At 38.0% G+C, this 113,954-nt stretch overlaps 1 protein-coding gene, 1 non-coding gene and 1 pseudogene across 15 annotated transcripts; 1 reads left to right on the top strand and 2 right to left on the bottom strand.

Moving 5' to 3' along the window:
* The first annotated feature begins 15,753 nt into the window (after positions 1-15,753).
* ZDHHC20 (zDHHC palmitoyltransferase 20) lies at positions 15,754-94,463 on the top strand. Of its 14 annotated transcripts, XR_011994218.1 has the most exons (15): positions 15,754-16,073; positions 41,808-41,834; positions 46,839-46,942; positions 53,619-53,739; positions 62,113-62,182; positions 63,576-63,608; positions 64,209-64,329; positions 72,595-72,727; positions 77,036-77,162; positions 81,317-81,406; positions 82,426-82,470; positions 82,815-82,930; positions 90,237-90,334; positions 91,760-91,980; positions 93,322-94,463. XR_011994218.1 is itself a non-coding variant. In XM_025996657.2 (13 exons), the coding sequence occupies exons 1-12, from the start codon at positions 15,956-15,958 to the stop codon at positions 84,264-84,266; spliced, it is 1,098 nt and encodes a 365-aa protein (XP_025852442.1). In that variant the 5' UTR covers positions 15,754-15,955; the 3' UTR covers positions 84,267-84,306; positions 85,745-89,431. The 14 variants fall into 14 exon arrangements, 5 of the variants coding, with proteins under 5 accessions (XP_025852442.1, XP_072575914.1, XP_072575913.1 ...); XR_011994214.1 differs by lacking the exon at positions 82,426-82,470; XR_011994213.1 differs by lacking the exon at positions 82,426-82,470 and having other exon boundaries at positions 91,760-92,319.
* On the bottom strand, positions 56,742-56,848 carry LOC112918716 (U6 spliceosomal RNA). Its single transcript, XR_003234750.2, has one exon. It is a non-coding gene; the product is annotated as a U6 spliceosomal RNA (small nuclear RNA).
* On the bottom strand, positions 93,325-93,883 carry LOC112918607 (large ribosomal subunit protein uL11-like; annotated as a pseudogene).
* Positions 94,464-113,954: the final 19,491 nt, after the last annotated feature.

Genomic DNA, 113,954 nt, shown 5'->3' with positions numbered 1-113,954 from the left:
CCCAAGCGTCCCTGGAGGGACCTTTTCTAAGAGAAGAGGTTGCTGCTCTCAGAAGAATGTGAAGTGACTGGGCAGACATGCAGTAAATTTTTCCCCCCAAATTGAAATTCTGTAAGCAAAACCCATGTAGGAGTCTTAGAGGCATGCAGGGCAAACTACTCACTGCTAGAGGAGCAGAGTGAAATTTACAGATAAAGTTTAAGAGAACATTCAAGAAAATAGCTCCCTGGCCATAAAAAGGATACAGTGAGCAAATTACTCCAAAAATTCAATAGACTTAACCCTCTTTCACCAATACGTTTGAAAGTATGCAATAAATTAAAAGCTATGGAAAAAGTTTTAATTTTATTTATATATTTGAAATTTTTTCTCCTACTCTTGCTAGGGCATGTTTTAGACTTTTATATGGCACCAAAGGTGAAATAGTAGGAAGATTTGGGTAAGCAGAGAGCAGCCAGCTAGGCCTTCAACTGCCAGCCCTGTCAGTCCTTGGATCTTCCTTTCTAAGCCCTTAGGTATCCCATACACTAGAAGAAGCACTAATGCCTGGAATCCTCTTATGATATGTAAACCTTTCTCCAGACTCCAGGCTCTCTGCCAACACTGTACCAAAGAAAAGCAGAACCAAAGTCAACAAATGCACATGTCAGACTGCTGAGCTGAACCCCATCTTTGGAGAGTGAACTCCACATTCTTTCCCCGCTCCTCTTATGTGGCAGATATTCCCCTCTAAATTGTAACAGTTATAGGATTTTTATAGAAATTTCCCTGATTTTCCCTGCGGAAGTGGAAGGCAAACTACAAGATTGGAGTTTGATGCAAATAAAGGAAAGGTAAATAGATACATGCAACACAGGACAGGAGAGGGGTTAAGTTTTGTTTAGTGGAAATTAGCATCCTCAAAAGCTGGGGTGCAAATCAACACTAGTACCACCCCGATGCCAAAAGGTTGACGTGTAAAAAAAAACTGTATTGAGAAAAATTTAAAGGGTCCTGCAAATCATTTGTAGTAGGTCTGCAGTTCATTTAAAATTATTTTTTTAAAAAACCCTAAATATGAATGTTCCACAAGATGGCAGTCTTGCTTTTCCAAAATGTTTTATCCGCCCTGAGCACCAAGCATGATCTTTAACAGAAAAACTAAGCAAAGGTACAGAAAATTACAGAACATTTTGAAGATGACTTCCCGATTGAAAGAGAAGCACCGTGGAGACTTTGGACTGGCTTTGGACCGAAAGGCCTAGACTAAATATTTACCAGCTCTTAGAGAAATTGCACAGGGAGTTACTGGATTTGCCACGAACATGCGCCTTTTGTGACTGGTTACACTCAGTGAGGAAGGAAATTAATCTTTGGAATCTCTAGGCGACACTTTGTAATAGGTTAGGGTATCTCCTCCGGCAGCGCTCGAATCAAACCCTTAGTGAACCCTGCTCTGTTCGATGCACCCCGCCGGGGCCGTCCTCCTTCTGTGAGAGTTTTCTTCCCAAAACGATGGAGAGCAGAAAAAACATTTTGCTTAAAACATCTATACCACCTAGATTTATATAACATTTAGATGTTTGATATTGCAGGACAAAAAATATTATTAATTAATATCTCCTTTACTGTTGGCAGAATGTCATAAAGCTCTCCCCAGTTACAAAATTTTATGACAATCCAGAGTATCAAAGAAATACTCATTGCAGGGACACCTGGGTGGCTCAGCGGTTGAGCGTCTGCCTTCGGCTCAGGTTGTGATTCTGGAGACCCAGGATCGAGTCCCACATCGGGCTCCCTGCGTAGAGCCTGCTTCTCCCTGCCTCTCTCTCTCTCTCTCTCTCTCTCTCTCTCTGTCTCTCATGAATAAATAAATAAAATCTAAAAAAAAAAAAAAAGAAAAAAAGAAATACTCATTGCAGGGTCATTTCAAATAATAAAAATCTGGACCCCACTTGACTCTACAGCACCATGGAAGTGAATAAATAAACGTGCCAGGTTGTACCCTGGACTTCTTGGTAGCTGTCAAGATGATGAATTAATCAAATTAAGTGACCTGATGTTGCTGGTCACTAAGCCACTGTCTCCGGTTCCCCTCCCTCCCTCCACAGGCTCTGCTCTCTGACGCTGGGCCGACCCTGCAAAGCCCATTTTGCTTTCCTGGCGAGGCCTTGTGAGGCTGGAGGAGCCGAGGGCGTGCTGCTGTCCCTGCCGCTGTCCGGGCTGTGTCCTCGGGGTCACATCCTTCAGCCTGGCGGCGGGTGGTACGAGGCTCCAGCTTGTGTTGTTATTGTTTTGGAGCTCTCAGAACCAGCTCATTGTGTCCCTGGGGCCCAGCACCAGCTGGCAGGACAGGGCCCTTCCTTCAAGCTTCCAGATTCCACCACAGTCAACCTCCTCCCTTTGTGCCCCTGCCCTTAGGGGCGGAAGCTCTTGCGATGGGTGCTTTCTCTATGTCGCCCTTGGCTTTTCTTGTTCTCTGTTTGACACATTTCTTAACATTACATTTTCTCAGGGTGCCTGGGTGTCTCAGTGGTTGAGCTTCTGCCTTTGGCTCAGGTTGTGATCTCAGGGTCCTGGGATCAAGTCCCACATCAGGCTCCCCATGGGAAGCCTGCTTCTCCTTCTGCCTATGTCTCTGCCTCTCTCTGTGTCTCTCATGAGTACATTAAAAAAAAAAAAAAAAATATATATATATATATATATATATATACACACACTGTTTTACATAGACTACATATATATCCATGTGCATACATCGTACTTCAAATTTCATGTATTCCTCACAACAAACACTATGAGATAGATGCTATTACCCCCGTTACGCAGAAGAAGAAAGTGAGTCTTAGGGAGTGGAGATAAATTCCATGGTACTATGTAGCTAAAAAGTGATGAACCTGGGATTCGAGTCCAAATATCACTGACTCCACAATCTGTTTTTTTCCTACTCTCCTTAGTCAATTTATCCTGAATAGTGCTCTGCATCAAAGTTCAATCCCTGGACTAGCCCTCGAATGTTTTTTTTTTTTTTTGACCTCATAATACAAATTATAACACTATTCTATTAGCACCTGAGAGTATAATGCTTGTCTACAAGATTGCCTCTGTGATTAAAGTTAGGGGGAGTTCGAGAAAGATTGGGAAAGCACGGACATCCGTAATTCCAGGGTGCTTGTCATTCATTTGTTCAATTAATATGATTTAGTGCCTTTTATGTCCTCACCAATGTGCTGGGCTCTTGGTGGTAAGCAAAAGAGACCTAGTCACTCTTTTCAAAAGTTTATATAGGGCAGCCTGGGTGGCTCAGCGGTTTGGGGCCGCCTTCAGCCCAGGGTGCGTGATCCTGGAGACCTGACCTCCCATGTCAGGCTCCCTGTGTGGAGCCTGCTTCTCCCTCCTCCTGTGTCTCTGCCTCTCTCTCTCTCTCTGTCTTTCATGATAAATAAATAAAACCTTTAAAAAATAAATTAAAAAGTTTATATAGTCTGGGGAAAGTTACTGTTTTTAATTAAATAGTCATTCACAGGAGAGGTACCTCAGAGTATTATATGGGGATGTAACATAGACAGACTGCATGTTCCAAATCCTGAACCCTCTACACACACACACACACACACACACACACACACAAGACCTTAGCATCTGCCTATCTCCTGTGGGGCATGGTCTGTCATCTCTGCCTTTGTTTTCCAAGAATTTGTCAGCTCTTAATCCAAAGTGATCATAAAGAGATATCACAGCAGTAGAGACTGTGTAAAAACCTGCTCTCCTCTCATAAGGAGTCAATGTTTCCAATGGCAGCAGCCAAGCCCAGACTCTCCTCTGTAACCCACACGCCATCAGTAACACATGTCTGGACCACTGGGTGAACAAGTGGCCAGAAGCTTTCTGGGGGACAGAGTTCCAGGTGTGCAGACATAAATACAAGCAAACCAGAAACTCTTGCAGTCATCAGGGTCCGGAATCTACTTGTCATCCCACCATGACAGCTAAATCTCTGGGCTCCCTTTTCGGTTTCATTTCATTAGTCAAGAAACACATCATTAGTCAACTATGCAGCAAAGAAAAAGGCCTTGCTGCAGCCTGGATCCCCAGATGGATGTTAAAATTAGTGGCAGAAAGTTCACAGAGAAACAAGGAATCAGTATAGCCTCAAAGTACCTCTCCCCAAATACTTACCAATTACTGTAATGGTTTGAATAGATGTCCACGCATTCTTCGACATTCCTCCCTGCAGGAGGTAAAATTTAATTCTCTGTCCTTTGAGTGTGGCTGGACTTGATGATTGCTTTCCAATGAATAGTGTGGGGAAAAGGGAAAATTGTGACTTTATGGTAGAGATAGCATCTCATCCAAGTGGTGGAGCTCAAACTAATATCACCAGTAAAAGCAAGTCCTCCCTTACATGATGTGAGGAGAAAGGCACATCTTCTCTGCGGTTTTCTTCCCCCAGTCTAGTCACAGGAAAGCATCAGACAAACCTGAATTGAGGGACGTTCCACAAAATACCTGGTCAATCCTCCTCAAAAGTATTTCCCCATGCAAAGCAAAGGAAATCTGAGAAATAGCAAAGGAAAGCCAGCCTCCAAGGAGGTTAGGAAGCACCTTATTCATTGTGTTACCAAGGACTGTAGCCTGGGAGACATTTTCTCAGACTGCTCTCAAGAACTGCTCCGAAGCTTTTAGCTACAAGATTCTATATTTAAAAGGGCAAAACGGTATATGTGCTGGTAAGCAGTACTCCAGGTACTTGTGCTTTGCAAGGTATGCTTTGGTTGTAAAAATTAAGGTTTTCTACTTTCCACATAAACACAAGAAAGACCCTTGGGTCATCTTAATACGTTATGCTTCTATCATATCTGATTATTCAGAAATATTGCCTGCATGCTTCTGCTTAACTGGTTTCCTGGTTCTTCCTGTTTTTGATATTTTCTTGAGCTCATTGAGACAATCACAGAAGGCTGACAGTCACCTACTGCAGTCTGAGTGCACAGAAGGAGGCTAAGAAGACATGATAGCTACATGCAAATCCTGGAACAGAAAATTACATGAGGGACAGATGCCCAGGTGGCTCAGCAGTTGAGCGTCTGCCTTAGGTTCAGGGCATGATCCTGGGGTCCAGGGTTCGAGTCCCACATCAGGCTACCTGCAGAGAATCTGCTTCTCCCTTTGCCTGTGTCTCTGTCTCTCTGTGTCTCTCATAAATAAACAAAATCTGTAACAAAAAAAAAAAAAAGAAAGTAAGTAAGTAAGTAAGTAAGTTACATGAGAGGAAAAACTGGTAAAAAAAAAAAAACAGTCTGTAGTTTAGTTAAAAGTGTTGTACCAACGTTAATTTCTTAGTTTTGATAAATATGCCGTGCTTATACGGCATACTAACATACTAACAGTAAGGGAAGCTGGGTGTAGGTTATATAGGAACTCTCTATACTATTTTAATAACTTTTCTGCAAATTTAAAGTTATTTTGAAGTAAAGAGATTAAAAAAGAAAAGGGATAAAAGCCACTAGAAGCTGGACTCCGTCTCTCCTGAGGCATGTGGCCTTTCTGCTGTCTAAGTGATGGGTAATGGAAATGTTACTTTTACACTCACAACAAAGACATGATCTGCAGAAGAGAGGTTGGTCCTCTAAGATTTGGATCCAATCCCTTAGCAACCAGGCCAGGACACAGGAGGATTCAGGGAAGGCTCCCCTGAGGCAGAGATGAGCCAGGTCTGAAGGCAGGATAGGGAATACCAGGGCGAGGTGAACGGAGTGGACACTTTGTAGGCACAGCATGCAGATGGAGCAGCGTTGCCAAGACCTAAGGAAGCCTGGACTGAGGTTCAAGGGGAAAGAAGGAAGCCATGGGGAAGGTAGGTAGCTGAATGAGGGTGGCAAGCCCAGAGGAAGCTGGGAAGAAAGAGCTGAGGAGATGAGGTGGGGGGTAGGAAGGCAACAGGGCTGCAAGGCCTTTGAAGCTCCATCAGACATCATTCAAATCATTCAAGTGTGTTGCGAAGATCTGATTTCCTAAAGGTTCGCTCTAACCATGGCATGGAGGTTAACAGAATACAAGAAAGAACAATACAAGAAAAGCTTCATGGGAGCCAAGATTTTGTCTCTGTTCCCCATGCTTAGAGCAGTGCCTGGCACAAAGCGGGCAATCGGAAAATGTTTACTACAAGAGTGAGTAAAAGGAGGGAATGAATATGTGGAGTGGGTTGGAGGGCGGCCAGTGTGGGGAGGGCAGATGGTGAGGTAACGCAGGCACAGGCCTTACTGGAAGACAGGCTAAGGGGTGAGGGAAGCAGGCCGCTAGGCCTCAGTGATGCCTCTGCTTCCTGAAGCAGCCGCCCACTCCCCTCTTCGTACAGCCCTGCCCCTAACCCTGCCCTGCTCCCTCTCTCCTCTGAATGTATCATTAAAGAATGAGGATATGCAACTTTCACTGACTCATTTGCTCCTAAAGCGGGACAGAGCCATTCTTTTTTCTTTTCTCATCTTTTAAAGATTTTTAAAATTTATTCATTTAAGAGATTGACAGGGAGTACAAACAGAGGGGGAGGCAGAGGGAGATGGAGAAGCAGACTAGAAGAAGAAGAGCTAGGAGCCCAATGTGGGGGTCAATCCCAGGACCTGGAGATCATGATCCAAGCTGAGGGCAGACGCTCAACCATCTGAGCCACCCAGGTGCCCCCAAACCAGCCATGCTGAAGTTCTCAAAGAATATTTATTATCAGTAGAAATAGGGAAACCAGACTTTGTTTTTTCATGTGTTTCAGCCTATGACCTACACTTTGGTGGGTTGACATATCAAAAGACTGTGGTGAGATTCATTCCTACTACAACAAAAAGCAAAGACAAAGGCCTATATGGAGGCCAAGGGCAGCCTGGGCCACTTTGGCATGAAGATTATTTTGAGTTAAAAGCAACCCAAACCCAGCAGATCCCAAAGAAGTTATTTACCTCCCCCTCTGCTGCCTGCCTGTACCAGGAAGTGAGCCATTGACAGACTCCTCTTTACCTAAGAAACTTATCTGCCTAACAGAGCAACCTTTGTTTCCCAAACATCACTTACCTCCCGAAGAGTCTTCCTTCCCAAGGCATCCTCAGGCCCCTACCCCTCTCCTTAGCTCATACAAGTTTCATGTTGCCTCACCGTCTTTGGGATTTCCATGTCTGTGTGGATTCCCCATATGTACGCTATTAAATTTGGTTTTCTCCTGTGAATCTAGCTTGCACCCTTTGATTCCTAGTCTAGCTGGAAGGGCTCTGAAGGGCACAGGAAATTATTCCTCCCCAATATCTGTCTTGGAATTTTTAATGATCCTTAATTACCATCTGTTCCTGTATGCTAGGTATTTTCCTCTTTTTTAAAAATGATCACATATTAAAGTATCATGTTTTTATAGAACTGTGGAAGATACAAAAGCAATTGCTGCTGGTAATATTTTGCTTCCAATCTTTACCCAAGCACTTTTACGTTTAAAAATGTAGTGTTTACTCTATATTAATTTTAGTTACTGATTTGGTAGATTTTAACTTTCTCATCTCATGTATGTTTTCTGCTTCCAATCCTTTTTTGTTGCTTCCTCCCCTTTCCTATCTTCCTTTGGACTGAAGAACTTTTCTCTATTTTTCTCAACTGCTATTCTGATAGTTTATAAGTTAGAAATTATATTTCTGTTCTTTCAGTGAATACCCTTATTTTAGCATACATTTTTAAATTTCTTTCTAGCAAAATTTTTCACTCTCTCCAGCTTGTGAATAAAAGAAGCTTTTCCACACAAAATTAACAAACTTTTTAAAACTTCTAAAAGTTAGGGATGCCTTGATGGTTCAGTGGCTGAGCATCTGCCTTCGGCTCAGGGCACGATCCTGGGTCCGAGGATTGAGTCCCATGTCAGGCTTCCTGCGAGGAGCCTGCTTCTCCCTCTGCCTGTGTCTGCCCCTCTCTCTGTGTGTCTCTCATGAGTAAATAGATAAAATCTTAAAAAAAAAAAAAACAATCTCTAAAAGTTAGTTTTATTTGAGCCCAAGTTAGGACAGCTGACATGAAAACACATTCTTCACGGGAAGAACATGCTCTGGAGAATGAACAGTGTTTACAGGGTCATACACTTTTCTAATCTTGTAAAAGCTCAAAAAATTGTAGATTAGCATAGAGGCAGAAATCACATTTTAAAGCTCAAGAAAGGCAGAGAGTAGGAGCATTGATCAATATCTCAAAGACAAGGGCAGGACAGCCTGGGTGGCTCAGCGGTTTAGTGCCTGCCTTCAGCCCAGGGCCTGATCCTGGAGACCCAGGATCAAGTCCCATGTCAGGCTCCCTGCATGGAGCCTGCTTCTCCCTGTGCCTGTGTCTCTGCCTCTCTCTGTGTGTGTCTCTATGAATAAATGAATAAAATCTTTAAAAAAAAATCTTAAAGACAAGATGATTTTCCTTTAAGCTACTCATTTAGCTTAAAGGAAAAGTAGGTGCACAATGTATGCTTGGTGAGTCATAAATTAGACTATACAAAGGTTATGTGCAGTTTTGCTGACTTAAAAAAAAATATTAAATGGCTTCCCTTATATCTCAGACCTTTAGAAGATTTTTTTCCTCTCATCAAGCTTAACATCTAACTACCTATATATGTACCTTCCAACACCCCCTTCTGGGTATCATTGACCAGAGCTTTCTTTTTACTCTTTTTAAACACACAAGAAAGTTGTTTTAGGTTTTTACATTAGTTATAATTAAATTCACAAACATACTTTACCAAAACCATATTCACCATTGTTTCTTGTTTTGAACACCTTCCTTCTTGCTGATCACTATTCTATGTGCTCAGGTACATCTTCTGATAGCTACACTCTGGTGAGAGTGTGTAGGTGGTAAACGTTATTAGTTTTCATGTCTGAAAATGTCTTTACTTTGCTTTCACTCTTTTTATTGTGGCAAAACATATACAACATAAAATTTACCATTTTTAAGTGTTCAGGTCAGGGGCATTTAAGTACGTTCACTGATATCACCACCATCCATCTTCAGAACTTTTTCATCTTCTCCAGCTGAAACTCCATACCCATTAAACTCCCATTTCCTTTTCCCCCAGACCTCGGCAGCCACCATTTTAGTTTTTCTCTCTATGAATTTGACTATTCTTGTACTTCATATGTGTGGCATCATATATTGTATGTCCTTTTGTGACTGGCTTATTTCACTTACCATAATGTCTTTAAAATTCATTGATGTTGGGACACTTGGATGGCTCAGTGGTTGAGCCTCTGCTTTTGGCTCAGGGAGTAATCCTGGAGTCCTGGGATTGAGTCCCTCTTTGGGCTCCCTGTGGGAAGCCTGCTTCTTCCTCTGTGTAGGTCTCTGCCTCTCGCTGTGTCTCTCATGAATAAATAAATAAAATCTTAAAAAAAAAAAGATTCATTCATGTTGTAGCATGTGTCAGAATTTCCTTTCTTAAGGCTGAATGATATTCAACTGTACATACATACCACATTTTGTTTATCCATTCATTTGACAATGGATGCTTGGGTTGCTTTTGTAACCAGACTCAAGGGGCTCACTCCTTGGGATGCATTAAGTTGAATACAACCCATGAAAGTGTTGAAAGCAAAGGATTTTTATTACTTGTTGCCAGTAAGGAAACAGGGAAATAGTTCTCAAAGCACTCTTTCTCCATGGGTTTAGTAGAGGAAGCTTTTATTTAGTGTATTAGGTGATAGGGGCAGGGAGGTTGCATATCCATTAAGGAACCTACATATATCCTCTTATTTAGGCACTTTGGTTCAATCGCACATATCTAGCATGTCAACATACATTGTATGTTCTTTCTTTTTTTTTAAGATTTTATTTATTCATGAGAGAGACAGAGAGAGAGACAGAGACACAGGCAGAGGGAGAAGCAAGCTCCTTGCAGGGAACTCCATTCGGGACTCGATTCCAGGGCTCTAGGATCATCACCTGAGTGGAAGGCAGACTCAACCACTGAGCCAACCAGGCATCCCCATTGTATGTTCAAAATATGGTGGCAAGCCTTGCCCATAGGAGAAATTACTATTATAATGAACTAATGATAACTTCAGGACAAGTCAGTGGGGCTTATGTGTAGGTCCTAGTTCCAAATCACCTTCGACTCAAGTAAGGTGCTATCAGGTGAAACACCTAGCTAGGCAGCTCCTTGGTGGGAACGGCTTGTTCTGCAAAACAGAACACACTCCTTCTGTGCTTTTGTCCTTCCTCCCTACTTCTGATATCTTTCAGACCTCTGGTCTAAATAACTCCCCATTGCATCCTAGCTAACTGCGCAGTAGTCTCCTGAGGTGGATGCAGCTGATTGAAGGTCTGTGAGGCCATTGAAAAGGTATTCTGGTGCCGCTTCATCTAGTCCCCTGGAAATCTTTACCATCTCAAGAGACTTGGAATCTAAAAAATAACTTTGTTCCTCATATTAGAGATTTAATTAGGTACATTTAGTGATTTTTACCTCTAGGGTAGTGCTGATTCCCTACTTGTCCTACAGATTCCTTTGAATGATAAGCTAGTTTTCCCATACCTTGAGCCTGCGCCTATGTGTTCCTTGGTTGGTCCAGCCATGCCTGGGGATGTCTAATGCTCTGAACTGATAAGATGGATGTTTGGATAGTGTCTTCATTTCCACCTTTCGACAACTGTGAATGATGCTACTATGAACATAGGTGTACAAATATCTATGTGAATCCCTACTTTCATTTCTCTGGAATATATACCATAAGTAGATCATATGATAATTCTGTGGTTAATTTTTTGAGGAACTGCCATATGTTTTCCATAGCAGCTACATAATTTCATATTCCCACCAGCAACACACCAGGGTTCCAACTTTCTTCGTAACCTCAAAATTTGTTATTTTTTTTACTTTGTTGTTGTTTTTGTTCTATAATAGCAACCTACTGGGTGAAAAGTGGTACTTATTTTTGTTTAGTTTTGCATTTTCCTAATGATTAGTTCTGTTGGATGTCTTATCTGTCATTTGTATTTATCTGGGTTTTTTTTTTTAAGATTTTATTTATTCATGAGAGACACAGAGAGAGAGAGGCAGAGACACAGGCAGAGGGAGAAGCAGGCTCCCTGTGGGGAGCCCGATGTGGGACTTGATCCCAGGACCCCAGGATCATGCCCTGAGCTGATGGCAGGCACTTAACTGGTAAGCCACCCAGGTGTCCCTTGATATCAACCCCTTATCAGATATATGATTTGCAAATATTTGCTCTGATTCCATTAATTACCTTTTCAAATTGTCTTTACTCTTGAATGATCATTTCTCTGGCTGTGGAATTTAAGGAAATTAATTATTTTCCCTCAGAACTTTGAAAATATTACTTCAAGGTGCCTAGGTGGCTCAGCTGGTTAAGCGTCTACCTTTGGCTCAGGTCATGGTCCCAGGTCCTGGAATCAAGCCCCCTGTCAGGCTCCCTGCTCAGTAGGGAGCCTGCTTCTCCCTATCCCTCTGCCTGCTGCTCCCCTGCTTGTACATGTGCTCTCTCTCTCTGTCAGATAAATACATAAATAATATTTTTAAATATTGCTCTATTGTCTTTTGGCATTGGTTATCGATGATGAGAAGTCTGCTGCCAGTCTAATCAGTGTTCCTTTGGTATTTGACTTTTATGCCTGGAATTCTATGAGTTTTTTCTTTAACCTAAATGTTCAATAGTTTCACTACTCTGTGTCTAAGAAGAGATTTATCGTATTTATCCTGGTTGATAGTCAAGTAACCATTTACCAAAGGACTTATGTCTTTCTTCAATTCTGAAATTAATCTCTTCAAAACTTGTTTCTTTAATATTCTCACTCTCTTCTGGAACTCTTTTTTAAATTTTTATTTATTTATGATAGTCATCAGAGAGAGAGAGAGAGAGGCAGAGACACCGGCAGAGGGAGAAGCAGGCTCCATGCACCGGGAGCCCGACGTGGGATTCGATCCCGGGTCTCCAGGATCGCGCCCTGGGCCAAAGGCAGGCGCTAAACCGCTGCGCCACCCAGGGATCCCTCTTCTGGAACTCTTAATTGAAATGTATGTTGAAGCCTGTTAATATATGTGTTTTTCCATATTAAGAAAAAAAAACTGTGTTGTGTTTTGCATGAATTATTCGGCACTCACTTCCAACTTGCTAAGCTCCTCTTCTCTAGTGTCCAGATTACATTTATCTATTGTGTTTTTAATTTGAGAAGAATATTTGGTTATTTTGAAGATTCCTAAAAGATTATTTTTCAAGTCTGCCTGCTCTTTTTCCATTTTTGTTTATTTTTGTGTGTGTTTCACAATTTCTTGTTTTGTTTGGATAGAAGTTTTTCCTTCTTCTACTTCTTTGGGCATGCTGTGTAGTGTTTGAAAAGTCTATAAGACTGTTTCATAAAATTAATTTTATTTTGAGTGAATTCAAGTTCTGATTGTTTTTATTTGTGTTCTTTCCTAGTATAAGATTTCTTTGTATGTTTTGGTATTGTTATTTGGTTTCGAATTTGTGAGTTTGTAAACTCACAAATTTGGGAGATTTTTTCTTCACTCTTTTCATATCTGTATCTACCTGGTTTCCATAAACTCTGTCCAATAGTTTCACAGCTGCCTCTAGCTGCCCTTATTCTTCTCCAGCTTTTAGTTCAAAATTGAAACTTAAAATGGCATTTTGAGATTGCTGGCTGGTGGTAATAAGAGAGACACCAAATATTGAATCACAAGGCCAGCTGGCTGTTTGGTTTATTTCAAGGTCAGGGAGCTGCAGTGTGTCCTCCAGCCTCTTTTAAGAGCCACGGTCCTAGAGGTTGAGCACTTTTCCCTGCCCCCTTTGCTGAGGGCTGGGAAGGATAGAAGTTGGGAATGGAGGCTTGAGCCTCAGTTTGTCTGACTGGTTTTTTATTCTTAGATTCATATCTATTATTGCTATATTTTTGGAGCAGAGGGATGTGTCAAAGTTGATCAGAAGTCTTAAACAGCTTTCTTATCACTTTCTTCACTGACACACCCCAGTTCAGGCCGCCACACCTCTTGTTTGTATGACTGAAACAACATTCTAACTGGTTTCTCTGCCTCTAGTCCATTTATTTCCTCCAGTCTATTCTTCCCACTAAGGCCAGGGGGACTGTTAAAAAATGTCATTCCATTCATATCACTACCCCACTTAAAATCTTTGAATGATACTCTGCTGTCACAATCAGTAGCAGAGATGGTGTAAAATCACCAGCCCAACATGGAAAAGGAAAGAAGATATTTAAGTTGCTAGCTCTTACTGATTACAGGCAAAAGAACATTAACTCATGTCTAGTCATTTAAGATAGAAATATGCTCACAAATAAGAAAATAAAAAGGATAAAAAATATGTGTGTGATGGGGTGCCTTGGTGATTTAGTCAGTTGGGCATCTGCCTTTGGCTGGGGTCATGAACCCAGGGTTCTGGGATTGAGCCCAGCATTGGGCTCAGTGGGGGAGTCTGTTTCTCTCTCCCTTTGCCCCTCCCCCCACTCATGCTCTCTCTCTCTCTCTCTCTCTCTCTCTCTCTCACACACACACACACACACACACACACACACATAAATAAATAAAAATCTCAAAAAAAAAAATGTGTGTTGTTATGGGTTGGATTGTGTTCCCAAAAGACATGTTGAAGTCCTAACCCCCGTACTTTAGAATATGACCTTATTATTTTTTAAAAATATTTTATTTATTTATGAGAGACAGACAGAGAGAGAGAGAGAGAGAGAGAGAGGCAGAGACACAGGCAGAGGGAGAAGCAGGTTCCATGCAGGGAGCCCAACTTGGGACTGGATCCTGGGTCTCTAGGATCAGGCCCTGGGCTAAAGTTGGCGCTAAACCACTGAGCCACCTGGGCTGCCCAGAATATGACCTTATTTCAAGTAGGATTCTTGCAAGGAATTTGTTAAAATGAGGTAATACTGGAGTAGGGTGGGCACTCAATCCAATAGAGAATAAACATAGAGATACAGACACAGGAAGGGAAAACGTGACAAGAGAGGCAGAGATTAGAGTGATCCAGCTGCAAGCCAAGGAATGCTGAAGATTGATGGCTACTACCAGAAGCTAGGTAATGGTCAAGAATTAGCCCCTATGGTTTTCAGAGGAAGTACAGCCTGCTGTCACCTTAATTTAGGACTTCTAAACTGTGAGACACTAAATTTCTGTTGTGTTAAGCCATCCAGTTTGTGGTGCTTTGTTATGGCAGCCCTAGGAAACTTATACAGGTATTAGGCAAAACGGTACAACAGAAATGAATCATTTCCAGATAAGAATGCTGGAAGGCGTGGCATTTGTACTGAGATTTAGTAAGATGTTTTTTTATATACATAGGTGGCAGGAAGGGAAAAGGCTTTAAGTTATGGTCTTCATGCCGATCCAAATTCCAGCCTGAAGCCTAACTTTCCTAAGCAACCCCTCTGGAAAACAAGCTGAATGTGATTCACTTTAGTGCCTTTAACCTACTGTCATTTTTGCCACTCACATGACTTTCAAGATACAAAATCTGGGAGAACAAAATAATTTACACATGCTTTATTATTTCTACCACTGGTGTGCTGTAGTTAAATATTATCTCCTTTCACGACCTTTATATCACACTATAGACGGGGGATATCTGTTTCATAGAGACTTTAGTGAGTAGTAGCTAATGAAAATCTTAGTCTAACAAGAATAGACATGATAGTAACTGGAAATGAGGCTTGGAATTACTCGTAATGCTTCTGACCTTGTATTATGATGTCTTCACAGTGATGCTGCTAGGTTGTTATGACTACAGGCATTATTTAGCAAGATTTCACGGTTGTAAATAAACTCAAGATTTCAGCAGTGGTTTAGGGGCAGGGAGAGGGCTGTTGCTCCCTTTCCCACAGCTCAGTTTTAGATTTTTTCTTTTTTATTTATTTATTATTATTTATTTATTTATTCATGAGAGAGAGAGGCAGAGACACAGGCAGAGGGAGAAGCAGGCCCCATGCAGGGAGCCCGATGTGGGACTCGATCCCGGGTCTCCAGGATCGCGCGCTGGGCCAAAGGCAGGCGCCAAACCGCCGAGCCACCCAGGGATCCCCGAGATTTGGGTTTCAAATCAAAGTGACAGACTGCACGCGGCTTCCATCCTAAATCACAGACATCCACCTGTTCAGTTCCATCGTGGAAAAAATGATAGCGTGTCCCCGTGGGGTCCCTCGGGCGCCCCTTCTCCCGGGGAGGGATGTTCAGATAGGGGTTTTCATCTGTCAGTTCCGCCTGAAACATGGAGCAAATCACTCCAAAATACAGGGATTCTTAACAATAGGTATTCCTCGCCCGCAGCCCGGTGGGCTCGGTCCGGTCCTATCTGAACTCGGGCGGCAGGGCCCCAGGAGAGCACGTTCTGTACCGAGAGGCCCGAGGCCCACGAGTCGGCCGAGGGACCATTTCCAGCGGCCTCCCGGCGTGAGCCAAGAGCCCCCAAAGCAGCTCGCTCTCCCGGTCGGCGCTCGAGGAAGCGCCGTTGGTCTCGGGGGCGCCCCCAGGCTCACTTCCTCCTCTTCTCTCCTCCCCCGGCCTCCTCCGCCGCCCACGCCGCCAGCCCAGCCACACCCCGCGGGCCGTCCCCCGAGGCCCCGCCCCACGCCCGGCCCCGCCCCGCCCCACGCTCGGGCTCGGCCCCGCCCACCGCGGCGCGCCGCGGGCTGCGGCGGGCGAAGGCGGAGGCGGGGCGGGGCGGGCGTGGGCGCGGGGGGGCGGGGGTGGGGGGGCGTTGGGATGCCGGGCGGGGGCGGGACCTGGCCGGGAGCGGCTCGGGGAGGAGTCGCGGAGGGGACTCCCGTCTACTCTTCCGCGGGCTCGGCCTCGGGCTCGGGCTCGGGCTCGGGCTGGGAGGCGGGGTCCCTGGGCGAGGAGCGGCCCCGAGCAGCCGAGTCGCCGCCGCCGCCGCCGCCGGGGCCCGGGCGCTCCGCTGGACCGTGGGGCGCCGGGCGCAGCAGCCGCCGGCGGAACATGGCGCCGTGGACGTTCTGGCGCTGCTGCCAGCGCAGCGTGGGCTGGGTGCCGGTGCTCTTCATCACCTTCGTGGTCGTCTGGTCCTACTACGCGTACGTGGTGGAGCTGTGCGTGTGTGAGTACCGAGCCCCCGCCCTGCGCCCGCCCGCGAGGACCGCCGGGGTCCGGCCCCGACCGGGGAGCAGGCCGACGCGCCCGGGGCTTTGTCAGCGCGCTGCGGGGCGGCCTTGGGGGTGCGCTGGGGGCAGGGCGGTTCGGGCGCCCGGGCCCCGGCGGCTCCGGGGCTGCTGGGTTCGGACGCGGCGTTTCCTCGGCGGGGGAGCCGTGTGCGTGTGCGTGTGTGTGTGCGTGTGCGCTCACCCCCTGCTTCTGTTCCTGTTTAGAACGAAGACATCTGCTCGTCCTCCACCGCCCCAGCGGCGCGGGAAGGGGAGCGGGCGGGGGGGCAGGTGGTCTGGTCGCCGCCGGCGGCCGGCAGGTTGGGCCCCGGGGCACAGCGCTGCCCGCTGCTCATTTCTGGTGGCCCCGGACCCGTTTAAAGTTCATTTCTTCCGCCTCTGCGTCCACTCAGCCACACACAGTGTTATTTTAAGACCGAAAGAAGGAGGGAGAGGAGATATGGAGCCGGGTTCTCCCTTCCTTGTCTGTCTTCCATCCTCAGACTTTAGGGTTTCGCTTCCGTCCCTGCCGGGGCTCTCGCTAGTTCTTAGTGCACCAGGTTCTCGCCGGGTTCCCTGCGGTGGAAAAGGAGTAACACCCAGGGTACAGTCCGAGGACTTAAGACCCTGATTTCAATAGGTGGCCGTTAAAATGTTAAGAAATTGGTTGTCCTCGAAGCACTGTTTGAGGGCTCCGACTGTGTGATGGTGATGAGTGCTCTGCCTTAAGTGAATTGTTCGCAGGCTTTGGGTGTGCGGCTATTTTAGGGCTCTTCTGGCCTTCCGCTTCTGCTGTGTCTGCTCTTCGTATCGATTCTTCTTGGGAACTGAGGACCAAATAGTAAATGGTGTTGGTACAGGCCATCCCTTGGCATCCAGAGTGATCTGGTTTTAGCATACTCCAGTCCGCAGCTATCTAGTGGACCCTTGTTCCTATACATTGGGAAAAAGCCTCGCGGGGTGCCTGGGAGGCGCAGTGGGTTAAGTGCCTGCCTTCAGCTCAGGTCATGATCCCAGCGTCCTGGGGTCGAGCCCTGCTGTCAGGCTTCCTGCTCAGCGAGGAGGCTGCTTCTCCCTCTCCCTCTGCTTGCTGCTCCCCCTGCCTGTGCTCTCTCTGTCTCTTAAATTAAAAAATCTTAAGAAAAAAAGAAAAAGCCACCTGAGGTTGATTGATAATGTGAAATGAAAAGTAGTTGTACCACCCACTCCACTTGCAAGTGGCAGAATGAAGACTTTTCCAGTCGTGGCTCTAGACTTGTACAGTTCTCAAATACTTGGTTAAAACTGAGTCCTGCGCATGAAAGAGAATGTCTTGGCTCAAAAAGTTTGAGAGGGTGGGTTTTTAAATGAAAATAATTGCTTTCGACTGAATCATGTTGTACCTATAGAATATTTAATTTTAAGGAAAGGATCCCCGTGAATAGGCCCCAGAATAAATTAGTTGTGGAATACATGGACACAAAATAATGGAGTTAATCTGTTGAATGTTATTGAATAATGATGTTTGAATTAATTAAAATTGACTAGATTTAGGTATTTCTTAAAGCTACTCCCAAAAGTGGTAGTGATCATAGGATTCTCATCAGCTTGTGATGGTATTTGATCTTATTTACTCTGAAGTGGCATTTATTCCAAAAGTTGTACGAGTCTTTTTTTTTTTTTAATTTTTATTTATTTATGATAGTCACACAGCAAAAGAGAGAGAGGCAGAGACACAGGCAGAGGGAGAAGCAGGCTCCATGCACCAAGAGCCCAACGTGGGATTCGATCCTGGGTCTCCAGGATCGCGCCCTGGGCCAAAGGCAGGCGCTAAACCGCTGCGCCACCCAGGGATCCCTGTACGAGTCTTATTTAATTCTGTCAGAAGATTATTCCTACCCTATTCTAATTACACAGTAGTTTTGAAGTAAAGCTTCTGAAGGAACACTAAAAATGTGCATTTATGTTGAAATCTCACAGCTTAAATGGTTTAAAGATTTATTTATTTATTTATTTATTTATTTATTTATTTATTTATTTGACACAGAGAGAGAGAAAAAGAGCACAAGCAGAGCAGTGGCAGAGGAGGGAGTAGCAGACCCCTGCTGAGCCGGGAACCTGGTGTAGGACTCCACCCCAGGACCCCAGGATCATGACCTGAACCAAAGGCAGATACTTAACTGACTGAGCACCCTCCCTTATAGAGGGTTTTTGGGGGAAAAAAAAATCAAAAGGTGAGGTTAAACATACGGAAAGGGAAATGAATATGAATTGGGAAGTATTATGTGTTAATAAGGATGGAGGGGATATTATTTTCATTCTTTAATCCTCCATCTCTGAGTATAGGTATCTCCTCCAGATGTAGGAAATGAGACTCTGAGCTAATAGATTGTTGGTTAGGTCACACAGTTGTTGAGTGGCTATTGCAGTGTGATTTACATATTTACACTACATATAACTTTAGTAAGTCACTGGAACTGTAATTGTTTTGTTCTATGATTGGGGAAGGGTAGTGCATGGGGTTAGGTTGTTGCCCTTTTTGGAGATCATGACTTCAGTTAGGCTTTAGGCCCATCCTTTCGAGATCATACCCCAGGATTTCATTAAGTTAAAACATTCTGCAACCATTAAGGGTCAATGCTTGACAGAATTTTTAAATAATCAGTAATGAAAGCTCTGATAAAGGGCCTATACTTAATACTTCTAAGTTATCTGAGGTTAACTATGGAGAATTTGGGAGGTCTGCAGTATCACTGAACTGTGTGTGTGTAGATGAGCATAAAAGTTCATTCACTTTCATAATAACACTATCCTTTAAACTACTTATATGTATTTATGTTTTCATAACACAGACCCTTTCACTGGTATATGTCTGTATATGAATTGAGTGAAGTGTGAGTTTAACTTAAAGTGCTGTTTTAGCATTATTTACAATGGAACTGTAACTGTAACTGTGGAAGCAGCCAAGTGTCCATCCACTGGTGAATGGATAAAGAAGAGATGGTATAGGGTACCTGGGTGGCTCAGTCAGTTAAGCATCTGCCTTTGGCTTAGGTTATGATCCCAGGGTCCTGGAATTGAGCCGGGAGTCCGACTCCCTGATTGGCAGAAAGTCTATTTCTCCCTCTCCACCCACCTACCCCACTTATGTATGTGTGCACACACTTTCTGTCAAGTATTTTAAAAAGTGACTATATATATATACACACACACACATATATATGTGTGTATGTAAAAGATGGTATATATGTGTATATATATGTATACACACATCTATACTCACAATGGAATATTATTCAGCCATAAAAAGATGAAGTCTTGCTATTCACCCATGTTGTTGTGAATGTGTTGCTAAAGAGTATAATGCTAAGTGAAATAAGTCAGTCAGAGGAAGACAAATACCATATGATTTAACTTGTATGTGGAATTTATGAAATAAAAACAAATGAAGAAAGTTAAAAAGGAGACAAACCAAAAACTGACTCTTAATTACAGAGAACAGTTACAAAAGGGGAGGTGGTGGGTAGGGGGATGGATGAAATAGGTGAAGGGGATTAAGAGTACACTTGGCTTGATGAGCAGTGAGTAATATATGGAATTGTTTTTTTTTTTAATTTTTTTATTTATTTATGATAGTCACACAGAGAGAGAGAGAGAGAGGCAGAGACACAGGCAGAGGAAGAAGCAGGCTCCATGCACCGGGAGCCTGACGTGGGATTCGATCCCGGGTCTCCAGGATCGCGCCCTGGGCCAAAGGCAGGCGCCAAACCGCTGCGCCACCCAGGGATCCCCTATATGGAATTGTTGAATCACTATCTTTTACACCTGAAATTAATATAACATTCTGTGTTAACTACACAAGCTAAATTTTTAAAAATAGTTGCTATTTTAATAGTTTTTAAAGAATCTTCTTAGCTTCTGGTTTTTTTTTTAAACTAAATAGGAGATGATGATTATAATTACATTTTTATTGTGTTAATTTATTTAATGCTCATAAAATATCCAGAAAGTTAAATAATTTGTCCAAGGCCATACAACTAGTAAATGGCATAATCAGCATCAGAAGTGATTTGGCTCTAGAGCCAATGTTTTTAAAATTAACTACTCTGCAAGACTAGTCTTCTTGTTTTTCCAGGTCTGTACACTCACAGCAGATTTCAGTCTCATCTCTGATCTATTTATATAAGGTCATTTTTCTCCTGGAAGATAGCAGCAGAGAAGATTCCTAAATAGCTCAGATAGTAAAAATGCCTGGCCCACAGTAGGACATTTGAACAAATAAGTTGTTTATAAGAGGCCCTCATTGCTTCTCAGCCTCTATAACTTTCTAATTTTGTAATTCCATACATACACATATGAAATGTGTAACTCATGTTACTGGAAGGAGTAATACTGAAGTCAAAATTGGTAAGAAGTGGGACTCCTGGGTGGCTCAGTGGCTGAGCGTCTGCCTTTGGCCGTGATCCTGGGATGCTGGATCGAGTCTTGCATCAGGCTTCCTGCATGGAGCCTGCTTCTCCCTCTGCCTGTGTCTCTGCCTCTCTCTGTGTGTGTCTCTCATGAATAAATAAATAAAATCTTACAAAGAAAAAATTGAGTAAGAAGTAATGAATCTAAGATGGTCATCTCACAGGGATGATAAACAGAGAAGTGATGATTAAGTAAATTAGTAATATTGGTCCTTGACATTAAATTAAACTGAAGTCCTCTTGATTTTCTTCCAAGGTTGATATTTTTTTTTAAAAGACTATTTATTCATGAGAGACACAGAGAGAGAGGCAGAGACACAGGCAGAGGGAGAGCAGGCTCCCTGCGGGGGATCCTGATGCAGGACTCGATCTCAGGACCCTGGGATCACTCCCTGAGCTGAAGGTAGATCCTCAACCACTGAGCTACCCAGGTGTCCCCCAAGGTTCATTTTGAACATAAGAATTTATGGGTGGATTGACCAACTTTTACACTTTGGTCAAGGTGGTATTTTTTCGAGGAAAGTGCTAATATAGGTTCCCAGGGGTTTTTTAAATTTTTTAATTTTTTTTTTTTTTTTTTTTTGTTCCCAGGGTTTTATCAAGACATCTGTCCAGGTCATTTAGGGTCATTTAGAGCTGTTAATAGTAGATGTGTACATGTAGAGGATCTTAGAGCCCAATGAGATTTTAGAGATGGTCTAATCAATCCATTTATTTTACTTCTGAGATAACTGTTGCATGGAAGAGCTATGTAGTTTGCCCAAAGATGGATATGACTCATCCCTTTTCAGAGAGAAGTATGTAGAGTAGTAGTGTGACCTTTGAGACTGTATATCTAATATTCCAGTGTCTCCTCCATGATTTCTGCAGATTTAAAATGAGACAGATAGATAGCTTAAATGTCAACATTGAGCGCAATGTCTTAACAATCACCTTTGATTTCTTTGGTTTTTCTCCGTTATTTTGTTTTCTGTTTCATTGATTTCTTGTCTGATATGTATTGTTTCTTTCCCTTTTACTTTGGGTTTAATTTGCTCTTTTTCTAGTTTCTTAGGAAACTCAAGTCACTGATTTGAGTCCTTTCTTACGTGTTCTGTAAATTTATTCCTAAATATTGCTTTATTCACATCTCATCAGTGTTGATATATTGTACTTTCATTTTCATTCAATTAAAATTATTTTCTAAATTCACTTTTGATTTCATCTTTGACTCTTGGGTTGTTTTAGGAGTATGCCAATTTACAGTTATTTGAGGATTTTCCAGATACCTTCTTGTTACTGATTTTGAATTTAATTCCATGTGGTCGGAGAACATATCTTGCATGACTTGAGCCCTTTAAAATGTACTCAGGCTTGTTTTATGGTCTGAAATGTGATCTGTAGTAGAAGCACTTCATGTGCATTTGAGAAAAATATGTTCTGTATTCAGTGCATTTTGCTGTTTGTTGTTGGGTAGAGTTTTCTGTTATGTCATAATGTGCCGTAGATGTCAAGGCAAATTGGTTGATGTTTAAGTTTCCTATGGTCTTGCTCATTTTTTTTTTTAAGATTTTACTTATTATTCGAGAGAGTAGGCACAAGTGGAAGGGAGGGGCAGAGAGAGAGAATCGGACTCCTCAAGGAGCAGGGAGCCTGATGCAGGGCTTGATTCCAGGACCCCAGGATTATGACCTGAGCTGAATGTGGACACTTAACTGACTGAGCCACCCAAGTGCCCCACTGATTTTCTCTTTGTTCTATTAATTAATTATTGAGAGAGGTATGACAATAAAAATGGATTTGTGTCTTTCTCCTTGTAGTTCTGTCACTTTTTGCTTCATGCATTTTGCAGCTCTAATTAGGTACCATTATTACGTTCTCTTGGTGAATTGACCTTTTGTCATTATGAAATGGCTTTTCTTATCCCTGGTGATATTATTTCCTTTGAAATCTAGTTGGGCAGGTATTAACGTCTACTCATCTTCCTTTTGATTAGTGTTGGCATGGCAGGTCTTTGTCCTTTTATCTTAACTTATTTGTCTTTATATTTAAAATGCGTTTCTTGGGGCGCCTGGGTGGCTCAGTTGGTTAAGCATCTGCCTCAGCTTAGGTCATGATCCTGGGGTCCTACTGAGCAGGGAGCCTGCTTCCTCTTCTACCCCTGCTTGTGCATGTGCACTCTCTCTCAAATAGATAAATAAAAATTTTAAAATAATAAGATGCATTTCTTGGGGCACCAGGGTGGTTTAGTCAATTAAGCTTCCAACTCTAGATCTCAGTTCAGGTCTTAATCTCAGGTTGTAAATTCAAGCCCTGCATTGGGCTGTAAGCTGTGTGTGGAGCCTTTAAAAAAAAAAAAAAAAAAAAGCATTTCTCATAAGCAGCCTCTATAGTTCAGTCTTGCTTTTTAAATTCAATCTGAAAAGCTGTGGGGTTTTTTTTTCCCTTTTTTTGTTTTTTTGTTTATTGAGTTACAGTTGACATACAACAAACTAGTTTTGAGTATATAACACAATGATTGAATATATAAATATATTTGGTATAATTAAAACAATGATCACTGCAATAAGTGGTTAACATCCATCAACCACACATAGTTACATTTTTTTTTCTTTGTGTTGAGAACTTTTAAGATTTACTCTTAGCAACCTTCAAATACACAACAGTATCATCAATTATAGCACAGTCTCTTTTAATTGGGGTGTTTTGATTATTTATTTATTTATTTATTTATTCATTCATTCATGAGAAACAGAGACACAGAGAGGCAGAGACACAGGCAGAGGAAGAAGCAGGCTCCATGCAGGGAGCCCGACATGGGACTCGATCCCAGGTCCCCAGGATCAGGCCCTGGGCCGAAGGCGGCGCTAAACCACTGAGCCGCCCAGGCTGCCCTGTTTTGATCATTTATATTTAATGTGATTATTTATATAGTCAAGTGAAGTGTAACCATTTGCTGTTTCTTTAATCTGTCCTATCCTGTATTCCTTTTTTCTTCTCCTTTGCCTTCTTTAGAATTATTTTTTTAATGATTTTTGAATAATTTTTTATGATTCTATTTTCTTTGTTGGTTTATTAGCTGTAACTCTGTTATTTTAGTGATTTGCTTTAGGATGTATAGATTATATCTTTATCATAATCTAACTTCAAATGATATACAGCTTCACAAATAGTACCTTATAAAAACAGTCTTCTAATTCTTCCCTCCCAGCCTTATATGCTATTATGCATTTTTATATTATAAAAGTCACTGTATTGCTACTATTTTGTTTAAACCGTTTATTATCTTTTTAAAAGATTTAAACAGTATGAAAACAAATCTTATATGATTACCCATATAGTTACCATTTCTGGTACTTTTCTTTTTTTATAGATCCAGATTTCTTTTCTCATGTTATTTCCCTCTGCCTGAGGGGTTTCTGTAGCATTTATTGTAAGGTCTGTCAGTTGGTGATGAATTATTTCAGCTTTTGTATGTCTATAAATGTTTTTATGTTACCTTTTTAAAAAAAGTTTATAATGTATGATTTACACACTCTAAAATTCAATCACTTGAATTGTACAGTGCCATGGTTTTCAGTAAGCTTACCAAGTTGTACCATTAATTTTTAGATCATTTCAGTTACCTTTGTCAGATCCCTCATGCCTAATAATGGTTAATTCCTGTTCCCAGCCCCAGGCAACCTCTTTTCTATTCTGTATTTGTATGCCTTTTTTGGATACCTCATGTAAATGGAGTCATATAGTAAGTGATCTGTGTCTGATGCTTTTTACATGTTTTTGAAGTTTCTCTCTGTTGTAGCATGCATTGGTATTTCTCCCCTTATTCTCTGCTTCACATCTAATTTGTATTTTTCTGTTTTTAAAATATATTTACAACTTTATATAAGAATATTATTTCTAGTAAGCCTCCACAAATCATTTGTGTATTAGAATATAAATGAAGTGTACTTCATTATATCAAATTTAAGTATTTGAAAAATCCTGCTTAGAAAATTTCGATACATTTGAGTCATGCTCATCTTTGCATCTACTAGAGAGTCTAATTAATATGTGTTGAGTAGAATCATACAGTTATAAACTCCCTTGAATTGTGTTTCAATATATTAGAACAAACATCCACAATAACAATATTAATTAAATTATGATTACCAAATATATATTTCAGTAGTCTTCAGGGTTAAAGGCTAGATGATATTGCTTATTGGTTCTGCAGTTTTGTTTTGATTCTTTGAAATTAGGCTGATATTATTTAGAAAAAAATCTGGCTCCCTATATATCCCATCCCCAGTGGTTACATAATTATAGGACAAGTTAAGACACGAATTAGGATATTTTTTTAAAACCTTCTTATTTTGTTATTTACTATCTGTTTTCAGATACTGGAGTATAATAATTTCCTATATAACATGCTTTGAAAGCTGTAGTGCCTTGCAGACCTTCTTGTTTGCATTCTATAATTATCCCAGCCTTCTTTCCTTTTTTTTTCTTTTTCTAAAGAACAGATTTTTTTTTTTTGATTGCTAGTAAATTAATCTGTTCTTATGTTCTATTGGTACCAGAAATCAAACTGGTCTGAGAGAGCTCTATAATATGTATATCCAAAAAACCCAAAAATGAACAAAAAGCTTTTTATTTTCTTCCAAATAAACTGAACTTTCTTTGGGTCTTCACCATTTCTTGCAAGACAAGATATATGAAGGAGAAGGCACAAGACAACTTAGAAACCTTGGCATACTATTTGGAAGAAGAACATTATGCCCTAAATGATACAAATAAGACTTTCCTTCTCTCCTGGCCTCTTCTAGTTTGTGACAAAGAAGATAAGGCATGCTAAACTCCAGATTAATAATCTACTTGGGTATCTAATAGGCATCTCAGTTTACCATGTCCAAAAAAACCTTCCTTGAATTATTTTTCTCTACCCCCTCTCCTACCTTCCCAATTCTTCCTACCCTAGCTCATTAAATGAGTTTCATCCTTCTAGTTCCTTGGTTGAAAAATCTTCCCATATCCAATTAATCAACAAATCCTGGTATTAAACCCAGCTGCTTACCACCACCATGACACCTATATTCATTCAAACCACCATAATCTGTCTTGTGGAACAGATTCAAAAACATGACTACAATAATTTTATCTCCTTTCCTCAATCTCTTTAGAGGAGTCTTTTTGCCCACCCAGTGAATCTGGGCTGGCCTTGTACTTGCTTTGATCAATAGAATATGGTGGAAGTGATGAGTGAGATCTGGAGCCTAAGCCTCTATTCAGCATGCTTTTTCTGCCTTAGCTGTTTTGAAACTGATGGCCATGTAAGGGAGTCCAGGCTAGACTACATGGAGAGGCCCAGCCAAGATGAGCTAAGTGCCAAGGCCCCTGATGTGTGAAGGAGGCCGTCTTAGAGTTTCCTGCTGAAGTTGAGCTGCCAATTAACTACAGCTAGTAGAAAAACAGTCTAGCTCATCATAGCTTGAATTGCTGATCCACACAATTATAGGAAATAATACATGGTGGTGGTTTAAAGTCACTAAGTTATGGGTGGTTATCACATTATCTTTGTCATTGTAGTACTATATTCTTACATTCTGCCTCTCCTTCCTCACTCCACTCCCATCCTCACTCTGCACCTTGTCCATTCTCCACAGAGCAGCCGGAATAATCCCTTTAAAGTCAATACCAGATTTGTGACTCCTCTCTCCTCTTCTGAAAACCGTGGTGGCTTCCTGTCTTGTTCAGTGGAACACCTAAAGTGCTTACCATGCCCTCCTCCCCTCATTACTTCCCTGACCTAATTTCTTCTCCACTCTTCCTTTGTTTCTACAGCTGTCACACTGGCCACCTGGCTATATTTGAATGATCTTCATTAATTATTTAACCTCTGAAAAAAAAAATTATTTAACCTCTGAACTTGTTCCCATTCTATAAAATGGAATAATACCTGCCTTAAAAAGTAATGTAAAGTTCTTAGAGTAAGCTTTCGGATATTACTGGAGATGGGGAGAAGATTGAAAAGGCCACTAGCATATTTTTTCTTGCCTTCTTCTTTGGGGGACAGGAGTTTTCTTTTTTTATTTTTAATTCTTAGAGTTTGTTTTTAACTCCCCCTCCCCCATCTTTAATGAGTGAAAGCATATTCTGACACAGTCTTTTTTAATATTCTTTTCTTAATTGGCTGTATTCAAATATCATATTCCAAAAGCATGTGCCTATTTTGCATGAGCTGCTGATTGTGTCCAGAATATGTATGTGGGAGAGTATGTTGTAAGGGAGAGAGGCTTCCACACCATGTGGGACTTTAGGAAGATTAATACCTGACACTATTCTTACAAGCATATAAGCTACACAGATTTAGATATTGCTGAAATGTGCAACACATCTTCCTTAAGCAGATGGGCACCTATACTTAACTGAAATAGTAGGCCACAAATAATGGTGATTATGGTTTTATGGAGAATAGATTTCTCTAAAATACGGATCCATAAACCTTGATGATAAAGAATGTTTAAAATTGTTTTAAAAACATTTCTGTTCTCTGTGCTCTCTCTTTCCAGTGCTTCATTATACTTATTAATATGGACTTTGGCTTACCCAGATGGAATCACAGGAGGAGTACTTTTTATTAAGATACTAATTGAACAACATAAAAATAAATGGGAACTTATTAGAAGTAAAGTCCTCAGGGAAGCTTTTTAGACTAACTGCATGAAAGGATATCATCTGCTCCAGGAGGAAGTGATAGCAGTAAAATGTTATTATTGCATATGTCACTGTCAGTGGTGTGAATGTATCCTCAGTGTTTTCTTCTTCCAGATGCTATGTGGTTCTTATTTTTCTGTGGATAACTGGTATACTTTCTACAAGTATTTAAAAAGGAGAAGTGGAGGGTCATGGCTCTGACATGTACACATATGCCGTAGCTTCCTAACAGTATATCGTGTCCTCCCCCCGCACACATACACAAAAATGCCTGCAGATGTTTTAAAATCCAAGGCAAGAGGAAATCCCTGGGTGGCTCAGCGCTTTAGCACCTGCCTTTGGCCCAGGGAGTGATCCTGGAGTCCCAGGATCGAGTTCCGCGTCAGGTTCCCTGCATGGAGCCTGCCTCTCCCTCTGCCTGTGTCTCTGCCTCTCTCTCTCTCTCTCTCTCTCTCTCTCTCTCTCTCACACACACACACATGAATGAATAAATAAAATCTTTAAAAAAAAAAATCCAAGACAAGATTACTACTCCTCTGTCAGCACCCTCCAGTGGCTTTCTTCTTTGCTCATAATGAAGTCCAAAGTTCTTTCTGTAGTCTGCAACGCCTTAAATGCTCCCAACTGCCACTAATTTTGACTCGTCTCTTCCTTGGCCACTCTGCTTCAGTCAAGGCCTCCTTGAATTTCATCTATCATGCCATGCATTGTCCCACCTTAAGACTTTTGTACTCCTTTTCTTTCTGCTTGGGATGCTTTCCTCCCAGATTCCACATGGTTTGTTCCGTCCATCTAGATTTCTTTTAAAGTACCCAGCTATCAAGAGAGGCTTTTCTAACTACACCATGTAAAACAAGTACTTCCTCTTTCACTTTCTCCCTACCTTGCTTTGTGCTTATAGTGTTCTAGGTGCTGTATTTGACACTGGGAATACAAAGATGTGTAGTGTGCATAGTCAAATACATTTAGACTTCATATGAATAATCCCTGTCTTTAATATTACAGTATCATTTGCATATTACAAGTTTTATTTTTAAGTTCCAGTGTAATTAACATACTGTTATAAGTTTCAAGTGTACAGTATAGGGGCGCCTGGGTGGCTCAGTGGTTTAGTGCCTGCCTTTGGCCCAGGGCGTGATCCTGGAATCCCGGGATCGAGTCCCACGTCAGGCTCCCTGCATGGAGCCTGCTTCTCCCTCTGCCTATGTCTCTGCCTCTCTCTCTCTCTGTCTCTCAAGAATAAATAAATAAAATATATTTTTTAAAGTGTGCAATATAGTGATTCAACAGTTCCATATTTTAGTCAGTGCTCATCAAGAAATGTGTATTGTTAATGCCCTTCACCCATTTCAACCATCCACCCACCCACCTCTCTGGTAACCATCAGTTTGTTCTCTATAGTTAAGAGTTAGTTTTTTGGTTTGTCTCTTTTTTACTCTCTTTGTTCATTTATTTTGTTTCTTGAATTCCACATATGAGTGAAACCATATATTTGTCTTTCTCTGACTGGCTTATTTCACTTACCATTATACTCCCTAGATCCATTCTTGTTGAAAATTGCAAGATATCATTCTTCTTTATGGCTGAATAATATTCTTTTGTAAATATAAAGCACATCTTTATCCATTCATCTGTTGACACTTGGGCTGCTTCTGTACTTTGGCGATTGTAAATAATGCTGCAATAAACATAGGAGTGCATATATCCCTTCAAATTAGTGTTTTCGTGTCTTTGAGTAAATACTCAGCAGTGCAATTCCTGGAACCTAGAATAGTTCTATTTTTAATTTTTTGAGGAACCTCCGTATTGTATCAGTTTGCATTCCCACCTCCTCCATATTGTATCAGTTTGCATTCCCACCTGCAGTGCAGGAGGGTTCCTTTTTCTCTATGTCCTCACCAACACTACTTGTTTCTTTTTTCTTTTCTTTTCTTTTTTTTTTTTTTAAGATTTTATTTATTCATGAGAGAGACAGAGAGAGAGAGGCAGAGACATAGGCAGAGGGAAAAGCAAACTCCTGGGTGTGAGCCCCATGCAGGTCTCTGTCCTGGGACACCGGGATCATGACCTGAGCTGCAGGCAGACACTCAACCACTGAGCCACCCAGGCATCCCTTGAGTTTTTTATTTCAGCCATTCTGACATGTGCAAGGTGATATCTCATTGTGGTTTTGATTTGTATTTCCTTGATAATTAATGATGTGTGTCTAACCAATAGACACATCTTTTCATGTGTCTATTGGTTATCTGTATGTTTTCTTTGGAGAAATATCTATGTCTCCCCATTTTTAATTGCATTATCTTTTTTTTTGGTGTTGTATAAACTTTTTATATGTTTTGAATAGTAATTTTTATTGGATATGTCATTTGCAAACATCTCTTTCCCTTTCAGTAGGTTGTCTTTTAGGTTTTTTTGGTTGTTTCCCTTGCTATGCAGAATCTTTTTGTTTTGATGAAGTCCCAATAGGTTATTTTTACTTTTGTTTCCTTTGCCTCAGGAGACATATCTAATAAGTTTCTTTCTTTTTTTTTTTTTTAAGATTTTATTTATTTATTCATGAGAGACACACAGAGAGAAAGAGAGAGGCAGAGACACAGGCAGAGGGAGAAGCAGGCTCCATGCAGGGAGCCCGACATGGGATTCGATCCCGGGCCTCCAGGATCAGGCCTTGGGCTGAAGGCGGCGCTAAACCGCTGAGCCAATGGGGTGCCCATATCTAATAATAGTGTCAAAAAGGTTACCACTCGCCTGTGATCTCTTCTAGGATTTTTATGGTTTCAGGTCTCAACAGTTAGGTCTTTAATCCGGTTTGAGTTTATTTTTGTGTATGGTGAAAGAAAATGGTTTCATTCTTTTGCATGTAGTTGTCCAGTTTTTCCAACACCATTTGTTGAATAGGCTGTCTTTTCCCATTAGATATTATTTCCTGCTTTGTTAAAGATTAATTGGCCATATAATTATGAATTTATTTCTGGACTCTCTATTCTTTCCCATTGATTTGTATGTCTGTTTTTTATGCCAGTACCATACTGTTTTGATCACTATAGCTTTGTAATATAACTTGAAGTCTGGAATTGTGATACCTCCAGTTCTGTTTTTCTCAAGATTGGTTTGGCTATTCAGGATCTTTTGTGGTTCCATACAAATTTTAGGATTGTTTGTTCTAGTTGCGTGAAAAATGCCATTGGCATTTCAATAGAGATTGCGTTAAATGTGTAGATTGCTTTCATTAATATAGACATCTTAACAATATTTGTTCATTTGATCCATAAGTATGGAATGTCTTTCCATTTCTCTTTGTGTTGTCTTCACTTTCTTTCTTTCATCAGTGTTTTATAGTTTTTACCATAGAAATCTTCTTTTCATTTAAATCCTTTTAGACTTAGATAGTTGTTAATCTTTGGGAACAAAGCTCCCAATAGTGGTCATAGGGGTGGGAGAAGGGGCATGGGGAGCAGAGCAGTACTGACAGGACTGTGCCTCTGAGAAAAGTGGTGTTACCAGTAGATAGGAAGGGTAATAGCTAATTTCTTCTACTTTTTGCTATTAAATTCATCACTTAGAAAGAAAAATCATTATTTCTATAGATGATGTAAAGGTATTTGAAAAATCCCCAAATCCTTGTTTTAAATAGGGCTTAATAAAATAGGAATATATCAGGAAGGGAGACAGAACATAAAGACTCCTAACTCGGGGAAACGAACTAGGGGTGGTGGAAGGGGGGAGGAGGGCGGGTGTTGGAGGGGAATGGGTGACGGGCACTGAGGTGGACACTTGACGGGATGAGCACTGGGTGTTTTTCTGTATGTTGGTAAATTGAACACCAATAAAAATTAATTTAAAAAAAAAATAGGAATAAGTGGTTTAGAATAAAGTTGCACACACACAAAATACTTGATCAGTTTCCATTAAAACCAGAAACAAGCAAGATGCTTATTACTATGTCCATTGCTGTGTGACATTGTACTGTATTGACAAAATCAATTACCATATTCAATCAAGAGAAAATAATTAGAAGCCTAAAACATTGGAAAGCCAGAGGGAAAGCTATTTCTGTGTGCAGATAATGTGATAGTATATGTTGAAAAGCCAAGAGGATTAATAACAATAGAATGCCTAAGCAAAAAAGAATGGAGTAAAATTAGCAAACAAAAACCAGGATACAAAATTAGTAAACAAAAACCAATAATTTCTGTATATACATAATAATTTGTTTGAAAACATGGTGGATGAAAAGTCTCCTTTTCCACTTACATCAAAAAGATAAAATGTTTAAGAATAAACTTAAGAAATATGCCAAACCTGTAAGAGGAAAACATTCATGAAAAACACAAAGTAGACTTGAATAAGTGGAAATACATTTCATATTTCATGTTCATGTATAGAATAACTCAATATTACAAAGATTTTTTTTTTAATTTTATTTATTCATGAGAGACAGAGGCAGAGACACAGACAGAGGGAGAAGCAGGCTCCTCACAGGGAACCCGATGCCGGACTCGGTTCCTGGACCAGGGATCAGGATCATGCCCTGAGCCCAAGGCTGACAGTCAGCCACTGAGCCATCCAGGCGTCCTGAAGATTTCTGTTATTCCCAAGTTAATGTATAATTGAATTCCATTCCCAATAAGTTTTATTTTTTCTGGCACTACCCAAGTTAATCCTAAAAGCCATAGGGAAAAATAAACAGGAAAGAACAAGGAAACCATGACAAAGAAAAGTCATAAAGGTGGCAAACCTCAACGTATTTTAAACCACAGAGCCTCTATAATTAAAACTGTTGGGAGTAGGGAGTTTAGGAGAACTCTACTTTCTGTTCAGTTTTTCTCTGAATCTAAAACTGTTCTAAAAAATAAAGTCTGTTATAAAAACAATTGTATATTATGGTATGTGGACAGATATATTGGCCAATGGAACAGAACGGAATGTCCAGAAATAATAATTATAAAAATTTAGAACATGATAAAAGTAGCATCTCAAATCATAGAGGAACAGATGGGACAACTAGATAGGTATTCGATGAGGGATAAAATCAGGTCCATACCTCACACGATATTCTAAAAATAAGGTACAAATTGATAAAATCTTATTTTTTCTTTTCTTATATTTTAAACTTTTAATTTTAAAATCATTTTAGACTTGTAAAAAACAGTATGAAGAATTTTCATATGTCCTTCATCCTGATTCCCTAAATATTTTTATTTACTATACATTTTTTATCATTCATTCTGTCTCTGAAACAGTTTGAGACTAAATAGAAGATATAATGTCCCTCTACCAATAAATACCTAGTGATATTTCCTAAGAACAAAAATGTCTGTTTTTTTTTTTTTAAGATTTTATTTATTCATGAGAGAGAGAGAGAGAGAGGCAGAGACACAGGCAGAGGGAGAAGCAGGCTCCATGCAGGGAACCTGATGTGGGACTCGATCCCGGGACTCCAGGATCTTGTCCTGGACCAAAGGCAGGTGCTAAACTGCTGAGCCCCACCCAGGGATCCTATATCTGTCTGTTCTATAGCAGCTTCTATAACAGAATACCACAGACCAGGTGGCTTATAAACAACAGAAATTTATTTCTCATGGTCCTGGAAGCTGCGAAGTCCAACATCAGGATGCCAGCAGATTTTTTGCCTGGTGAGGGCCCACTTCCTGGTTCTTAGATGGCCATCCTCTCACTGTATCATCACATGGCAGAAGGGACAAGGGATCTCTCTGAGGTCTTTTAAAGGGGCACTAATTCCAATCATGAAGGCTTCACATTTATGATCTAGTCACCTCCCAAAGGCCCCATCCTCAAATACCATCAACTTGGGCATTAGATTTAACATATGAACATTGGAGAAGAACAAAAACATTCACTCTATAACAAATTTTCTTATATAATTAGAGTACAGTTATCAAAATCAGGATATTAGCATTGATGAAATACTACTTTAATCTGTAAACCTGGGCACCTGGGTGGCTCAGCAGTTGAGCCATCTGCCTTTGGCTCAGGTTGTGATCCTGGGGTCCTGGGATCGATTTCACATCGGGCTCCCCTTAAGGGAGCCTGCTTCTCCCTCTGCCTATGTCTCTGCCTCTCTCTGTGTGTCTCTCATGAATAAATAAATGAAGTCTTTAAAAAAAATCATAATCTGTAAGCTTTACTCAAATCTCACCAGGTGCCCCACTAGTCCCTTCTGCTCCACGGTTCAGCCAAGGATCACACACTGCAGGTATCATTCCTCTGTAGTGTCCTTTAATCTAGAAAAGTTCTTCAATATTGCCATCTCCTTTGTTACCGTAACAATTTTGAAGAGTACAGGCTCCTTTTGTAGAGTACCCCTCAAATTAGATTTGTCTGATATTTCCTGGTGACTAGATTCAAAATGTACATTTTTAGCAAGAATACCACAAAAGTAATCTCCGTCATTGTAGCATTTCTAGGACTGTTAACTTTAGTCACCACTTGAGGTGGTATCTGCCAAGTTTCTCCATTCTGTAAAGGTCTGATTTTTCTTTGTAATTAATGAGTATTTGGTAGACCTGGATACACCACAGATCCTTCGAGGAAGGACTTGCTCCTCAGTTGTGGCAAGTGTGGTCAGCAGACAGCTTCTGTCAGGTCTTTCAGCATGACTAACTTCACCCAAGGTCACACCCTTCCTGTGCCAGCCTATACTAGTGTCTGAGTGAGAAGGGGCCTGACTGCTTTAGACCTCTCTGCTAGTTGGCCAAAGTTTTGATAAGCCCGCACTGCAGTTAGTTTCTCCTAAGTATATAGCTTGTACCCAAACTCTGTCTCAGCATCTGATTCCAGAGAATCCAACCTGAGACAAGTGTCTTTGTGGGAAATATCTTGAGACTCTGTAAATCTGTCTCTGATTACTTTCATTTACTCTTTTTAGCATCTACTGAGTGTTTTTGCTTGGAACAGTTGTTATTGTGCTGGTTGTCAAATGATGATTTTCTAATTCTATGACTTCTACATTTAATAATTAGAATTCTGCTGTAAAGAAGAGCTTTCCCTCCTCATTGAGTCATTCATTTACATCTGCGCACTGTCATGGATTCTTTTTTTATGGATTATAATTTGTCATTTTATTGCTCAAATTGTCCCAGACTTGTCCAGTAGGAGCCCCTTCAGCTTGGTTTCTGTATCCTTTTGATGTGTCCACATCATTTATTCCTTCCTTCTTTTATGGCAATACAAAATTTTTCAGGCTTATCTGATACTTTTTCCTACTCTGGAACCTGCCATTTCGAAATGGATCACACTTGAAATGTAAAAAATAAAAGCAATCAAGTGCTAGAAGGAAACATGGGTGGATGATCTTATAACCAGGGAGTGAGGAAAGCCCAATAGAAAAAAATGGATAAATAACATAAACAGTTCACAGGACAAAAAGAAAAGGAAATGGCTCGTAAAACACTTGAAAAGGTGCTTATTCTTATGTATAAGAAAATGCAAAGTAAAATTACCTTGTGATACAAAATGTTTGGAAATACAGTGGAGAAACAGGCAGTCTGATGCATTGCTGGTAGAAGTATAAAATGGTACAACCTCTATAACAGGGATTTGGGAAAAAAAGGCAGATTAACTTTTGGTCCAGTAATTTCACTATTAGGAATCTACACTGAGGACAAACTTCCACAAATAAGCAACACATGCATAAGGTTATTCATTGCCACATTGTTTGTAACAGTAGAGATTGGAGAGGACCCAAATGCCTATCAATAGAGGCCTGATTATATAACCGGAACACTCACACAATGGAATACTGTGCAGTGCTTTAAAACACAATGATTTCTCTGTGTACTGATATACAGTGATTTCTAGGGTACATTAAGTGAGAAAAGCAAGGTGTGGAATAGGTATATAAAGGAAGAAATTAGAAATACATTTTTACTTGTTTGCTTTGCAAAAAGAAATAGGATAAAACAAACTAATAAAAATGATTACCTGGGATGAGAGGGTAAGAAAGAAAGTCCAGGCCTTTCTGTATACCTTTTTATATAGTTTTGACTTTTAAACCATTTATATTTTTTATATATTAAAAAAAATAAAATTGAAGAAGAGGAAAAGCAAACTGTAAGATTTGTAATCATGGAAACAAATGAACTTAATTTTATGTGAAGTTGGTACTATACACAGAGGAAAGAATCATTTTGACTGCCTTTTGAATATCATACTCCTTAATGGGATGTAGTTTAAAGCCAAAACAAAACACAATTTTAAAACTGCAAAGAAAACTTAAATTACTATACAATGTCTTCCCAAAGGGCCTTAAAAGCAGTGAAACTCTAATAGCTATGAGCACCTGGTATTCAAGGATTGGTTTCTAAAAATCATTAAAAGAAACCAGATGCAGGGCACAAGGCCGGCTCAGCCCATAGAACATGTGACTCTTGATCTTGGGTCATGAGTTCAGGCCCCATATTGAAGGTAGAGCCTACTTTGAAGAAGAAAAAAAAAAAAAAAAAAACAGTGCCTCTTGGAGAAATGATTAATTTCAGGTGAGGAGGCAGGAAAAAATATAAAGAATCTGGGACATCTTGTGCTGGACAGCAAGGAAGTACTCAAAAACTAATGGGGATGATTCACGAGACTACAGGAGTCAGTTGGAAGAGCTTTGGCCAAAGATGAGACAATTGGAACATAAGAAAGAATGAATGTAGTTAATAATGGCACATTAAATAAATAAAAATCTATGTTTCCTTATTGATATTCAGAAAGAGAAAATTTAAATGTATTTGCTAACAGTGGAGTTGAATGTTACACTAACATCCTATCCTGAAAATAGATAATTAAAGGGAAATAATTAAGCTTCTGGGCTGCCTTTTTAGGAAGCTCTAGTTGATCCCCAGTTGAAAGCTCTTCACAGAAGAATGCCAGCTTAAAAGTTAGAAATAAATAGAGGGTTTTTCAAGGTGGTTTTCAAATTGATTCAGGCAAAGATTATCAGTGGATGCTAAAAACTCTTTGGTGAAAAGTTTTTGGGGAAGAAGATATTCACATATTGCTAATATTTTACCTCAAAAAAACTTCAGAGGGAGAAGCAGGCTCCACTCAAAGAGTTCTGAGCCCGATGTGGGACTCGATCCTGGGACCCCTGCATATATGATCTAACAAAGTAGATGTAGTGCAGCTATTAGAAAAGGGACAGCAATGTGAAAAAATTATTTAAATAATCATATTTTCAGTAATCATATTGGTCTCATTGAGGTTGGGTGGGCAATATGAGATAAAGAAAATGAATAAAATCTGTTGCATTTGTATACACCAATAATGAAGCAGTAAAAACAAAAAAAAATGAATGTGATACTTTTTTTTTTAAGATTTTATTTATTCATGTGAGACTGACAGAGGCAGAGGGAGAAGCAGGCTCCCCCTGGGCAACCCAGTGTGGGACTCCATCCCAGGACCCTGGGATCACACCCCAAGCCAAAGGCAGCCCGCTCAACCACTGAGCCACCCAGGCGTCCCACACTGTCCTTGAGAACCAGGATTCACAATGGTTTAAAAAAAAAAAAAAAAGATACAATTGAAAGATAATTGATAAAAGCTTTGCAAACTTTAATTTGAATTATTAGTATGAACTCATGAGGTGTTTTACCTTTAAAAAGAAAAGATATATGTATGCATATAGATAGTAAAGGGGGAAAACTGTTGATTAACAGACAAATCATTTATGTCGAAAATCCTGAAGAATATACGAAAACATAACTAAAAATTAACAAGTGAATTTATTAGCAAGTTCACAGGCTATGATACAAGATCAGTAAAGAAAACCCAGGTATATTTCTAACAAGAATTAGAAACTGAAACTTTTAAAAAGCGCTATAATTAAATACCCTAATTCTAATATCCCTAAATACTTAGGGATAAATCTAACAAAATACAAGGTTTTGTGTATTGATGAGATAAAATCTAAAATGAAAAGATACACTCTGTGCATGGAATGGAAGACTGATTATTATAAAGATGTGAATTCTTTCCAATGTGATCTATGGAGTCAACACAATGCCAAACAAAATCCTGGCAGGCATTTTTTAAAAAAAAAATCAGTAAGATGAACTTAAAATATATGGAAACGCAAAGTAACTAAAATAGCCAAAACACTTTTGAAAAAGAACAGGTTGGAGGACTCACAGTATCTGATTTCAGGATTACTAAGAGTGACATGTAATCAAGTCATGTGGTATTGGGGTAAGAATGGACATACATTAATAAGACAGAACAGAGTTCAGAAATAAACCCTTACACATATTAACTTAGTTTTAATTTTAATTTTTTTAAAGATTTTATTTATTGGGGCTCCCTGGGTGGCTCAGCGGTTTGGCACCTGCCTTCACCTCTGGCGTGATCTTGGGGTCCCGGGATCGAGTCCCATGTCGGACTCCCAGCATGGAGCCTGTTTCTCCCTCTGCCTGTGTCTCTGTCTCTTTCTGTCTCTCTCATGAATACATAAATTTAAAAAAAAAATCTTTAAAGATCTTATTTATTCATGAGAGATTGGGGGGGGGGGCGGGAGAGGGACAGAGAGAGAGAGGCAGAGACACAAGCAGAGAGAGAAGCAGGCTCCATGCAGGGAGCCCAATGTGGGACTCGATCCTGTGGGACCCCCAGGATCACGACCTGGGCCGAAGGCAGGTGCTCAACCTCTGAGCCACCCAGGCGTCCCTTTTTTTTTTTTTTTAATTAACTTAGTTTTTAATAATTTTTGTCAAAAGTTCCAAGGCAATTCAGTAGAGAAAGGATAGTTTCAGCTAACAATATTGGAACTGTTGGCCGTTTATCTGCAGTAAAATTCATTGCAACCCTTACTTTATACCATATTTTTAAAAATCAGCTTTTAAAAGAGTTTACAGACCTAAACATAAAACCTCTGAAACTTCTACAAGGAAGCATATGAGCAAATCTTTGTGTCCTTTAGTTGGTAAAGATATCCTAAATAGGACACAAAGCATGAACCATAAAAGAAAAAATTGATAAATTTGACTTCATCAAAATTAAATTTTTCTGCTCTTCAAAACTCACTGTTAAATAAATGAAAAAACAATATCTAGTCTATAGACCAGAAGGAAATATTTGCAGAATTTGTTAAAGTATATAAAGAGTCCACAATTCAATAATAAGGGAGATAACAATTAAAAAGTTGCCAGTGGTTTGGACACAACTTCACAAAGAAGAGGTGTAGGGCTGGCCAATAAGCATGTGAAACAGTATTCAACATCATTAGTCATTAAGGAGACACAAAATTACAATGAGATATCACTATATGTTTTTTAGAATAGCTAAAAATTTAAAGATTGACAGTTCCAAGTGTTCGTGAAAACATACATTTTTGGTGGGGAATGTAAAACAATACAACTACTTTTGAAAACAGTTTGACTGTTTCTGATAAAGTTAAACATAGATCCATCAATCTTACATCTAGATATTTACCCCAATGATGAAAATATATGTCCATTCAAAGGGTGTACAGGAGTATCCAAGTAGCCAAAAACTGAAAGCAAATATCTCATCAGTTGGTAAATGTATAAGAAATTATGGTATCTCCATACAGTAGAATACTAGTCAGCAGTAAAAAAAAGGCCCAATTTGTTAATTAGAACTTCTAGTTCCAGGACAAGTGAATGCATAGTCTTCCTATTTTTCCTGCTAAGTACAACTAAAACTCCTGGATGTTATGCATAAAGCAAACATAAGACGATTCTGAAACCCGGAGAAAGATCAGCTGGGCGGGGGCGGGGGGTGGGGGGATATTGGTACCTGAGAAATGATATGGTGGTGAATTCCCTGGTTTTCTTTTTGCCCCGTATATCCTATCCTGCATGCTAGAGAAGCTGGCAACCTGGAGATACCAATGAACACAGACAAAAGCCTCAAGAAAAGCTGGTTTTCTTTAGCCAAACAGGAAAAGGGCAACCTAGCAAGACAAAACTAGATAGTAACTGCCCTACTTCAGCCAAATACAATGGAAAAACTGCCCTCTGCTCCCATTTTCTCCAGCAGAGGCTGAGTATAAGCTTAGATTTCCCCCTTGCCTGGCTGTAACAAGGCATCCCTCTTGTAATTTCCTGCCCCTTCCTACTTCAGAGTAGGAAAAAAGTGGTGTCAGAGAAGGTGAAGGCCTGGGCAGTAGGTAGACTTCCATTCCTCCTGTGCAGTGATAATGCACGCCTCCCCATGGAAGCCTTGTGGGGAGCACTTGTGTAGATCTTGCTCATTTGTTATGTCTGTTCCTAGGAATTTCATATTTTTAGGTGGCTTTATAAATAAAACTTTTCTTTGGTTATAATTTCTACATGGTGATTCCATGTTTATTGAAAAGCTATTGATTTCTGTAGACTATTACCACCTGTTGTTTATAATGGTTTTTCGGTTGGTTTTCTTTGACTATGAAGGCATATAGTCTTATAATCTGCAAATAGTGATATTTGCTTCTTTTCCATTTTTATTTATTTTTTATTTTTTTAATTTTTATTTATTTATGATAGTCACAGAGAGAGAGAGAGGCAGAGACACAGGCAGAGGGAGAAGCAGGCTCCATGCACCGGGAGCCCGACGTGGGATTCAATCCCGGGTCTCCAGGATCGCGCCCTGGGCCAAAGGCAGGCGCTAAACCGCTGCGCCACCCAGGGATCTCCCTCTTTTCCATTTTTATACCACAAACTGATTTCTCGGAATTGTGTGCCTTATATAGGGCTTCCCAATCATTTCACAGCATGGCAGTATTGAAAATTATATTTTTAGTGTAGATTAGCATAAATGGGAAATGGTTTGTGAAGCCAGAGGGGACCAGCCCAGGATCTAACTACCCCAGTGTTCTACCAGACTGACCTGAGATGGGTTGAGAAGAAGCCCTGTGTCTTTCTAAAACAATGCTTTCCAAAAAAAAAAAAAAAAAAACCACGAACTTGCTTATTTTATTTCTAAACTTTAGTGGGACTACTCCTGTATTGTTTCTCTTTAAATTATCCTGGTTTGAGGATTGAAGTAGATATGTTTTATTAAGGAAGTGTCTGGGTACTCCTCTTTTTTATCAACAGATTTTAGTCAGAAATGATTATGGAGGTGCACCTGGGTGGCTCAGTGGTTGAGTGTCTGCCTTTGGCTTAGGTCGTGATCCGTGGTCCTGGGATCGAGTCCCACATTGGGCTCCCCGTGAGGAGCCTGCTTCTCCCTCTTCCTACATCTCTGCCTCTCTCTGTGTGTCTCTCATGAATGAATAAATAAAATCTTTTTAAAAAATAGTTACTGAATTAGCAAACATTTCTTAAGCATTGCTGCTGTATGGCAGGCTTTGGAACTAAAATAATGAATAAGATGAGAGACACTATAGGAAAGAATACAAGTTCAAGTAGACTTGAGCACGGATATCTGTCTACACTACATCTAGTGTAGTTCTGTGACCTTAGGCAAGTCGTTTAATTATTGTGAGCCTTAGCTAACTTATCTGTAAAATAGAGGTAATAATAACTTTTAGAGTTTTTATTATTCTAAGACACAATTCCACACTTGAGCAGTCCAGTAGGGTGAGATAGACATATTATCACGTAATTAGAAAAAAAAAATGAGGTGGCATGGTAGAGATGGAAGAGTGAGCAGTGGCAATATAAAGGAGTATCTGCTCTGCCTATAAAGGAGGGACTCAGGAAGGCTTCATAGAGGTGGTGGTATTTAAACTGGGCCTTGGAGGATGAAGAGGGAGGGGTAGCAGAGCACCTGTGAGACTGCTTGATGCATTTAGGAAACTGCCATTTATTCAGGATAATTGACCACAGGTATGTGCAAATGATAGACTGGATGGGTAGACAGATTGTAGATGACAGAGGGACTATAGCTGTTATCCTGAAGATACTGGGCTTTATTCTGCAAGTGACTGGGAAGTGTTAGAGTATTCAGCCATCAGATTTGCTGGTGGTGAGATGTGTTAAGCTGATAGTTGAAAGTCTTTTTAAGCTATTATGTTTCAGGAGAGCCTGAAATAAGCCAATGGGACAAATTGAGAGTAGGTGACAGATTTGAAGAGGTGTAGGTAGTAGAATTAACAGGACCTAGAAGCCATTGGACTATCTGGAGAGAAGAAATAAATAGCAATTCCCAGCATCTTAGGGTAGGAATAAAAACACTGAAAGTTACAGGGATAAGTTCCTGTGCTTTTTTTCTGTAGAAAAACACAAATTGTCTGGGGTATAGCTTTTATAAAATTTTAATGTACCTCACAGACTGAATACATAAGTATGAGTATCAGAGGAGAGTCCTATTCATTTTGTAGGTGGCATTAAGGAAAGAGCTAAAGGAAACCTAACTATATAACCATATTGATAGACTTAAAATTAACAAAGGCCAAAAAAATTGTAATGTGATTACAGTGTTGATAAAAATTTGATGTTTAGCATTTTAGTGTTTTTCGGATTTTTTAAGTGTACATACAATCCTGAATTTGCATTAGTATTTACATTTTATAACTAAATTCCATTTTTGGAAAATGGTATTAAGATGAGTAGTCAATCTTAAATGTATAAACAAAATGTTTTAAAGTATATTATTTATTCACTATTTTTTCTTCTATTCTAGTTACTCTCTCTGGAAATGGAGAAAACGGTAAGGCACTCTAAGTCTCAATTTAAGTAGAATACTTATGGTATCCTTATTGTGACCCACATACTTTTATTTTGTGATGACTATATGTGTTTTTGTTTGCAGAAATAAAATATATATTTTTAAAGTTTAATTAAAAGGAGATATAATATTGTGTTTATTCCTATTTCAATATATTTTCATTTGTGTAATTTATATAAGTTGAAATAGTTGTTATTTTGTAAGGCACCTAGTACCCAAACTTCTTTGATATATTTATGTACATATTTATCCCTTGTATATTCTTCAGAACACTTGGTAGTAGTGATTCAAAGATTTTTTTTTTTTTAAGATTTTATTTATTTATCAGAGACACAGAGAAAGAGAGAGAGAGAGGCCGAGACACAGGCAGAAGGAGAAGAGCAGTCTCCATGCAGGGAGCCGGACGTGGGACTTGATCCCAGGATCATGCCCTGGGTGGAAGGTGGCACTAAACCACTGAGCCACCCTGGCTGCCCTGATTCAAATATTTTTAATACCAGTTCTAGCTAGGTTTGAGGAGTGGATTTTGTTTCATGATGCCTAAATATTATTGATGGTCCTCTTGTTTATATATTTGTGAAAAATAGTACTTTACTACTCAGAGATTTTTAACAAAATAACCAGACTATAAATTTGTAAAATGTATTACTAGTTCATTTTGAAAGGGAATTCTACTTTTTATAATAGTCAATGCGATAATGCCTGGAGGGAAAAGTTCATTGCTCACAGTTTCACCAAGTTAAAATATTAAGTCTATCAAATTTCAAAAACAAAATTTGATTTGAGATATGAAAATCCAGAGGATTTCTAAAACAGTTCAACACTTAGAAATTATTAATAAATATTTATTCCTATTGGAAATAATTAGGCACTAAGCACGTAAATCTCAAGTTGCCTTTGAATCTAATTTTTCAGTTCTAGCCACAGTTGAGGAATAAATATAGACTCAGTCTTGGTTGGCTTGATTTTCTTCCTTTAAATCAAAACTATATGTGAAAGCACAGGTACAGAAAGCAGAGAATTTCTGAAGTACTTAAAAAAGAGCATCTAACTTGTCTCATTATTTCTTGGAGCTATTTTCCCCATGTCTTTCAAAGAATCTTTAAATGAGTTTGTTTGCTTATATGTTTGTTTTTTAAAATTCATTTACAGGGCAGCCCCGGTGGCTCAGCGGTTTAGCGCCGCCTGCAGCCCAGGGCCTGATCCTGGAGACCCAGGATCAAGTCCCACATCGTGCTCCCGGCTTGGAGCCTGCTTCTCCCTCTGCCTGTGTCTGTGTGTGTGTGTGTCTCATGAGTAAATAAAATCTTTTAAAAAAAAAATTCATTTACAGATGATTTTTTTTAATATTTTATTTATTTATTTGTTTGAGAGAGAGAGTGGCAGAGACACAGCCAGAGGGAGAAGCAAGCTCCATGCAGGGAGCCCGACAAGGGACTCCATCCTGGGTCTCCATGATCAGGCCCTGGACTGAAGGCGGCGCTAAACCGCTGAGCCACACGGGCTGCCCTACAGATGATTTTTTGAATCAGACTTTTTGGTTTATAGATTCAGATTTGGGTTTTTTTTTTTTTTATTTTATAGATTCAGATTTTGGTTTTTTTTTATTTGCTTAGTTAACTAAGCTTTTACTTTTTATTTTTTTTAAAGATGTGTTTACTTAGCATGAGTGGGAGAGGGAGAGAATCTCAAGCAGACTGCACTGAGCACAGAGCCTGATGTAGGGATTGATCCCCTGAGATAATAACCCAAGCCAAAATCAAGAATTGGCTCTCAACTGACTATGCTATCCAGGCACTCCCTTTATCTATTACTTCTAAACAATGATTTATAGCATATATATGTGAGCAGAAGTTTTCTTATTAATAATCACATTATTTCAAATTTATGTAAAGGCAGTATTTCCTGTTATTTTTTACATTACAATTTGATATTTTCCATTTGTTAAGTACTTATTATATTCCAGGCATGATGCTATAAGATTTATCAGTTTGTTTGTTTGTTTTAACTGAGGGTTAAGATTTTTTAAAGCAGAAACCATTTGTTTTTGTACTTGTGGAGAACAGAAATAGTTTAATAAATATTTTAGATGTCTTTAAAAATATTTTGGGAGTCTATTGTTTATATGTTGACCTTAGTTGTAAGTAACTAAATGATTAAGAAATTTTAAAATACCTCAAGGTGGTGATAAATGGCGATCTTAAAGTTACCAAAGCTATACAAGAGGATATTAGATGAGGATTGACAAACTTGATTGAATATGGGGGCCAGGCAAAAATATAAATAAGCGAAGTGAGCTAGGTGAGGAATGTATTGCAAACTTGGCAAACGGCCTCAGTATCGTATAATAGTAGGAGACTGAATTCCAGTATACTTTTCCAAAAGAAAATCAAATGAAGGAAAGATACTGGATCCATTGAGTAGACCATAGAGTTCAGCCTGGAGGGAACAGAGATAGTAGAGAATACAGATTTTGACAAGCCAGAATTTTCAATGAGGATGATGATCAGTTTGAGTGGACATAAAAGAAAGCAAATTTGAAGATAGAAGGAAGTTATGGCAAAGATTTTGTCTTGGCATCAGATATTGGCTCTGATAACAGGATGTGACTACTAAGATGATGGGTAAAGTGGAGGAAAATATACTTTTAGGTATGACAATGAAAATAACCTTGGATTTTTATCAAGCAGATATGGGTTTGAATCCTGGCTTTATCATTTACCAAGTAACATTGGGCAAGATATTAAATTCTCTGCAACTCAGTTTTCACATTAGTAAACGGAAAGAATGCCTTACAGGACTATAGTGAGGGTTAGAAATAAGGTACACAATATATACTTTCTAATAGGCTTTTAGTAGGTGGAAGTAGTGATTTGAGTAGTTGCGGTCAAATATGGGTACGAGGAAGTCCCAGCCTTTCATAATGCATTCATAAGTCATGAGTCATGCACTTGGAGTTATTTCCCAAGAATACCACAGCCAGGGTGGAGTAGAAACTATGAACGGCACATTCTACACTGCCCATTGAGATGGACTGGAGGCAAGGAGACTGGTTGGCTTTTGCAGTGATCCAAATGAGTTAAGCAACAGTTGATGAGCTGTTATACTGGCAGTGAAAATAATGAGAGTTTACTTTGAAAGAGATTTTAGGAACTAGAATTTTTTTTAAAAAAGATTTATTTATTCATGAAAGACACAGAAAGAAGCAGAGACCTAGGCAGAGGGAGAAGCAGACTCCCCATGGAGAGCCCAATGGGGGACTTGATCCAGGGACCCGGGGATCACTATCTGAGCCAAAGGCAGATGCTCAACCACTGAGTCACCCGGGTGTCCCAAGGAACTAGAATTTGAGGTGCTTTGTGCTGATTAGCTGTGCAATGTAAGGAGTTATTGGGTCCTGATTTCCTGTGCCAGTCAACTGTGGGACTTGTGGTCCTGGTCTGTTAGGCCATACATGATGGACCAGTATAATGCAAAAGAAAAGACTGAATCCAACGGGTTGTTAATTTTTTTTATCATTAGTTTATTTTAAAGGAAAAGTTTTTTTTTTTTTTTTTTTAGGAAAAGTTTTTAAAACCAAAATTGAACGGAAAAATGACCTCAGACCAAAGAAAGAATAGTACTTTGAATCGAGTACATCTTAGCTTTATAAAAACTTCACTGCATTGTTCTTAATGTCATTTCACTACAGACCAGTGAAAACTTTTATCATTCCTTAAACTTTGGAAACATGGAAATAGGGAATGTGCAAACAGAACCAGATTTTGAGGGAAATTAAAATTCTTGGATATTACTACTACTACTAATAGCCAGTATTGCGGTGCCTGTCTGGCTAAGTCAGTAGAGTGTGTGACTTTTGATCTTCAGGGTTGTGAGTTTGAGCACCAATTGGGTGTTGAGATTACTTTTAAAAAATGGCCAGTATTTATTAAGGATTTATTATATGCCAGGCACTGTTTTAAATGTTTTGCACATATTAGGTAATCAGTGTTAAGCAACTAACTTTAATAAAACAGATGAGAAAAATAAATAAATAAAATAAAACAGATGAAGTGTTTTATTGAAGTCTGAGCAGATTGGGAGGAGGAGTATAGCATGAAGAGGTAATGAATTCTAAAAGTAATGGAGAAGGCTTATGTTAGAAGGATTAATATTTGATCTGAACTTTAAAAATGAGTAGAATTTCAAACTTTGAAGCTTATGTCTACTTTGTTTTCTTCAGTGGATTTGTGGTGCCTCATTCCAACAGAAAAAGAGTCTAAACATCTGGTAGATAGTTCTTGCTCCCTATGAAAACCAGTCCTACTTCTTTCAAGTAGAAAAACTGTGGAACACAACAAAAAGCTCTAAGTTGTATATCAGTGATGAGTTAATATTTGGAGAGAAAGATGTTAGAATGCCACACTAATCCACTTGTGAAACAATTATGGCAGAAATTTTAAATGGCTAAAATTTTTTTGTTACCCTGTGTTGAAAGGAGAATGAAATTTAGCATAACATTTCTGGAAAATCCAGAAACTGAGTTTTTCAGATTACTCATTATTCACAGTGATGGGAACTTCCTTTATTACTTTCAGTTTGTTCCTTGGACTTAATTAATGTTCATAGTGATAAAATCTGTTTTAAGTAATTTTTAAGTCATTTTAAAATGTAACTTTAGGAAGATCTTGAAATACAGTGAGTGAAGGAGGGTTTCAACTTGTTCAATGTTCAGCAGTTTATTAATAAAATCAAATATCATCTCAGACTATAGTCATTGGTTATAAACCAAGCTGATAACCCTTAAGTGTAGGAACTGAATGTTTCTTCATATCTGTAATATTACATCATTCAGATAAAGGAGTTTATAAATTTGATGTCTTCAATAGTTTTAATTAAGATATTTATTGGATTAAGCCTCCTGACCCTGAATATTGTGTTTTAATGTAATGCTTTTTCCTGCTTTCACCTGGATTCAATGAAATGTTGTTTGTTTTTATTTACCAGGAAAGGCCGTTGTTTACCTTGTGGCTTTCCATCTGTTCTTTGTTATGTTTGTATGGTCCTATTGGATGACAATTTTCACATCTCCCGCTTCCCCCTCCAAAGAGGTAAATTTAATGTTGGTAAATTACCAAATGCTGTAGCTAATGATGGAATTATTTTCCCTATGATACCTTGGTTAACATTTTACTACATAATGCATTTGTTCTGTTTCTGTTCATGAACTTGCTTGGTGACTCTACATTGTGAATGTGAGTCTTCAGTCTGGACTCAGATAAAACCCACTGACTTAGTGCACTGAATGACTGATAATAGTTTACTTAATACTGGTATTTTTCTGCCATGCTGTATATTCTTAAAGACATACTTTACTTTTTTTATTGAAATAAAAAATCTTAAGGGACAGAATAGAGTTAGAAAAGTAGAGTATACTTTTGGACACCTTAACATATTTTCTCAGGCCTGAACAAATATGCTACAACTAAAGAAAGTTTTGATTGTGGGAAACTGTCTAGGCTTTAATATGGCTTATGTTTCTTCTAATTTGAGGTTCCATTGGGAAAATAATGTGAGGAAATATTTATGTAGAGTATTAAAACCAGTGTTTCTCTTACCTGGACATAGCTGACTGAAATCTGTTATAACTAGATAGCTAAGAATGTACTTTCTGGTGTTAGGATTCTCTGAGTTTGATTTTCTGTTCTAGCACATTACTTAATGTCTCTGAGCCTCCGTTTTCTCGTTGGAAAATAGTGCCTGTTTTCAAATATTAGATGATGATAATTATTCCACTTCCATAAAATTCATCAAAATTCTTTAAAAGTTATAGACCATATTTAAAAATAATATCAACTTTTATTTAACTTTTATAACTTTTATAAAACATATATACACAAAAGTATATATAAGCGTACACCTGATGGATTTTCACAAACCAAAACACCCTTGAGTAACCACCACCAAGCTGAAGAAACAGAACATTGCCAGTATCTCATAAGCCTCCTCTTGCTTCCTTCCAGCCATGCAAACCCACTTTCCTGCCCCCTAATAGCATCAGTTCATTTTGCCTGGTTTTGTATTTTACATAAATGGAGTCATATACTTTGTTTATTTGTGTCTCTGGCTTCTTTCATTAACATTCTGTTTTAATATTCTTCCATGTTGTTGCATGTACTTGTGGAGCATTCATTCTCATTATTGTTTAGTATTCAATTGTGGTAAATAATAGCTTATTTAGCTAGTCTGCTGTTGATGGGCAGGGGCATTTGGGTGTCTTCCAGTTTTAGGCTCTTACAAATAGGGCTGCTGTTAACATCCTATTACATATACCTATGTATATATTTACATACATACCCACATATGTGTATATTTATAGTTCTTTTGGGTAGGTGCCTCAGATTAGAATTGCTGGATCCTATGTTGTGTGTACATTCAGCATTAAGTAGGAAATGCTACATAATCTTTTGCCCGTTTTTGTTCTATTGGGTGCTCTTGTTTTAAGGGGTTGAGCAATCAATCAAACGGTGTTTCCTCAAATGTATTCATCAGACATTTGGTAATAATTAGTCAACTCTTAAAGTTATGTTACAACCTGCCATCCATATCTTTCTTTATTTTTAAGATTTATTTTTAAGGTTTTTTTTATTTATTCATGACCCACAGAGAGAGACATGACACACACACACACACAGAGAGAGAGAGGGGGGGGGGGCGGGCAGAGACATAGGCAGAGGGAGAAACAAGCTCCCTGCGGAGAGCCCCATGCAGAACTAGATCCCAGGACCCCAGGATCATGACATGTGCCAGCGGCAGACACTCAACCACTGAGCCACCCAGACGTTCCAAGATTTATTTGTTTTTAGAGAGCACATTTATGCAAGTGGCAGGGAGGGCAGAGGGAGAGGGAGAGAAGCAGGCTCTCCACTGCACACCGAGCTCAACACAGGGCTTAGTACGGGGCTCAGTCTCATGACCATGAGATCACAACCTGAGCCAAAACCCAGAGTTGGTCACTTAACTGATTGAGCCACCCATGCGCCCCACAAACTGCCATCTACATCTTAAGCTCTGAGTTGAAAAGGAACTAATTTTATTTAATCACTTACTACTAGTGATGGCTGTTGAAAACATAGAGTGTATAGAAGTAAATAGTTCTTGTTATAGGAAATAAAAATAAAAAGAGTTGATGGGCTGGCTTACTTGTAAGAGAATGCGACTCATGATCTTGGGGTCATGGATTCGAGCCCCATGTTGGGTGTAGAGAGTACTTAAATAAATAAACTTTAAAAATAGAATAAAAACAAGTGGTAATCCTTTTGAGAAGCAGTATAGTATAGAAGTGAAGAATTCAGACTCGGGTTCCAGAGTGCCCAGGTTCAACTCCTGCCTCTGCTGCGAACTAGCTTTGTGTCTTTGGAGACTTTCTTCCGCTGTCTGCACCTCAGAGCTTTCCTGTAGAGTGAGGACAATAGTGGTACATACCTTACAGGATTGTTGTATGTATTGAATAAATTAATCATGTATGTGATTAGTAATATTTATAATAATATATACTTAATAGTATATATTATAAATATGTAAAGTGCTCAGAAGAATACATAGCACTTAATAAGTGCCATTTAAATGTTATTTATTTATTTATTTTGGTTGCTGTTTTGTCATATTGCATCCATTTAGCATTCAGCATAGGGCTTAAGCCTTTACATCCACTCCATCCTTCATGTTCCCCTTTTCCTAGAAGTTCAGCTGATCCCCAAAGCCTGTCCAGTGGCCCTGCTATGGCATGCTCTACCTTCCTGTCATAGAACTTAACCATACTGACTTGTATCCACCACCTTATTGTTAGTTTTTTGAAGCAGGGATCATTTTTATGGTGTCCTGTACCATATCCCTCTCCCATTATTTAGCACAGAGTGAGTGTTCACTATTGAATGAATGAATCATTAAATCATCAAAGGCTGGCTAAGTTAAGCTGCAGTGACAACCAAGAAAGAGTAGGAGTTTATGATTCTTTCTCTTTTTTTTAAGATTTTATTTATTTATTCATGAGAGACACAGAGAGAAGGGCAGAGACAGGCAGAAGCAGGCTCCATGCAGGGAGCCTGACGTGGGACTTGATCCCGGGTCCCCAGGATTACGCCCTGGGCTGAAGGTGGCGCTAAACTGCTGAGCCACCCAGGGATCCCCCTATGATTCTCTTTCTAATAAGCTTCCAGTGTGCCAACTGAGCTGGTTCCTTAGAGTAATTACAAAGCTATGCAGTAGCTACTAAAGTTAACAGTAGTTGAGAGGTTAGAGCAACATTTGGAAATCAGACCCAGGAAAACTGATTGAGGCTAAATAGCAAAAACTCTACATTTTTAGCGAAGTTAAGTTATACATATGTGTATTTTTTCATTCTTTGTCAGCAAGTACTTGGCACCTACTCTTTGTCAGACTGTGTGTGCTAGGCTCTGGGAATAAAAAGAACAAGAAAGACATAGTCCTTACATTTTAAAAGAAGAGACAGATAGTAGACAAATAAATAATTATAAATTGTGATAAACTTACAAAACTTTAGAAAAGAACATGATGATGTAGTAAAGTGTAACACTAAAAGATATCAGGGGAAAACAACTGTAGGTAGTATGAACAAATTTCTGAGGATGTGGCACTTAAGACTTCTGTAAGTATCTCTTTCACTAAAGTATTAGTTTTTTGTTTTGTTTTAAGATTTTATTTATTCAGGAGAGGCACAGAGAGAGAGAGAGAGGCAGAGACACAGGCAGAGGGAGAAGCAGGCTCCTGCAGGGAGCCGGACGTAGGACTCCATCCCAGGTCTCCAGGATCATGCCTTGGGCTAAAGGCGGCGCTAAACCGCTGAGGCACCCAGGCCAGGCTGCCCAAGTATTAGCTTTTTGAAGGAGGATCCTTGTTGTTTATTGCTGTATCCCCATTGCCTAGATTCAGACCTTGTATATAACAGGCAGATTGCTAAATATATGAATGAAGGCAAAATATGAAGACCTAGCAGTCATTTTCCATCACTTAAGTGTCATCTCTCTAAAAAGAAAATTTGGCCCCATCACTTCTCGGGTAATCCTACAGAGGTCACCAATAAGCTACAAGATAAAGCTCATGCTCATTTGGATGGCACACAAGAAAGACCCTTCATGAAGTAAAATCTTACTAACTTTATCTGCACTGCTTCTTCCTGGAACTTGGTAGTGTTTTGCACTGACTATACCATGCTATATTTGTGCTTTCTATATGCTGCTCCCTTTACCAAGATTCTCTTTCCCTCCTTGTTTTCCTGCAAGATTCCTGTTACCTCTCAAAACCCGGTATAGGTACTGCTTCTTCCAAGAGACTTTCAGTGACATTCTCCACTCCCTCCTAAGGGAGCTTTTATTATACCTGGTAACATATTGTACTTAAGCTGATTTGTAAGTTGTATTTCTTTATTGACATGGCCAACATTCCTACTGAACTGTAGGAATATACTTTTGAAGGCAAAGGCTATAATATTCATCCATGGATTCCTGTTACCTTGAGCAGTGCCAAGTTTTGTTTTTGTTTTTCCAAGTTCTTAATTGGGTATCTAACATATATTTAAATTGAACCATCTGAACACTGAATTTATGATATTTCATAGTTTGAATTCTGTTTTGTAGTTTTTAATGAAAACTATATGTATGGTAATAATTTCTGAGGTCTAATCCATTTAAAATTTGTTCCATTCCTCATCTAAAATTCTGGTGGCTCTTGAGATTTTTATTTTAAGTTTTTTATAATTTGTAACATTAGTCCTTAAGGAAAAGTGATGATGTTGAGCCTGGGATACTACCACAGGCTAGAAATAGGACAGCCCAGGGAAGTATGTTCAGATTTTACAAGGAAGTTATAAAATTGGATTAGAACATCATCCTATCCAAGTATATATTTATTATCATACCATATGATTCTTATATTCTACTCTGAATGCTTCAGAGACACGTCATGTCATAGGAGAACTTTTAATTCAAACAAGTTACAAGTTACAATTCTCTTAAGAGAGAATGGGCCATTTTGCAAAGTAGGGAAGTATTTCAGTACCTGAAAGTATTTACAAAGGGAGTGGATCTCAGAAATGTCGTCTTAAGATTCCTACGTGCCTGGGAGGTTAGATGAGTGACCTCCAAAGTCTCAGTTTAAGATTATGGGACCTTTTTTGACTTCTTTTTATCTTGTTTATTCGTCTGTGCTACTTCTCATGCCTTAGAAGTAAATTTGAGGATTTATTGTGCCATCAAGATTTGATTGTGGGAACCAGGCAAGGTAATCTAAATAGACTCCTCTATGTCCTAAACTGTGGTGTTTGGTCAGGTTAGAGTAACAGTCTGTAAAAAGCAAGAACGTTTCTTTTACATTAGCAGTATAGAGGGAAGCATACTAAAGTTTAAAAGACCTGTGTTTTAGGGATCCCTGGGTGGCGCAGCGGTTTGGCGCCTGCCTTTGGCCCAGGGCGCGATCCTGGAGACCCGGGATCGAATCCCACGTCAGGCTCCCGGTGCATGGAGCCTGCTTCTTCCTCTGCCTGTGTCTCTGCCTCTCTCTCTCTCTCTCTCTCTCTCTCTCTCTCTGTGACTATCATAAATAAATAAATAAAAAAAAAAATTAAAAAAAAATAAAAATAAAAAAATAAAAGACCTGTGTTTTAATATCAGCTCTACCAGTAATTGTGCGATCTCAGAAAATTTCCCAAGGTTCTTGGCATCACAGTTTCTTCAGCCCAGACCTCTTTCTACTATGCCAGACTATTGCCTTGTTTGTAACAAGATAGGGTGCACTGATGAGCTAATATTATAACTGATGATGAGGCATCAAGAATATGGGAAAGTTTTAGTAGCAAGTTAGGTGAATCAAAATACTTGAATATAAAAAGATAGAACTCCATTCATGACTCTTTAGTTCTTTTCAAGCTAAACCCTGCTTTTGCTTGAAAAAATTGAAAAACAGTACAGTTAAAAATATAATATGATGAAAGCAAGTCCCAAGCCATTTTTAGTTTTTAAAAAATCTGAAATAAAGACTGATAGAGATTGAAAGCTTCTGTTTGCATGAAATTAAAGGCATTAAAACTGAGGGTCCTTGAGATACTGAGATGACAGGAAAAGCAACTATAAACAAGTCCTTTGTAGGGAAAATGCTATTTAAGAAATGGACTGCAGGCTGGTAACTCTATGGGAATAAAACTTTAAGAAATGGAAACTAGAAATAACTCTATAAAAGAGACAGTCCTTAATAATTTTGCAGAAAGTACTTCTATTGGCTAGCTTTCTAATAGCTAAAACAAAGTAGTAAAAGAATGACTTGTTGACCTCATTGAGATACTTGACCAGAAAATAGCTGGACCTCATGCCTATGATTTAATCTATTATCCAAAGTGAGTAAATCTTGGACATCCTTCCAAAAATTACAAATTTCTTGATACTAATTTTCAAACATCAAAATTTTTATTAATAGGAAATATATATTAAGCCCTTTTTGTTTTGGGGGTATTTAATATTTAATTTTTTCTGTAAAAAACAAAGATGAAATTTTCTAGTTCGTATTTTTTCCCATCATTAGTATTGAGGGCAAATATTTTTTAATCTGTCAAAGGTATGTAGTTGTGCTAAAATACACTTGATTGAGCTTCTCAAATTTGAAAATAAGTTTTGCCTTCATAGAAGAAAATGTTTTTTTCTGTTCAGAATGAAACTTTTTCTGAGTATGATACTTCATGGGATTAAAAAGAATTAATGGTTATTTCTCTTTTTATAGTTCTACTTGTCCAATTCTGAAAAGGAACGTTATGAAAAGGAATTTAGCCAAGAAAGACAACAAGAAATTTTGAGAAGAGCAGCAAGGGACTTACCTATCTACACCACATCAGCTTCAAGGAGTAAGAAAAATCAGTCTTAAACTTTCCTTTCCAAAGAATTTTTAAAATATGGCTAATTCTGCCAAAATATATCTGCATGAGTTGACAATTAAATGAATATTGTGATTGCTACAAATAACATCTGCAAAAACAAGATTTTCCTGTGTTCTGTATCCTCTGTGGTATTTCAGATACACATATATAATGTACATGTATTGATACAGATTTTTTTAAGGAGCTCACTATGAGCCTCTTTTCTCTGCAGTTTTTTTCCAGTTCAACCCCATGGCTAAAAAATGTCTTAGCAAACCATCATTTGGAAAATCTGGTTTGAATTTGGATATTGTGTGTTATCATGGAATAATTTTTTTTAAAAATCAAGAATGTGCTAACTTATTTTTTTTTTAAGAATGTGCTATTTTAGAATGGAGAGGAGTAAAAGACCCAAAGGGGAAGAATCCTGTTCAAGTTTTAAAACTAATACTCAGCCAAAATTTGAACTCAGGTTTATCTGATTCCAAGGCCATTGGGATTTCCCACTGCCTACATTGACATAGGTGACTCGTGCAGCACCTTCCTTTTCTTAGGGTGACAGGCTTATAATTCGGATGAGTTAATGGGTGGCCAATGTAGTCACTTAATTATAGGAAATTGTTTTAAGTTATAAACTACATACCCCATGAGTTTGTTCAAATACAGGATAATATAATAGCTAACAGTTATTCTGAGTGCTTTACACATACTCATTTAAACTTCACAACAACCCTGTGAGGTAGGTACTATTGTCTTCGTTTTACAGATGAGTGCTTAGAAAACTGAGACACAGAGAGGTTTATAACTTGTTCAAGGTCATATAGATAGTATGTGGAAAAAATGGATTTAAATGTAGGTGCTCTTGCTCTAGAACCCACTGTGCTGTTCAACTCCAAGTAGAAAGAAGAGGAGCTTTACCTTTGTGTAATTATGGTCAAGTGGTAACTAAGGAATTATGAAGTTCTTACAAGATTTTAGGAGGGGATATTTGTTAAATTTTTCGTGCATTTAATACTATTGTTTTTGCATGACTAATAAATTGCTGTACATAACAAAAAAACAAATTTCAGATCAGACCTCTGCTTTCCCATTACTAGTGTAGTGAGTCACTGACTTTCTAAGTTCTTGTTTCCTTATTTATTTTTTATTTTTATTTTTCTGAGAGAAGAGTACAAGTTGTGGGGGGCCAAGTGGGGGTCAGAGAGATAATTTTTAGCAGGCTTCACACCTGACGTGGAGCCCAATGTGGGCTCGATCTCACAACTCTGAGATCATGACCTGAACCAAAATCAAGAGTTGGATGCCTAACGGACTGAGCCCCCCAGGCACCCTTCTGTTTCCTTATTTTAAAATGAGGATAAGAATATCTATATCTTTGGGTTAGTGGAAGTATTAAATAAGATATGTAAGTGAGATACACATTTAGTGTAGATCTTGATATATAATAATGAATTTTCAGTAAATGATAGCTAATATAAAATATTCTTTTTTTATATTCAATTAGGAAAAGTCTGATTTATAATAATATTTGTACTTATAGTTCTGCAGATTAGATGTTCTTAACCCAAAGTCCAAGATTTCAGAGAATTTATGAATTCTGAGATAATATGCAAAGTTGTGGGTACATGTAGTTTTCAGAGTAACCTGCTCATACCAAGATAATCTGAGATTATCTTGATTTTCAGAGCAGTATGCGTGCCTCGAATAGTTAATAGGCACTGATGTAAAATCTTTGCACCTAAAGGCTTTATTATTTTTCCATTATATAAAGCCATTATAATGGCTTTCCTGTAATCTGAATAATACCCTTTGTCTATTCAGTTACACTAGAATTATCCCACATATTTTACTGGTGATCATTTAATCTTCAGGACACCTCTGAGGGAGGTGCTGCACATTATTTTAGAGATGAAGAAATGAGGCACGAATTAGGTATCCATAGTCCTCAAGGGATAAGATCTTGGATTTATAGCTTACCTTCTGATTACAGGCAGAGTCCCAGCTCTTGAGCACCATTTTATACTGCATTTCTACTGCTTAGAGTTCCATACTTTGGGGAGTTTTATTCTTTTTTCTTATTATGGAAACAATATTCATTCTTTAAAAAACAAAATTACAGAAATACATATTGTAGAAAGTAGACCTTTCACAGACCAAAAAACGAATGAAAGTGATACAGCTGCCTCCACAGAGAGGAATTAGGGGCTGAGAAACAGGGATGGGGGGCTTTTCACTCAGTTTTTTGGGGGGCTTTTTGAACCATGTGGACAAATTATCATCTATTCAAGAAACAGAATGAGTTTTTCTAGACCTTCTACTTCCACGATGTGGATTCAACTGACGTGTCTCTCTAGCTTTGTCCCACACTGTTTCCTTGCATCAGCTCTGTGCTAAATTACTCGTCTTTCCCCACCTTTTTTGATGTCTTTTTCTCTGCCTAGGATGATTATGTTTTCCTCTCTAGTTTGAAGTTTTAAGCAAATGTCTGCTGCTTTTTATCCATTTGTATTCAGTTGAACACAAAGTGATTTTTATGTTTTTTTAATATTTATTTATCTTAGAGAGAAAGCTCTGCACATGTACACGGGGTGGGAGGAGGAGCCGAGGGAAAGGGAGATGAGCTGACTCCCTGCTGATTGGGGAGCCTGACTTGGGGCTCCATTCCAGTACCCTGAGATGGTATCCTGAGCCGAAATCAAGAGTTAGTCACATTAACCGACTGAGCCACCCAGGCACCCCAGGAAGTGATTTTTAAAATCTGCTCTGAAAAAAATAAATAAATAAATAAAATCCACTCTGAACTTCTCAAGTTCGTACCTTGTAGGTCACAAATAACTGTCTCATAGTTATTTCTGTTTATCTTACCTCCTTGACCTTGTCTGGCTGTCAGGAATTTCTCCCATAGTCTCTAACAAAGTGTCTCATTAAATAGCCCCTCAGTAGGTTTTTGTTTAATAAATTTGTTGAATGAATCTCTTCCTGGGTATTCTCCATAATGGCTGTTTATGCACTTTTTGCATGTCATTCTTATGCAGAGGCCATGCTAATCTTATCTGTATCCTGCTAATTTTAGTATATATGCTGTCAAAGCGAGCACTGTTTATGCACTTTTAAATCTCCCTAGTATTTTCTCCTTCACTGATTTTCCCCATCATGGTTTGACTTTATATTTTATCAGAAATATTACTATTATCCTAATAACACCTTCTATTGAGAAAATATGTTCCAAAAGATTTATAGTTAATCTGCACAATAATCGTTTGCACTTTGTTTTATTTGCACTTACAGAAGAGGAAATTGAGGCTCATAGAAAGTAAATTTACTGACCCAAGGTCACAGGCTAGTAAATGAAAGAACTAGCATCAAACCTAACTGGTGACATAGTCCCTGCTGCCTTCAGGACAATGTTTTGCTGGTGCACGTTTACAGATTGGCTTTTCCAGAGCATATCAGTTTCCTCTTGGTATCTGTTCTCGTCCCTTTTTTTTTTAAGGTTTATTTATTGAGAGAGAGAACAGGGGAGAGGGGGAGACGGAGAAGTAGACGACAAAGAGACTTAAGCAGACTCCGAGCTGAGTGGGGAACCCAACATGGGGCTCAGTCCTATACCCCTGAGATCACAACTTGAGCTGAAACCAAGCATTGGAGGCTTAAGCGACTGCATCACCCAGCGCCCCCCTCATCCTTTCTCATATTTACATAAAGATTGCTGACCTTCTCCAGTTTGCTCCTATAACTCTTGCTTCTTCAGTTAATAAATCACAACCAGTTTCTTCCCTCTGTTCTCAGGTATACATCAAAGTATATCTCTCTCTTAAAAACAACAGCAATTTAGTTTGGATGCTTTTCTAACCATTATATTTTTTTCCCCTTTGAATTAGATCCTCCTTTTTTTTTTTAAGATTTTATTTATTTATTCATGAGAGACACAAAGAGACAGGCAGAGGGAGAAACAGGCTCCACACAGGGAGCCTGACGCGGACCAATCCTGGGTTCCCAGAATCTCACCCCAGGCTGAAGGCAGTGCTAAACCGCTGAGCCATGCTAAACCCAGAGCCACTGGGGCTACACGAGTTAGGTCCTCTTATAAGTTGTCTTCACCAAGGCCTCTTTTCCTTTCCAGCTAATTCCAGGCAACTGACTTCCAGTCTCCCTACCCAAGTTCAGTGGCTTTTGTCATCCTGGCTTCTTAAAAAGCTTTCCTGTTTGTGCTTTTCTATTCTGGTTCTGGTTCTGATTTTTAAATTACTTATTCTTCCTCCTAAATTTAATTTTTCTATTTCTTAGCTTCACAAGGGTGCCTTGCCCTCATTCTTTTCATAGTTTTCCTTTGGCTTTTGTTTTCGCCTCTGGAATTCTGACACTAAGATATTGTGATCATTAGTTTATTGTGTCTCAGTTTTTTTTTTAAATAGTTTTCAGGAATGAGTTCACTTTTCTTAATTTGAATTATAACAGATTCAAGGACATTGTCACACTAGCACTTATTTGCATTCCAAACCCTTTCTTGTATCTCAGGCAAATGGGTGAAGCTGTAGCTGCACACAAGGATCACTTGTCTATCTAGAGGCCTACAGTCTAGCTGCACAAGGGCTGCAGCATCCTTCCTAATGTTTCAGATGGAAGAAGCTGCAGACCTTTCCCCTAGAGCACCCAATAGCCATTATTCTAGGCTTTATCACTCTTCTTGGCATCTGTGTTCTAACTTGGTATTTCCAGCTTGGTTTGTTTTCTGGGTTAATTACACTACTGTGTCTGCTATCTGCATGTATCCATGGGACTAGGTGAGCTTGGAGTCCTATTTCATCCTCTTACCTGGCTCCCCCCAGAATACCTGTCCTTGAGTGACCTATTATCCAAACCTACAAAACTAGATTCACCAATCCAAAATTTAATACCATAAAGCAGTATTTTTGTCATATGATAGAAACTCTCTAAATATTTATTGATTGAATGAATGAGAGAATGAATAAAAGAAAAACACCTTGCCCCACTCTACCTGCTCCCCTCAGACTGAGCTTATTTCTGCCATTGGCAGCCTTATTCGTGTCAGGGCCCAAGACTAGAAACTGAAGTTTGCTGATTGCTCCTTTTTCCTCAGTTTCTCTGTCTCCTTAGCCATCAAGATCCTTCAGACGTCTTCTTCAAAGGTTTGTTCAGTTTGATTTCATCTCAGGACAAAATTCTCACTTCAGCATTTTGAGTAGAAGTATAGAAGAAAATAAGATACTCCTGATCCCCATCTTACCACTAATTCAGCTGTGTTTTTCATCTGTAGAATGGAGAGATCAACTAGGAGATTTCTTTCTTTACTTTTTCTACATTGTAAAGCTTTATCTCCCTAGTGGTCCAACCCAGGTGAGGTATTATAGAACAAGCCTTCAGTAAAGTATAGCTTATTCATTTAAATGGATGTTTATATGTATTCCCTTCAACTTAAAGACATTTTTGTTCAAATTATTAAAGTAATACATGCTCATCATTTCAAAAAAGATTTTAGGGCTCCAGATAGAAAGTGAGGAGTACTTGGGTGGCTCAGTTAAGCTTCTAACTCTTGATCTCAGGCTCCAACTCTTGATCTCAGCTCCGTTTTGATCTCAAGGTTGTGAGCTCAAGCCTTGCATTGGGCTCCATGCTAGGCATCAAGCCTACCAGAAAAAAAGAGAGAAAAGTGAGTTTGCTTTTCACCCCAGCACTGCTCTCCAGGAGCACCCTGTATATCCTTGCAGAAATCTCTTACACTTCGCGGGTTATTGCATAACTTATGTACAATTAATATAGTTTAACAACTAGAGTGAATACAATACAATACCAATGCAAATTTGGTTACCTAAAGAGTGTCTTTTAGCAGGTATAACTTACAACATTGCTTCAAGTTAATGCTTTGTCTCTTTTTATGTTAGTTCAAGTCTGGAAGGTGGATGCATTTTATTGGGATATATAAAGAGAAAATATATGTCTTCTTATCCCTTAGAGATGTGAAACATGCTACATATTCAAACTATGTAACAATTTGTTTTTTTTTTCCTATGTGATATATTTGCATTTTTCCAATTTAGGGTACATGTGTATTTTGTATGGAAAATTCTTGTTCAAGTCCACATAGTATTCCACTGTATAGATATATCAGAATGCTTAGCCATTTACATCATTCAAGTTACTCATAGTATTTTATTATTAAAAACAATGCTGTAGTGAATGTGTCTTTTTTTTTAAGATTTTATTTATTTATTCATGAGAGACACAGACAGAGAGGCAGAGACACAGGCAGAGGAAGAAGCAGGCTGCATGCAAGGAGCCTGATGCAGGACTGATCCCGGGACTCCAGGATCCCGCCCTGGGCTGAAGGCAGGCGCTAAACCGCTGAGCTACCCAGAGATCCCCCATAGTGAACATGTCTATAGAATTTTCTAAAAGTAGAAATCCTGGGTCACAGAACATACATATCTTAAATTTTTGTAGATACTGCCAAATTTCCTTCCAAATAGATTGTAATACTTAAAATGATCCATGCACTATTTTAGAGGGTATACTTAATTTAAATTTTTATTTGAACCTATTTTCTACACTATTACTATGTTTATTAGGATCATAAGTAACAGGCAACAACTTAAGCTTTTTAACTCCCTTTCACTCCAAAAAGCTACCCAAAAATGTGAAATGGTATTAGAAATTGGTACGTATTTCCTGTATCTTAAAAGCAGAACTACAAGAAAGAATTGGAACCCAGAATTGGAAAACCAAAACTGGGACTCAGTGCAGTTTGTTTCTTCTTGTTTCTGTGTATCTGTTTCATTTTTAACAGTATTTCCCTGAAAACAAGTTTTCATTTTTTATCCAATTCACATGGCAAAATAATGCCATCACATGTTACCCAGATCCAGCAGCACACAGCCATTTGCAATCCCAGTGCTTAATCCATAGGAGAGAGAGCATGAACTAGAAAGGGGGAGGGTGATCTAACTATAATGTTGTTATTCTCTATTCATCCATAATAATGATTTTTTTAAAATATTTTATTTATTTATTCATAGACACACAGAGAGAGAGAGAGGCAGAGAGGCAGAGACACAGGAGGGGGAGAAGCAGGCTCCCTGCAGGGAGCCCGATGTGGGACTCGATCCCGGGTCTCCAGGATCACACCCCAGGCTGCAGGCGGTGCCAAACCACTGCGCCACCGGGGCTGCCCCATAATAATGATTTTTAAGGTACTTTCTGATTTATGAAGTCTTGGGACATTTCCCTGGTGAATCTCAGATATCTATTTGTCACTTATTTAAATTTCAAAAACTGAAACTTTAGGTTCTATACTATATACAGACTCTGATAGAACTCTTTCCAGTGAACTTCTCTTGACTTTTTTTTATCAAAGTACTTGAGCTGACTTGGGAAAACAAGTCTTACTTGATCTGATTTCTTGTTACTCTCTGACATCATCTCCTATCTCATTTTCACCTTGTTCCAAGCACACCAACCCTTCCCTATCCTATTCTTTAAACTAAGCCCACTCCCACCTCAAGGCATGTCCCTCTACTTAGAATCTTTTTCCCAGTGTGACTTACTAACCCCCTTCCTTCAATTTCAGTTTTCTCAAATGTCTCTGAAATTACAGTATGCAATATCCCAATTCCCCTTCCCTGCTTTATTTTTCTTATCAGCACCTATCACTAATATACTATTTATTTTGTTAACGTACTTATTACTATTCCCCATCTCCTCCAAAAGAATATAAGTTCTATGAAGGCAGGAATTTAAACCTAGAATAGTATCTGAAATCTTGTAGGTGCTCATGTTTTGAATGAATGAACATATAAATTGGGCAACAGTGACATATGTTAGAATTGAGTGGGAAGAAGTTTGGGGTTATTTTTAAAATTTGGTCTCAGTTTTGCTCTTTGGGATAGGAATGGGAGATAAAACATTGTTTTTGTTTTTCTGAAAGCTATTGTATAATTTTAAAAACAATTCGACAGCACAGGGTGCCTTAAAGAGTTTAGATACATTCATTTTGATATTTTACTATAGACATTGTGTTATAATAGGAAAAAAACTTGAATCAGGACTTTGTAAATCTGAGTTATGCTACCTAACTAGGTGTTTGACCTTGTGCAAGTCACTTACTTGCTATAGATCTCCTTTTTCATCTGAAAATTGCTGGGCACTGTTCTATTTCTGAGTTTCCCTTCTTTCTCTTGACCTTTTGATTTCAGAAGCTCTCTAATGAGTTTTGGTATTAATTTAAAATTGTTATCAATTTCACAGAACTATTTGTAAAAAAAAAAAAATGAAAGCAAATTTTATCATCAAATTAACTAAGCTTGGTACGTCCTTCAACAATTTCCTTTTAATTCTTAAATGTAGCCATCAGATATTGTGAAAGATGTCAGTTGATTAAACCTGACCGGGCACATCACTGCTCAGCATGTGACATGTAAGTATTACTTGTTTGTTTTTATTTGACTCTAGTACTGGAAATTGGTGACAGAAGAATGGAAGAGGAAGGAACATTTTATATGCTCTATACTTAACAAGAACACTATATCGTCTCCCTTTATTTGCTATGTATACTGGGCTAACAAAAATATTTATATAAACTAGAATATACTTTGAAGTAATCTCAGTTAACAGTTCCTATGCTAGTTGATGGATATTTAATATTGATGAGAGCAAATAAGTTATAACTCCTTGAGAAAGATAATTTTATTTCCTGGATGGATTAAAAAGACTATCATTAAAAAAAAAAACAGACTATCATGACGATTTTATTTTTATTGTTAATATTAAAACCTAACCACAAAAATGCTGTTTTCAATTACCATCTGTGACATTGTTGCCAAAAAAATTTGGAAGATTTTTTTGTGTATGTGTACTTGTGAGAAGGCAGTGTGTTGAACAAAAAGATCCATAGTTTGGGAATCTCTACTATTCCTTGAATTTTAGTTAGGCTGTTTAACATTGTGAGTACTAGTTTATCCATTCCCTATGTTGCAGCAGTCACCTCTTAGCCACCTGGGGAGCTGTTCCAAGACTCCTAGTGGATGCCCAAATGTTGTTAATATTTAACGTATTTGTTCCTAAAGTTTTATTTTTATGTGTTGCATATGATTAAAATAGCATAGGGATTCTGTATTTCATTTTATCTCTCTCAGCTAATTTGTACTATCTAATTACCTAGTGCTATATGTACCATATCATATTACAATGTCATTTGGTAGCTTAATTCCCAGTATTAAAAATCATCCTTTAGGGAACCCCGGGTGGCTTGGCGGTTTAGGGCCTGCTGTCAGCCCAGGGCGTGATCCTGGAGACCTGGGATTGAGTCCCACATCAGGCTACCTGCATGGAGCCTGCTTCTCCCTCTGTCTGTGTCTCTGCCTCTCTGTGTGTGTGTGAGTGTGTCTCTCATGAATAAATAAATAAATAAAATCTTTTTTTAAAAATCATCCTTTAACTATAAAAGGCCTTGTGGAAATACCAGAAGTTTTCTATAACCTAGTGTTTACTAGGTTAGTTTTTTTGTTGCTTTTGTTTTTTTGTTTTTGTTTTTTTGAGAGAGGGAGAAAGGGGGAGGGAGAGAATCTGAAGCAGACTCTATGCCCAGTGTGGAGCCCAATGTGGGGCTCAGTTTTACAAACTGAGCTCATGACCTGAGCTGAAATCAGGAGTCGGACACTTCACCCACTGAGCTACCCAGGTACCCTTAGTTGGCTTTTCTAAGATATTATTTGTAAAGATAAAAATTTAAGCCAAAGACAGAGAAAATTATGAGAAATTAGAATTCAGGGAATTTTTATGCAAGGATTTTCTTACACTTTGTTTTTTAGGTGTATTCTTAAGATGGATCATCACTGTCCTTGGTATGTATAAAAAATAGAGGAAATCACATGGGGGTGGAAAGGTTGTAGGAGAGAATTGAGAGTACGCATTTATGAATGCTTACCTCAGCATTCATAAATTTCTAAGGTCAATTCAGTTAATTACTCAATATTGATCTAGTCCCAATTATATATATACATATTTATATTAAATGTATTCCCTTAAATATATACTCTGATATTAACCCAAGTAAGTATATATTAGGAAGTAACATTAAAATTCCAGATTCCTCATAGAATTTATTAAAAACACACATCCACAATTTAAAAAGATACTGCTCCATACTTCCCAAATGACCCATTTCTAAGTAATAATGATTTTTTTAATCTGTCATATGTATTGTTTTTGTTTACTATAGTTAAAAAATAACATTAAAACTTGCCATCTAACCAATTCTAAGTAGTTCAGTCGTATTAAGTATGTTCACATTGGGTAACCAATCGTTAGAACTTTCTCATCTTGCAAAACTAAAATTCTGTACCCATTACCACCCCTCCAGCCCCTTGCAAACACCATCATGTTGTTTCTGAGAGTTTGTGATTTGTCTTATTTTTACAGTGTGACTTTCTTTATTCTTCTAGGGTGAATAACTGTGTGGGATTTTCTAATTACAAATTCTTCCTGCTGTTTTTATTATATTCCTTGTTATATTGCCTTTTCGTGGCTACAACAGTTTTACAGTACTTTATAAAATTCTGGACGGTAAGTCTTTTTTCTATCTTAAAACATATATTTAAGACTTTTTAAGATTCTATATTCATAAAGAATTCATTCTTTTTTATAAGTCGATGCACTTTATTTCAGTTTTGTTAGGTAGAATTTATAATGGATCAGAAAGCAGATGGGATTAGTTTACCTTCATATGTTTATTTGTAAATAAATGGATATTAAATAGGATATAGTGAGCTTTTTTAAATGACAATATTTTCAGTAATACTCTAACAGTAGAGACCTATCAGGTTTAGAGAAGTAATTGCTTTTACTTGAGTTCAAAAGACTTACTGCAGTTTTACAGTAGTAAAAATGAAATTGCCAATACGCCAAATAACCACTAATCTGATTCCTGCCTCTGTAGATGTTTATCCTTTTCTGACATGAGTTGTAAATGTTTTTTTCCATTTTCAATTTGTATCTTATAACCCTGTTTTCTTTTTTATTTAAATGTAATTAGCCAACATATAGTACATTAATTTCAGATGTAGAGTTCAATAATTTATCAGTTTTGTATAACATCCAGTGTTCATCACATCATGTGCCCTCCTTAATGCCCATCACCTAATTAGCCCATCCCCCAACCAACCTCCTCTGCCACAACCCTCAGTTTGTTTCCTGTAGTTAAGAGTCTCTCATTATAACCGTTTTTATCAAATCAAAGTTTTATATTTATAAAGCAGTATTTTCATGATTTCTTTTTTTAAAGATGTTATTTATTTATTTATTTATCTTTTTAAAAAAAGATAACATCTTTTTTAAAAGATGTTTTTTAACATCTTTTTTTAAAGATGTTATTTGTTTGTTTGTTTATTTATTTATTTATTTATTTTAGAGAGAGTGTGCATGCATCCATGTACATGAACCAGGGGAAGAGGGAGAGGGACAAGCAGATTGTGCTGCAAGCCCTACAGAGGACTCAGTCTCATGACCTGGGACCCTGAGATCTGACCCCAGCCAAAACCAAGAGTTCAGTGCTCAAATGACTGACAGGTGCCCCTATGATTTCTGATTTTCTGATTATTTATTTAAAAGCAGTGCTTTGGAGGCACCTGGGTCAGTCTGCTGGTCCCTTTCCCTCTCCCTCCTGAATTGTAATAGTCAGATAGAGGAGGTGGTTTGGAGTATGAACTCTGGATTGGTTAGTATGTATACAAGAGGTTTATTCCTTGCTGTCACTTAAGAACTGAATAGCTAGCTGTGGGAGTGGTGGTCTCTCTTCAGTTAGCAAGGCCTCAGATGCCAGAGCATCAAGCATACAGAAAATAAGGGTGACTCAGTTAAGTGTCCAGCTCTTGATTTTGGCTCAGGTCATGATCTCAAGATTGTGAGATCAAGCCCTGTGTTGGCCTCTGTGCTGGGCTCCCTCTGCCTACCGCCTGCTACCACCACCCTGCCAACATTCACTCACTCTCTCACCCTCTGTCTCTCTCAAAAATAAAAATAGACAAGAATAAAAAAAGTAAGAATATAATGTGGCAGGAGCTATTACTCCAGTTTTCAAAGTTGAAAACTGAGGTTAGAGGAGTTAGGAAAATAGCCAGAATTTGAACATAGATATCTCTAATTCAGCATCCAACTACTTTTCATTGTGAGTTGCTATTCATAGTCATACTTGGGAATTACATAATTAAAACCTCAAATTGGGAACCCTGGGTGGCGCAGCGGTTTGGCGCCTGCCTTTGGCCCAGGGCGCGATCCTGGAGACCCGGGATCGAATCCCATGTCGGGCTCCCGGTGCATGGAGCCTGCCTCTCCCTCTGCCTGTGTCTCTGCCTCTCTCTCTCTCTCTGTGTGACTATCATAAATTAAAAAAAAAAAATCTGTTAAAAAAATAAAACCTCAAGTCATCAAGCACAATTATTTTTCCAAAAAATATCTAATACATTTTAGAAGGACTTTCATTCGCTAAAACATTGTTGGATTTTTAAACTTTGGGTATTTAAAACCAGGGAATGGTAGTAATTACAGTGCCTCTGTGCATATTAGAAAAGAGTACCCCAGTTCTATGTGGTCTCAGCCCAATGAATTTTGGATCCTACTGTTCCCCTGCTACTAAGCACCTTTATTCGTTTTTTTTTTTTTTTTTTCTTTATTCAGTTTATAACACGCTTAACCCTACTTCATTTTACATGAAGAGGATTCAGTGCCAGATAAAGCCTAAATTAAAGAATTTCACATTTCTTTGTCAGAAACTTAACCAGTGTTTGCATATAATAATTTATTAATTAAGAAATATTTTTGGGGGGGTGGCTTAGTTCATTAGGCATTTGACTCTTGATTTTGGCTCAGGTCATGATCTCGGGGTCATGAGATCAAGTCCCAGGGAACCTGCTTGGGATTCTCTCACCCTCTCTCTCTGTCCCTCCATCACTCATGTGCATGCTGTGTGTCTTTCTCTTAAAAAAAAAGAAAAAACATATTTTTTTTTTCAGATTTATCATGAGTAAGGAAAGACTAGTAAACTTTATCTATTTCTTCATTAACAAATATTTAGTATCTACTATGTGCCAGGCAGTGTTCTAGGCACTTTGGATATATCAGTGAACAAAACAGAGTCTTGTTTTTATAGAACTTACTTTTGAGAAAAGGAAGGCATATAAGAATAATAAATAAGTAAACTCTATTATACATTAGAAAGTAAACACTATGAAAAAAGTAAAAGTAGAGCAGGATAAGGGATATGACTAGTGTATGGAGGGAGAGTATGACAGAGGCAATTAGAAGTGTTAAAGAGAGTGATCAGGCTAGACCTCAGTAAGATCAGAATTGAGCAAAGTTTTGAAGGAAGTTAGTGGACACATGAGAGCACTTAAATATATTGAGCAAATATTAACAGATCTATAGAGAGAGATAGGGAGCAATACAATAATAGTAGGGACTTTAGTAACCCACTTTTATCAATGGATAGCTCACCCAGACAGAAAATCAATAAGCTTTGGCATTAAGATGATACATTAGACCAGTTGGACTTAACCAGATATACAGAACACTCCATCCAAAAGAAACAGAAAACACAATGCTATAAAACTAGATATCAATTACAAAAAAGAAAACTGGAAAACTCACCAATAAGAATGCTCTGAAATAACCTAACTTTACATCTTAAGGAACTAGAAAAAGAATATATAAGCCACAGTTAGTACAAGGAGGGAAATAACAAATCAGACTGGAAAAAAATTAAACAGGGACTAAAAAGACAATAGAAAAAGTCAGTGAAAGAGCTGTTTTTTGAAAAGATAAACAAATTAGTCTAACCTTTACCTAGACTTACCAAGAAAGAAAGAGGACTCAAAATCAGAAGTGAAAGAGGAAACATTATTTCTAATATCACAGAAATACAAAGTATCATAAGAAACTACTATGAACAATTTTATACTAGCAAATTGGACAACTTAGCAGAAATGAATACTTCCATAGAAAATACAATTGCCAAGACTGAATCATGATGAAATAGAAAATCTGAAGAGATTAATTCTCAGTAAGGAGATTAAATCAGTAATCAATAGATTCCCAATAAACAAAAGTCCAGGACCAGATGGTTTGGTAGTGAATTCTGCCAAACATTTAAAGAACTAATACCAGTCCTCAAAATCTTCCAAAAACATAGAAGAGGGAACACTCCTAAATTCATTTTAGGAGGCCAGTATTACCCTGATACCAATAATGGACAAGGACACTATAAGAAAAGAAAATTATAGGCCAATATCCTTGTTGAACAAAGATGTAAAAATCTTAAAATACGAGGGAGTTCAACAATACATTAAAGGGATCATACACCATGATCACATGGAATTTATTCCAGGGATGCAGGTATGGTTCAGCATTTTTAAATTAATCAGCATGACATACCACATTAACAAATGAAGGGGAAAAAAATCATGTGATTATCAATAGATGGAGAAAAGCATTTGATAAAATTCAGCATCCATTTTTGGTAAAAATTCTTAACCAGGTATAGAGGGAACATACCTCAACACAATAAAGGCCATATATGACCAGCCCGCAGCTAACATAATACTCAGTGATGAAAAGCTTAAAGCTTTCCTCCAAGGATTAAGAACAAGACCAGGATTCCTATTCTTGCTATTTATTCAACACAATAAGTATCAGAAGTCCTAGATACAGCAATTAGGCAAGAAAAAAAAAAGGAATTCAAATAGGAAAGAAGCAAACCTATTTGCGTAATACATGATATTATATTTAGAATACCCTAAAGACTCCACCAGAAAACTGTTAGAACTGAGAAGCTAATTCAGAAAAGTTGAAGGGTTCAAAATTAGTTGCATTTCTATACACTAGTAACAGGCTATCAAAAGAGAAATTGGGACGCCTGGGTGGCTCAGCAGTTGGGCACCTGTCTTTGGCTCAGGTCGTGATCCTGGGATTTGGGATTGAGTCCCACATTGGGCTCCCTGTGAGGAACCTGCTTCTCTCTCAGTCTGTGTCTCTCATGGATAAATAAATAAGTCTTTAAAAAAAAAAGAAATTAAAACAATCTCATTTACACTTGGATCAAAAAGGTCAAAAAACATAAGTATTTATTCCCTAGGAATAACCAAGGAGATGAAAAGAGACCTGTACATTGAGAACTATAAGAGATTGATGAAAGCAGTTGAAGTCACAAATAAATAGAAAATTAATCTGTGCTCACAAGCTGGATTAATTAATATTATTATAAAATGTCTGTACTGCCAAAAGCCATAGATCTATAAGCCAAAAGCTATAGATCTAGTGTAATCCCTAATTAAATTCCAATGATATTTTTCACAGAAATAGAACAAACAATTCTAAAATTTCTGTGGAACCACAAAAGACCCCAAATAGCCAAGGCAGTCTTAAAGAAAGCTGGAGGTATCACACTTCCTGATTTCAAACCATATTACAAAGATGTGAATCTTTGATCAGTTAATTTACAGCAAAAGAACCAAGAGTATGCAGTGGGTAAAGGACAATCTCCATAATAAATAATGTTGGGAAAAATGGACAGCTACATGGAAAAGAATGAAACTGGATCCCTGTCTTACATCATACAAAAATAATTTCCAAGTGGATTGAAGACTTGAACATAAGACCTGAAACCATAAATCTCCTAGATGGAAAACATAGGCAGTAAGCTCTGTCACATTGGTCTTGGTGATTATTTTTTAGATTTGACACCAAAAGCAAAAGCAAGCAAAAGCAACCAAAAGCTAAAATAAACAAGTGGAACTACATCAGACTTTGAAGATTCTATACAGCAAAAGAAACCATTAATAAAACAAAAAGGCAGCTTAATGGAATAAGATATTTGCTAATCATATATCTGATAAGGGCTTAATAGACAAGTTAGATAAAGGTTGCCTACAACTCCATAGCCAAAAAAAAAAAAAAAACAAAAAAAACAAAAAAATGGACAGAGGATCTGAATAGTCATTTTTACAAAGACATGGATGGCCAGCAGGTACATGAAAAAGTACTCAATGTCACTAATCAGGGAAATGCAAACCAAAATCACAATGAGGGCAGCCCAGGTGGCTCAGCGATTTAGCGCCTCTTTCAGCTCAGGGTGTGATCCTGGAGACCCGGGATCAAGTCCCACGTTGGGCTCCCTGCATGGAGCCTGCGTTTCCCTCTGCTTGTGTCTCTGCCTCTCTCTCTCTCTCTCTCACTCTCTCTCACTCTCTCTCTCTCTCTCTCTCTCTCTTTATCTCTTGTGAATAAATAAATAAAATCTTTAAAAAAAAATCACAATGAGATTTCAACTCTTACCTGTTAGAATAGCTGTTATCAAATGATGCAAAGTAACTAATGTTGGCAAGGATGTGGAGAAAAGGGAACCCATGTACTGTTGGTGTGAATGTATATTAGCCACTAGGGAAGTAGTATGAAGAGTCCTCACAAAATTAGAATTACCATATGATCCAACAATTCTACTGGATACTTATCCAAAGGAAATGGAAACACTAACTTGAAAAGTTAGTAACCTCATGTGCTTTGCAGCTTATTTATAATGGCCAAGTCATGGAAACAACCTAAGTGTCCATCAGCAGATGAATGGATGAAGAAAATTGTGTGTGTGTGTGTGTGTGTGTGTGTGTAATGGAATATTACTTGGCCATAAAAACAGGAAATCCTGCCATTTTTGGCCACATGGGTGGGCCTGGAGGATATTACACTAAGTACAATAAGTCAGAGAAATATAAATACTATTTTTGTCACTTACACATAGAATCAAAAAAAATTTTTTTAACTGATAACAGGTTGGTGAATGTTGGGGCAGTGGGTGGGAGATAGGAAAAGTGGGTGAAGGTGCTTAAAATGACATTAAAAAGTCCTGGGTATGTAATGCACAACATGGTGACTATAGTTAAGTATATTTCAAGATCACTAAGATATAGTATATATTAAAAGATGTCATCACTAGAAAAAAATTTTGTGACTGTGGTATGGATGTTAACCAGATGTATTGTGATGATCGTTTTGCAGTGTGTATGTATAGTGATTCATGTTTTACCCTGAAGCTAATGTTAAATGTCAGTTATATCTCAGCTTTTAAAAAACAATATGATCAGGGTAGATTTCAGAAGATAAGATTTGAGCGAAGACTTGAAGGAGTTAGTGGATATTCGAGAGAAGAATGTTTTTGAGGAAACATCTGGACTTTAGAGCAAAGGCCCAAAAGTAGGAGTGTCCCTACCATGTTTGTGGAACAAGGAGGCTAGTGTGGCTAGAGTAAAATGAGCAAGAATGGGACTAATGAGAAGTCCAGGCAGTGGGCCTTGGAGAGTGTTGGAAGACTGTGTCTTTCATGCTGAGTGAAACTGGAGCAGAGGAATGACGTGGTCTCATTGTAATGGATCGCTCTGATTGTGGAGCTGAGATGAGACCACCGTCAAGTGACGGCACCTCTTATAAGGCTTTTGCCATAGCAGTGAGTGAAGGTGGTAATAAATTCTCAGATACAGTTTTTAGAAAATACTAATCAGAAGTTTTTAAATAAAAACTACTAAAAAAATTCTTTTCTAGATATAAATCTGTTTTAAAACAGTGGGAAAGTATATATGTAAAGTGTACCTTGAATGTACTTGAGGAGCTAAATATTCTTGTTTGTTTTCTCTTTTGTGTTTTTGGAGAAAATGTCAATGACCTTAGAGAACAACATCTTAGTGTTCCTTCAAAACAAAAGATTTATAAAACTAGCATTCAGGATAATTTTGTATAAAATTTGGTTTCTTAATACATTATCTCTATTTGTACAAGCTTTGCCGCAGGAAATCTACAGAGAGTTGTCCAAAGGTAAAATAACATTATTGCCATGCCACTCTTGTGACATTTATAGTAAATATGTATAATACTCATTTGCTTCACAAGATGGGAAGTTGAAGAATCGCTTGTTATGTTTAAAAGATACTGTGGTTACTCTGGGAGACAAGAGTACAAAATAAATGTCAGAATAATCTAATGCTAAAAACCATTTTACTTGGCAAACAATGTTTAAATCCAGCAGGACCACCTGGTGTTCTAGTGGAGTCTGTGATTTGCCCACATGGCTTTATTGTAAGAGCTGACACTTAAAGCCTTCCTCTTTCTCCTATTAATACATACTAATTTCTTCTAGGTTAAGATTTTGCTTCTGTTAAAATGAATATAGCCATAAGAATGGGTAACAGCAGTTATTTTAGTTCACTAGTACCTTGTGGAAATGTATTTACCAAAATTACTTATTACCAAAAAATCTGTGTAAGAATTGAGTGAGGATAAAAGTAGAAATTGAACAGCTGAGGCATGGGGATATTTGCTGGGATGTTCCAAAAATAGAAATCAAAGAAGTGCATAAATACATTTATCACAATTAGTGTCTGGTTAGTAGCATGTATAATTAAAATAAGCAAATATTTTAGCATAGATAACTAGGAAAACTCATGTATATCCTGGATATCAGGGGAAGCTTATGAATATATGCATAAAGTACAAAAGAAAGATGTTGAATCAAAAAGGGCATCTTTTTATTTCATTAAAAATAAGTACTAAAATTTTTTTAATGTTTAGGAATAACTTTTTAAATGACTTTCAACCTCTTATATGAGCAAGCTCCTTTGATAATGTCAATTTTCTGTCTTTAGAGATGTTGCTTTTGGATTTATCATCTGAATTTATTTTATATTCTTCGTATCTGGCAAGATTTTTGGTAGATTCAACAGTCTTTATGAAGAATCACATGGTAATATATTTCGGAGGCTGACTGTTCTGACCTCTTCTTTTTTCCTTCCTCAGAATGAACTCTCTGATACTCGTGCGAAGTTCCACGTACTTTTCCTTTTCTTTGTGTCCACAATGTTCTTCATCAGCGTCCTGTCACTTTTCAGCTACCACTGCTGGCTAGTCGGGAAAAACAGAACAACAATAGGTACGTAGGATAAGAGAAATCATAATTATTTAGGAAAATGACCATAACTGGCTATGAAATCATGAGGACATACATGATGAAGTAGTATAAAATAATTCTGTATTAAGGTTACCTGTAACTGAATAAGAACAGTAGGTACATAATAAATGTAGTTTCATTATTTTAAAGATTGAGGACCTGAGATTGGCATTTATACATATTTTCAGTAGTGCACTGTATATAAAAGAACTAATGGTATATATTTTATTTTTTTTAAAGATTTATTTATTTATTTTAGAGACAGAGAGTGAGCATGAGCCTATAGTGGGGCGGGGATGGGGGGGAGGGCTAAAGGGAGAGGGAGAAGGAGAGAAGCAGACTCCCTGCTGAGCATGGAGCCCGACACAGGACTGGCTCAATCTCAGGACCCCAAGATCACGACCTGAGCTTGAAACCAAGAGTCAGTCGCTGAACAGACTAAGCCACCCAGGAGCCTCTATAAGAATTTTAATAAATAAAAGCTATTTCCTACATTTACACAATGTCTTTTAAAAATAAACCTATAAAAGTAGACAATTTACATGTTATGTGAAGGTTCATTCCCAAAATGCAAAAGAAAAAAATTTAAATCCTTACTTACAGCTTATCTTTGTGTGTGTGTTTTTTTAAAGATTTTGTCTATTTATGAAAGAGGGAGAGGACACACACACATACACAAGCAGGGGGAGGCGCAGAGAGAGAGGGAGAGAGAACCTCAGTCTGACTCTGCACTAAGTGTGGAGCCCACCTGGCTCAGTGTCATGACCCTAAGATCATAACCTCACCTGAAATCAAGTGTCCAATGCTCAACCAACTGAGTCATCCAGGTGCCCCTACAGCTTATCTTTTAGCTAAAACATGTGTTCTTTACTTTTTTCTCCACAGTTGATTTCACACTGGCATGTTCCATGATTGAGGCTAAAGAGTAGTGTTTTTGACATGGTTAATCATCTTCATCTTTATGTCAATTGACAGTAAAACTTACATAACATATCACGAATATCAGCATTTATTTCCTTTTTTTGCTCATATTTTCAAAGTGAAATATAGGGGAAGAATTCAGTAAGCTATTAAAATAATTGGACAAACATTTCCTAAATAAGGGTGGTGTGGTATTGCTCAAACTAAGCTATTACCCTGTAAGCAGCCACTGTGCTGGAACTGAAATATTTAGGCATTGGCTAATGGTACCAAGATACAAAATAGGGATTTATCACATTGTTTCATAAGAAAGTCAAAGACTCCTTGATATCTAAAGCCAGTATGTCTGCCAGGGGAATTAGAGGCAGGTGGTTTATAATACAGAAAGATGACATTTGAGGGAGAGTTTTAGATATGTTTACATTTGGATTGATTTAATGTTGTGTCTTACTGAGTCATGTAAAGGTGTGATGGGCTCCAGGGTAAGGATTTCTAGTCCTTTCTTCCCCAGCTCACTCTCCATGTGGATCTCTCCTCCAGTTCATTCTGTCAAGCCTTCATCCCTCTTCTGTGTAAACTTTCTTGTATCTAGTAATTAGTTATCCTCTTCACAGACTACCCTGCCATCTCCTTACCTTGATAATAAAATGATAATAAAAAGGAAGAAATTTCACATGAAAAGTAGATTTCTTTTTTTTTTTTTAAGATTTTATTTATTTATGAGAGAGGCAGAGACTAGGCAGAGGGAGAAGCAGACTCCTCACGGGGAGCCCGACACGGGACTCGATCCCTGGTGGGGATCAGGCCCTGAGCTGAAGGCAAATGCTCAACCACTGAGCCACCCAGGCCCTAGATTTCTTTTCAAACCTTGATAAATCTGGTAACAGTGGGCCCATTTTCCTATCTGGCATCCTTCAGATGGAACTGAGTAGTAGCTTACTGCTTTAGATGGAAGCCTGAACGCTTTAATTTGCCATAGTTCCAAGCCTGCTTCATTTCCTCCCCAGCCCTATAGTTATGAGAGAGGAGGGCTTTGTGGGAAACCCATTGTTCTGTTTAAACAGTATTCTTCAGTTATTTTTGCCAGTGACTACATTAAGAAAGGCATTGTTTATACTGTGACCTAGTGCATGCACACATGTTTATAAAATTATATAAATAAGCAAAAATTTTACAAGACACCATTAATCTCTACTATGTGCGACGTACTCTAATATTTTCTGTTCTAGTCCATTAAAAAAGAAATGCTTTTCACACACACACACACACACACAATAGGTATGAAAAACACCTATTAAGGTGTTTTATCCCATACTTTGAAAAAACTACCCTGGCACACCACTTCCTTTACAGCTCACCTTCCACACCCCTGGCCCTTGGCTAGTTTTCCACTGCTCCTTCCAGAGTTCTGTTCTATTCTTTGAGGTATCACCTCTACCCTTCTCCGTAACTGTCACCTACGTATCTTGAGACCATTTCCCCAATTTAAAGTCTCTGGGATGCGATCATTCCAAATAGGTAAGCCTGGTCCCTTTGATTCTCATGGCTAATTGTTCCCATAAACTAAACATTGAACCTTTTAATCTCTTAAAACTGAAGAGCCCCTAAAATTTCCAATTTGAACTTTCCATTGTCTGTCCACTCTTCATCCTTGCAGCTCTCCTTTGTTGTACTCCAGCTATATTTCCTCTTTTACACTGCTGGCATTCTCCCAAGCATTCCTTTCCCTTTTGGTCTCATTTCTCACCTTTTTGATTCTAGATCCTGTAACAGAAGACTTTACCAACTCTTGACAGCGCTCTCACACTATACCTGCCCTGGCTTTCTCCCGTAATTCAGTTGCTTAACAATGACCTGGATTAGTCTAGCTCTCCACTTTACCCACAAGTATGCTGGGGCTGTAGAAAGCTGTGGAAGGCAGTCTTACTCCCACAGTGATTGGTGCACCTACACATTTAAAGTCTCAGACCTCACTTGGGTCCTCTACTGTATTTGGCAGTCATGCCACCACCTCACTTGGGTCCTCTACTCTATTTGGCAGTCATGCCACCTGTTTCTGAAAAAATTAGAAGTTCTTATTTTCTCCCCTTTATAACCTCATACAGACATTTCTCCTTTCAAACTCATCATTGTGGGGATCCCTGGGTGGCGCAGCAGTTTAGCGCCTGCCTTTGGCCCAGGGCGCGATCCTGGAGACCCGGGATCAAATCCCACGTCTGGCTCCCGGTGCATGGAGCCTGCTTCTCCCTCTGCCTGTGTCTCTGCCTCTCTCTCTCTCTCTCTGTGACTATCATAAATAAATAAAAATAAAAAAAAAACAAAAAAATAAAAAACAAACTCATCATTGTCATTCTGCCTGTAACTTCTAAGGACAAATTTTTTTCTGGAATCTACGGTTAATCTTTAGAACTCTTCTAGAGGTTGTCCCATTCTTCTAGAATTTTCTTCCATAAATTTTTACTTTTCTGTATCATCAACCTTTCGCAATTTCTCTCTCCCTGGCTTCTTATTTTTAGCTTATAAAATATGCTAAAATGCATTGTATTTTTGAATTAAAAAAAACCTTTTTCTTGTGAAATGTGTACTTTTCTCTAGCCCCCACTCTCACTTAACAGCCAAACTTGAAATAATGGTTTCTCATCACCATCTGCTTCTTTATCTGTCATTTGTTGTTCAAGATCATGCTCACATACCACCATCCCCATGACACATAAAACTCTATCAAAGTGCAGTTTTGTTAGATTTTGTGGGTTTGAGGGTTCTTTGCTAAGGATTTCACCTAATTTACCTTTGGATCTCAAACACCTGGTACTATACCATTCGGTACATAGAAAGAATTTCATAAGTAATAAATGAGTGAAGTTGCAGGAGATAGCATATCTTTTTAAAAGGTGAGATACATGGGACTCCTGGGTGGCTCAGCGGTTGGGCACCTGTCTTTGGTTCAGGTCGTGATACTGGGATCTCAGGATCTGGGATCGAGTCCCACATCAGGCTTCCTGCATTAAGCCTGCTTCTCCCTCTGCCTATGTTTCTGCCTCTGTCTCTCACTCTGTATCTTTCATGAATAAATAAGTAAATCTTAAAAAAAAAAAAAAAAGGTGAGATACAGTGAACACACGTAGATTTTTAGTAATAAAAGAATTTTTTTCAAATTTTCATTTTATAAAGCTGATGAAATAGGTGGTATTTTTTCCCAAATAAGTCTCAGAAACTTATCTTTTAATTATTACAATATCTTACTTATTTTAAATTATATTTATATAATTTTGATATCAAAGATTAAAGCAAGAAAATTGCTACTTTCCATCCTTGTATAATATTTAATTAGATTAACTTTTTTTTTATATATATATGTACATATAACAGAATCATTCCGCTCACCCACATTTTCATATGGACCTGATGGAAATGGTTTTTCTCTTGGATGCAGTAAAAATTGGAGACAAGTCTTTGGTGATGAAAAGAAATACTGGCTACTTCCAATATTTTCAAGGTAATTTATAAAATGCAGGTCTCAGAAGTTATAGAATCTGTGATAGTCTGTCTCTGGTTCAATGTCTTAGGACTTAGAGAACACAGTATATAGTGATATTCTTAGGAGTTTTGAGAATGAAAACTCAGAATGTCTTAATTATATAAAATATTTTATTGTTTGTGTTTTTTATTTAACTCCCCAAAGAGAGGTTGGGTATATATTTGAATGGAAAGTAGGAAGAAAAGATGATTCATAAAAATAGCAATCACTCTTTTTCCTTGAAGATGAAAATATGTTGTTTGAAGTAGAGAATCATAAGAATTTATGTTTATTAGCTGTATCTTCAAAGATTCTGTCACAGGTTATGTATTCTGTTGTGTCTTAAAAGAAGACAACATGTAATGCAATTTTTAACTTCAAATTTAAATGAAAGTATATGCTTGAGATGATTCATAGTTTCCTTTTCTCCCAGATTCCCAGCCTTCTTAGGCCACCTATATACCAAAGTCATTACAGAAACGAAAAAATAAAAAATAATTTAAAAATATTTGAAATTCAAATGATATATTTATAAATGTTGAGCTGTATTTCCTATATTTTTGTCTGAAAATAACTTTTTGCTTTCACTTTTGAAAGACATTTTTACTTGACATATAATTCTAGATATTACTTCACTGTCTTCTGGGTTACATTTTTTCTGACAAGAAGTTCACAGTCATTCTTTTTTAAGTGTATGTAATGTGTCTTTGTTTTCACTGGATGCTTTTAAGACATGCTTTTTAGCACTAGTTTCATGCAGTTTGATTATGATGTGCTTTGGTATATAGTTTTCTTCATGTTTCTTTTACTTGGAATTAGCTGAGCTTCTTGGAATGGATTTTATAACTTTCACCAAGTTTGGAAAGTATTTTAACCATTATTTCTTTAAATACTTAAATTCTGTCATCTCCACCCTCCCCCCATTTACTGCAGGGACTCCAGTTACTTGTGTATTCGAACACAGCTCCCTGATACACTGGCCATTTTTTGTTCAGTCTTTTTTCTGTGTTTCATTTGATAGATCCTGTTGCTGTATCTTTAAGTGCATCAATCTCTCCTGTGTACTTTATCATCTCCTATAATATGAGGGTTTCCACTCTGACTAGATAGAGCACAGACTAGTATTTTTTAAGATTATTTTCTCTACACAGAGATTTCAATGTTTAGTGGTTTTGTTTTTTGTTTCCTCTTTCTCTTAAGCTGTTGTTCCATTAACTGCTGGCTTGCATTGTTTTTGATAAGAAATCAGCCTCTCTTTTGTCTTTATTCCACTCTTTATAAATTACTGTGTCTTTTTTTGCCCTTTGGCTACCTTTATTATTTTTTTTTATCTTTATCTCGATTTTAAGCAGTTTGATGATGTTCTTTGGTGTGGTTTCTTTGTGTTTATCCTCTCTGGGGTTCATTAGGCTTTTTGGATCTGTGAATTTATAATTTTTATTTTAGACATTTAAATAATTTTTATCATGTCTAACCATGCTCTCCCTCCACCGACTTTTTTGGGGCACTCTTAAATATACATATGTTAAATTGCTTGATTGTGACCCGTAGGTCGTTGCCATTCTTTACTCCCCCAGGCCCCATCTTTTTTCTCTATCCGCTAAAGTCTGGATAGTCTCTATTGCTATGTCTGTAAGTTCACTGATCTTTTCCTCTATGATGTCTGCTCTGCTGTTAAGCTCATCCAGTGATTTTTTAATTTCAGATTATATATATATATATATATATATATATATATATATATATATATATATATTTTGACCTGAACCAAAGGCAGATGCTCAACCACTGAGCCACTCAGGTGTCCCTCAGATATTACATTGTTTTTTATTGTTTAGCTCTAAAAGTTCAGTTTGGTGGTCCTTTTTTATATATATAAATCTTATATTTCTCTTCTTATATATACGTCTTTTTCCTGTTAATTCACAGACATATTTATAATCACTATTTTAAAGTATTTGCTTCAGGATGCCTGAGTGGCTCCGTAGTTGAGCATCTACCTTCAGCTCAGGGTGTGATCCCAGGGTTCTGGGATCTAGTCCCACATTGGGCTTCCCACAGGGAGCCTACTTCTCTCTCTACCTCTGTCTCTGTCTCTGTCTCTGTCTCTCTCTGTGTGTGTCTCTCATGAATAAATAAATAAAATCTTTTTTAAAAATTAAGTATTTGCTTCAAGTTTTCATAGTCATTTCTAGTTCTTTTCTATTAACCATTTTTTTCTTAGTTGTGGATCACATTTTCCTGCTACTTTTCATGTTAGTAATTTTTGGGTTTTTTGTTTTTTTTTATTTTTTTTTTATTTTTTTTTTCATGTTAGTAATTTTTTATTAGATGGATAGACATTTTGAATTCTGTATATTAAAGTTTGCTGTCTTCTTTGGCAGTTACTTGTGTTTTAGCTTGGTCCTTTTGAGGCTGTCTTAAACTTTGTTAGGCCACGTTTGGTGTTTATTCTAGGGAAGTTTAGCACTGCAGCAAAGGTGCGAGCCACCTGGAGTGTCTACAGAATCCAGATGTTCAGTAAGATTTCTCTAGTCTGGCTGGTCAGATTTAAATACCTTCTAGTGTGATAGGAGCTCTGTGAATTATTCAACTAGTACTTCCCATTTGTTGTTTTCCTAGAATCATATGTGAAGCTTAGCATTCATCAAAACATTCCAGTAAAATGCAGTACACATTGCTATAGCCCTTTCTTTGCATATCTCCCTCTTCCTCAGCTCTGTCCAGTAGACTCAAGCCACCTCAGCCTCTTGAAACACCCATCTCTGTCACCTCAATTCAATGAGATTACCTTGTTCTACTTTTTTTCCCCTAGTGGTGCTCAGGTCCTAGCAGAAAGCTGGGATTCACTTGGTTGGTTTCTCTTTTTTCAGAGACCACAGTTCTGTGTTGCCTGTTTGGAAAACAGTCTTTGTATATACTGTTCGGTTTTCTGGTTGTTCATGACAAAATGTCACATTTACCAATTAATCCATCTTGGCTGGAAATGAAAGTCCCTTTTTACATAATTTTGGTACTTTTAAAATGTGAAATTAAGATATGTCTGTACTTTTTGTTAGATTGTAAACTTTTTTTTTAAGATTTTATTTATTCATGAGAGACACAGAGAGAGAGAGAGGCAGAGACACAGGCAGAAGAGAAAAAAAAAAAAAAAAGAGACACAGGCAGAGGGAGAAGCAGGCTCCATGCAGAGAGCCCAATGTGGGACTAGATCCTGGAACCCCAGTATCACACTCTGAGCCAAAGGCAGACACAACCACTGAGCCACCCAGGCATCCCTAGATTGTAAACTTCTTGAGGGCAAAGATTTTTCTTCTGTTTTGTTCACTGTTATATCCCTAGTCCTGATAATATTACCCAGGGCGTCATGGGCATTTAATAAATATTTGTCAAATGAATAAATATTTGGAACTTAACATCTTGAATTTCAGTTTGAGCCTTTATGATGTCTTAAATTATTCTGATGAGCAGGTCAGTTACCTAGATATTTGATTACCTATGTTTGAGGTATCATAATCTTAATAGGCATCATAATCTTAATAAGCATTATAATCTTAATTACCCAAATATTTAAATAGCCAGCTTCCCAGATATTTGAATACCTATGTTTGAGGTATCATAATCTCTATCATAATCATAATCTATTATAGGCATATATTTTTTTAAGATTTTTATTTATTCATTTGAGAGAGAGAAAGGAGAGAGTAAGCAAGAGAGAGCTCAAGCAGAGGGAATGGCAGAAGGAAGGAGAAGCAGGCTCCCCACTGAACAGAGAGCCAGATGTGGGAATGCGTCCAAGGACCCTGGGATCATGACCAAAACCAAAGGCAGATGCTTAACTGACTGAGCCACCAGGCACCTCAGGCATTATAATCTTTATAGTCTTAATTGATATTGTTGATTAGATATTGATTGGATATTGTTTTAAAATATACATAAATTATGAGAAGAAGGCTTATCTCTTCAATGAGGCTACTAACTCTCTAAATTAGAAAGTTTTAAGAATTATTTTCTGAAATGACAAGTTATAATAATTTCTTTATACTATGCTTTTGAAGAATGGTTGTTAAATTTGACCACCTTAATTTAAGTTAATACAATTTAAATTATTACTGATATTTTTCATTATGCAGCTTGGGTGATGGTTGCAGTTTTCCAACTCGCCTTGTGGGGATGGATCCAGAACAAGCTTCTGTTACAAATCAGAATGAATATGCCAGAAGGTGTGCTTCTGTCATTAAGGTTTTCATTATTCGTTATAAAGCAAACTGTGTGTGTGTGTGCATGTCATACATATGTATCTGATAAATACAAGTAATAATTTGTAAGTCAACATAGATAGAGAAAGAGAAATTCTATGTAATTTTTTTTAACTGAGACTAATGTGTATGTACTTAATATGTTTAGGATAACCATACTTTCTATCATCCACCCAGAACACTGAAGAGTAAGAAAGAGAATGCTTACTATTAATAGTTGAACCAGGACAATCACATATACCTGGAAATGTCTGGGCAAACCAGGAAACATGGCTACCCTAACTCTGCTACATCTTTCTAGAAAACAAAACGTTCTTTCAAGATTTGATCCTTGGTTTATATCAGCTACATTTTTTTCAAAGAACTTAGTCATAGTATCCACTATAATATTTTGATAAACAGATTTAAACTTCAGTGTAGAGATAATATTAATGAGGATTTCAGAAATACAAATGTAAAAATCCCTCTTAGAAGATTTTTCTTTAAAAAAAAAAAGATTTTTTTTAGCATTTGTGTGGCAAGCAAACTGATTCATAAATTCAAAGAAACAGTTCATTTTAAATAAAATATTAAAGAAGAGATATTTCTGTCAAAGTAAAATAGTTGAAATTTTTATAGGACAGAAATAAATTGTGGAGAAGGAGGGATTATAAATTCCAAGCCAGCCTATTAATACAATATAGACCTTCAAACCTCCAGTCTTAGGACCTTAGAACTCTAACATTTATTGTGAGTCCAAACAAGTCCCTAAAACTGGGTGAGACTGAGCTTCCACCTCTGAGGATAACCATATGTACCTCCAGGGGTTATTGTGAAGGTTGACATCAGATGTATAAAGCACCTAGCACAGTGTCTGGCCCATAGTAAGTACATAAGAACTACTAGTTCCCTTTTCCTTCTGTTCCTCCATTCCCTCCCTCCCTGGATCTCTTAGCAAGAAAAGTAAGTCTACGCTAAATCACTAAATCATTTTTTCCCCTTAGATCTAAACTGCAGAGGTAGAAAGCAGAAAACTTGGGAAATGACAGGTAATTTTTTTGTCCTGGCCACAGACATAGATCCTCACCTTGTGCTACTACCTTATGGCTTTTGATTAACACATTTTAAAAGTTTCACACCAGCCTCTGAAGCTTTTTCCTTTTGTCTAATTGTTTTCATTGGCACTGTTGGAATATAGATTTTGGGTCTAAGAGCCATTCAGTTGGGGGCCGGGGTATATTTTTCTTTTGAAGATAGGGTTTTTTTAGAGTGCTGAGATCTCATGAGTTGCCCTCACATATTTAGGAGAAGGAATACTAATTTGCTGCTTATTAATAAAGTGTCCTTAATTGAGCATTAAACTATTTACTAAATTACCTCTTCCTCTTTTCAGTATTGGCTCAAATCAACCCTTTCCCATCAAACCGCTTAGTGAATCAAAAAACCGATTATTGGACAGTGAATCTCAGTGGATAGAGAATGGATCTGAAGAAAGCACTGTCAGATCAGGTAATACTTGTCATTTAAAAACAGTGCTTTTCCTGGTTAAAATGAAGATCAAACAAATTTAACAAATGTGGAAAAATTAAAACAACATGGTATTTTATACTAAGCTATGTGAGACTTTTTAATAAAATATCTTACAAATGGGGCATCGGTGATTATTGGTAGCTTTTATAGAGTAAGTGTAGTGGCTACTGCTATGTTTTGTTCTGTTTACAGGTGGGATTTTCTTTTGTTACCCAGGCGCATATTTCTTTACCTCCAATGTAGAACTTTCTTTTGGCCTTCACTATTCAGAATAACATTTAAACAAGGTTATTTTCTTAGGGTCTTAACTTTGCTTATTTGAAAATAATTTTTGAAACGCTTTGTAGTCAAAAATAAATAAGAATTAAAAATTTTAAAAAATAAGAAATGCATTGTAGTCATTGCTGCCTTAGTATAAAAAGAATAAACTGAATATATTATAACCTTTTCTTGATAACTCAATCATTTCCTGAATTATAGATGCATCATAGAACAGTTGGTAAGACAGAAGTGGTTTTTCAAACCAGATTGGGTTTTTATTTTTATTTTTTATTTATTTTTTAAAAATATTTTATTTTATTTATTCATGAGAGACACAAAGAGAGAGAGAGAGAGGCAGAGACACAGGCAGAGGGAGAAGCAGGCTCCAGGCAGGGAGCCCAATGTGGGACTCAATCCCGAGTCTCCAGGATCATGCCCAGGGCTGCAGGCAGGCACTAAACCGCTGAGCCACCCAGGCTGCCCCAGATTGGGTTTTTAACAAAGCTTGGCCACTTAATAGGCATTACAATCTAAAATATATGTGTGGCGTTTTTCATCAGCACTAATAATAACATTGTCATCATCTTGCACTGTGGGAAAATGGTTTGGAGGAAATACCCTAAAACTTGAAAACTGTCAGAATTTCTGATTGTTTTTTCTTTTTGGCTTTTAGCAGCACTTAAGTTATTCTCTTGAATTAGTATCATTAGAATCTTCATTAGGACCATTAGACCCCATATAGGTCGAGGGAAAAATTCCTTCATGGGCTTTGTAATTATTGCTGAACATCTTTAAAAGCCAATGGACATTTTTACAAATATAAGCGTAAAACCAGATTTTTTAGCTCTTAGTGCTGATTGACTTCTGGGTTCTCAAAGAGGATAAATGGTTGACACCGTAAGTCTATTTAATGCTTACATAAGAGTTGCTTTTACTGTAATCATCAATTTTACCATTTAGCCGGAAACATAATACTTCTTTTTTTTGTCCTGTCATATATAATTATGTGCTTACAGGGACAAATAACCATGTTACAGTGGCAATAGAAAATTGAGTACCACTTGTTCATAACTAATCATTTGAATAAGAACAAGGTAAGACAGTATAAAGGTAATTTCCTTGAACAAATGCAGTTATTTGCATGTTTGTACTCTCCAACAATTTGCAAGTCAATTTTTTTTAACTCTTTTAATTATATCAGCAAAATTAGGTCAGAAGAGATAGGTAGTTCAGAAGCTATTGGATGGTAACAGCTGCTTAAATCCCATTTTTCTTACCACTCCTAGTGCAATCTTTGTAAATATGTATGGTTAGATTAATTAAGAAACTAAAAACTGGTGTGGATTGATATGTGAACAACTAATCTTTTCAGTAAACAGTGTCTTGCTAGCTGTTTAAGAAAGAATGACTAATTAGGCTGCAAAAAAGACTGAAGAAGTTCACTGATGTGACTTAGTTGGAAAAGACAGAACAAAAGAGCAGTTTACCGTAGCCAACCACACTGATCAGCTGCTATATGGCTAGCTCTGAGATAATACCCAGAGGAAATTAATTTAAATAGCAATCAAAGACATTCCAGACAGATTAAACATAAACGTAGTACCAGCAGTGAGAGTAATGTAACTAAGTTGAACTGTGGAGATGAAGTGAACTCTGTCTCTCCTGATGCTTTAGAACAAAAACTGCTAAAGAGCTAGCTCCGTGACTCAGCAACATATTAGGCAGATTGTTTTGAAGACAATTAGGAGATTGTTTTGAAGTCTTCCTAATAATGTATATTGCTTATCTTTTGTTACATAACAAATTACCACAAACTTAGCAATTCAAGACAACATCCCTTTATTATCTCAGTTTCTCTGTGTCAAGAATTCATTTTTTTCAGAGTTCTCTAGCATCTCAATTAGGGGAACATCTGCTTCCTTGCTCAGCATTTTTCATTAGCATTCAGTTCCGTGTAAAAAACCCAAAGCCTGTGTTGGAAGCCAGAGCCTAAGTCCTAGACAGGATCAGAACAGAGGCTCTCAGTCGGGGTTGTGTGAGGCTGGACTCCGAAGATGATTGGTGATTGTATCATGTGATCATGTCAACCAAAACTGTGGTTGTGGGATAGCCCCACTCTAGGATTCTTAACGTGGGTGGAATAATGTATAATGCTATGCTTGTTGAAAGTCCTCAACAACCTATAAATAATGTTGCTGTGGGTAATTCCCCATATCCTGTCGCAGTCTTAGGAAGGAGTAGGCAAGATGTCTCCTTAGATTACATCCAAGTTAACAGTTAAAGGAGAACTGTAAGAATCTACATCTTTTCAAACGCTCTCTTGATTGCTTCAGAGGAAGAAAGTCAGCAATGTCACTTATTTACTGTTCATAAAAATCTTTGTTATTACAATATTAGTACTATTAAAATATTTATTTCCTATCTTATTTTAGCAGCTTTATACCTTTGCCCACAAAACCATTTAATAAATCTTGTTCTTCGAAATATAAAATCAAGTTTTAACCAATAACTCAATTGTTTCTGGTTTTGTAGGTGTATAAAAACATAGTATGGACTGATATTTTCAGTTTTATTTGGAAGAAAATGATCAGTGGAATGAAATAATTGAAATATAACAGAAGATATATTTTTTAAAGAAGGAAGCCTTTGTGCAGATCGCCAGATCCACAGGAGCACTACTCCAGAGCAGGAAGATGCCTTAATCCTAAATATACCCATTTGTGCTACATCAACTTACTGCTACAAAAGTGACTTCATTTTACTTTGGAAATAACACTTTTGCTGTTATGAGATGCTACAGTATGAGCTATCAAGTCACATGTTAACATGGCATATGTATTTTTTTGACATTAGAGTTGTTTCTTAGTATCCATATAAATTTTCACTCCAGAAACAAGCTGAAAAGTTGTCTTATGTGAAGTACATGTAGGGCGGTATGGTGGCTGAAGGTGAATAATAATATCCATCTACTTTTGCTTGTACTGTATAAGGAAAAGGAAATAACTTTTTTTTAATTGGGTGTTTGCTAACTTATAATTACTGTTTTATACTTTTCAACATTTATAATAAAGTTTTTTATTGTTAACTATAAAATAACACTCAAAAGGATTCAGATATCTAAATATAATTATTTAAAGCATGGAGAACATTTGTATAATTCATTGATGGCTTAGTTCTAAGCATTAATACAACCATGTGATGTAGTGTTGTGCCCGAGGCTTAAAGGAAGCTTGGCAGTATAGGAAATATTTTTGGTTCCCTCTACTTTTAAATTACTTTTTTATTGAACTTTCATGGGTATTTTTATGGGCAGGGAGACAAAATAAAATATTGGACACAGTAAGAATAGTGGCAGTGGCTAGAAGAAAAGTAAAGAGGAATATAGGCAGGTATTGTAAGCTGTTAAAAATTATTTCTAGGGATGCCTGGGTGGCTCAGCGGTTGGGCGTCTGCTTTCAGCTCAGGGCATGATCTGGAGTACCAGGATTGAGTCCTACATCAGGCTCCCTGCATGGAGCCTGCTTCTCCCTCTGCCTCTGTCTCTGCCTCTCTCTCTCTCTCTCTGTCTCTCATGAATAGATAAAGTCTTAAAAAAATTATTTCTAGTCCTAAGGTATTTAGAATGCCACATCCTTTGTTTTTCAAATGTCAGTTTAGGTGATTACTGGAAATTACTTTGAAATGTTTTACAGCATTCCTATAACAGCTTAAACAGTGACTTAAAAGGCAATTTGAACAAAAGTAAAACTGCCTAGTGTAATTTCTGCTTTCTGGAAAGAAATTCTAACTGAAGTATCCAGTCTGTGAGCAGTGAATTCCACTCTTACTTGAAGAATTTTAAATCCGACTTCCTAAATAGCAGCCCCTGTCTGCCTGGTGGACCTGCATCTCCCTTTTCCTCTTGAAATGCAATCTAAGCAACAGAAATTGTAGCATTAATTCTGAGGGAAAATACTGTATCCTGTAAAGGAGAAACAAGGTAGAAATGTTATTCCTTACTTACTTTGTTTAGTCAAATATACACACAGAGATCAAAATAATTGATTGCTTCCTGTATTGGGTGGAGAGAAATCTTAACCCACATCTGTAAATATCAACTGATACAGTTTCCCTGTCTGTAAATGGAACTGGGGAGAAAGGGGTGTTATGCATGAGTTGGACTGGATGACCTCTCACATTCTTTGATTCCTGATTTTGCAAAAGTAACCTTACATTTCATTCATCAAACAAATATTCTGTGTGCCAAACATATGCTAGGGATAGCTCTGTCATTTCCTAATGTAGCATAAATTTTATAGTCAACTATTCCAGATACCTTAGTGGATTTGTCTAATTATGTTGGCTATACTAATATTAGATTTTAAAAGGATGTAATGTTTTTTTCCCTTGAACCAAAGGAATGAGTTAGCTTTGAAAATACAGTTTGGAATACTATTATAATGATCCTTGTACCTTTATTTCAACTTTGTTGTCCTAATAATCTTGACTCTAGAAAACTTCTAAGTATGAGAGCTAAGCGATAACAAAACATCACTTCATTTTGGCATTTTGTGTATTATAAGGAAATTGTGAATGTTTAAACCTACTTAACTACTTTCAGAATTATTCTGGTACTTTTTGTGAGTATTTCTACATGTAGATCAAAGGATTTGCATGCACCTGATTAACAGTTGAGGAAACAAGAATTTCCCCTTTAACCTATCCAGGCACTTTTGTGGTGGTATATCTTTCTCTTTTAGATTGTATTTCACATCATCTTTAATAGCATAGCAAACACCTTTCCAGAAATTTTCACTTAAAGCTTCTTGCTTTAGTTACCTTTGCTTTAGTTTATGGCCAACATTTTCCCAAACGCTAAATATTTGGCTGTTTTTTTCATACATATTAATGGTCGTTCAGCAAGGGCCTACACGCAGCATGGGAGTCAGGACAAGGCTGCCTCTTTGGTATTTCAACTGGTATTGACTAGTTCTGTCAGCTCTTTGCAAGGGAAAAGGTCAAATGAAGGCCTTCAAAATGTACTAGTACATCTTTGGTCCATCAAATACTTTGAATAGTTGTGGTATGATATGTAAGGAAAATAAAGTTGAATTTCAGGTCTTGCCATTGCCATTAAAGACAAATTCCACAAAGTCGTGGTTTTACCTGGGTACAGATTTACTTGAATATTCAGTACCTGAGGCATCTGACCAGTGTAACTATGCCAAACCAAAGAGCAGCTGCAGTACAATAGTTATTAAACACGAACACGTTTACAGAGTTTAGTTCCATCTTTACGTGTGGATGATTTTTTAAAACCTTTTTACATATTGAATGGTTTTGATCCAATGTGTCATAAGTGAATTTAACTGTGTAAGGTTAGGTTAAATCAAATATGCAATGTTTACTTGAATTTTATTTCTTTTAGAAAGATTCTGACTATGTTTACAGGATTGTTCAAATTAAAGATTATCAGACACATGAGATGTCCATTCAATAATCTTTAAAGCAAATGTATATTAAGGGCTTAGTGTTAGGATCTGTATATTTGGGGCACTGAATAGACAGTGACTTACAAATATGTTTTGCTTACATTTTGTTCTAGGACTAGCTCTGCTATCAATGGAAACTATTTTTAAAATAATCTGTTACTAAGAAATTAATCATATTTTTGCATTTCAGCCAAAATAAAGATCATATCTAATAATTTGTAAGATATAATATGTAAGCTTGAAATCCATGTGTGTTTCATATGATCTGAACTGTATTTTCCAATCTAAATTAAAAATGCAGTATAGATTCAGAAAGGTCCATATTTTTCTAATGACATCATTTTATATTTTGTTGGGTTGCATAAAGAAGCAAGGAATTGTATTTGTATTAAAAGATTAAGAAAGCTATTAGTCAAGTTTATTATATTTGTACATGATTGCAGATGAGGCTATACCCATTTCAAAGAAAAGATGGACACTATTTTCAAGTAATCTTTAATATGTTTTTATAGACACGAATTTGAAATACAGTTTACTTTGGTTGTCTTTACTTATCAAGTACTGTAAGTCTTGTATTTGTTTCTCATAAGTGTAATCCTGGACCATGACTTCATGTTAAGTCTTTGCTTTGTCTTTTGGTTGGCCTAACCTACATTAACATGAAGGCTGAACATTTTAAAGCTTTTTTTTCAAAAGTCATAATAATGATTTACTTTATTAATAAACAAAATAAAGTCCTGAAAGAACATTTTGGTGGTGGTGGTGGTGTTGTTATAAAGTGGTATTTACCAAATGAGAGAATAACTATTATTTTGGTCATCCTGAAAATTTGGTAAAATAGTGTTTAGAGAATTAGCAAATAATTTGGGATAATGACATCTAAGACAGGTACTATTTGAGTGCAGCGGTATTTTAATTTACACAGGCCAGAGGTATAGATTGCTTTATTCAAAGGTTTTAAATTTGCTTTTACTGAACATAAGTTGATTTTCAATTCAAAAGTCACTTTAAGGTTGTATGAACCTTTGAAACACTGTAAGAGTTGTTGGACTATGGCTCTTAAAATGCTGAATGAGTTTTATTTTGTGCAGAATTCTTTTCAACATTTGTGTTCCGAATCAACAAAGTTTTGATATATTTGAGGCTGCTCAATGAAACAGGAAGGCTCTGAGAGCTATGATTCCCAGTCTTTAGACTAGCAAAATTTCAGAACCTTCACAGGAACCAGTAGGGGCCAGTAGAGATAAAGCAACCTTTATGTTTGTTTTTTGGAGGATAGAGGGTAATTTAAAGTACTGTGTTTGGGGTAGGAAGGAGGACAGACTACTACATCACATTGGCTTTACTTTTCTCACTTCTTAATAAGCTAACTTTTTAGAACCATTCTGGAAAAGTTGAGTGATGTTGGCCTCTTTTACCTATTTTATGCTCATGCACCCCAGAATCTAGAGACATGAGAATTAACATTTAGTTTTTCCTGAGTAACAGGTTTTTATGGATATTTTAACCATCCTATGAAGTTAACTTCATTTTCTTTAACCTCTCTATATCAGTGCCTTCCATCTGATAAAGAGGATTTAAGTGCTGTTTCCACTCCTTAATTTACCACCTATTCTTCAAGCAAGAATATCACCTCTCAGTCCATTCTCCAGTAAGTTAATTCTTTTCATGTAGGATTTTCAATCCAGTAGCATGCTTTCTTCACACTTCCCCATGACCTCCAAACCAAGTTACTTCTCTGTGTTGCCCAAAGTACCCAAGTTGCCCATAGTACATTGTTCTATTACTAATTTAATTTAGCCATATATTGGTCATATGTACTTTCAGGTCAACTCACTAGGTTATAAATTTTTGAGGATTTTTTTTTGTACTAACTATCCATAAAATGAACATTGAAGTTCAAAAAAGAATTGTAAGGAATTTCATGTTCATTAATCTGTGATGTCCCAAGTTCTCAAAGAAAAGTGAGCATGACAGCCTATAAAATTATCTCAAATTTGAAAAATATTCGTTAAAAAATCATTCACACATTTCATTGAGAATATAAATTTACAGTGCAGCATCATTGGAGAGCAGTTTGGCAGTATCAAGTCTTCAAATGCCTGTATTCTCTGACCTATCAGTTTTACTTTGGGGAATTTTATGGATTTACTTCTGCATTATGAACAGTACCTAAGGATATTATTTGCAGAGCTGTTTGAAACGACAAAAGACTGCAAACAGCATGTCCCACCGCCATCTATGATGACAGACACGAGAGTATCTGAAAGGATACACAATGAACTATTACTCGGGTTGCCTCCAGAGGAAATGAGGCATCAGCCATAGATTACATCTCACTCTCTGCCCTTTCATACTATTTTATTTTTATATTATGTGTGGATGTTACTTTTAAAAAAGTAAAATGGGTTAGACATTCTATAGATCAGTGAGGGAGAAATAGGTTGTTTGATATATAATGCTGGACCAACATGCTAGCCATCTGGGGAAAAATGAAGTTGCTCTATCCTTCACATCTTATATCAGAACAAATCCACTTGGTCCATGAACTTGATTAGACATTAGAAAATGAAAACATACTGCAGAAAAAACATGGGTAACATTTTATAATGGGCTAGGAAAGGTATTTCTAAGTGGACACAACACTGGTAGTGATGAAGGAAAACAGGTATGAGTACATGGGAACCTAAGAGGAAAACTAGCACTGATAGGAAAAAATGGAACTAGAACAAATTCACAAAAGAAATAAGGATCAATAATAGCATCTAGAAAGATGCTTGGCTTCCTTAAAGAAACACCAGTGAGATTATTTTTGCCTCAGATATGCAATAGCCAGTGTTGCTGAAGTTACAGGCAAAGTAGCATTTTGGTGGGAATATAAAATGGCATAATTTCACTAAAAAAGTAATTTGGCAATCTGTGTCTAAGTTTCACTGTGCATAATCTTGGTACTGGCCACTCTACTCTTAGAGATACACCCATAAGGCTGATTGCTTGAGAAAGCAGTAAGGACATGAGGAAAAGCAGTACATGTTCATTTATAGGGAGGCAGCTAAATTATGTTACTCTTTTCCAGAGACTGCAACGAAGCCATTTACGGAAGGTCTTGTATAGCCATATACATAAAAACTGAAGTATCTCCATGGGGAAGATCTCGAAGACATTAAATGAAATGATCAACTTGCAGAGCGCTACATATATAGTCCGATCCCACCTAGAGCTTCCAGAGTGCCTTTGAGTACTGTGCCTGTGTGCTCGAACTCAGCCTATTCATTTAGCACCTGCTCCTGAGGATGGGTGAGTGCTGGGACCAGAGGGAGTGCAGAGCCACAGGCCTCCCTGCCCTCCAGGGCTGACTTGGGTGGAGTGGCAGCTGCCCCTCGCCTTCTGGCTGCTGGGGGAATATGCTCACCAGGACCTCTGCACTGAGATGGGAAGGAACGCTCCGGTCCTGAACTGGCCAGGGCCCAGGCAGGCAGAGCCAGAGCCCAAGACATCAGCGGGCCTCTGGGCATTCTCGGTACAGGCAATGAAATGGCAGCGTATGATGTGCCTTGTGGCCGCCCGGAAGTGACGACCATCTGTTTGGAAGATTTCCCAACTATCACCCCGTGCACAGCGTGTGCACGAGCTGCTGTAAGCCTTGCTCTCAGCCTTTTAAAATAAAACTTGAAGCCCATGTTTACATGTTTACATGTTTATGACATGTAGCCTTTGTAGATGCGGAGAAGCTGTCCACATCTAAAAGTACAGTTAGAGAAATAACTTGTGATCTTTTTGTTTAAATTCACTCAAGAGGCACATCATCTGGAAATGACCTTTGGAAATGCAATCTCTACATCTGGTTTTAGATTCAGGTCCTTATCTGTGTCCAGAGTTGGAAGACAGAAGTGGGGAAGGACTTCCATAGGATGTCTGTGTTAGAGCCATTTTCAGTATGTGGCCTATCAGCACTCCCAGACATAGTGTGTATAGTGATTAAACTTCAGTCCTTAGTTAAAGTATGTAGCTTTTCTAGATGTTTAGATGTGCTCATCGTACTTAACAGTAGATAGAGGGTTGATATTTCGCTATTCTTAGACTGTCTAATAGAAACATTGAACCACTTTGAAAAATAACTTATACTTTTCACTAAGTAAATGGAGGACAGTGAGAAGGGAATCATACATATTTCCTGTAATGCTGTATATGTGGTGTATATACTAGAAAAGGGTGTGCCCTAATTTCATATGACAGATGATTGATAAATACAGAGTGAACGTTGTAGATCCGTATTTTAACACCTGTCTTTCTAGACACTTATAGTAAAATAATGTGTTTTTTATACTTCTTTTTTGGTTGTTAAATTCAAAACCAAATACACTATGATGGAATTTATATTAAAAAAAAAAAGGACTGTCCTCCAGAACTGATGTTTTAATCCATCTCTTTGAGCTGCATCACATTTATGAACTCTACTGGAAAAGTCACAAAAGAATGTCTGAAAGGAAAGATTCTGTGCCATCTGTTCATTTTTAGAAAATACTACAAATTATACTTGGTTCTATATGTGTGGGGTTTTTGGGCTTTTGGGGGTTTTGTTTTGCTTGGGGTTGTTAAGTGATCCTTTATTGAAATGCTTTTTTTTTCTTTTTGCAGTTCTTAACTAGCTTGGCATCACACTGCTCCACTATTGACATCAGCTATGATGTGGTGAGGGTGGTGGCCGTCAACATCGCAGCCCACAGATGGATCAGGCGCCAGGATCTCCTTAATGGTTCCAGAGTGCTCTCTGGCTAAAGAATGGTGCCACATCTGTCAGCACTGTTGACAGTCTCATCAAAAGTGACGTTTCCACTGTGCTTAATGCTTTTCTGCTACTTTCTGTCTCTTGGTGGTTCTTTGAGGACTTTGATAATCAGGGCAGAAGCAGAAGGGACCGCTTCAGTCTGGGCCTGTCCCTTCTGAATGGTTCATTTCACAGTCATCTTCAGACCCTTCCAGTCACCAGTTGCCTTGATGATGTCATTACTAACCCTTTCTGGAGACCAACCGGGGGGCCCATCTTAGGAGGCAGGGCAGACATGGCACCAGCTTCCCCACAAATGCACCTCCCCAATGCGAGTTCCATCTAACTGGGCTCTAACCTAGGCGGCATAGTGGAGGCGGCTGGTGCTGGATGAACCCAAATTCAGGACAACTGAAGAGACTTGCACCTTGGCCTCCTCAGAGCCAAAAGCCAAAAGGTCTATATGTGTGTTTTCTTTAACTTTTGTAGTGAATGAAATTTTCTTGTTTTGAAACACCCTAGGTTTTTAGATGTCTTAGGGTGATGACCCATGATATAGAGCTAGTGAAATAACATTTTATAAATACCTTCCTGTTTAATTTTATGTAAAATTGGAGAAATATTTTATAGGTGGAATTGTCAAACCACCTTTGAGAAGTACACATTTGGTGCTTGTTCACTGGTTTGTGAGATAAAAGGAAGTATACGGTTAAGGTTCTAGAAATGTGTTTGTATGTAGGCTATAGCTGCAGGTTGATCCATATCGATCAGCATTTTATATAGCTATACTTTATAAATACATTGTTGAACAAATGGAGGGGCGCCTGAGTGGCTCAATTGGTGAAGCGTCTCCCTTCGGCTCAGATTATGATCTCAGGGCCCTGGGATGGAGCCCTTCTTTGGGCTTCGTGCTCAGCTGGGAGTCTGCTTCTCCCTCTGCTTCTGCCGCTCCTCCCTGTTCATGAGCTTTTTCTCTCTCTCTGTCAAATAAATAAAATCTTTTAAAAATTTATATATTCTGTGCTTTATTGCTTAATGTCTTATTTTACACTGATTTTTAAAAGAGGACTCTTCTAACTGAAACATTTACAAAGGCCTGATGCTCTTTCCTGCCTCTAAGATGAAATATCTTTTTCACCTACCAAAGACTGGACTGCCTCTCTTCATTAACTGAGTTGGTGATGTTCACTCATACCGATAAAAATACTACTGCTTTCAGACGTTGCTGTATATGTGACATATACAATAGAAGAGGATATGCTCTAATTTCATATGACAGAGTGTTGTTAATACTTTTGTATACTTTTTTGGTTAAATTCACAAGAAAGGACATTATTCATGACAAACGAAAAAGTGAAGTATAAAACCATGTGTATGATCCTCAGTCTGTAAAAAGTGTATATGCCTGGATACTGTGCTCTGACATTGTGGTTATAAGTGAATTTGTTTGGGGACCCCTGGGTGGTTCAGCGAGTTGAGCATCTGACTATCAGTTTCAGCTCAGGTCACTATCTCATGGTGGGGTGGAGCCCTGCATCAGGCTCAGTGCTCAGCAAGGAGTCTACTGAAACATTCTCTCTCCCTTTGCCCCTCCCTCTTGCTCACCTGCTTTCCCTATCTTTCTAAAATAAATCTTTTAGGGCATCCCGGGTGGCTCAGCGGTTTAGTGCTGCCTTCGGTCCAGGGCATGATCCTGGGAACCCAGGATTGAGTCCCACATCGGGCTCCCTCCATGGAGCCTGCTTCTCCCTCTGCCTGTGTCTCTGCCCACCCACCCCCCGTGTCTCTCATAAATAAATAAATAAATAAATAATCTTTTAAAAATAATAAAAAATCTTTTTAAAAATAAGTGAATTTGTTTTATTCTTTAATTATTTTTCAGCTTTATAGGATGAGCACATACTACTTTTAAATTTGAGGAGAAAAACATATATAAAATTATTGAAGGAGACTGGAAGAAATCACCAAAATGGTTGGGAAAGGGGGAGGAGTAAGCAGGGCCATGGTGAGGGTATCTTCCATGTTTTGTTTTATATGTTATATACTACATGAATCTTTATTTTTTAAAGATTTAGAGAGAGAGAGCAGGTGAGGGGGAGAGAGATAAGCCCAAGCAGGTTCCTCACAGAGCTTGGAGCCCAACAGGGGGCTTGATCCCCCAACTCTGAGACCCTGACCTGAGCCAAAATCGAGAGTTGAGAGTCAGACACTTAACTGATTGAGCCACCCAGGCACCCCTCACAAATATTTCAATGTATATATGTTAAAGCCATATGAGAAAGTGGAAAAAAGGTTTTTGTGAGAAAAATTTGAGCACTATCTTATTTACCGTGATACCCCCAGTGCCTAGACAAAATGTCAATCACATAGTAGGCATTCAGGAGCTTCTGAGTGAACAGTGTAATTCCATACATTAAAAACAATGACAGAGAGATCTGGAAGGGTATTATCTTTGTAACCAGGAAGACAGTTCAGTAGTACCTTCTCTGAGAACGTGGCTGTGGGGTCATTAGTGTGTAGTGTGACTGAAAGTTTATTTTGCCAGTCCCAGGGCCAGGGCCAGGCATTGAAGCAGGATCCCGCTTGGTGGGACCTGTGCCTGAGAAATAGGCAGCCTTGTGAGTGTGTCTGTATGCAGATAACCATGACAGCGTTATTTGTGACTGGAAAAAATTAGAAACAACTATTTATCCATAATTAAAAGGGATTAAATACTTAATGGATATATCCATTCCATTCTCTTCAATACTGTGCATTTTGTTAAGCAAAAAGAAGTATCTACATAGACTGACAGGGGAGGTCCATGATACATTGCTAAGTGAAAAAAGTTCAGACTATCAATGGCAACATGGCAACAACTCCAGTGGATTTGAAGGAATTATGCAGAGCAAAACAAGTCAACATAATTCCATTTATATAATACTCTTGAAATAACAAACTTATAGATGTGAAGAATAGATGAGTGGCTGTCAAGGGTTGGGAAGTGGAGAATGGAGTTATATAGGGAGAGTATTAGCCCCATGGTGATGGCTCAGTTCTGTACCTTGATTGTGGTGGTTACACAATTCCACACTTGACAAAATTGCAAAGGAAACTAGACTGACAAGTGAATACATGTAAACCTGTGAAATTTGAGTGAGCTCTAGGTGGTCCCAGTGTCACTCCCCTGATTAGCTACTGTACTGTAGTCAGGTAAGATCCAACCATGGGGGGAAATGGCGAAAGATACACTGGGCCCCTTAGTCCTTTTTTTTTTTTTTCTTCAACTTTCTGTGAATCTGTAATTCCAAACAATAAGTCGGGGGAAAATTGGGAAAAGCAAATTACAGAACAAAGTGTATAGTATGATTACCTTTGAAAAATATGTTATGGGTGGCTCAGTCAGTTAAGCGTCGAACTCTTGATTTTTGACTCAGGTCATGGTCTCAGGGTCATGGGATCAAGCCCTGTGTCAGACTTCACACTCAGCCAGGAGTCTGCTTGAGATTCTCCTCTCCCTCTTCCTCTCCCTCTGCTTTTCTCCACAGCTTGTGCTCTCTCAAGAATAAAAGTATGTTATACACACACACGCACATGTGTTTGTATGTAAATTTTATATGCATAGGAAAAGATCTAAAGGGTATACAGCAAATTGTTCCTATTACTTAACCCTGGGGATGAAGAGGGCAAGTGGGATGGGCTGACACGAGAGGGAAGACTTTCACTGCTTCCCCCTAACTTTTGTACACCATTGAGACTCTTTTCTCCATGGGCCTTGATATTATACTTTTATATTATTTTAGTAACCAATATGAAATTTTGTCAGTAGTGCTTTTTAAACAGTAGGAGTAGAGGTTGTAAGAATGGCCTCCCTTTTTAAAGATTTATTTATTCATTAGAGACACAGAGGCAGAGACATATACAAAGGGAGAAGCAGGCTCCTTGAGGGGATCCTAATGGGGGACTTGATCCCAGGACCCCGGGATCATGACCTAAGCCAAAGGCAGATGCTCAACCACTGAGCCACCCAGGCATCCCCACATCCCCCATTTAAATAATGAAATCTAAAGATCATAGGAATCAGCTCAGGAAAATTCAAGTGGAGTTGAAATAAGTTACAAAGTAACATCTGCTTCTTAGAAATTTCAACAAACATTAGTTATCAGTGTAAACAAAGAGCACAACCAACAAGAACATAATTGACTGTGGAGGTAAAGCTGCCTGGCTAGAGTCAGACTCGTGTGTCCAAGGCTGTCAGGATTTGCACCAACAACACAAAGGATGCTCTTGATTTCAGTTAGGGACAATTTATTTAACAGGTATAAGGAGAATTTTGGATTGTGGCTAGAAATAATGTGGGGCACATGGTGGTTCAGTGGTTGAGCACCTACCTTTGGCTCAGGTCCTGATCCTGGGGTCCTGGGATTGAGTCCTGCATCGGGCTCCCCACAGGGAGCCTGCTTCTCTCTGCCTATGTCTTTGCCCCCCTCTCTCTCTGTGTCTCATGAATGGATTAAAAAAATTTTTTTAAGAAATAAAGTTAATGTGAAACAATAATATATATGGTCTTTATTGTACTGCTCCTATAGATCACTCACATGGTCAAATTATTCATGTTCAAGTTAAGGCATAAGGAAGGAAGAAAAATGGATGGAATAGAAAGTCTTCCATTTTAGCCACACCCTTTTTAAAGAAAAACAAAAAGGGAAACAAGTAAGAAAAACAATATGAGGAATCAATGCTTTGAAGTTTCTGGCTTCTGGTATGAGAAAATGTGAGTTTCCATAATAGAAATGGCTAGTGAGAAAATAGACACTTTGAGGTAGAACAGAGTTTAGCTTTGAACATCTTAACTTTGAGATCACAACTAGGTAAAGGTGTCACATAATGGGATGTTTCAATCTGGAGCTTATAAGCGATATTACAAATTTTGGGCTTCAGATCTATAGACTAAAAATGATCACCAGTAATGGCAAATGTGTAACTAAGTATGTAAAATTGTATTTTATTATCTTAATTTCTCCAAAAGCTGTGCTTCTTTAAAACAAAAATTATAATGCTATATTGTGAGATTTGTGACATTAAAAGCACAAAAAATGCGTTGGTAAATGGAACTATACAGTTGTAATGAGAGTAGTATAATCTTAGCTCTAAGTAGACTGATAAAGATGTATTTCATAATCCCTGGAGAAAGCACTAGAAAATCCTGCAGAGCAGCGTAGCCTAAAAGTGAACAGAGGAACCAAAATGGGATAAGAAATGTTGACCCTAAAGAAGTCAAGAAAGGAACTGAGACACAAAACCTAAGTGAGAGTAACAGAAAACAAATAGCAAAATAGCACACCGTAATCATAACTGAAATGTAAATATACTAAATACTACAATTCAAAGATAGTAATTGTCAAATTGGATTTTTTATTAAAAAAGAAAGACCCTAGGAGCATCTAGGCGGCTCGGTCAGTTGGGTATCTGACTCTTGATTTCACCTCAGGTCATGATCTCATGCCCTTCATGGGGGTCTGTGCTGGGCGTGGAGCCTGCTTAATATTCTCTCTATCCCTCTCCTCTTCCCTCCACACTTGTGCACATGCTCTCTTTTCTTCTCTCTCTAAAAAAGAAGCAAGACCCTATTATATGATTACATGCTGCCTCTAAGAAATATATATATTTTAAAGATTTACGTATCTATTCATGAGACACAGAGAGAGAGAGAGATTGGCAGAGACACAGGCAGAGGGAGAAGCAGACCCCATGCAGGGAGCCCGATGTGGGACTCGATCCCAGATCCCGGGATCATGCCCTGAGCCGAAGGCAGACATCCAACCGCCGAGCCACCCAAAAATATATTTTAAGCACAAAGAAAATTAACTTGAAAATAAATGACAAAAACATGTCATGCAAACAGTCATCAGATAAAATACACTTTCAAAATGATAGATCAATACTTCAGATTTCTATGTGCCTAACTGCAAAGCTTCAAAGTACATGAAGCAAAAACAACTAAAGGGAGAAATGGAGAAACCTAGAGGCATAGTCACAATATTTTAAATCCCTTTCTTTATAATTGGTAAAATGCCTATGCCAAAAATCAGAACATAAAGAATAAAAAAAAAAGACTTGAATGACACTATCACACTGACTTGACATTTACAAAACAGTATATTCATTATCCTTAGAATATATAGTCTTCAGTAACACATGTGATGTTCACTAAGACCACATGGTGAGCCATAAAAAGTTTTCAAAAATTTTGAAAGACTGAAATATTTTTCAATGTCTTATTACCATGACGATAAAATTAGAAATTAATAGCAATGAAACATCTGAAAAATTGTTACCCTTCTTGCATGGTTACATATTTATATAGATACTAGCAGAAACACCAGTTACCTTGGCCAGAGGTCAGACCAATTCGCGTCAAGAACAGCCAGAGTAACATTACAGTATTAGTTCCCCCATGCCCAACACCTTGCAGGTAATGCAGGTCAGATCGTGTAAACCTACATATGTGATGGGACGACTGTACTGTCAGAGAGGACCCCTGAAAGATGAATTTTTCCACTTACATAGAATTCCTGTGCTCCTAAGAGAGAAGACAGGATCCTGGATCCTTATCCCTTGGAATGCAACTACATTTCTCTGGATGGGACACTAATAGGAACATAATGTTCAAAATCACTCCTGACACTCCTGAGATCCAGGTTATTCAGTCACCCTTTCCATTAGCCTTGCTCCCTACTCTGGAATGTAACCCAAAGAGATAAGAGAAGATTTATTATCTTTAGGGTGGCAACAATTAGTTATACCTTTCAGGAACAAATGACTGCAGAGTGATACATGAAAATCTATTATTTCTGGGGTAATTAAGAGTAAGCATCTTAAAATCAATTTTATAGCTCAGGAGGTCAAGACTTTACAGGAACATCAAAAAATTAAGGATTTGGGATCCCTGGGTGGTGCAGCGGTTTAGCGCCTGCCTTCGGCCCAGGGCACGATCCTGGAGACCCGGGATCGAATCCCACGTCGGGCTCCCGGTGCCTGGAGCCTGCTTCTCCCTCTGCCTATGTCTCTGCCTCTCTCTCTCTCTGTGTGTGACTATCATAAATAAATAAAAATTTTTAAAAAACTTAAAAAATTAAGGATTTGTCTTTTCATAGCACATAAATATATCAGTGTATCAAAAAAAGAAATCATGAAGGAAATTAGAAAAATATTTTGAACTGAATGATAATGAAAATACAAAATATCAAAATCTGTCTTGTGCAGCTAATGCAGTGCATACAGGAAATTTACAGATTTAAATGCTTACATTTAAAAGAGAGCCTTTAGAAGAAATGTTGGGAAATATCAGGAAGGGAGACAGAACATAAAGACTCCTAACTCGGGGAAACGAACTAGGGGTGGTGGAAGTGGGGAGGAGGGCGGGTGTTGGAGGGGAATGGGTGACGGGCACTGAGGTGGACACTTGACGGGATGAGCACTGGGTGTTTTTCTGTATGTTGGTAAATTGAACACCAATAAAAATTAATTAAAAAAAATAAAAATAAAAGAGAGCCTTCAAAGTTGAACTAAATTAAAAGGCCAGAAGAAGAAAAGTAAATTAAACTCAAATGAAAAGAAGGTAAAAATAAAGAGCAGAGAATAATAATGTAGAATACAGAAAAAGAGTACAAAAACTAACAGAACCAAAAGTTCTCTGGAAGAATTCTTAAATTTGATTGGTAAGGTCTTGATGCAACATACAAATTACCAATATCAGTAAAGAAGAGGGTACTCATTACAGGTCCTACTGATACCAAGAGAAGAGAAAGGGAATATATTTTTTTAAGATTTTATTTATTTATTCATGAGAGACCCAAAGAGAGAGGCAGAGACATAGGCAGAGGGAGAACAAGGCTCCCCGTGGGGAGCCCGATGTGGGATTTGATCCCAGGACCCCAGAACCATGACCTGAGCCAAAGGCAGACACTCAACCACTGAGCCACCCAGGTGCCCCGAGAAAAGGAATTTTATGAACACTATGCCAATGAATTTGATGACTTAGATAAAACAGATAAATCCCTAAAGAAAATCTGACAAGATGAAATGAAATCTGGGTAGCAAAGAGTGAATCTGTAATAAAAAAATTTTCCCATGACCTCCAGTTCCAAAACAAAATTGAATAAAGGTACACATTCCCCTATTACTCCCACTAATTTCAACTAAAATTTCCAGATATTATGTAGAAAGCAAACATAAGTAGTGTCTGAAAAGTGAAGAGAAAGCAGACCATTTAGAAACCTCAGGACCTGGGATGCCTGGGTGGCTCAGCGATTGAGCGTCTGCCTTTGGCTCAGGGTGTGATCCCGGAGTCCTGGGATCAAGTCCCACATCGGACTTCCTGCAGGGAGCCTGCTTCTCCCTCTGCCTGTGTCTCTGCTTCTCTCTATATATATGAGATGAATATATGAATAAATAAATAAAATCTTATTTTATGAATAAGAATAATAAATGAATAAATAAATGAATGATGAATAAATAAATAAATGAATAATAATGAATAATGAATAATTATTGAATTGAATAAATAAATGAATAAATAAATAAAATCTTAAATAAATTGAATGAATAATTAATAATCTCATGAATAAATAAATAAAATCTTAAAAAAAAAAAGAACCTCAGGACCCAAGAAATAACATGACAGCTCCCTAGGTTTTCTTTTTGCCTCATAAATCCAATATTGGGTGTTACAGAAGCTGGCAATGTAGAAACACCAATGGGAGCAGACACACAAAAATTTGTTCTCTAGCCAAAAGACCAAGAAAGGATAAACCTACCAGGACAAAACAGCACAACACACACACACACACACACACACACACACACACACACAAATGCAGCCCTACCCTTACCCTATCAGCAAAGCCCAGGGAGGAGCCTAGATTTCTATTATCATCTAGCGGTAATGAGGTGCCCCCCTTTCCTGCTATGGTGGTATAAGACAAAACCAGGTGGGGAGCTGGAACTTTCATTACCATCCAATAATAATGAAACTTTACCCCTTCCACAATGACATTTGAGACTACATGGAGTGTGGGCAATAATGAGGCACCTCCCCAACAAGCAGAGATGTTGTCACCTCTGCCTACTGGGGATCCCAAAATACCACCTTTACCCAACCATAATTTTTTTTATTTATTTATGATAGTCACACACACAGAGAGAGAGAGACAGAGAGAGACAGAGAGAGACAGAGAGGCAGAGACACAGGCAGAGGGAGAAGCAGGCTCCATGCACCGGGAGCCCAACGTGGGATTCGATCCCCGGTCTCCAGGATCACGCCCCAAAGGCAGGCGCCAAACCGCTGCGCCACCCAGGGATCCCTCTACCCAACAATAATGAGGTGCTCTCCCCAAATGGAGAGTCGAATGGAAAACCTGGACTTTCACACCCACTTGGCAGAAATGAGACAGTACCTATTTCCTTGAGGTGGATGGTATCAGAATAAGCCTGCTAAAACGGAAGATTAAGTAAGACCCAAGGTAACATAATACCCACAATGTCCAAGAGACAATAAAAGATCAATCATACCATGCATCACTAAAACCTCAATTTGCGAGAAGATACAAGCACCAACCCTGAGATGTCAGAGTTATCTGACAAGAATTTTAAAGCAGCCATCATCAAAATGTTTCAGTGAGCAATCATAAATATTCTTGATACAAATGAAAAATAGAAAGTCTCAGCAAAGAAATAGAAGATAGAAAGAAGAAACAAATGGAAGCTATAGAACTGAAAAATATAATAACCAAAATAGAAAAAGTAATTGATGGGCTCAACAGTAGAATGGAGGGAACAGAAGAAATATTTAGTGAAGTTGAAAATCTAATAATAGAAATTACCCAATCTGGACAAGAGAAAATGAATTCAGGGTTGGGGGTGAGAGGAGAAGAACAGAGCCTCTAGGACCTGTGGGACTATGACAAAAACTCTAACATTCCCATCATTGGAGTTCAAGAAAGAGAAGAAAGAGTGTGGGGCCGAAAAAAATTTGTAAAAATATGATTGAAAATTCCCCCCCAAATTTGACAAAATACATAAATCTACAGATTTAAGAAGTTGGTTCTACCCCATACAATTTAAAAAAATCAGAAATCCAAGCTATCACCCATCATAATCAAACTTCTGAAAACTAAAGTTAAAGGACACAATTCTTGAAAACAGCGAGAGAAATGACACCTTGCCTCCAGGGGAAAACAAGTTGAATGGCAGTGAATTTGGATTTCTCATCTGAAAATAAGAGGCAAGAAGGAAGGGACACATTTCTCAATTGCTGAAAGTAAGAACCATCAATGCAGAATCCCCTATCTGGTGAAAACATTGTTCAGGAATAAAAAGGAGATCAAGATTTTTCTTAGACAAATGAAAATTCAGTGAATTAATGGTGACAGATGGTAGCTTCACTTGCAGTGAGCACAGCATAAGGTATAGACACTGAATTGCTATGTTGTACACCTGAAACTAATGTAACATTGTGTGACAACTACAATTTTTTTTTTAGATTTTTATTTATTCACTCATGGGGGGGGCGGGGCAGAGACACACGCAGAGGGAGTAGCAGGCTCCATGCAAAGAGCCCAACATGGGACTTGATCCCGGGTTTTCGGGATCTTGCCCTGTGCCAAAGGCAGGCGCTAAACTGCTGAGCCATCCAGGGATCCTTATACTTCAATTCTTAAAAAAGTAAGTGAATGCATCACCAGCAGAGCTACCCCCAAAAGAATGCCTAAACAGAAAAGAAATGATAAAAACAAGAATTCTTGTAACATCAGAAAGAAAGATGGAAAGGGCAACAATAAATCTGTCACCTTAGAGCTGGACTCCACGTTCCATGAGATTGAAAGTGGCTACAGCAGCCATAACTACTAATTTGTGAAGGTTCAAATCCAGTACAAATATAAAGTGTCTTTATCCCAGCACTCCAAGAAAAAGCATCATTGTACCCCACAGACTCTTGGTGGATCACATAACATTCCCCGAACCAACCACGACCACAGGTATAGGATGTACACACTGGCTCCATCCTTGAGATGGAGGATGGGCCCCACCTGAAGCAAAAGGCTGGAAAAGGAGGGACTTGTTAGCAAAAAAAAAAAAAAATGTGTTCAGAAAAGCAACTAATAGATGTTTCACTATAATGAATAAATTAAAAATGATAAAGAGTAAAATGGAAAAAAATACCCTCCACTACAAAGAAAACACCAAACTCAGATTGTTTCATTGGTGAATTCTATCAAACATCTAAAGAAGTAATAATACCAATGTTATATAAATCCTTCAGAAAAGAGAGAAAAGAGGAAAGCTTCCAACTTACTTTAGATACAGCATAACCCTAATACCAAAACTAACAAAGGCATTACAAAAAATAAAGTTCCCACATAAGCACAGGCAAAATAATCCTTAACCAAAACAAATCAAATCCAGCATTATATAAAAAGAATAATATATCATGATCAAGTAAGTTTTATCTCAGAAACACAAGATCAGTTAAAAATCTTAAAATTGAACAATATAATCTAACGTATTACCTGAATAATAGGAAAAAAACCAAATGATTATGTCAGTGGATTCAGGGAAAGCATTTTACAAAATTCAGTATCATTAATGGTGAAAATGCTCAAGAAGCCAGAAATACAAGGAAACAAGGCAAAATGTCTACTCTCATCACTTCTATTCACTGTAATACTGGAGGTTCCTATCCTGGAGGTCCTGTCCCATTTGGTAAGGCAAGAAGAATAAATGAAATGCATGAGGAACAGAAAATAAGCAAAACTGTCCCTATTTGGGGATGACAATTCTCTAAAAAATTCAGAGGAATCAGTGAAAATGAAAAAAACTGCTATAACAAATAAGATTAGCGAGGGCTCAGGATACAAGGTCAATATAAAAAATCAGTTGTATTCCTATATATGAGTACCAAAGGTACATAATAGTTATAATAATTTAAAGGAAATGAAAGTTGCCTACATTGAAAACTGCAAAACATTGCTGAGACAAAGAAAATTAAATAAATGGAGAGAGAGAGAGAGAGAACACATTCATGGAGTGGAAGACTCAGTATTTTCAAGATGTCAGTTTTGGCCCAGATTTATTTGTAGATTCAGTACAATCACAACTGTCATCACAACAGGCTTTTTTAAAATATTTCAGAAACTGAGAAGCTAATTCTAAAATGTATATGGAAATACAAAGGACCTCGAGGAATCAATACAACTTTGAAAAAGAACAAAGCTGTAAGAGTCACACTTCAGTATTTACCCTGAACCAAAAATAATTCAGTGTGATCTGGACATAATTACATAACAAATGGATGGAACAGAATAGAGTCCAGAAATATATGCATACTCATACAGTCGATTTATTTTCAATAAAGATGCAATACAAATTTATTGGAGAAGTATTTTTGAACAAATAATGCTGAACCAACGGAGTGTCCAAATGTAAAATAAAATGAGCTTTGATTCCTGCCTGATACTATACACAAAGGAAAAGGAGAGGTAGAGGATCAAGCTAAATATACAAGGTAAAACTAAAAAGCTTTTAGAAGGAAAAATAGAAGAAAATCTTCATTATGTGGGCATAGGTAAAGATTTAGAACCCAAGAGATGCTTGGCTGGCCCAGTCAGTAGAACACGTGACTCTTGATCTCAGGGTCATGGGGTTCAAGCTCCAAATTGAGTGTAGCACTTACTTTCTTTTTTTTTTTTTAAGATTTTATTTATTTATTCATGAGAGACACAGAGAGAGAGACACAGACACAGGCAGAGGGAGAAGCAGGCTCCATGCAGGGAGCCCGACCTGGGACTCATTCCAGGACTCCAGGACCCCCAGGACCACGCTCTGGGCTGAAGGCGGCGCTAAACCGCTGAGCCACCTGGACTACCTGGTAGCACTTACTTTAAAAGAAAAAAAAAAAAAAAAAAAGAACCCAAAGCAATAACCAAAAAATTGATAAATTAGATTTTAACAAAACGGACAAATTCTAACTGAAAAACTGTTAAGAAAATGAATTAGACAACTCTCAGACTGTGAAGAAATATTCACAAAACATTTCTGGCACAGGACTTGTATCCAGAATATATATTTAAAAAACTACAATTCATTAATTGTATAATTAATCAATAAGCACGTGCAAAAGACTTGAATAAGTTCTTCAAAAAAGAAGCCACAGATAGCCAAGATGTATGGTAAGTATGCAGAACATTATCAGGCATCAGACAAGTACAAATTAAAACCACTCTGATACAAGCTGGTAGGAATATAAACTGCTTTAAAACCACTTTGGGGGGACACCTGGGTGGCTCAGTGGTTGAGCATCCACCTTTGGTCCAGGGCGTGATCCTGGAGTCCCAGGATCAAGTCCCATATCGGGCTGCCTGCATGGGGCCTGTTTCTCCCTCTGCCTGTGTCTCTGCCTCTCTCTCTCTGTGTCTCTCATGAATAAATAAAGTCTTTAAAAAAAAAAAACTTTGGGAAATATTTGACAACTTTTAAAACAGCTTTATTAAGGAATAATTAACATACAATAAAATTCACATACATAAAATGTGCATTTTGATAAGATTTTACATCACCACAATAAAAAATATCCACCACCTACAAAATTCCTTTTGCCAGTTTGTAATCCCTTCCTCCTGACTCTCTCTGCCTACCCATCTCTAAACCCAAGCTAACACTGAACCGTCACTATAGCTTAGCTTGCATTTTCTAGAACTTTATATAAATGGGATGTACTTTATGGGATCATCTAGCTTTTTTCACTCAGCATAAGTATTTTGAGATTCACGGATATCAAATTTGGGTTTTATAAACCAGGATCTTAATACACATTTAAGAAATCTTTGCCTAGGGATCCCTGGGTGGCGCAGCGGTTTGGCGCCTGCCTTTGGCCCAGGGCGCGATCCTGGAGCTCCCGGTGCATGGAGCCTGCTTCTCCCTCTGCCTGTGTCTCTGCCTCTCTCTCTCTCTCTCTCTCTGTGACTATCATAAATTTAAAAAAAAAAAAATTAAAAAAAAATCTTTGCCTAACCCAAGGTCACAAAGAATTTTCTCCTATGTTTTCTATGGGAAGTTTTATACAAATTTTAGGTTTTATATTTAGTCCATGATCCATTTTGAAGTAATTCTTATATATGGCACCAGACACAGATGGAGAGTCATTTTTTGCATATGAATATTCATTTGTTCCAGTGCCATGTTTTGGAAAAGATTATCCTTTCTTCAGTGAGTTTCCTGTATCTGTTAAAAATTAATAGACTATATACATGTGGTCTGTTTATGGACCTTCCATTTTATTTATCTATTTGTCTTTTCTTTTTTAAGTAGGCTCCACGCCCAGCATGGAATCCAATGCTGTGCTTGAACTCACAACCCTGAAATCAAGATCTGAGCTGAGATAATGAGTCAGACACTTAACCAACTGAGTCACCCAGCTGCTCCTACTTATCTTTATGTCAACACTGCACTCTCATAATTACTGAAGCTCTACACTAAGTCTTAAAATCAAGTAGTATTGAGTCCTCCAACTTTCTTTTCTTTTTTTTTTTTTTTTTAAGATTTTATTTATTTATTCATGAGAAACAGAGAGACAGAGAGGCAGAGACTCAGGCAGAGGGAGAAGCAGGCTCCACACAAGGAGACCGATGTGGGAGTCGACTCCGGGTCTCTAGGATCAGGCCCTGGGCTGAAGGCGGTGCTAAACCACTGATCCACCCAGTGCGCCCCCAACTTTGTTTTCTATTTCAAAATTGTTTTGGCTCTTCTAGGTCCTTTGACTTTCCGTATGAATTTTAGAATTAGCTAGTCAATTTCTACAAAATAAGAAAAAAAATCCTATTGAGACTTGAAATGGGATTGTATTGATATTACAGTTTTGGTAAAATTGGCATAGTTTCCTTATTGATTCTGTGCATAGAGTATCCCTCCAGTTCTTTAGGATTTCTTGGATTTCCCTCAAACACTTTACAGTTTTCTCTGTATGGTGTTGTACATTTTTTCAGACTTATTCCAAGTATTTCATATTTTGTTAAAAATTTTATTTGAGAAAAAGAGAGAGTATGAGCAAGGGAAGGGGAAGAGGGAGAAGCAGGCTGCCCACTGAGCAGGGAGCTGGAGGGCAGACATTTCACCAACTGAGCCACACAGGCACCCCAGTATTTCATACTTTTTAAAAGAAGTCTTTACACCAAAGAAGGGGCTTGAACTGACAACCTTGAGATCAAGAGTCCCATGTTCTACCGACTGAGCCAGCCAGGTGCCCCATATGTTTTCCTATTTTTAGTACTACTGGAAATGGCATTTAAAAATTTTATTTATTTATTTCAGAGATAGAGGGAGTGAGCATGAGTGGGAGGGCCAGAGGGCTAGGGAGAGAGAATCTCAAGAGCCCACACTGAGCAGCCCAACTCTGGTCTCCATCTCACAATACTGAGATCATACCCCCGCCAAAACCAAGAGTCAGATGCTTAACCAACTCCTCCACCCAGGCACCTCTGGAAATGGCATTTTAAATATTAATTTGTTCATTGATAGTATGTACAAATACAGTTGATTTTTGAGTATTTCTTTCCTGCAACCTTACCAAATTCACTTGGTTCCGGTAGCATTTTTGTCATTTTCTATATAGATAAACTCGGCATTTGTTAAGGATAGTTTTATTTCTTACTTTGTGGATTGATTTTACTTCTTTTTGTGGTTTATTACTATATCATCCAGTACAATACTGAATAGAACTGATGAGAAGAGTCATCCTAACACTGTTCCTGATCTTAGGGGGAAACAGTTCATTCACAATTAAGTGTGATGTTAGCAATAGGTTTTCTATACATTTTTAGAAGCCCTTTGTTACGTTCAGGGAAGTTTCCTTCTAATCATTCTAATCCTGGGGTCTCCAGATCGGGTCCCACATCGGGCTCCCTGCATGGAACCTGCTTCTCCCTCTGTGTCTCTGCCTCTCTCTCTCTCTCATGATTAAATAAATAAAATCTTTAAAAAATATATTATGCTGAGAAAAGCCAGATACAAAATACAAGTATCTTATCATTCAGTTTATATGAAAGCCCAAAAATTGTTATCTGGCAAAGTATAGTGCCTGAGGGTGTGTGTGTGTGTATTTTCTGAGAGCAGAATGGTAAGGTTGGGAAGAGACTGACTAAAAAAAAGGAAAAAGGAACCTTCTTAAATAATAGATATATTCTATACTTGGATTGTGGTGATGGTTATATATAATATCATTAAACTACAATATTTTAAGTAGATTTGACGGCATAGAAATTATAGCTCAGTAAGAGTTTGATGTAAAAATCAATAGAAAAAAATAAAAAATAAAAATCAATAGATTTTTAGTTGTTTCAGTGAGTAGGTGTCAATTTCAGAGAGTATCAATTCTTTTTTTTTTTAATTTTTATTTATTTATGATAGTCACAGAGAGAGAGGCAGAGACATAGGCAGAGGGAGAAGCAGGCTCCATGCACCGGGAGCCCGACGTGGGATTCGATCCTGGGTCTCCAGGATCGCACCCTGGGCCAAAGGCAGGCGCCAAACCACTGCGCCACCCAGGGATCCCGAGAGTATCAATTCTTTTCAGCTATTTTAGACCTTATTTATGAATATTACACCATAGTAAATTCTCCCACACAGCCACTACCTTTATTTTCTTCTTTATCTCAACATAATTACAATTTTTAAAAATGTAATGAATAGTTTACACTATAACCATCAAGTATTGTTCAATGCTACAAAATAGTGTTTTATAATAGTGTATTGGTTTTCCACCTGTTAATAGCCTTTCACTTTCATTAGCCTAGTTCTCCATGTATTAAGAATTTTCTTCCCCAAAAGTTGTATGTCTGCCCCGTTTATCAATGATACTCTCTGTAAAGTCAAACACATCATTTCTTGTACTTTCCTGGAGATTACCCTGTCTTCCAACCTCCTGCTCTGACCTGAACCTGTTGACTTCTAAGACAACTTCCAAACAGTTATACTAGTACTTTCCTTCCCTGCTCTCCTGTATCAGTTCCATGCCTTTCTCATTGTTTTACTCTCTATAGTTTTGCTGGAGTTCATCATTCAGCTACCTCCCACCTGAGCTTCTTGGGAGGCTCTTTGCCACTCTTCTACAGATGTTTAGATTACAACTTTCTTTCCTTTTTTATGTCAACATCTCAGACATCTTTCTTTCAAAATATTCATTGAAATAGCTATATTGTTTTCTTTCCCTTTCTTCTCAAGGGTTAATAATTTTTTAAATGTAAGGACGCCTGGATGGCTCAGCAGTTGAGCGTCGGCCTTTGGCCCAGAGCGTGATCCTGGAGTCTCAGGATCAAGTCCTGCGTCAGGCTCCCTGCATGGAGCCTGCTTCTCTCTCTGCCTATGTCTCTGCTTCTCTCTGTGTGTCTCTCGTGAATAAATAAAATCTTTAAAAAAAATTTTTTTTAATATTTTTACTTTCACCAAGGTTTTGGGAGAGAGAGGAGAGAAACCCATGTGTTTAATTCATCATTGTAAAACTGAATCCCGGCATTGCATTTTAGACAACTGATGTATCCTTGATTTTAACAAAGGAGAGAAAAGTAGTACATTTGTCGATTTGGTGAAGATGAATGGATTCACTTCCATGGGTTTTAGTTTTATCAGTAAAATATATGAGGCTAGGTCCCCAGTTGAAAGTGATGATGGAGGAGGGCCTGTAGGTAGAAGGCTTTGGAGAGAAAATGTTAGTTATCCATCTGAATAGGAAATTACAGCAATCAGAGAAACATGTTCTGGGCTTATTTGTGACCCCCAAATACATTGGAGTCCTAACCCCCAGTACCTCAGAATGTTCTATTTGGAGATAAGGTCTTTAAAGAGGTGACTAATGAGGCTATGAAGGTGGGCCCTAATCTAATATGGCTAGTATCCTTATATGAAGGGGAAATTGAGACACACAGATGCCAGACACATGTAAGCGCAGCAGGACAAACACGAACAGTGAAGCAGCCATTTGCAAGCAAAGAGGGCTGAAACAGATCCTTCCTATTGCTCTTGAGTAAACCAATTTGCCAACAGACAACCATCTTTCAAGCACTATGAAAAAATAAATGTTCAAGTCACTGTGAATTTTGTTATGGCAGCTCTAGCAAACTAATACACACGGTCAGGTTGCTGGACAGTGTTGAGTTCCAATATTGGGTTTATGGTCATTTAAGTAGAGTTTTATTATTTATTTATTTATTTATTTAAAAGATTTTATTTATTCATTCATGAGAGACACAGAGGGAGAAAGAGAGAGAGAGAGGCAGAGACACAGGCAGAGGGAGAAGCAGGCTCCAGGCAGGGAGCCTGATGTGGGAATCTATCCTGGGACTCCAGGATCACACCCCAGGCCAAAGACAGGCGCTTAACCGCTGAGCCACCCAGGGATCCCCTAAGCAGAGTTTTAAACAGAAATTAATAATCGCAATTACGTGATTTTCTCCAGCAATATTCAGCAGTTAAGTGGGTCTCAAAAAAAGGCAAATGGTAGAGTTCATCCAGAGAATACACTGAAGAAGCACAGACACTGAAGATGAATGGATTATCCTAACTAAATCATAAAGTACCCTCCACCCTGGGACACAAGGCAGTAAATTATGGGCTATACAAATTGTCACAAGCTTCTGTTAACTTCCTTAACCTCTTTCCACTTCCACCATCCAAATTTCAATACTTAACTGGATTATCTTAATAGGCACCATTCCTATTTAATAGGCACTATTCCTCGTCATTTCTTCTATCAAGCCACTCTCCACAATGCTTTCCATTATTTACCTAATTAAACGTTTCTGATGTCTCCCTATTACTTACAGAATAAAAGCCAGACTTCTTAAAGTGTCATACAAGAACTTTCATGTTCTGGTCCCTGCTTAAACCTTTAGTCTTATGGTCTATCACTTCTCTTCCCCACTCACAAATACCCTATTATTGCAACTAAACTGGCAATTCCATGACTAATCATTAGACTGTTACTTTTGTCTTTACTTCCTGCCAAACTAAGAATTTGTTCAAAGACCACCTCTTCTGAAGTTTTTCCTGACTGTTCAGGCAAGGTTGACAAAAGAAACTTTCCCTGGACTCTTACTACACTTTATACTTGTATCCATTAAGTCAATCATCAAGCCGTATACTTATGCTATGTGATTTATCCAGTGAGACAGTAAATTCAAGCTTAATGATGAATAGCACCAGGATGAGTCATGATAGACAGTCTATAAATTTTTGCAGAGTGAACAACTGGATGACACACACTGTATTAGAAAGGAGTGACTGGGCAGCCCCGGTGGCCCAGAGGTTTAGTGCCGCCTTCGGCCCGGGGTGTGATCTTGGAGACGCGGGATCAAGTCCTGCATCAGGCTTCCTGCACGAAGCCTGCTTCTCCCTCTCTGCCTGTGTCTCTCTCAATCTCTGTCATGAATAAATAAATAAAATCTTAAAAAAAAAAAAAAAAAGTGTTCATAATGTACAGGTTGGCACAGATATATCTTCTTACAATGTAATTCTAATTAGCTGGGTAGCAATGGACTCTGTTGTTGATTAAAAAAAAGATTGTGGGGATCCCTGGGTGGTGCAGCGGTTTGGCGCCTGCCTTTGGCCCAGGGCGCGGTCCTGGAGACCCGGGATCAAATCCCACGTCGGGCTCCCGGTGCGTGGAGCCTGCTTCTCTCTCTGCCTCTCTCTCTCTCTCTCTCTGTGACTATCATAAATAAATAAAAATTTAAAAAAAAAAAAAAAAGATTGTGATGGCTACAGTGTTAACAGTTGTAGAGCTTCAACAAGAAAAGTCAACTGTTTCAACATCACTGCTTTGGCCAAGAAGTGATTAAAACAAAGCTATAATCTTTTATTTATAGCAGCTAGTGTACTATATGAAAATGAATATGCTGTTTGTTAGCTGTGTGAACACATGTTGCTGAAATTTCTGAGCTTCAGCGTCTAACCTGCATAGTGGGGATAGCTATTTCACAAGATTGTTTAAAAACTTAAATGATTTAACTATACACAAAAATACCTATCTTATGAACTGCCTTCTGTGTCTTCAGACTGAAGATTTTAATAGCTTTCCCCTTCTTTCCGAGGTTCAAGTTAACCACTACTTTTTCAAACTCCAAGGTCAAAGGAAGTTTTTGAGTTACATGGAGATCAAAGCAACATAGTTACGGTTTTAAGCAGGTCTGTCTCCTTTCAGTGTCAGCTGTCAACATTTCCAGATATGAAAATAAGTCAGGGACAGTAAATTGCTCATATGAACGAGAGGCATTTCTGTAAGCTATAAGAAGCACTCAACAAGTATTTTTACACCAAGAATATGACATGTTAATAACAGAGTTCAGCGTGGCATTTAACTATCATGTGGCAAGGTACTTTTTAGGTGCAATGAATCAAAAAAAATTAATGTGTGCACCACAGTCTACACATTCTAATGGGAGATATTTAAATGTGAATCATGGATCATTCATTAATG

The sequence above is a fragment of the Vulpes vulpes genome, chromosome 9 (genome assembly GCF_048418805.1).
Source record: "Vulpes vulpes isolate BD-2025 chromosome 9, VulVul3, whole genome shotgun sequence".
In the NCBI taxonomy this organism is placed as follows: domain Eukaryota; kingdom Metazoa; phylum Chordata; class Mammalia; order Carnivora; family Canidae; genus Vulpes; species Vulpes vulpes.
This window is presented reverse-complemented; position numbering and strand designations above follow the sequence as displayed.

Excerpts from the sequence above, each read along its gene's own strand:
- ZDHHC20 (XM_025996657.2), top strand. The coding sequence starts at position 15,956 with ATGGCGCCGTGGACGTTCTGGCGCTGCTGCCAGCGCAGCGTGGGCTGG. Across the intron at positions 46,943-53,618 it reads CCGCTTCCCCCTCCAAAGAG|TTCTACTTGTCCAATTCTGA; the intron begins GTAAATTTAATG and ends CTCTTTTTATAG. Across the intron at positions 63,609-64,208 it reads ATGGATCATCACTGTCCTTG|GGTGAATAACTGTGTGGGAT; the intron begins GTATGTATAAAA and ends TTATTCTTCTAG.